Source organism: Vitis vinifera, chromosome 19 (genome assembly GCF_030704535.1).
Source record: "Vitis vinifera cultivar Pinot Noir 40024 chromosome 19, ASM3070453v1".
NCBI lineage: Eukaryota > Viridiplantae > Streptophyta > Magnoliopsida > Vitales > Vitaceae > Vitis > Vitis vinifera.
In genome coordinates this window covers 26,032,561-26,176,739 of record NC_081823.1, presented here as the reverse complement: position 1 = coordinate 26,176,739, position 144,179 = coordinate 26,032,561, and the positions used below count along the sequence as shown (strand labels likewise).

Sequence of the window (144,179 nt, the reverse complement as noted above, 5' to 3'; positions counted from 1 at the left end):
GAGACTGTTCTAGATCTCTCAGGTATGACAATAATATTCATTGTTTGAAGCCCTCCACCACAACTCTAATAATAAATCTAAAACAACTGAGGTAACCAGTTGCATAAAATGATCATTTGTCTTCTAATATCTGTTTTTTATTTGTGTTATTGGTCTCTATACTTGTTTTGTAGATGATATGCCAAAGTTAGTTCGAGGAGACTCCACTAGAGTTGTTCAAATATTTGCAAATCTAATCAGCAATTTTATCAAGTTTACAACATGTAAGTTCAGCTTTCCTATTGCTAAATGCAAGCTCTAGTTGTGCAATATTGCAGCTTGAGTAATTGAATGGGGGAAGGAAAAACTCATTATTCATGGTTTTTTATTTAAATAGTTATCTATGATACAAATATAATCATAGATAAATGTTTTAATTTTAATAAAATTGATGCCAACATAAAAGTCGATATTTGATTAATGCAAAAATGAAATTGATCAAAATTGGAACAAAATATACTAATAAAAAAAATACTCGGATTTCGAATTCACTATAAATCAATTTCGACATTAAAAAGTCAATAAGATCTATAATTTATCAAGTTAGGTTGAAGACCTTAAAATTTCATCTAAACTAATATTTAATTTAACTTTAAATTTAAATCCATTAAAATCTCAAATTATTAATCTTAATTGCCTTGATCAATTATTCACAATTAAACTCAATGTATCTTTAACTACCTTCTAATAGATCTTATAATGAAACTATCTCATCTTATCAATATTAAATATTTGGCGAATTTCTTATAAACCCAATGTTAAGTGGGTATGATCTCATGTTCTATATTCAGAGTTGAACACTTAAAGTAATGGCATTAAATCTGCTCATAACTTTCAGTCTTAAAAAAAAATGCAAAAAACTAAACCATTCTATTGATGAACTTCATCATTTGATTGGAAATTAAACTTATGTCATCCTAAAAATAACTACGAAAAGGAAATTATTGCTATTAAAGGAATAATAGAAATGGTTGTAGCACAGGGAAGTGATCTCTTAAAATCCCAGTTAAAAAAAGTTAATGTCCCTCATATTTCACCAGCCTACAAGCATCTCCCAACATGCCAACCATTTTCTGGCTCTGCTGGCTGTGGATAAGTACAAGGTTGAAGATAATATAGTTTTCTTCTTCTCTGGGGGTTTCTTCTATTCCTCAATTTATAGAAGGTTTATAAAATGAGGAGGATAAAAAACGGAAAATTGAAAACTGAAAACTAATGTATATTTCTTCATCTCCTCTGTTTTTCTCAGCAACCAAATGGAGTTCTTTACCCTTTACAGTTTAGTTTTCCATCTATATGCACTTCATCTTTTATAGTCCATTTTTTTCTCTTGTAACAACTCGAGCAAGGGGTAATATATCTTTATTGAGTATGCATCTTTATGATGTACCATACTCCAACAAGCAAACAAGGAACAGAAACAACAATTTTATATGCTAAAATGATGTCTATCAATAAATAAATAAACTAAAAGAATTTTATTTAATTTATTTTTTTGTTTCTTTGAGGATTTGTCATCTTTGGACTATTTTTTTTACTTTCCTCTATTTTCTCAACAACCAAACATTCCCAGAATTTGGAGAATGATGTAGAAATCGATCCCACACCTTCAATCTCCTAGCTTAAGATAAATCTAGCCCTTGAAAAGTGGAGTACTCCTATTTTTTCTATTCCTATAACAAAAATCACTGCTTTTTTGGAGTTTTTTTTACAGTGGTCCCCTTCATTTTTTGTATCTTTAACAAAAAAAATCCATATCGGCCCCCCATTCCATATCCGTTTTTTTACCAAAAAAACCATTTTCTTTTGCTAATCTCACAATCAAAATAAAATCAAACACATATTTACCAAACAGAAACCAAACACATCTACAACAACAACAATGTGAAAACCAAACAGATTTACAAAAAAAATTAAAATTTACGATAACTTGAAAAACTCATAAATCTTACCTGACCAATGACTTCCAAATTTTGAATTTGAGCCAAGAATGCAACGGGAATGACGAAACCCTAAATGGAAGAAAGCTAACTGGGAAAGGAAGAAAGTTAAATGGAAAATGAAGAAACCTAATTGGGAAAGGGACGAAAAAGGTAAAGGATTTAAAACCGTAGTTACCAACTGCGGTTTTGATCAATTTAAAAAAATTCAAAACCGTAGTTGGTGACGACGATTTTATGATGTGGCAGTCTACGTGGCCCAGACGCATTAGATTTGGCATTATTTTCAAAATTGGTTTAGTTTATGGAATTTTTTTTTAAAATACTGCATTTTGGGTCAAAGCTCTTACATGTTTCTCCTATTGTGAACAATCAATGTAAAGATGAAAAGGTATTTACATATTATGAAGACCTAGTTTTTTACAAAGTTCTATACATACATATATATACATATACTAATGTTCAAATACATGATAGGTTAATGTTGATGTTTCATATGTTGAAAAACAAGAAGAACAACTAAGTTCAATGGTGGTGCTCCCAAGTCAATTGAAGAAAAAACGAACAACAATGGAACGCAAGCCCAGTAAATTCAAGGTGCCACCCTACATTCATCAATCCAATAAGATAGGAAAGTCTAAGAGATTCCAAAGCAAGTTGTTGGATCAAAAAAGATAGTAGAGGTAAAATGTACTTCATTGATGTAGTTTTTTTAAAATACTTAATAATATAGTGAAAAATAACTAATGCTTGTTAGATATGTTTTCAATATAGACAATCCCCATGTCCATTTTGCTGAACGTGGAGGATTCACATTCATTGAGTACACTTTAGTCTCTAGTTGTTGCTTATGCGTTTGATGTTTCATTGGACAAAAGGTGTGTAAACTAATTATTTTGAATATACTTTATATATGTCATGTTTTAAAAGTTATACTTATTAAATACCTTATATTTTGTAGTGAACTTCTTGTTAATTTTCAATATGAGCATGCAAATCGAGAAAACTTCATGACTTTAGGGCCTAGACAAGAATTACTAGATGTGATGAGTAATACAAGGATAAACCCAGTTCTTATTAATTTTATTACATAATTAACTGTAGACCCTCAATTTTGTCTCTTTAGCACATGTCTTTAAGTTTACTTCCAGTACTCCATAATAGTTCCTTGGTGGCTCATTACTACTCATACTACTTACCTTTTTTTGAGCCACCTCGGAGACTTTAGTTGAAGGATTTATCTGATCCCTCATTATGCTCTTGGCAGCCCTAATTTAGACTTAGGTTTTTTTCTTCATTTTTAAGATAGCTTTTAGGTGCATTTTCAGATAGCACACTTAGGCACTCTTGGCTCATTAAGCGCCACATTAAGCCCACTACCTTAGTTCTCTCTAGGTCACTTAGGCACTTTTAGACTCACTTTTTATATGACTTGCATGACTTGTGTGACTTGTATGGCTTTCTTTATTATTTTCATTTTATTTTAGTTTATTTTATTATAAGTTTTCTAAATCATTTTTCTTGGCTTTTTGGGCATGAGGAAACGAGCCGCCATCTATTTGGAAGGAGGATCACTAGAATTTTGGAGAAAGAAAAGTGGCAGATTTTTTTTTTAGAGGAGAAATGAAAGTTTCCTTCTGGAAAAACAGAGATAAAAAAAAATGGATTGGAAAAAAAAAAAAAAAACAAAGAGGTTTTCAAATGGGGACTGGTAACACGCATTGAGAACGGTGGAGAGAAACGAAGAATTTTGGATTGCCTTGGTAAGAAGAAAAAGAAATCTTGTCCACCGGTTTTTGGGGGGTTTCGGAAGAAAGAAACCGATCTCACTTGAAGCCGAGCAATACTTCTCAAAAGCAGGTTCTTCCAGGTACGGTCACATGAAATCCGCATCTTCTCATTTCTATACGATTTTACATTGTTTTTTTTTTTTCAAGTCCCGGCGTTATCTTGTTGATTGTTGTGGACATTTAGTGTTGATCGTTTCTCTTGCTGAATGTGTTTAAACATGAGCATGCTCTGTTTTGGCTTTTATTTTGGTCTTTTTTAATTTCTTCTGTTAATGGTTGATGCATGGAATTGTCACTGATATTGGTATCTAAGAATCGTACTCTTTTTCTCTAATATTCCCACCTGTTTTTCAAGCTCATTGACAAAACAATGGAATATGGCTTGACTTGGTTATTCACTCTTTTCCTGTCTCTACTCTGTTTTCTGGAGTTCCTCTTTTCTTGTTTTTTTTTCTTTCTTTTTTTCGAGTACCTTTTCTTCGTTAGGCAACAATTTCTGGAATTCTTGGAATGGGAGAATTGAGACTATCTTGGGGAGTAAAATAAAAATTGGAATGTCTGGATACAGTGTTGAATCCCAATTCTCTGATCTTCTGAATTTATATCGTGACCTTGGCATGTTACTGACCTTCATTGATTAAGTGCTGACGATCCTTCAAACCTGCGGCTCGGAGCAAGTCACCAATTGCATCCCTCAGGTTCTTCTGTTTCTACTAGGGTCATTAGTAAAAAGGAAGATGAGGAGCATAAATCATTTTTTTTTTATGTCGTGATGGGATCATCATTTTATTGTCACATTGCCCATTTCATTTTGAGAATCAGATTCAATATGGACCAGAGACATACATACTAACAGAATGACACTACTGTGGCAAAGTTATTAATTTCATTGATGGTATTCTATTGGATAGGCCAGACTCCTATGATCCAATTCTAGTGCATTGTTTGTGCGGGCAAGAATTAGAATCAATTCAGAAACGTCCTTAAAACAACCAAAAACTGATTCTGAAACTGAAGCACTCGTGAGTGGCATTTTTAAGACATTGTTCCTAATTCCAGAAAGCATTCCAATCAGTAGGAGACTTTAGGATGGAAATTAAAGAACTTCCCACGACTTCCAGATTCGATACTTTGTTTTGAATAGAATGGTGTCTCGTGAGCTTTGGTATCATGGCTCTATGATGTATTTCTCGTCAACAAATCCTTAAGCTATATTGAAAAAAGTTCAGAGAAATCTCGAGTTCTTGAAGCCTGGTGAGACTGCATTGATTCAAAAAACTTCGCAAATTGTCACAAGAATAAGAGAGATAGAATTTAGTTTCATGCCCCATTTGGCCAGTTTTATCGTGCGTTTGAGCACTACAAACCTGTGAGCGAATAATTCATTACGTAGCCTCAATATAATCCAGGACTTTATGAAGATTATTTTCCAATAACAGTCTTTTGAATCATCATGGCACAGAGTATGACCCCTTGCCCAATGAACAGAATGCTAATAGTCTCTGTTACTACTTCTAAACTGGTTCTTTGTGTGAAATGACCAGCTTAGATTCGAGACTTATTATCGGTTTGATTTGGTCACGAAAGACAAATTGCTATGCTCATTAGCTTAGTTGATTGGCACCAATGTTGGCAAGTTTTGGAGCATTTGTATCAGCTTTAAAGAGCCCATGAAACGGTATGTCGTGGATGGAGACTTAGAGTCATTTTTTCATGCATGAAACAATGATGGCAATGTAATGCACCAGTGGCTCGAGGTCGAGAACTTGTTCTCGTGTTGTGCTTAATGGGTACAAAATTTAACTTACAGGCCAACGCATGTAAAAACAAGAAGACTACTTGGTTTGAAGACGAGAAGGTAGTTCACGGGTTAACTAGGAGAAATGTGAAGCATGTCGAGAGGCAGCTGGGTTATGTTTATGCTATTATTTTCATGGGTTTCTCACTTATACTTCAGAGTTAAGCTCAAAGATCTAAAGAGGCCTGACGAAGACAAACTTCCCATGAATTACCAAAAAAAATATAAGCAGTGGTTAAAGAGGCAGTCCAAATCAGTAATGGACCAAAAAGTGGGATACTCCTGATAAGGTTTGCCTTGAAGGTGCTAAACTGAGTGCTACAGCATTTCGTTTTGTCACAGTCAACAAGGAACAGTCTGGAATTCATGAAAATACTCTCAATAGATCAGTCTCAAACTTTCATCTCATTGAATTTCGAATTCTTCCAATAAATCTCAGTGATAGGGATGGTGTGTCAACTACCGAAGCTGCAAATAAAGCATTAGTTATCGAATTTGAGTAGCATAACGCATCATGCAATTCTAGTAATGGTCCTGATAACTTAGTCTCTATGAATTCGCCTTCTTTAGAAGATCAAATTCCTAATGGAACTGTACCGAATTTCTCAGAATTAGGAACTTAGTTAGAAGTTCATGACACTTGTTTGGGTGAAATGGAGTTTGGTGTGTCCAATAGAGAGAACTGTAAGGTTGAGTTGATTGATAGTGAAACAACATTAGCTAGACTTCTATTTAGAAGATAGCCTTGACGAAAGAGAACTCGAGAAGACAATATGGAACCACTCCCTCTCATGAAAGGTGAAGGTAGATCATTCATAATTTCGGTATCCAATCAGAATCAAAGAGCTACATTTGTCTGATTTTTGTTGAGGTTTGGGAATGGCAGAAATCATGAATTTTTATCCTGGAAACTCATTGGAGAAGTCAGAGAATGAGTCGAATACTGTCAGGTCTTTCACAAATCATAATTATGAAAATGATATCAAAAATGCAAGTTTAGTGCTCAGTTTGCTGAGAATCTGATCAAAGAGGCTTGCAGATTTTATGTGATAGAAAGTGCTTTGCTCTTATGGTGACATTTCTCATTAATGTCTATTATATCTATAATCGATGCAGTTTGGAGTTCCTCAAATTTGAACCCGGATGATTAGGAGAGTTGCAAAGATTTGGACCTGAACAAAGCCTCATTTTTACTCAGAAACGTAATAGGCAAATGGAGCTCAAAGTTTTTTGCTATTGCTTTGCTAGCATCTGGTCAGAGTTCTACGATCACGGGAACATATGCAGGGCAATATGTACTGCAGCTACAGGTCAAGGTCTAGATGGCATTTCATTGGGTATCCAAAGTTCTGGAGTGACAAGTGCAATACTCAAACTCTTTTCATCATTGAATCACAGTTGAAATTGATTATCTAATGACGGTAGTCTCGCACAGTAGAACATTCTTTTTCCTATTTGCCACTAAAGTCGTTATAGGAGAAAAGAGGACTACATATACTAATGATGGCAAAGTATTCTCTTTTGATCTTCTAGACTTTGATGGTGGAGAAATTAGGATAACATGTTTCAAGGTTGTGGCTGATTAATTCTACAATTAGATTGAAACTGGTATAGTGTATTTAATTTCCAAGGGGAGCTTGAAATTGCTTTGATGATGACAACTCAATCCCGAGGCAACAATTTCACTTCCAGCCCATCAGTGATGCTGAAAGCATGGAGAATAACAGTGTTGTGGATGTAATTGATGTGATCTCTTTTATCAGTCCCTCTACTTCCATAATGTGGAAAAAAATGTACTGAAATTTAGAAGAGAGCCCTCCATTTGAAGGATATGTATGGCCGAAGTGTTGAATTAACTCTATGGAGAAATTTCTGCAATGCAAAGGCTGCAAACTGTGTGGGTATTTCCTGTTCTGGCTGTGAAATCTGTTGGGGTTAATGATTTCAATGGGAAAGCAATGGGGACTATTCTTACCAGCTAGCTATTCATAGAGCCGGATTTTCCAAAGGCTCGCAAGCGTAAAGAATGGTCTGAGAACACCCCTTCTATCTATGTTTCCAACGAAGTAACAAGTATGGGCAAAACAGATGTTAGAAAGACTATTTCTCAAATCAAATATGAGAGGTTAGGGACTTTTGAAAAGCCAGATTGGATTACTGTCTGTGCAACTATTTCTTTCATAAAAGTTGATAATTTTTACTATACAACATGCCCCATTATGATTGGTGATCGTCAATGCAACAAGAAGTTTACGAACAATGGAAAAAGGAACTGGAATCTCAACTCAAAATTAAGAATTGCCGGTCGCAAATCATAGTCACAATAACAAGTCAAACTCAAGGCTGGATTGTTTCGGCAGCCAGTGAGAACAGAGCTGGCAAGCCATGGGGCTCATGCAAACATAACTCATTTCCTTTCAACTGGTTCCAAAATGATCCAAAACTAAAAAAAAAAAAAAAAATGGAAAGAAGCAACAAAGTTTTATGAATTTGTAAGAGTAGATAAATCTAGAAAGAAGCAGGCAAACAATGAAAAAGTTTTGGTGATATTGAGAATGCTAGAATTGAAAATTATGATATGGCTGGAAGTGGACATCTCAGAAGAAAATCCTTGCCGATCAGTTGGCCCAAATGATCCTGAACTCGAAGAACAAATAATTCAGTACATGGTTACTACCCTAGAAAATGCACCACCTAATTAGAATAGGGCATTACTGTTTTAATTGATGGAGCTGAATTCAGGAGAGATAAGCTCTTTGCTGCTACTACCACTTCTGTCTCTACCTCCGGCATTGACATCTGCCACTTTTCCTTACCATGTCTCATGATCTGGACAACCCTTTACAAACTCAGATGGCAGTTGCAACCAGCAACGGAACCAGTTGCTATTACTCTAAAAAATAAGAGAATGGAAAGAGAACCTTATACAAGAAGATGTGTTCTATTCAAACTAAAACTGGCAATATGTTGGGCATGGAGTTAGCCAAGAGTCACAAGGCACATACAATGAAGAAGATATTGCATCTTGCCCATCGTGCCAGACTCCAATCCTAATGTCAGACACAACCAACTCTCTTCTTCTTCATTTTACCTTGCATTCTCCATCGTTGTCTTCCGCCGCCTCTGATTAGATTTCTTTTTGTTTGTGTTTCAATGATGATTGAACATACAACATATGTGAATTTAGTTTACTAAGTTGATGAGCTCCTTGGGGGTCCATATTGCAATTGTATTTGCATATTTTTTACGGTGCTAGCTCAACATGTCGAACAATCTTGTATCAGAGCAATTATCACTACCAAACCAACAAATGGCACGACTGGAACCCACTTCCAACAACTTGGACTCGTCACTACCCAACATGCAAATGGGATAAATCGGAACCTTGCCCAATGACCATGGATTACAACATCTATCAATGTCAAGCAAGCAAATGGAACTGTTGGAACCTATATCTTGTATTCATATGTCTCCAATGATACCTGTATCAAGTAAGCAACTTGGGCAGATAGAACCAATAACTGATAATCTGGTGGCACAATATTCTTTAATGCCAAACAGGCAACTACAAGTGGTGGATTCAAATTTGAATAATTTTGGATTACAGTAGTCTTCAACACCCAATAAACGAAAAGCATCAATAGAACTTATATCTAATAGTCCTAGAGCACAGCAGATATCAATGTCTAACAAGCAGGTGGTCACTTTGGCAGCGTCAACCATGCTAAAAATGCTTCAATGCTCCTACCCTTTCATTCCGACCCTGAAATAAGGAAAATGATGCAAAACCCAGAATTTCATCGCTTGCTAACTCCACCAGAGACAATGCAACGACTTTTGACTTTATAGCAACCTCTTTTGCCTCAGCTTGGTCACCAACAATCAAGCCTAGAATCAAGTTAGTTAGGCAGTAGCATTTGGGCCAAAACCTATATAGAAGATCCTCGATGCATGTTCAACTCTAAGAAACAAAGCCTCGAGTCACGTTGTCAAAGGTGAAATGATGAAGAATATAAGCAAGCTCACTTTCACACCCGTGCAGGCTGATTCTGACATTGACGATATTGGCCTGTGTTATGCTGGAAATTGTTCAAAGGCTTTATACGAATGCAAAATGAGGCATTCAAGCATCGACTAATGATGTCCCTCGTATAATTGGTTAAAACCACTGAAAGTCAATCACTCAAATTTTCAATTCTTTGTTTCACATGCTGAAATTGAAGAGAACATTGAAAATAGTCAAACTCGATAATTTGAAGTTCCAGAGGTAAAAGTTGAAGCTCGTAATGAGCAGGAAAACACAAAATATGAGCTACAGAAAAATCCAAAAGAAAATTGTGAGAAAATTGATCAATCAGACGAACTTCTGAGCAAAGGCTTGAAACTTGAGAACGAATGGCAGCAAAGAAATCAGATTTAGAATTGGACCTAACATACACAGGAAGCTTAAGTATGCAGAAAATGGTTTGTTCGACCACGGGCCACATGAATTGAACTCTATTATGGCAGGTTGAGGTAAAAGTTGAAAAACTTGATCAATTGAAAGCTAGCAGAATGCGGAAAACCTTTCAATACAGAAAATTGGAAATTTTGAACCTTCTGTTCAGTGTCTAACTACTGTTGAGGAGAATCCAGTTGAGCTTACAAATCAACTTGCCTTTTAAATTGAAGCATTTGACAGTTGAACACCTTTGCAGTGAATTGGTTTCTTCTATCTAGAATTTCCTGGCTCCACTTCTTTGGCCACCTTGGTTCCTTTACTTGTTTCTTTGATTGAGAATTTACAGTTTTGAATTGAATTTTCAAATCATTTTCAACTTCATAATTCTAGCTTAAAAAAATCCATCTCTAGACTTTAGGCAATGCAAATCCTCATTTTTAATAAACCTTTTGTTGTCAAATTTCCTTCTGGCATGTATTTTCTTGGGAATCTTCTCGATTTTCTACAAGCATGAATAAACTTCATGATTCCAAACAATGAAATTCACTGAACCAATTCGTGCAAAAGCAATTAGGGCTTTGGAAGGGACCTGACATTCATGATATTCTCTTCGATATTGTTTACTTGATATCTGACTGATTTTTTATTCCTCTTGATGACATACATGAATTTGTTTTATATTTATTATTGAGCTACCCTTATTTCCCATAGAGGTGTTGATACTCGCTAATTGGGTACGCTTTATGTGTATGTTATCATAAGTTATGTCCATGTTTGATGCCACACTTAATTGCCTTGATGCTTGTTTGATTATCTCCGATAAAATGCATGTTGTGTGCCATATTTCTATACTAACATTGACCTTTTTATGATAGCGCTTAAGAAGCAATTCAGGTACACACTTTGACTCTCTCTTATGATCAGACTTTCTGGCTAGGCATGTTAATTCTGAAATCACCTTATTCTACCTAGGTATCATCAATCAATTAATTAATTACCATATTCCCCTCAACTTAGTCAGTAGAGACCTTTATAGGGCTTAGAGGGGTGTTACCTTTTAAAGGTACCTTCCCAATTAGTAACTTGATCCTCGAACCTAGACTCGGGTTTTTCAAAGACACATTTTTCCAAAAACTTTGGCGTCACTTTTTTAGGGTTTTCTTTCTTGTTTTATTTTCCCTTTTAAAATAAAATAAAATAAGTGGTAACTCTGACTTTTTCAAAACTAATTTTTCACCAAATAAAAGCGAGTCTCGCCGATTGAGTGGGGATGCACGTGAAAGATGTGGGTCCACATTAACATTGTTAACTTTTTTGTGTTTAATTTTTAGATCATAAATGTATTTGCATGCAAACTCAACACTTTTGAGAAAAAATTCAAAGGAATAAGACCCACCAAATGCTACTTACCCACCACATTGGTGGTATGTTCATCCATTATATTTCTTATTAAAGAAAAAAATGAAACCTAATAAATATTGTGATATTTTTTTTTTTTTTTTTTTTTTTGCATAGCAAATGATATTGCATGGTGGTAGAAAATTGTCAAATTCTACCAAGATATTCACACATATTATCAAACACATGGATGAAATGAAGGATTGTGATAAGGTACATATATGAAGTTGTATTTATATCATAGTTGTAAATAATTATCAATGCTAAAATGTGTGTTTTGTTTAGATATACATCCCAATGCATGATACATGTCCGGATCATTGGTATTTGTGTGTTATAAATCTTGATCAATACAATATTCATATCTTGGATTTATTACCATCAAGAGAAAGGGATGACATGCAAACTACATGCGTGAGAACAGTGGTATGTCTTATATTTTAATCAATTTTATTACTTTTTAGTGTTAGTTGTTAACTAGCATGTTTTATTTTGCTAAAAGATATAACGATAGGAATTAGGTTAAGGAGTGTGCACATTTTTTTAATCTCAATGGGCATGACAAGAATTTATCAAGTTTTCCCATTGAAAGACTTACATGGGTACATGTGCAAGACAATGGGTAAGCAAGCATAACTATTTTTTCAAATATAATGTGTTCAAGATAATATTTCTATGTACTAACTAGATAAATTTTGACTTTTTTTTTAAGGTGGGATTGTGGAGTCCATGTCATTAATCAAATGCGAAGATCCGAGTACATGGACTCAAGTTCAACCCATTTCCATTAGGATTCTACACTTACAAGACACAAATTGGCAATTGAATTACTACTTGATGATGAAAATAGTGAGAAAGCCACAATACTAGATAAAGTTCACAATCATGCAAAAAGAAAGAGAAGAAAAGTATAGAATACAACAAAGAGTTGATTTTTTGTCTACATCATTTTTTGCATTGTAGTACAACTCATTGGTTTTGATATGAAGAACTTGATCCCGAAAATCCGGATGTAAAGTGGTTCATGGTGACCTACATTGAAAATATTTATAATTATATATAATATTTTGAAAGAAAATCCATATGACTAAATACTAAATGCTTAAGAACTTCATTCAATATATAGATACATAATATGTGGTGTATATAAGTTATTCTATGACTCTTACTTGGTTTGTGAAGTAATTTGGTGGATGTAACCTAAGTCATGAATCATATAAGCTTGTTTCTGGACCATTCTGAAATGTGCCTAGTGTTGTCTGTAATATGATTTAATTTTTCAATTACTCTCATAAATAATATTTTGCACATCATAATAAAAATTACTAAAAAAAAAAATTAAACTTACATTTTGAGAAAATTCATTTGTCTCATATCTTGATCCACTTTTCATGTTCTGATTTAGTAATGAAGGCATGTCCCCCTGTATTAACATAAAGAAATCAATTTTTTCTTTCAACCAATTTAACCAAATAAAAATAACTATAAATTGAATAATTAATTAATTTAGTGAATGTGTGTTTGAACATACCATTTCTTCAATTGAATCTTCAATGTGGATGAATGTATTGTGAGTGTTAACGAACTCTAGGCATTTTCGAACAGTGTGTCCTACTTTCTTACATTTCCCATAATGCCTTGGTTTCTTAAATTTTTTTTTTTAAGGTACCCAGATTACCTTTGGTCTTTACAATGTTAGGATCTTGAACATAGTGTTTTGTAGCTTTCAAATCTTCTCATTCACCTCCTTCTGCTGAATTTTTACAAAGTTCTTCCATTTTACAAGTGAGTCTTTGTATTTCACATCTAGCCTCTTTAAAAGCTTTTTCCGACTAAGATGCAAAATAAGACATCCGTGAGCACATAGGGCTGAGTGCATCATATCGTATGATGTTAGTTACATTGCCTTGACTTTCATTATCATGATGAACTTGGATCGTTTATTTTGTTAACTTAGATCATCTTTTCATAATACAACTCTCAAGTATTTCTTCAAGGTGTTCTATCTTCATTACAACAATTATATAGGGACATGGAAAACCACCTGACTCAAACATCATACAAGTACATTTCATAAATCGATCACCATTACCATAACACACTTTCCAAAACTTTTCATGGCTTCTAAACTTGGTCAATATATGGACATGATAACCTCCATGATTTTCTGTACTGACAAAGAAAAACAATTCTACATTCTTCATCTCATCCCTAAATTTGAGAAAAAATTGTCTTGTGAAAATAGTCTCTGCATGTTTCTCAAGTGCATAGAGTTTGGTTGTTAGAACAACTGAAGAATGGTGTGTCTCAAAGTCTACATTTGTGTCATTATGATGAATACGTGAGAGTGCTCTATCAAAATGTTTCATAAACTCAAACAGTTTCAAACAAGTTTTAAGGAAACAATTCAAGTATGCATTCATGCTCTCACACCTTTGTGTGCTTCTCATACCTGCAAACAAATGTCCTCTTAAATAAGTCTCTGCCCATCTAGAACGCTTAGCATACATATCTGTCACTCACTTATGTCCATGAAGATTAAACATTTCCAACATGTCATTCCATGCACTTTCAAATTCTTCAATGGTGCCTTCCATGAACATGCACTTAGAAAAATGATTAGTAAAATCTTTGACATAGACATTCGTGACTGCATTGCGCTGAATATGCCAAGCACATAATCGATGATAAGAGTCTGAAAATATCCTCTTAATGGCTTTACACATTGTTTTATCCCCATCAGTAATAACAGAAATAGGTTTCTTGTTATTCATTGCATCCAGAAAAGTCTCCAAGACCCATGTATAAGTGCTAACACTCTCATCTACCAATAATGCACATCCAAACACTATAGTTTTATGGTAATGGTTAATGCCAACTAGTATGACCAACGATTTTTTATAAGCATTAGTCCGATAAGTTGTATCAAATGCTAACACATCTCTAAAAACAAGTGTAATCCAATTTACTTGTAGAATCTACCCAAAACAGGTTTGGTAGACGGTTGTCTTCATCAACATTGTACTTGTAATAAAATGATGGATCCATTTCAGACTTTCCACACAAGTAAGCCAAAGCACCCTTTGTATCACCATCTCTCATCTGAACTCTAGGATCAGCATCAACATGGTTATATAGATCTTTTTTTGTGAAGTCAACATTGTTATATCCACCTGATTGTTGTACCATGTAATCCATAATTTGGCTAGTTCTCATGCCAACAACTCACATTGCATTCAATTTAGCCTTATTTGCATTTTTCATGACCCTATGGGATTGAAGGAATTGAATATTTTTTGTTCCACCAAATGATGATTATGATCGGTCATAAACTATTTCACAATCCACTTGTTCATTTGTTTGTTAAACCCAATCCGAAATGTTGCCTCACAACCAACTCTAGTTACTGCCTTAGGTTCTCGTTTTCAATTTTCATTCTCCAAACACACTTTTTGTCGATATCCTTCTTTCGAGGAAACCCGCTTACGAGATACTATATTTTGATTCTTATCCCGTTTCATATCATCCTTTCTAACACTGAATCCAGTAACTTTAGCAAATAAATTATAAAATTCTTTTGTCTCCTCTATTGAGCTGAACTCAATCTTTCATACATTTTCAAGAGTTAAACCATTCAAAATCTTATCTGAAACTAGTATGGCCTCTTCATCAGACTCAGTTTTCACATTGCTATCATATTGGTAATCAAAGTCTTAACATTCAAATCGATGATGAATTACTTTCTTTTGCCTTTGTCCATCGTATCCATGAAGGAACTTAAATATAAAAGAAAGAGTAGTAAGAAAATTACATTATCTAGTCATACTTGTCATCAATTTGGTTCAAAAATATATATTTTTATATCATTTTATACTTTGTTTCAAATGTTTTATATGATTTCTCAAAAAAATTTATTTTGTTTTCACATTTTTTTTATAACAAAGATATGAGTAATATTTTATAATCCCTAAATATGTTTGTACCATCTCTCACAATGTTCATACCTCTTCTCACAAAGTTTGTACCCCTTCTCATTATGTCCATACCCATTCTCACAATGTTGGTATCATTTCTCACAATGTTCTTACCCCATCTCACATTGTTCGTACATCATCACAATATCCGTACTCTCTCACACAAAGTTCATATCCCATCTCACAAAGTTTGCACCATTTTGCACAAAATTTGTACTCTCACTCACAAGTTCGTACCATCTCTCATAAAGTTCATACACTCTCTCACAAAGTTCGTACCATCTCTCACAAAGTTCGTACCATTTCTTACAAAGTTTGTACCCCATCTCACAAAGTTCGTACCACCTCTCACAATGTTCGTACTCCTTCTTACAATGTTCGTACCCCTTCTTACAATGTTCGTACCCCCTCTCACAATGTACGTACCCCATCTCATAATGTTCATACATTATCTCACAATGTTCGTACCCTCTTTCACAATGTTCATACCATATCTCACAAAGTTCGTACATCCTCTCATAAAGTTCATACCCCCTCTCACAAAGTTCATACCTCATCCCACAAAGTTCATACCACATCTCACAAAGTTCGTACCATTTCTCACAAAGTTCGTACCATCTCTCACAAAGTTCATACCCTCTTTCACAAAGTTCATATCCTCTCTCACAAAGTTCGTACCCCATCTCACAATGTTCATACCCCATCACACAATGTTCATATCCCATCTCACAATATTTATACCATATCTCACAATGTTTGTACCTTATCTCATAATGTCCGTACCATCTCTCACAATTTTCATGTCATCTCTCACAAAATTCGTACAACCTCTCATAAAGTTCGTACCTCCTCTCACAAAGTTTGTACACTCTCTCACAAATTTTATACCATATATTACAAAGTTCGTACCACTTCTCACAAAGTTTGTACCATCTCTCACAAAATTCGCACACTCTCTCACAAAGTTCGCACACTCTCTTACAAAATTCGTACACTCTCTCACAAAGCTCGTACCTCTTCTTATAATGTTCGTACCTCATCTCACAATGTTAGTACCCCATCTCACAATGTTTATACCCTATCTCACAATGTTCGTACCATCTCTCACAAAGTTTGTATCATCTCTCACAAAGTTTGTACTCTCTCTCACAAAGTCCGTACTCCCTCTCACAAAGTTCGTACCACATCTCACAATGTTCGTACCCCCTCTCACATTGTTTCTACCCCATCTCACAAAGTTCGTACCCCCTCTCACAAAGCTCGTACACACATCTCACAAAGCTCATACACACATCTCACAAAGTTCGTACTACCTCTCACAATGTTTGTACCCTCTCTCACAATGTTTGTACCCCCTCTCACAATGTTCGTACCCCCTCTCACAATGTTTGTACTCTTTTTTACATTATTTGCACCCTCTTTTCACATTGTTTGTCACTCTTCTCACATTGTTTATACCATCTTTAACATGACATTGCCACCTACGAAATTTATATTTAAATAAAAAAAATCAAATTTTACCTTTAACACTTGTAATCAATTGGAATCCTTCATATAATATCTTCCCAAGAGACAAAAATTCTTGTTTTCCTTTTTCAAGATATATAAAACTTCATCTTCAAATTTAATCTACGAATACACAAAATAATAATATAAAAATATTGATGACAATTTCATAACAAATGACTAAATGGTCTCAATTTGATTAATAATAACTCATAAAAAAAATCAAAAATCTAAATGTTATAAATCATTACATATTTAAATTTCATTTAATATGACAATTTTTACCTACAACATTTATATTTAAATGAAAAAAATATATATATCAAATGTTACCTTTTAACACTTGTAATCACTTGACATCCTTCATATAACATCCTCTTTAAGACATATAAAACTTCATCTTCAAATTTAATATATGAACACATAAAAAAAATGATATAAAAATATTAATAACAATTTGATAACAAAAAATTAAATTATCTTAATTAGATTAATAATAAACTCATAAAAATTCTAAAATTTAAATTTTATAAATCATTACATATTCGTTATTTAACATAACATTTCTACCTACAAAATTTATATTTAAATAAAAAAAATATCAAATATTACCTTTGACACTTGTAATCACTTGAAATCCTTCATCTTCTTCATAGAATACAAATTTTAAATTTTCTCCCTTAAAAAGTTTCAAACTTGATCTTTAAATTTGATTTATCAAAACACATCCCACATATTTTGTAATATGGTAGTTGAAACTATTTAATTTTTATATTAAATTAGTATCCTTTTTGTATATATGAATAATGAGAGTATAAGGGTAGTTGGTAGGATTTTCTTTTTTTAAGATAGAGTTAGGTAGTTCATTAAATAACAAATTATATTTGATATTTAATAATAAATTATAAAAAAATTGTAATATTTAGATATGTATGAAATGCATGTGATTATTTCTCACCAATAGGTCATCTTTACCGGTTTGATAAATTTTTATAAATTTTTTAATGACATGCACTTTACACATGTCATTTTATTATTGGGGTCAAACGTGGGTAGGTACCCCCAAAATAAAGAGTGGGTACCAAAGAACAACCCATCTCTTTTTTGTATCATGTTCAAGTTCGGAGCTAGAAATAAGATTAGAGGGATTATAGGGTCAAAACCTCACATTGCATGATTTTTTTTTTATTATTATTATTATTTCGAGGGCATATACCTCCTCCAAGCCATAACTAAATCTGCTAATGTTTGTACCATACCAGGACAGAGCTAGAAATAGGATTAGGGGGGTCATGGGATCAAAACCTTATAGTGCATGATAATTTTTTCATTTTTCGAGGGGCATGTACCCCTTCCAGCATTTTTAACATTTAAAAAATTTTATTTTTCAAATATTAGAAAATTTTAAAACACTTCCAAGAATTACTACCAAACTCACTTTAAATATGTTAATAGGTTAAAAAGCTTTTAGGGATCTCTTTGAGATCTCAACAAAGATTTTAGAGGTATGCTTATAAGCTATTTTGAGAAATAATTTTAAATTTTTAAGAAAATAAAATTAGGAAAAAAGATTTGATAACACAAAAATAAAACAATTGTCTCACTTAAAAAAAAAACATAAAACATTGTGTCATTGTGTTTTTTTTTTTATAACATGTTTTAGTTGTTTTTACTTGTTCTTTGAAAGTAGTTTTAAAAATGATTGTATAAATCTAAAGAATAATTGAAAATAAATCACTTATTTAAAAAAAATTAAACAAAAACAATTTACAAACATTTCAAGTTTCCAAATAGACTTTTGCTCTATATATACAAAGCATTAGACAATAATTTTTAAAAAATAATCTCAAAAACTATGATTTTTTGTTTGAAAAAGATAAAGATATTACAAAGATTTTTAACTCCAACCACCAAGATTGAAGCAAAAATGAAAGATGTTTTGTAAGCAAAACTAAGGAAGTGATGTTAAAATGAGAAGGTTTTCACTATTAGGAACCTAGATTACTCTATTCCCTAACTCTAGATCTCATAATATGCATGCAAACTTATCTTAAGTTTTAAACATATGGTAACAAAACCACCATAATATAACATAGATGTACATATAGAAGACTCATACTTGCAATTTAGATGTTCTCATATCAAATCCAATCCGATGAAAATAATATGAAGGCAGTGTAGATCTTGTAGACCCAATGATTTTCCACGCAATCTCTCATTTCACAAACCTTGGCATAAGAGAAAGATGGTATTCTCTATCTCTCTCTCTCTCTCTCTCTCTCTCTCTCTCTCTCTCTCTCTCTCTCTCGGGAGTGGCTAGGGTTTTTTTTTTGGAGTTTAGAAGACAATGGCAAAAAATGAAGCTATATATCTCTAAGGAGGTCTATATAGACTTCCATATAAGCTTAAGTGACTTGAGTCAAACTAAAGGTTGGGTCACCTAAACCAACTTTCTTAGGTTTTAATTAATTAATTAATCAATCTTATTATACTTCAATTAATTAATTAACTCAATTTAAAAAGATCACTCATAAGATTCAGTAAAACCTTGCATTTTTATCAAAACACCTTATGCATACTTATGAATTAGAAACCTAAAAATCCCTCAAACAAAGGTGTCACCATGAATCAAGAACTTGAACAAGGACCACAATGACCCATAAAAAATATTGGGTCTAATAATGGAGTAATGCGGAGTACCCTAAAAAAATGAATTTAATTTATTTAATCAATTTTTATATATATATTTTTTAGGAGAAATTATTTTTTTAGACCTATCTTAGTCAATTTTAAGACTAAGCTTTTATTCTTTTTTTTTTGTCCACCAATTTTTAGGCTAGACTTTAAAATATTTATTTTGAACAATAATCATGTAAATATACTTAGTTTTAGCATAGAATCAAGAGGAAATTAAAGAGAAAATGGAATAGATAGTCTATAACAATAAAATTGCAATGAATAATAATGATAGCAAAAATATAAATAAAAAGTTAAAAGAATATATCTTTTCATGTCTACCAATGAGAATGAATGATTCCTTATGACTAACTTTCATTTCATTGATAAAATGATTTGTTTTTATGATCAGGATAGTTTTCCCATAATGATTACACTAATGTGTATCACCTACATATTAAATAGGATCTACAGAAAGTCTGAATGACTATTGAGTTGTCATGACTTCTCCAATTTACTATGTTATATGGATTCTCAACCTTGAAAGAAGATTATATTAGTCTTGAGTTCATCAATGACTTTTAATTTATGAGTGAGATCCTAGAGTGATTACATATTTCTTATCAAATTGGGTTATCAATTGTCTAAGTAGGTCATAACAAATATTTTCAACAGAAAACCATGATATCTTATGGATTTGAAATAATATAGATCCTAAGGACTTTGAAGAATGAAATTTGTAATCACAGTAATTTCCCTAAGAGGAATTTGACATTCATACATGGTGGATGGAAGATTGTTAGTTGAGCATAATATAATAGGATCTGAGACTTAAGAATTAAAGATATAATCTTGAGAAGTCGATAGCTACCACCTCGTTGGATTACGAACATTAGTTCATGGAAAACTTACATGCATTGAATAGTAGATCATAAACCCAAGAAATTAATTAATTTGTATCTTAAGTTAATGTTATAAGATATTGGAATATAATTAACTCTTTTTAGTGGAATTTTAAATCAATTTTAAATTTTGATTATGAGAGAATTAGTATTTTCCTATTGATATGAGGAGTCCTACTTGAGCTTACATTCGCACATGATTCATGGAAAAATTTTATTTAATTATAAGTGTGCAAACATAAGCACATAAATGTTTTTGTATAAGTACAACAACTTATAATCAAGTGTTTATAATATTTTCTTTGTTGTAAAATGAGGATAAATGCAATGCTAATAAAAGTAGAGAACAACTAAATATTACTTGATAGTAATATATAGTGGGGACAAAGGGATCAAAAAGGAGAAGTGAAAGAGTTTAAAGAATAAGAGAAAGGGAGAATGAGAATGAGAGAAAGAGATAAATATCTTTCTCCGAGATACTTTTGTACAAATGATGGAAGGCCTTTTATAGGCCTCACAAAAGTGTTCCATTAATGTTCTCCATTAATATCAATAAATAGAGGCATTAATGGAAGACTTTATAATGTTTTAATACAAGTTTTAATGCAAAGGGGACTTTAACTGGTGACATCCACCCTTGCATTCACAACACTCCCCCTTGGATGTCCATCACACTAAAGAATATGCCTCATTAAAACCTTGGTAGTAAAAAATCATATGGGAAAAACCTAACAAAGGAAGAAAATTACAATATTCTTATAATTCTTTAAGTTGCTCTTGTTATGTTAGGATTATCTCATTAAAAACCTTACCAGTAAAACCCAGTGGGACAAAACCTAGACGAAGGAAAAAAAAAAGTATAGTACACTAACACCCTTTTATAAGCATACTCCCCCTCATGTCGATATCCTTGAGTTAACGCATTCCAATTTCTTGAACTAACTTCTTGAATGTTGAGGTTAGCAATAACTTTGTGAATAAATTTGCTAGATTATCAATTGAGCATATTTGTTGAACATCAATTTCACCATTCTTCTAGAGTTCATGTGTATAAAAGAATTTTGGTGAAATGTGTTTAGTTCTATCTCCTTTAATATAACCCATTGTTATGTGTGCAATGAATGCAGCATTATCTTCAAATAATATTGTCGGCTCACCTTTGATAGAAGGGAGTCCATATGACTCCCGAATATGTTGGATCATAGATCTTAGCCATATACATTCATGACTTACTTTATGAATTGCAAGTATTTCTGAATGATTTAATGATGTGGTCACCATTGTTTGTTTGATAGATCTCCATGAAATAGTAGTACCATTGCAATTAAACACATACCCAATTTGTGGTCTACCTTTATGTGGATTTGAAAAATATCCTACATCTGCATATCCAAGCAATTGTTACTTTGATTCCCTTAAGTAAAATAAACTCATATCATTAGTTCCACAAAGATAATGCAATATATGTTTGATACCATTCCAATGTCTTCGAGTTCGAGCAGAACCGTATCTTGCTAATAAATTGACAGAAAAAACAATGTCTAGACGTGTACAAGTGGCAAAATACATTAGTGCACCAATAGCTCTAAGATTTGGTACTTTAGGACCAAGTAATTCTTCATCTTTTTTGCAAGGACAAAATAAGTCATTTTTCACATCAAGTGATTGGATAACCATTGAAGAACTTAAAGGATGCACTTTATCCATATAAAAACACTTCAAAACTTTCTTAATATATGTTGATTGATGTACTAAACTCCATTTGGAAAATGCTCTATCTACAAGTTGAGACAAAATTTTGTTTTTCCAAGATCTTTCATCTCAAATTCATTTTTCAAGTAATTTGTTATTCTTGTGAGCTCTTTAGGAGTTCCAACAAGATTTAAGTCATCAACATACACTACCATAATTGCAAATCCGATTTCTAATTTCTTAATGAAGATGCATGGGTATATAGGGTTATTCACATATCCTTCTTTTAGCAAGTATTCGTTAAGGCAATTGTACCACATGCATCCAGATTGCTTTAATCCATACAAAGATCATTGTAACTTAATTGAGTACATGTTGTGAGGCTTTGTACTATTTCCTTCAGGCAATTTAAATTTGTTAAGGATTTTAGTGTATATATCATTATCCATGGATCTGTTTAAATATGTTTTAATAACATCCATGATACGCATATCTAGTCATTCTGAAACTACCAAACTAATTAAGAAATGAAATGTGATTACGACCATGATGAGAGAGAATGTTTCCTCGTAGTCAATGCTAGGTCTCTACAAAAAACCATGTGCTACTAATCATGCTTTATATTTTATGATATCATTATTCTCATTGTGTTTTTGTACAAATACCCATTTGTACACAACACGTTTTATATATTCAGGTGTTTGGACTACAGGTCCAAAAAATTCTCGTTTTATTAATGAGTTTAACTTTGCCTGCATAGCTTCTTTCCATTTTGACCAATCATTTCTATGTCGACATTTCTCCACATTTCATGGTTCGTGATCTTCATCATTTTTTATGATATTGGAGGCCACTTGAAAAGTGAAAATATTGTTAATAACAATGTTATTTCGATCCCATTTTTCTCCCGTGTGTATATAACTTATTGAGATCTCATAATTTTTAAGTACATGTGTCTCTTTAAGGGCTTCTTGTTCAATATGTGTTTCTTTAAGGGCTTTCTGCATTATTTGTGCCTTTTTTGGGACTATAGATTTATCAATTTGAAACTAATCAATCATTTTGATGACCTCTTTTAGAGTGCTAAGTTTTTCTTGCGTTTTCTTCTTCCTGGGAGTTACATCCTTTGAGTTGACAGGTCTACCATACTTCAAGCGTATCTTAGATTCATTTTTTAACTGTCCTACAGAGACATCAATCCATGCTAGAGTATTTGCAGGTGGGATATGTGACTTTGTCACTTTCTTTGTATCAATGAATGCATCTGGTAATTGATTTGCAAGATTTTGCAAATGAATGATCCTTTGAACTTCTACTTCACATTGATTTGCACAAGGATCAAGATGGTTCATAGTAGATGTCTTCCAACTAATTTCTCGCCATCCTTCAGGAATCGACTTTTCTCTTCCTAACGACAAGAAAACACTCATTAAAATGACAATACGCAAAACGAGCTGTAAAAACATCGTCTATAAAAGGTTCAAGATATCTTATGATAGATGAAGAATCAAAACCTACATAAATCCCAAGTCTTCATTGGGGACCCATTTTTGTTTGTTGTATAGGTGCAATTGATACATATACTACACAACCAAAGATTCGTAAGTGGGATATATTTGGTTGTTTTCCAAGCACAAGTTGTGAAGGGGAGTATTCATGGTAAGTTGTAAGTTGAATACAAAATAAAGCTGCATCATGCATAATAGCATGTCCTTAGGCGGAAGTAGATAATTTGGTTTTCATTAGTAATGGTCAAGCTATGAATTGGAGACATTTGATGAAGAATTCTACTAAACTATTTTAGGTATGAGTATGAGCAACAGGATGCTCAATATATATCTCTACTAACATGCAATAGTCAATGAATGTTTGAAAAGTAAATTCGTCAATATTATAAAGACGTATTGTCTTAATTGGATAATCTGGAAATTGTGCTCGTAATCTTATTATTTGTACAAAGAGTCTAGTAAAGGTAAAGTTATGTATAGAAAGGAGAAAAACATGTGATCACCTAGTAGAAGCATCTATTAAGATCATAAAATAATTGAATGGTCCACATGGTGGATGAATAGGCCCACATATGTCCCCATGTATTCTTTTTAAAAAGATTGGTGACTCATATATGACTTTAGTAAAAGATGGTCTAACTATTAATTTACATTGTGAGTAGGCAGCACATGAGTATTCATTGGGCAAAAGAATCTTCTGGTTCTTTAGTGGATGCCTATGTGAGTGTTCGATTATTCGATGCATCATTGAAGACCTTGGGTGACCTAGTCTATCATGCCAAAGGACAAAAAATTTTGGGTCATTGAATTTTTTATTCATGATAACATATGATTCAATAGACTTTATAATTGTATGATACAACCTAGATAAGAAAGCCGAGAGTTTTTCCATTATAAGTTTTTGGCCAGATATAATGGAAGTAATGTAAAGATATTCTACATTATCTTCATTCACAGTTTAAATATGATATCCATTTCTGCGAATATCTTTAAAACTGAGCAAATTTCTTCTAGATTTGCTAGAATATAAAGCATCATTTATATGGAATCTAGTTCCATTTGGTAGCATTATGTTTGCTCTTCTAGAGCCTTCAACTAAGTTTTTAGTACCAGACATGGTACTTACATTAGTTTTTATTAATATCAATTCGAGGAAATATTTTTTATCTAGAAGAATTGTGTGTGTGGTTGCATAGTCTACAAGACATACATCATTCTCATTCATTTTGAGACCAAATAACAATGGATTTTAGATATAACTAATATAAAAAAATAAAAATAAAAAAAACAAGTCATAAAGTAAATAACAAAAGAAAATCATATGTGAATATAAGACATAATAATATATTATTTGATATATAAAGTAACATCAATCAATGTTAATATTCTCATCATTTATTAAATGGTCTGTTTTTTCACTAGGACCTCCAAAGAAATCAATGTCATAGTAGGTTAGGTCCAATCCATCACCATCGGTAAAATTCATCTCTATCTTTTTTCCTTTTGCTTTTATTGATGTTTGGTAAAGGTCGACCAAATGTTTGGGCATACGACAAGTATGCGACCAATGCCCCTTCATACCACATCTATAACAATTATTCTCATGGTTCTTAAAAGGTTTATCTTATAAACACTTCTCATTTTCATGTTTTGCCTTAGTATTATTCCACTTTTGGTGGTGTAATGAGGTTTTCCTTTTATGAGAATTTGATGAATTATTACCATAAGAACCATGGTATCAGGGATTTCTTCCACAACCACGACCACATCCTCGTCCTTGTCCACATCCACAAGTTTGGAACGATATTGCATTCACTTCAGGGAATGGTTCAGATCCAATAGGACGAGACTGGTAATTTCTCATCAAAAGCTCATTATTTTGTTCAACAACAAGAGGACGTGATATTAATTCAGAATATTTTGTAAATCTACGCTATCGATATTGCTACTACAAGAGCACATTCGAGGCATGAAACGTAGTAAAACTTTTATCTAACATATCTTCTTCTGTGATTTTTTTCTCCACACGGCTTTAATTGAGAGCTGATTTTGAAAAGTGCGGAGTTATATTCAATAACAGTTTTTAAATCCTACAACCTCAAGTGCATCCAATCATATTGAGCTTTTAGGAGAATCACAGTTTTCTAGTAGTTATATATTTCCTTCAAATTACTGAATAGAGTAAAAGGGTCCTTTGCCGTAAGATACTCATTTTTTAAACCTTCATGGAGGTGATGGTGAAAGAAAATCAGCGTTTTTGCGCGATCTTGCAAGGATGTTTGATTTCCTTCTTTGATCGTAGCACAAAGATTCATTGCATCAAGATGTATTTTAACATCAAGGATCCAAGATAGATAGTTCTTTCTCGAAATGTCAAGAGCCACAAATTCAAGTTTTATGAGATTCAACATTGTCAAATAACTTCATATATTTGACAAAACAATATTATTAAAATTAGTTATGATAAATTGATAGCATTGGCATAACTTTGATTATAAACAAAATCAAATAACTTGCTTATAACTTTTAACAATATATAACGAAACAAAATCAACAATAATATAAATATGTAAAATTTTATTCTATATAAATAACTTCAAGTTTAAGATACGAGAATTACCTTTAGAGCAATTCATGTTGATAACATGTTGTAAAATGAGGATAAATGCAATACTAATAAAAGTATAAAACAACTATATATATTACTTGACAATAATATATAATGAGGAGGAAGGGATTAGAAAGGAGAAGTGAAAAAGTTTAGAAAATAAGAGAAAGAGAGAATGAGAATGAGAGAAGGAGATAAATATCTTTCTACATGATACTTTTATACAAAGGATGGAAAGCCTTTTATAGGCCTCACAAAAGTGTTCCATTAATGCTCTCCATTAATATCAATAAATGGAGGCATTAATAGAATACTTTATAATGTTTTAATACAAGTTTTAATGCAAAGGGAACTTTAACAGGTGACACCCACCCTTGCATTCACAACATTCTTGAGTTATTTAATTAATTAGAGTTATCAGACTAATTAATTAAATAAGACCTATTTAATTAAAGTTTGCCTAAACCTAGTAAAGTTTTTATGATTTGCTTCCACAAGTCTCCATGGCTTCTCAAGGTTTCAAAAATTCAAGAACTTAAAGTCTATAAGGCTTCTTCATGTAAAATTTAGTTATTTAAACCATTAATTGATATTTCATAAATAAATAAATAAAAATGAATGGAGTCAAAGATAAAACTCAAGTCAACTTTTGAAATCTCCAAAACTTAACTCGAAAAGTGCTAAGAAAAGAAAAAAAAAATGTTAAAGAAAATGGTTTTTTTATGTTTAATTTCATTATGAAAAATATAAAAGAAAATTAAATATAATTAAAATTATTAAAAATTTATATATTTTAAAATTAATTAATCTTTATATAATAGAGAAAAGTAAGTTAAATGAGTTTGAAGAAGCACTTAAAAATAACTTATTGATTTTAAATTTATTTTTCATTTTCCATCACCTTTTTATTTTATCTTTCAATTTTCTTTCCCTTGTATTTTCCCTCAAATTTGTTGGAAACCAAATATAGCCCTTGGAACCAAGCCAAAACTCACTCAATTCTTCCAAAATACCCATGATCTAAATTAAAATTATGAGCCTTAAATTGTCATTTTCTTAGTAAGAGGAAAAGTTTTTGAGAGACAATTAATGCGATCATCAACATAACGACAATAATTATTATGAGGTGTGTCATCAGGGATATTTTACCTTCCATAATAAATATTTTATTTTCAAATTTTAATTTCGTATATTGCATTTTTGTAAATAATGTATAGAAAACAATAATTTAAAATAAAAATTAAGTAGATAATTATTATAATAGTTAATATAATAATGTCAAAACAATTATTATATTAAAATTATTAAAATATATTACCTATGTAATAATACTTTTAATTATATTTAGAATGTCTTTGACATTGATTTTAGGAAATGTTTCTCGTCTTATTAATAATTAAAAAATAAAAATATTGAAAATGTCATAAATATTTCCTAAAATCAGCACCAACCGCAGTCTTAAAAGATAAGTTTGTTTTTAAGGAAAAAAAATACTAGAATAATCTAGACTTTTTTTTTTCTTGTATAAATAGATATTATTGTTTAAATGTTTTTCAAGCCTCCCATCTCTATCAAACAATTGAATTTTTTTAGTCTCTTTTGAGTTTTATTTTTCAGTAAATTAAAGAATGATAGAAGACAATTTGAATTCCTATCAACATTGGTTCAGTGATTTACCATATTATTTAGGTATTATTTTCAAATTTTTTTAATGAATTATTACATATTGATTTTCCTGTTGATTCTAATAATATGATCTCATCATATGCAGTTGCAGGTCTTGATGATATGGCTTCTCAAGGCTGCCCAAAAAAGGTAAAATTGTTAAGTTTTTTTTTGAGAAAAAAATACCAATTTCTTACAAGGCAAAGATGGTTAAAAAATTGTGTTTTATGCTCAGTTTGGTCACCGGAAATTTGAGGGAAAATGCAAAGAAAAGATAATAGAGAGGAAAAATAGGAAAAAAAAAAAAACAAAAAGAATAGACTTAAATTTAATAAATAAAAAATTTGTAAGTTTCTTCAAACTCATTTTACTTATTTTTTTCTATTTAGCAAGATGAAATAATTTAAATATATATAAATTTTAAATTAATTTGATTTTCTTTTATATTTTTTATAATCAAACATAAGTAGAAATATATTAGAAATATTGTGTATTTAAATATTAAATTATAGATTCTTATATGAATCCATAAAATTACAAGAAATAATTATAGAGAGGTTAAATGTAACTCAAACTTACAAACCCGAACTTGATCCAACAACTCAATCAACTCGACTCTAAGAGACATTTGTTTTTTGTTGAAAGTAATTTGCTTCTAGACTTTAAGTTGTTTAATTTTTTACTTTTTTACTTTTTTTTTCATGATTTATTATAAATTTTTAATCGAATAGAAAAAATTAAAATATTTAACATTTTTAAATATAAAAAAAAGTAATAGTTTTTTTTAAAAATTTTTTAATATTTAATGAAATAAAATATTATAAAAACAAGTAATCCATTACTTAACCCTATTAAACACTATTTAATTTTCATTTCTATTTAAAATAAAGTAAAACAAACAAACACTACCTTAAAAGTGGACAAACTCTAATCAAACCCAAAATCGACTTGTGCTTAGTTTACAATTAAGTAAAAATACAAACACCACATTAAGCGCACAAACTCTAATCAAACCTGAAATCAACTCATGCTTGGTTTAAGTATCTCGGGTTAAAATTCGTACTTGATTTGATTGAGGTTGAGTTTTATGAGGTAGGATTGATGGAAAACTTGACGCAATCCGCTGAAGTTTCAACCTTCATTGAAAGTAGAAATATATTAGAAAAATTACCTTTCATTGACATGTTTGGAATTTGCTTTTGTGTGCAGGCCTCAAGCAATTCAATTCCAAGGATTGCCTCATCAAACTGCTGGACTAGGGACAAGTCCCAAAGCCAAATGAAGGGCCTTCACAGCTGATCCAAATCTTTGCTTCTGGGGCACAGGAAGTGCAACCTCAAGGATTTTCTACTCAAGTTAGGCAAAACCTGCAACAACACCCTCTGACCCTGCTTGTTAAAGATATCAAAACCTTCTCAAGAGGTTTCCTAGAATTGTGTTGTTATTTAAAACCCTGTGTTTGAAGAAAAGCATGGATGGTGTAAAGAATTCTATCTGAACACTGTTGAAAGTTAAAAATTGCATATGACCTTTAAACACTGCTGTTGATGTCACGACCTGCTGGAAGTGTTGTATCTTCTTGATGTCGACACCCAATCAACTAAGAATGATGCTTCCTTCTACTCTCCTACAAAAGATGTCCGAACAAGTTGTCCGGACACACCCTCCGAAGCTCTAGTTAGATTGACAATTATAGAGATTATCTCATCTCGGGAATTCCAGAAGTGGCTGTCTTACCTCCCCCTCCATTGAGTTATGGGAAGGCTTTTACAGTGTCTGGAGCCTTGTCACATCTAGGCTGGAGAGGTCCTTTGACTTTCACAGTCATGATAGCTGTTCAAAGGGTGGCAACACAATCATTATTCTTTAGGCGGCTGATAGAGATTGCTGGTAGGGCGACCTGGCGTCTCACTTGTCACTTTACTCTGCAAGCGGCGCAATGCAGAACGTAGTAGGTCGCCTGAAAAGACATAGGGATGTCCCATCGAGTGTGCTTTTGGTGGGAGGAAGAATGATTTTCCGCGGAATACGGTCAAAGATCCTGTTTGGAACGCGTCACGCAGTCTTGGAAGAGCACGGGGCAGCTGGCCATTAACTATTGGATCCAAACTGGATGTTCCTAGCTAATGGAACACGTCTGGACAGAGGCGAAGGGATGCCATGTGTCCAGTAGAAGGGTGCCTTGCGAGGTCAAGGCAGTCTGCCACGTGTCTGCCCAGGGGAGGTCCTTACAATTGCTTTTAGGGTTGGGGAAGCTTTTTCAAACAAGAGTCCATATATGTTCATGAGTCTATACGTTCATGGATGTGACAATCTTAGGGTCCTTTGTATCATTTTTGGTATTTTTTGGATTTGAATCTCGAATATATCTCTAGTTTACTTGTCTCCCACAATCTCTTTGTGCTAGCAGCTTCATGACAATTGATCTTCAAAACTCTCCATGAACTTGTTTTAATTTTTTTGTTTTTAAAATTTGATAGTAGAAATTAAAAAAATTTCAAATAAATTTTAAAATAAACAATTATCACTCAACCCATAGGATATATTTCTCTTTACCAGAACAACACCACCAATAAGCATTAGAAAACAATCCAAAATCACCAAAAAAGATCCTAAAGAACTCATGGAAAAAAAGTTCTTGAATGCCAACTAGATTTGGGAATCTTAATACGTTCACTCATCAATATATTATATTCATATGCAAAAAGGTAATAGACCAACAATGTATATTAGGAGTTGCTAAAAGTTATCTCATTGCTTCAAAGAGATTGTTCTCAAAGAGTCAGACACTGTTGAAACTTTTTCTTCTTGATTGTTTGCTCTGTTTCCTGCTTGCCAAACAAATGGTCCCAGGAAAACTTACTTGTTCCATAACATACCAGATTCAGCTTCTTAGTCGTGTTTCCGGGTAGAGGAGCCTGCAGACCGTAGCTACCAATCAAGAGAGAATGTTCCAAAATGCAGAACATGCAACATGCTGTTCTTCATTGTAGACTTCGCAGGGTTTTCTGAGATCTTTGCTGCCATTAATATAACCATAACTGAGTCATCTCCAATTGCACGCTCAAGTCCTCCAAAACCTGCAACAGAATCAGCTGACTCTCTGGTTAAAGAGATCATACAGCTGCAGATCATTTGTATAATGTATGAGGCTCAAGTGCAGAATGAGAAAGCCAGGTTAAACAGATTTTAGGAATTGTTTTCTGCTGAGAAATTTCCACTTGTTTAGCATGAAGCTTGGTATAGTTGACTACGATGTTTGGTGTCGTTTCTATGAAAGCTGTTATGGTCAGGATTTTTGGGTTCAAAATGTTTTAGTGAGTTCCATACCACAGCCCACCAAGCTAGTTTTTGACATAATTTTCAGTGATATAACAAAAGCAGTATGTGATTCTACATCGGTTAGAGGAAAAGTTCCTGCCATTAACTTTATAAATGCATTTTAAAACTGTGAGAATTCATTGACTCCAACACGAATTATATTTTTATAAGAGGGGGCAAGTTGTTACAAATGGCATTGGAGTCAATTACTAACCCCAATGAAAAACACTAGTTGGTCCCTTGAGGCATGTGTCTATCTAACCCTTCAATCCCATAAAACATGACAAGGACGTCGTGTCTACATGGATAGTAATTGTGATATTTCACATTAGTAAGGGAAAAAAACTCATAACACTATATATGTAATGAGCTCCTCAGTGCCATAAGGATGTTTATTAAAGCCACAAGAGCTAATTTGCCCTAGAACTGACAATATCTACATAGGTTGGAATCCATCTAATCAAGATTAAAGAGAAGTTTTCACCTATTCTTTTCGATGAGTCCATCATCACTAATAGCCAGTCCCAAAATTTCGAGACGCCGCAGGGTAACGGTACTACATCACTGCTCTAGGGCTTCGCAGTTTTACAGATTTAAGGAGCAGTTCAAATGCAAAGACAATTAAATACAAGGTTTAAACCAAGAAAGAAAAGAGATTGCCTTACTCAGCTCCAAGCCACATCTGGATGATACAAATTATCTGAGCTTATCAGGGAACTTCAAACATTAAAAATCCAGTGATCCATTAAGTCATTGATCTACCAATGGAGATTTTCAATATCCCAGTGCTTCTTTTCCTAGAAATCTTTTACCACTAGAGACTCACAGCAAGCCATGGTCTATGTTATTCAAAACAAAGTAGCAACTTCAGAGAGAAGGAAACAATTACATTTGCACACAAATGATAACAAAATAGGTAAGTTTTGCCATTGAAACGATTCATTACATGCATACCAATCACCTACAAAACTGCCAACTTCCTTCAAAAAAGAGTTTAACATAGTAGATATATAGTTTATAACCATCCTCATACCTACATCCATTCCTATAAGGATTATCAACAAATGAAAAATACCTGGTAATTCGGGAAATGGAATGCAATTCACCTACGGCATATTGATTCAGATTTTCTATCTTTGTCAATCTCAATCTATAGGGGCAGATTTTCTTGCGAGGCAAATAAAGTAGAAAAGGGGAAGTGCATCATCTATATCTATATCCATCATATTGAAGAAACTTAAACCAAATTCCAAGTTATTCGTACCAATTATCAAAATAGATTTATATCTATGTAAGTTAGAGGGCTTTTAACATGCTATGGTATTTTATAACTCCAGATTTTTTTTATTTTTTATTTTTTATTTTTTATTTTTATAGATTTCAGACAAGATCAAAAGCACTGTGTTCCAGGTTTCATGTAACCCTTATTATTTCTTTGTTTCAGAGAAATTAACGCACCTAGAATTTTTCTAGTAGAGAGAATGCATGTAGGTATTTTGAATTTTGTTTGAGACTCAAAAATGTCCAAAATACAGAAATCTACCAACCTTAGAACCAAAAAGTTGAAAACAGGAGCAGAAGCTGGTTTTAAAGCATGAGGCTGACGCAATTCAGCCTGCAACTCAGACTTAGGTATCACCAAAAATCCTGACAGGAGCATAATCCATCCCTGAAATGATGAAACCTCAGGGAATCTCTCACAATGATCTTCACCCCAACAATCTTGGCCATGAACTTGATCGCATTATGGCAATCTCCACATATTCTCAGATTCTTAAATACCCGAATTGATGACTCCCCATTCAGATTAAGTACACCAAAAGCAACAGCAAGTTTCTCACTATGGTTGCATAAAACCTCCTCTTTCTCTTCTTGATCAACATCTTGCAGCACAAAATCAGTGTTGGGCAAATACCCTGCAATTCTCATCTTCTCCCCCATATAATCCAAAAATCTGTAGATCTCATCACTCTGATCATTACTTTTATCACCAACAACAAAAGTATGGACTCTGTTTCTCACCTGAATCCAACTACAACCTGGATTTTTAGTAACTCCTCTGTCTCTCATCAATTTTCTAGTTTCTGATGCTTCACTCCATAGTTTGGCAGAAACAAGTATGTTGGATAAAAGTACATAGTTTCCAGGGTTATCTGATTCAATCTCAAACAACCGGTTTGCTGCAATTCGCCCCAACTCTACATTCTTATATACTCTACAGCCACCGAGCAGTGCTCCCCAAGCACCAGCAGTTGGTTCAATAGGCATTTTTTTTATGAACTCATATGCCTCTTCTAGGCGACCAGCTCGGCTTAGTACATCTACCATACACGAGTGATGATCTGCATCAGGTTCAACTGAGTGATCTCTGCTCATCGAATCAAAAATCAAGAGACCTTCATCAACAAGACGTGAATGACTGCAGCCAGATAAAACACCAGTAAAAGTAACAGAATTAGGCCTGACCCCAGAATCCACCATTTCTCGGAAGAGCAACAAAGCTTCCTCTCCATTCCCATGCATCGAGGTGGCAATGATCATCGTGTTCCAAGAAACAGTATCCCTTTTCGTCATCATACTGAAAACCCTACGAGAAAGTTCCAAGTCACCACATTTAGCATACATGAAAACCAAAGCAGTGGTAGTTGTTAAGTCCTGAAAAAACCAATGCCTAAAGATATATCCATGAATCTGTTTGCCTCCCCTTAAGCTCTCTAAATTTGTGCAAGCAGGCAAGACACTAGTGATTGTGATTTGGTTAGGTTTGAATCCTGAATTTTGCATTCGACTGAGGACCTCTAGTGCTTTTTCAGTTCGTCCATTTTGCATGCATCCCCCAATTACAGCATTCCACGAAGCATAATTCAATCCAACCCCTTCACTCATCATCCTACCAAAAACACTAAGACCCTTCTCACATTCTTTGTTCAAGAAATATGCCGTTATAAGTACATTCCATGAAACAGTGTCTCTTCGAGACATGCTATCAAACACCAACTGAGCTTGCCTAATGCTTAAACAACTAGCATACATGTTTACAAGAGCACTACTCACAAACACATTTCCTCCCATTCCATTTCTCACAACAAAACCATGAACCTCTCTTCCTGATTTCAAATCTTTCAAATCCGTACAAGCAGGAAGAATTGAGGACACCGTAACCGAATTGGGTCTTTCCCCATTCAACCCCATTTTGCGAAAAGCTCCCAAAGCCTCTCTCAGAAGTCCACAATTCACATAACAAGAAGCCATCGAGGTCCAGCTAATCACATCCCTGAAAGGCATACCTTCAAAAACCAGCCTAGCACCTTCAGAACATCTGCACTTCCCATACATATCAATCAATGCATTACCCAACAAAACATCCGAACAAAACCCGAATCGGATTGCATCCTCATGGACCCTTTTGGCATTCATAACATCCCTCAAGCTGGCACAAGCCTTGGCCACAGATAACAGTAACAATTTATCGGGTTCAACGCAGTTCTTGTGCCTAAAATCATTATAATATTGTATAGCTTCCAATGAGCGACCATGTTTAGTGAGAGCTGAAATCAGAATGGTCCATGTAGGGAGGTCTGGTTGGGGAATTTTATCGAACAAGTGGCGTGCACGTTGAAGATCGCCAGAATTGGAATAGACTTTAATGAATTTGAGAGCCAGGTGGGGTGGAAGGCTGGTGGGCAGCTTGGAAAGCATGTGGTCACGTAGTTCGTCTCTGGTTTGGAAAATATCAGAGGGCAGCAAAGCCTTTCAAGCGCAGCTATGAAAAATACGTTACAGAGTTTGAATCAAACATCATACTCGGAAAGTCGGAATATATCATCTTTGTCGACGTTTTTGGAGAACCGTTTTTGTGCCTCAACGTTTCGGAAAACAGCTTTTATCTATTTTTCAACAAAATAAGTTACAACTGGGTTATTAAACCGATTCACCAAGATCATCTTGTGGTATTAAAAAATAGCTTTCCTTACGGTAGAAAAAAAAACGTCAACTTAGGTGACGTACGTATTTATTTTTGAGAAAAAGAAATACAATTGACTGAAGTCGGCAAGAATAAGATGGTCAATTAAAGCGAAACAATCCCATATTTTCTTCATACCTTTTATTTAATGATCAAGATGATATCAAATTGATACCACAGCATTGGCAAAATCAAAGTCATTGAATAAGATTTCCATTCAAGTGGTCCACTTGAATGTGACCTTGAAGCGAGAGGTAAATCTAAATGAAGTGATGGGGCCAACAGGCCAAGGCCACATAAAATGATTGGGCTAAGGGATCCTTGATTTGGATGGGGGATAAATGAAGGCGGTGGTGTGTATACATCAAGTAGCCAATTAGAAAACAAAGACCGACCTAAAAAGGGAAGAGAAACAAATTGTAACACATTTTGGATTTGTATAAGGCAAGTGGGATTGTGACTTGACACAAATTTTTGACTAAATCAAGGGTATAGAAACTAGGACTTTTGAGGCATTGTTTGGAACCTCGTAGTCCTTGAAATTGGGTTGATTGTTCTTCTTTTTTTTTCTTTTTTTCTTTTTTTTAATGCTAGTAATGGTAGGATAAAGATGAAGGGTCTTTTTGGTAAATGGTGGTAAAAAATAATTTGTGAAAATTGTTCTATAACCTATTTAGATTACGCGTTTTATGGAAGGTCCCTTCTTGAGTATCTTCCTTGACACCTTATGGTGCACTGGTCTCAATAAAATTACTAATGACAAAAATATGTCTTATCTATCTTTTTGAGGTAATTACTAATCTTAGTTATAATTGTAGATAGATCTGGATAAGGTAAAAATCGCATTTCTACAATTATAACTAAGACTAGTAATTACCGATGGATAATACACATTTTTGTCATTAGTAATTTTATTGAGATCAATGCACCATGAGGTGTCGAGGAAGATACCCAAGAAGGGACCTTCCGTAAAACACGCGTAATCTAAATAGGGTAGATCCTCACATTGAATTCTAAGTGTTAGTTGAACTTTACGTGGTCTTTTTCAATGGTAACTCTCTAATTTTTAATAAAATAAAAATTTATTTTGAAATTTGAAATATTTTTAAGATGGTTTTAATATTTTTAAATATATTTTAGAAACAAACATAGCCTAATTGTTTTTTTAATACATAAAGAAGACAAAGATAAGTTAAGACCAACGGCCCAAAGGAGATTGTCGGTACCATTTTTCATTTCTTTTGGACCGTCCATATTTCATTGACAACTATATAAAAATTAAATAAATAAAAAAAACCACCCTAACCGCCCATAGAAAAGGCCCATTCTTCCTTCAATAATGCACAAAATTAGTGGTAAAGCCGTCCAAATCTCTCATTAGATAAGATTAAATTTTATTATTAAATAAAAATATATTAACAATATTATTAATTAATAAAATTTATTAAAGAAGGTCAAATCATTTTGTTTATGTACAAATATCTTCATGGATCAATCCCCACATGGACCACCCATATATTAATTTCAACTATTCAATTACTTAGATTTGAAGGTAAATATTCTTTTCTTTTTTGAAGTCATTTGCACTCAATGAATGAGTATAACATATGAATGAATACGACATATGAGTAAGGTTCAAAGTATGCTACCAAGGAGTATGCTTTTAATTGCTATGTGCCATTATTTGGTATTCTTAACTTATTGGTGAATTAATGCCATTTTTCTATGCTATACTATAATGATTTTAGGTTATATTTGATGTTTGAAAAAGTTTGAGGAAAATAAAATTGAGAGTAAAATATAAGAAAATAAAAATTCGTAAGTTTATTTTCCTATTTAATTATGAAAGAAAAAAATTTGAAGAAAAAAACATTAAAAAATACAATTTGATCAAATTTTCTTATAAATAAAACATGTAAATTTGAAATGAATTACCTTAATCATAATTCATTCAAATTATTTAAACTTATTTTCATTCTCATTTAAAAAAGGGTATTTTTTAATTCTAAATTATATTAAAAATAAATATTATACTTTTTTATTAAAAAAATATTTTCTAATATATTCTAAATTTTTTTTAACAAATTAAATTATTTTTATTTAATTATATATATATAAGGCAATATTCAATATCTGAAACAGTTAAAAAAAATTCTAAAATCTACTTATAATCAATATATGTTTTCTATTTTTTATTGGTTTATGATTTTCTCAAATCCGTTTTATTAAAGATAGGATAAACACTATAAAAAAAACTCGTCTCATTATCATTTTTGAACTTTCTCACTTTTTTTTCTTCATATTCTTGATAACAACTAAATAAAAAAGTATTTTTTCCCATATTTTTTCTTTTTTAATATCCAAACATATCTCAAGAAATATTAATTTATTTCATATAAATTCAAGCTTCATGGAAAAGATTGAATATAAATTATTTTAGCTTCATAAAAATTACAAAAAAAAAAAACTATATTATATAAGAATCCCATCCATGGAATTTGGCTAGAAATTCTCCCAAGATGCAATCTTGGATTCAACATGTCCTCTTTCTTCATTTATCATTCCAAGTCGAGAGTAGTGGGCAACCATGTAGCTTTAAATGTGAGGCATTAAACCAACCACTATCTTCCCCTACTCACGCACCCACTCATCCATCCCTACACCCTCACTTCCACACCATCCATCTTCCCAAATCAAGATCAAATATATCTATAATTATTTCTGCTTTTCCTCAAACCACATGTATTAGAAGGCAGATTTTAATTAAAATTTTAAAAATATTAATCACCCTTATTTTAATGAAAATAATTTTTAAATACCATATCATTATTCTAGAATCATCATGATGTTCGTCTTCCATAGGATCGAACGGTAATGGGATGCTAGACCACGGAAGCACACCCGCACCGTGCCCAAAAATCCCTATTGTGCAATAAAGGCATTTCTGTCAAGAAAAATGATAGTGGTATTCATGTAAAAATGTGAAAGAATAGGGGCAAATTCATGGTCCGGCCAATACTTTTTTATTTGACGAGGATCGCCGAATATATCGGTGCAGCAGACAGCGACAAATTCACAGTTGACAAATCGATAGAGAAAAAAAGAAAAAAAGTGAGAATTTTAGATAGAGAAAGTCGGAAATTTTCTAGAGAGAGAAAGAAAGGGAGCCGTTTTTTTTTTTTTTTTTTTTTTTTTAAATATTTTGTCCGAAAGCTTTGAAATTTGCACACGAGGAAGAAGTAGAAAAAATCGCCAGATAGAGAAAATGAGGGAAACCGAGGGAAAATACGGATTTTTCTTAGTATCCGAACAGCTTTTTTTTTCTCTTCTACTTGAGTTGCAGTGACTTGCTGATTCACAGAAAATTTCTTCTGCGAAGCTATAGCTGTGTTCTGGAGTGAGTTTCGCAGGAGCATTGCTGTTTTCAGGTACAGATTTGGATTTCCGAGTTTGTGCTTTTTCTGATCTCGCTTCCGTTGTGGATGTTTCTACTGATTTGTCTTTGATCTCTGATGAATATGAGTTTTTGTATCAAGTCAGGGTTCTTCTTGTGGTATTATTGTCGTTAATTTTAGTGGTAATGGTGGATGGCAGGTCTAAAGCTCTTGTTTGTTGAATTCGGAGTTGTAGTTATGAGAAGAAGTGGAAAATGGAAAGCTTTGATTGATCTTTAGAAATTCAGATTACTATTGATGGATTTCACTTAATAAATAATGAGTATAATTATATTTTTGATGATGAATTATTATTATTAGAATAATAATAACGGGAAATATAATTGATTATAGCATATTAATTAATTAATAATCAATCTGTAACTTTTTTAGGCCTTGTTTGGATTGAATTTAAATAAGCCAAAAGCTCTGTTCTTAGCTCAACAAGAGATCGTATTACAGGTTGACTAACATTGTTAAAAGAGTTTATGGCTTAAAAAGAACTTAATATAGAAGCTGGAAAAATGATTTATAGAAGCTCCGTGTTAATTTATGCAAATATCTATTTTATACTTAATAAAAATTTATAATATTAATATTTACTGTTTAAAAATTATGACTCTAGCTTTGACTTTACCTTCTTGTCAAAGCCAAAAATAGAAAGATATCCCAAGCAAGCCCCTCCTTAGATATATTAATGGGTTTGTTGGAAGAACTGTTGTGCTGGCTTTTTAAAATGTGTTTTGAAGTTTAAACCAGTACTCAAAAGTGATTTTTTTAAAAAGGATTTGAATTTTGTAAGTTGGGACTTCAAACTTGAAGGATGTACAAATGATACATCACACAGTAATGCCACAAAAAGGCGGGGGGCAGGGCAGAGTTGAATCCGGGTATCTACATGCTTTATTTTGTTTCAGTTGTGTAGGTGAGATATTGGAAAGTTCATTACTATTAAGATATTATAGAGTTTTCTATGCAAGTTATTCCTTTAGGCAATGCACTGAGCTGTTGCATTTGAAACTTGATTTATGTAAACCATGATTACAGTGTTATAAAAAAGTCAATGAGTATGTGACACTTAATCTATGAACTGAATGGACATTACTTTGTTGATAATTTTTATTTTTATTTTTGACCTTTTTAAACTTCAAATGCATCTTTTTAGGATATAGAAGATTGAAACAAGTCTAATTCTAAGTAGTGTATTGATGATTTTCATAAATTAGTTATGGATGAATTTACTCTAACCTTATTACATAAGTATAAAAATGTAAATAACAGTGAGGAAACTTGCTTATTTAGAAAACTTTTTAGCTGATTGTGCTGAGAAATTTAAAGAAACCCAAAATTAATTGTAGTATGACTTTAGGGGTTCAATACATTTTGGGCTTCTTAATTTTTCTTACTTTAAGGAAAAATCTTTTATTATCAAATCCTTTTCTGCTTTTTGATCCTTTTCTCAAACACAAAGAGTTTTCTACACATTAGTGGTCTTAATGGGTAAAAGAGGTTGAAAAAGGAGACAAAAGGGGAATGGAAACCTCTTTCAATTTTGAGACTTCTGACTGGAACATATATGGTTGTGAAAATTGAGTCTGAAGCATTTAAGCAAAATACTTTTTGAAACTGTGATAAGTTAGGACTTCCTCATTGAGTCACCTTTTTGTTTCAGTTCATTAACCCAAAAAAAAGGTTTAATTGACTGAATATTTCAGTATCATTTGTGACATCCTTTTGCCAAACAACCTGAAGTATTCTATGCATAATAAATTGAAACATTTTATTCATTCGCAAAACTGAAGTCTTTCAGAATGCCTTGGCCGTATTAATGCATAATTGAGGATGACTGCATATGACTCTTAAAATGTAGCAGGCATTGGTGATGCTGCTTCTAACCGTATGACTGTATTAGATCATGAACTACATCTGGGTCCATTTTCTCTAAAACTAGTAACTGGTTAGCTTAGCATGACATTCATGAAAAAAATTGACAAAATTTTAATCCAGTAATTAATGAGCTGACTGTCTACATGGTACAGTAGTGAAATAAGAGGTGAGTTTTATGCTGTTTGATTTTAGTTCTTGCCCTTAAGTCAGGCACCTTTATTTCATTAGTCTTTTTTTCTTATCAAAAACAGAATATTCATTTATATATATTTGAAAGTATAGTACAAAATATTCATTGATTTTGTAAATCATTCTCAAATTTACAAAATCTAATCAAAAGAAGTGGATAAACTTTCTCCAGTGTGCTAAGGAGACTTATACATTGATATAGTACCGCATGAGACTATACCAGGAAAACCAACTCAACACTCATGGGGGCCTATATTTATAAATCTTATACTACTATAATGCACCATGCATTCAGCTATACAGCAGAAGGGCCTAGATTTGATGTATGACTATTTGTGTACACTTGTTATGATAGATCTTGTACTGTTTGGACGTGTTCTTGCAAAAAGAAGATATTGACTACTGTTTATGGTCCCCAAATGACATTTTTGAGCTTAGTAGACCATTGCTTTTTAGAATTTTTTACTAGTGACTTCCTTAAAAATATCTCCATTCCCTGGAACCAAGTTGAAACTGATGGTAAAAAATCTTACAAGCCATAAGATAGATTTCTTATATTGGAGTCATGGAACCCATCAGTGGTTGGGTCTTACACCACAATCACTGTACTTAATATATGGTGCTCAAATAGGATGCACTATTCTGGACTTTTCTTTAATGATAAATTTAAGCTGAATTGCCAGATAACTTGTCCATATTTTATAGCCTTGCTGTTGCCTGCCGGGTAGAAACAATATTGTTTTAGAATTTGCATTTTTTTTGGATTGGTTCTTAATTGCTTTTCTGCATCTTAAATTTCTTTCTTTTCTTTGCCTTTTAGCTTGGTAACAATCTGATAATATTATTTAGCAAGATTTACTTAGGGAATGATGGTTGTTCCTCAAATGCAAAAAGGTGATTATATTCTTGTCGAGAAGGTTTTAGATCCCCTACTGCAACTAATGCTATGTAAAATGTCATGATTATGTAAAGTTTCACTGGAGGTGATCGGTCCATGGTCTTGTGGCCTTCCAAAAAGGAAAAACGAGAGCAACTAGATTTTGGCGTTCAGTTCATTTAATTTTTTGCCAATATTCAATTCCAGCTATCAAAATTATGAAGAAATTTAAGCTTCGAGTTTACTCATATGATCTTACTTTAAATCTGCAGGAGTTAATATTAAGGTGTACAAATGGGGAAAGAAAAAACAAAACTTGAGGCATTTGCTAGACTTACTATTTCGTTTTCTTTTACAAGCATTTGTTTCATGTTTCTCTTTATTTGACTCAAAATTGATAGTTTGATTCTGGGATCTTCTTATGTTTTTATTATTTGATAATCTTGTTGCTTAAACTTTTCTCTTGACTTTTATAAACTTATGTGGCCAGTGTGATATGCTTTGGAGGTGCTTTGGCTCATTGGAGAACATCGTATATTGTTGAAGCCATAAGAATTCTTGGTAACGATAACTGAAGCTGGAAATTTGCTGGATTGTTGCCTGTTTGAGCACCTACTGTAGGTTTTATTCCATTTCATTTTTATATTGGCTGATAAACTTTGTCTGCAAGTGAAGAATGTGCTTCGGTCAGTTTGGGATTGACTAATTTGTGTTATACGCGATCCTGATGGTGTTTACATCCAAGTCTTATGCCCATTGAAGTTTAATTAGATGGAGGAAACCAAAAACATATAAACAATTTCAATATAATTCCATGGAACCTGGAAATGGGAAATTTTACCCTGAATCTCAGGGCTTTATGCTGGACCCAACAACTGCCATAAATACTGATACAAGACCTCCAGAGTTTAACAATTTGGAAGTTAAACCTGTGCGTAATTACTCCATACAGACAGGTGAGGAGTTTGCCCTGGAATTTATGCTTGATCGGGTGAATCCAAGGAATCAATTCATTCCAGATACTGCTGGTGATCCCCACTATGTACCAAAGTATACAGAATTGAAAGGGATTTTAGGCATCAATCATACAGGGTCTGAAAGTGGGTCAGATATCTCAATGCTTACAATTGTAGAAAGAGGCCCAAAAGAGTTTGAGAGAAAGAACTCTGCTTTATATGAAGACAGAAGTTACTATGGTTCTGTGCAATTGGTGCCACGGACTTCATCAGGGCATGATAGCAGTCGAGGAGTAATTCATGGGTATGCCTCTTCTGGAGCATCTGATAGCTCATCTACAAAGATGAAAGTTCTATGCAGCTTTGGTGGTAAAATCCTTCCCCGGCCTAGTGATGGAAAACTCAGATATGTTGGAGGTGAAACACGTATTATTCGTATAAGAAAGGACATTTCTTGGCAGGAGCTTGTGCAGAAAACGTTAATGGTCTTTAACCAAGCTCATATTATTAAGTATCAGCTTCCTGGGGAGGACCTTGATGCCTTAGTTTCTGTTTCTTGTGACGAGGATTTGCAGAACATGATGGAGGAATGTAATGAACTAGAAGATGGAGAAGGATCAAAGAAACTGAGGATGTTTCTGTTTTCTACAAGTGACTTGGATGATGCTTATTTTGGTCTGGACAGCACAGATGGTGATTCAGAGATTCAGTATGTTGTTGCTGTCAATGGCATGGACATGGGATCGAGAAAAAACTCAACTCTGCATGGTTTGGTAGGCTCTTCCTCAAATAATTTGGCTGATTTAGATGGGCAAAATATTGAGAGGAATGCCACTAGAGTTGCAACGGACTCTGTTGGCATCAGCACTCTGCCTTTGACAGGCACTATCGTCCCACCATCCACAATTCAATCTTCTCAACCAATTCTACCAAATTCTTCCAGTGCTTATGAAGCTGACCCACCGTTTTACCATGGCCAGATGATCTATCATGGAGAAACTAGTCAGCACATGCTGCATTATGGTTATCCTTCTCATCAATCTAATTGCACACCATATCAAGAAAGTACTAATCTGATGCCAGTTCATGGGCTGATGACTCAACAAGAAGGCTATGCTGAAGGGCAGCCATACATTGGCTTGCAAGTTCAGGATCCAAGTGTGCTAGTGAAGGAGGTAACTCTAAAAAATGATGCTTCAATTCAGCAAGAGAATATTCCTGAAAATATCTCTCCTTCAAAAAATGATTGTCTCATACCATCACAGCCATCTGATGGTGAGGTGATGGATCGCATTCCAGTTGAAGAAGCATTAGTCTCCATTTCTTCACTGGATCAATTTCCTTCAGAAAATAAGGGAAAGCACCACAAACCTGTGGAGATCTCTTCTTCTGTTGATGCTATGAATCAGGCACAGGTTCCTAAATCTGATTATGATCATCATCCCGCATCAAGTAGTCCATTTGCTCCTGTATATGCTGACCCTGGGTCTGGTCTAATGGATTTGAGCTACCTGGAGCCACCTGTGCTTCCTCAGAGGGTCTATTATTCTGAAAGAGTTCCCCGGGAGCAGGCAGAGCTGCTCAATCGGTTATCAAAGTCTGACGATTCACTTGGTTCTCAGTTTCTTATATCCCACTCACGTTCTGATATTGAAAAGCAGGATTCAGTCGCCGAATCCACTGACAAACTGCGGAATGGAAATCTGGCTCCTCAAACTGAACAGTCCATCTCAACTGGAGAAGCTATGGTTGAGGATATGGCTGTTAAGGCTGACCATGGAACAACCGGCACCAAAGATATCCCTAGGAAACTCCTGCTTCATGGAACAACTGAACCTGGATCAGAACTGCCTGCAATGAATCAAGTTGCTTCTGTTAAGCACTGTCAGGATCCTCTATCTACTCCACCGGAGCTTGATCAGGGTGAGATGTCCGGAAAGGATTTCACTAGTAATAACACTCTGGGAGTGGGGGATGCTCAAACTTTTGCTTGGACAGGGAGCTCTGTTGGTGTTTCCACGCCTGAGCAGGGAGATATCCTTATTGATATCAATGACCGGTTCCCTCGTGATTTCCTTTCCGATATATTCTCCAAAGCTGTACATTTTGCAGATTCCCCTGACATTAGCAAACCACAAAAAGATGGAGCTGGCTTGAGCTTAAACATGGAAAATCGTGAACCTAAGCATTGGTCATACTTTCAGAAGCTAGCACAGGGTGGATTTGTTCAAAATGATGTTTCTCTTATGGATCAAGATCATCTTGGATTTTCATCGGTCCTTACAAAGGTCGAAGAAGAAGTGTCTAAACCTTATCAATTTACGCCTTTAATGGCAGATGAAGTTTTGATAGGCCAGTTGGAGTCACGAATAAGTTTTGGTGAAGAAAATCAGAAAGAATCACCACCTGGTAGGATTGCTGCTGACAGTACTGATTTGCATTCAGATTACAGTCCTTCTGAAATAAAGGAGAGTGACAGTGTACAATTTGATCGTATGATCGAGAACCTTAGAACACCAGATTCAGAGGGCGAGGTATATTTCTTCTTTTAATGGTGATTTGGTTTAAGAACTTTTCCTCGACCGTTATTCTTCTCTGCCTTTAGATTTTCTGATGACTTTGATGCTTTTAGGATGGGAAAATGGAAACCAAGAATATTGGTCGACCTCCTCTAGATCCTTCTATTGGAGATTTTGATATCAATACTTTGCAGGTATGATGCTTGTATCATCACACATGGACTTTTTCTTCTTGTATTAAAAAAAAATAAAAAAATTAGTTGATATAGAAAGAGAATAAGTAATTTGATTCTACCAGTAATCCTTTCTCCTGAATAAGGAAAGTCCAACCAGCAAATGGGTTTCTCCAAATGGATGATTCTGTCACTGTGCCAAATTTATGGAATTAAAATTCTTCCATTCATTCATGGTTCTAGTGTGACCGTGATTCGAAATTTAGATAATGATTCTTCCATTTTCCAAATGAATGGTTCTTTAACCATAGGAACTACTTTTGTTGGGTAATCATGATTCCATTGTTCCTGATGGGAATAGACATTGTGGAGGCTATTTTCAATCCTCAATAAACGTGGTTTTTATTATATATTATTATTTTTTTCACTCACTTTTCTGTCAATGGGAAGATTAAACAAGTTCTGGATATTAGCTCTGAAATTAGAAAGGAAATTTGAACTTGTCATTTCCTTGGTTATCTAAAAGATAAGTGGTATCAAGTTTATTCAGATATAAAATTTTACCTTTCTACTGATGACTTCAATTTGGACATATTGCTTAAAAATTTTACCTTCTATTCATAGGAATCTTCTACATGCTGCCACTCTTCGAATGTCCTAAAAATGTGTGCTTCACTACTCCCTTTTCCACTTTGTGCTTCTATGAGCATTAGACGAGGACAGGATTTAGATATACATGCATTGGACATTATGCTTGTCTTCATTTTTGAATCTGTCTGTCTGAGACTCTTTGATGTATTTATGCCAATGTTGGTGTTTGCTCATTATCAACATATGATTTCTGCTGGGACGCTCATAGTAGATCATAAAGAATGAAGATCTTGAAGAGCTGAAGGAACTGGGTTCTGGTACTTTTGGGACCGTCTATCATGGAAAATGGAGGGGATCAGATGTTGCCATTAAGCGAATAAAGAAGATCTGCTTCACAAGTCGTTCATCGGAGCAAGAAAGATTGGTAGCATTTCTTTAACTCCTGTTCAAGTGTATTCCCCCTTGTTTATGTGATGTCGTATCCACTTATTATGTGACTATATTGACTAATGTGCACCATTTGATAACAAGCAAATTGAAGTTTTGACTTTTCACTCCTTTTATTGCTCACTACTACTTTACTGATACTTCTATTTTTCTTTCCAATGTGTATCTTTTATTATTAATACAACTTTTTATTTTTTCACTTTCTGCCATTTTCAGACCATAGAATTCTGGCGAGAAGCTGATATTCTCTCAAAGCTTCACCATCCAAATGTGGTGGCATTTTACGGTGTAGTGCACGATGGACCGGGAGCAACGTTAGCCACTGTCACTGAGTACATGGTTGATGGTTCTCTTAGGCATGTTCTACTTCGCAAAGATAGGTAAGTTCTACGTGGTTTTTTGCAGTGAAAAAATTCAAAATTTCAAAATGACTTGTACATGAAAAGAGAAATTAAGGGCATGCTTGGGAACTAGTCTTAATTGTTTTCTATTCTTTAGAACAGAAAATAGTTTTCTAATTTGAAAAACATGTTTGGAAAATTTTGGACTGAAAACAATTTTTTTTGAGAATTTGTTTAAAAACAGAGTAATTTTTGAGAAAAATTTGAGTTCTTTTCAAATGTCCTTGTTATAGAATGTTTTGAGAAATAATTAGAAACACAGAGAATAGGTCGGAAACTTTTGCATCGTACATTAATAAGCAGTGCCTTCATGAAGAATGGGCTGAGATAACTGTTTTTCGTATTTGGGCTCAGAAACATAATTTTGTTTTTGAAAACAACTGAGAAATGTCTTTAAGAACTAATCTTAAAAACCAATTTTTGGGACTTATTTGAAAAATGTTGTCAAGCTAGCCCTAGATCCTTTTATTATTTTCTCATAACATAAGCCTTGATGAATCTATTGCTGGTTCAGTGTTTCCATGTGGAAGAAATCCACATATATTCTCCTTCTTCCTCTTGATTATGTGATCTTATTTTTTCAGGTATCTTGATCGCCGCAAGCGGCTCTTAATTGCTATGGATGCTGCATTTGGAATGGAATATTTGCACTCAAAGAATATTGTGCATTTTGATTTGAAATGTGACAACTTGCTTGTGAACTTGAAAGATCCCCTACGACCCATTTGCAAGGTAATTATTTGTTTCTAACATTTTAGGAAAAAGACTTACACTGTCAAAAGTTTGGTTTCATATCATGCTTGTTGCTAATGTCATAGTTTCATTGTCGATTAACTTTTGTCAAGGAACCTAGAGGCTTCAGAGTCTAGCTGATGCCTAAAACATTGTAACTGCTTCTTTTCTCAGGTTGGTGACTTTGGCCTGTCAAAAATAAAGCGAAATACTTTGGTTTCTGGTGGCGTAAGGGGGACCTTACCATGGATGGCACCAGAGCTGCTTAATGGTAGCAGCAATAAAGTTTCTGAAAAGGTAAGTGTGACCTCGACAATTTTCCTTCTCTGACAGAAAGGAAGCAAGCTTCTATGTGAAACCTCCCTAACTGGTGGAGAAAATTTTTGAATTGCTGTCTACTGTTTCTACCAATATATTGAGAATCCAAAAGCATTAAGAAGGGAAAAAAAAAATTATTAAGACTAGTTGACTCTGAACATTCTACATATCTGGGTTTCATATTGAAAGAATAATCCTTGTGGGTAATCAGGCTGTCATTTCTTGTATTTCATCTAGTACAGAGATCTTGAACTTTACACCAGTTTCTAGTATCAATTAACCTTTTCTGCTGACCCACAGGTTGATGTGTTCTCCTTTGGTATCGTGTTATGGGAGATTCTCACTGGCGAGGAACCATATGCCAACATGCACTATGGTGCAATCATAGGTGCAGTTTTATTAAACTTTCCAAGTGTTTTTTTTTTTTTTTGTTTGTGTCAATCCTGTTATTGCAAAAAATTTCAATGTTGCATGTTACAGCACGGATAATAAATTAACACCATTTTAGGACAAAGTCTGAAAGTGTGAAATGTTCAGTTACATATTTGTCACGAGTCAAGAGATTACTGAATCTGAATGGAGGAGAAAGGAAAGAAGAAGCTACTTTTGATAAAAAAATCTACCTATAGGGAATAAAGTTCTGTTTATCAAAGATGGATCTGGGCCGGAAATGGAATTATTCAGAAACCTTTCATCTGTCAAAGCAGCAAAACCCTGAACCTCCATCTCATTCCTCTATCCAAAGCCCCCCTCCAGCTGCCTAGTTCCTAGTTGTTCTTCATCATCAGATCCTCTTCTCTAGTTAGCTTTGAGAAAAGAGGAATATTAGGGATGGTTCATCGAACTTCCAAGGAAAGGAGTGATGTCTAATTCTCACCTCTTCTACCCCTGAGATGGAAATAAGGAGAGATAGCAAACAAAGGGACCGTGCCATCCAACCGAGAAAATCTTGGTTCTGATAACCTCAATTTTGCTAAAGTAGTTGGTCAGCCTTAGTTAAACACAGTTTTCAGATAGTCATATAGCTCAGTCTTCATATCAAAATTTACCCCAACCTCTAGGAATCCCATCCCATTTATCAATATAGTTCAGGGCCTTCATGCCTATAAAACAGTAATAGACTTGCTCTCCTGGAGCTATATTTCTCGTCATACATTCAGAAATGGTTACACCTTCAGTTGCTAAAACTTGTCTGTGTACAGGAGGCATTGTGAGCAACACATTGAGGCCAACCGTTCCAAGCTCCTGTGATCCCGAATGGAGAACCCTAATGGAGCAGTGCTGGGCTCCTAACCCTGCAGTCCGGCCATCTTTCACGGAAATCACCGGTCGCTTAAGGGTGATGTCTGCAGCAGCCCAAACTAAAACACCAGGTCATAAGGCTTCTAAATAATGGTTCACTTGGATTCTGCCGTGAGTTAGCATATTTATTCATTCAATTGTACACTCTCTATAAGATAGTGTGTCATATATATTCATTTTAGTGTTTGGGAAAATTGGCTCCCACGATTGTTTTTGAAATGTGAGGTCTAAATAGGTTTCCTATTTAAAAACTAAGAAGTACATATATATGCATGTTTAATTTACAATATCTATTGGTTTTATTATTAATTTAGTGCATATTTTTCATGTCTTTAGATTATAATGATATGATTTGAATTGAGTTGTACGGATGTGATTTCAACGGTTCGTAAGGCAGTTCTTATCCCAGCTTTGAGCTTTTTGGTCCACAATAATAGATTATGGGCACTTTGGTTTTGATTCACATTGGCAAAAAATTGATTTTTATTGTTAAGTTAAACCGAAACAAACTGAAACGATGTCAACTAACTTAATTTGATTATTATAATGACACAGAGCGAATCAATCACCGTCTTTCTTGAGTTCATTTACTTCAATTCTCAATGCATAAAAACTAATTAAAAATTGATACGATTTGATTTTAATGCTCAAAATTAAAATTGGAGTGATCTAACTATGCAGGCCGTTAAAACATAACATTAATCAATCGGCTGTTTTGTTCTGAATTAGATATAGGGGAATTAATAGCCGGAGAGTTAAGCCTCTATAAAGTTATAAACGACCGGAACGGATCATGATTTTAGAAAGTGTTTTAAACCTTCAAGAATCTATTAGTGATTTTTAAGAGTTTGGTAGTGATTTTGGAGAGTCAAGCCTTTATAAAGTTATAAACCGTTAAAAGTGACAATGATTTTAGAATGTGTTTTTAGGCTTAAGAGTCTGGTAGTAATTTTAGAAATTGTTTTTAGTTTTTAGTCTTTTTGAAACGAAAAAAAAATTATGAGTTTGGCAAAATCTAGGAAATGTATGTAAAAATTTGAAAATTATTTTTAATATTAAAAAATTTATTTATAACGTTTTTTATCAAAATATTTGATAAATAATTTTTTAAAAAAAATATTTTTAAAAAAAAATACTTTTATTAATAAATAAAAATACTATGGAAAACATTCTAAAAACATCTTAGAAAAAACAATGTCGAAACGGCACCACAAAGAGTACCAATAACAAACATATGAATGCTTTACACCATTCTGTGAACTTAAGCCCTGAAGATGCCATAGAATGTAAAGAATACACCACCATTTCTCTGAGTGAAAAAAAAATAGGAAATCTGAATATATATAGTTATGTCCATGACTGATCCAGAAAGAGGTTATGACGATGAAGCTTTAGCTACTTGCCATGCAGAAGCGAGCATGATCGGCTTCCCTTTCCACCCAAGAAGGAGGCATCCCTTCTCACAAGCCAGACTGTAGCCATCACACCCATAAACAGACAGCATCATCCGGGCCTGACTCATCGACTTCATCCCCACCACTTGAAACCCAGCTCGCCCCAGTTGCCTTCTCCACTGGTCTGCCCTCTCATGCCTCTCAATCCTCTCTGATCCCTCAAATGCAACTATGTTTCTTATCTCCTCCCCAAAGTGACCCCTCTCTATCTTCATCCTCTGTGGGCTGCTCCTTGGAAGACTGGCCTCCAGGGAGTCGAATATGGCTGAATAGTAGTGTAATGACTCCAGGAATCTCCCCAGGAAGAAGGGCCCGTTGTGGTTGGCGTCCTGCTCCACCACCGTCACCAGTGTCGGCCCGAGCTTCTTTATCGCTTGGAGGACCGCCTTGAGGGAGCCTCTGCTCTCTTTCACATACTTGTGAAGGTGCATTATGCTGTTCACAAATAAAACCTCTCCTTCCCTTACATCAAGGCTTTCTTTTGTTAGAAAGGCCGGGGTTGCAGGATCTGATACCGTGTTAAGCTGCAAGGGAACCCCCATTGTGGCGGCATACTCTGCCAGTTCTTTCAAGCTGGCTTTGAGCCCTGAGAGGCTGTCACCATCTTTAACCAGTCCGGTGATTCGGAGCTTTGGGGGCCCTTCTGGTTCTTGAGCTAGAGTCCTTATCAGGGAAGGCCATTGAAGGCAATGCTCCATTCCCAGATCAATGATATGAAGTGAGTCATTCCCTTTTCCAGTTTTAAGTATAGCTTCATTCGCAGCCATGAAACCGAAAGCAATGTAGGGAGTGGTCTGGTGAAGGAGTTGAAAGGCTTCCATTTTCTCCTCTTTGTTGATGGAGGACACTGCCATTCTGCCATTGGCGAATGTCCCATTTGCATTCACATTCCGGAGATGCAAAAGCCGGGACTTCAGCCCCATGGCGAAGCAGTAGGAGACTCTCTGCAAGGAATCACCATAACAATTAGCAGACCTCCATATCCGGCTGAGCATGGAGTCTGCAAGCTGGGTGTCCCGGCAGCCTACCGCCTCAGCACATGCCAGCAATGAGTGCACCAGCTGGAGCCCTTGGTCCACCCCATGGCTCACCTCTTCCATGCTTGGCATCAGGTCTGTGCCACCTCCAAGATCCTCCCCCTCAACCACCATCCCTGCATCTTCATAGCCCTCATCCACCATCTCAAACATTTCAATGGCTTCATCCCCTTGAAAATTATGATCAAACCCTTGTTGGCTTTCGAGGGCCTTGTTATCATCATTGCCGTAGTCGTTGTAGCCATCCATATTAATGAAGCTATCGACGAATTCATCTTCCTCAGAGGCAGCCAAGCAAGGGGGGCTGACAGCATTGTAAGGAGACCAAGGCTGATCAATCTCATTCATACCATCTTCCCACTCTCCTCCTCCTTGTTCTTGCTCGATTCGAGCCGGGCAAAACCTCCGAATGGCGAGTTCATGGTTGAAACTCTCAGTATTGGAGGGGAAGGAGAGCCAAGCATTCATGGCTGCCATCGGTATAGGTGGCTTGTTGGTGAGAAGACAGGATGGTTTTCTTAGGTTATGCCGCTTCTTTTTAACAGTGGTGAGTAGGAATATTCTGTGTTTTGAAATGAGAGGGCTTACCTCATTGTGAGTTAAACTATTCCAAGAAAAGCTTAGTATATTCTTGGGAAAATTTTTTGTCTGAAGCAAATAGGTAATTCCAAAGTGGCTATTCTTTGATGCTTCTCACATATATATTTCCCCACTCATTTTTCTTTTATTTCTTTTGAAAATAAAATAAAATAATAGGAAAAAAATAAAATATTTTTATATTACAAATTCCCTTTTGTGTTTTCCTATAAATCTGTTTGACACTTAGGAATATTTTGAATTGAAACTTAATAAAGAGGCATGATTAATAACGTTTTGGTATATTCTTATCATTTCTATACCTCATTTTTTACATACGGTTATTATCCATCAAATCAATAGTATTAGAAAAAAAAATTAAAAAAATTAAAAAAAAAAAAGGCATAAGTCAATGTAGAATTTAAGTTTCCCCGGCAACATTAGGCATCAATTTGGTGGAAAAATGAGGAGAAATCCGCTAAAATTAGGTGAAATTCCTTAGACTACAAAGCTTTAAAGGAGTTGTTTAAGAAAGTAACAGCGATGGCCGGCACTTAGAGGAGACAAAAAAACTTAGGGCCGGTTGAAGCTTAAGGGCTACTCAACCAATATTGTAGGACCCATTAATTATATGTTGTGATGTGTTTGTCATAAGTCAAATGCCCCTTGGTCGGCCAACAAGAAATGGGACATATTGGGTGGCCTAGACTTTGAAATTAAGGTGTTGGTTGTAGCTTTCTTAATTAATAACATAATTTCTTACTTCTAATTAGGGTTTTCTATGATATCAAAAAACAATTTCTTGATATTGTATTAAAAAATAATTTCTTTTGAAGTGTTATTTATTACTATTTAAAGTTCTTTTCTTTCATTCCTAATTCTATTTGTTCCTACTTAAATCTCGTTTCTTTATATTTATGTCCAATAGTCTAAATTTAATCATATATATCAAAGTTTGATATTTAAAATTCAGTATAATACAAGATCAATATTATAAAACTTTTTTTTTTATGATATCTTTTTCGTAATCTAGTATATGCTTGTCATATTTTAGTTCGATTTGATTAACCTTCCTTCCTAATAATTTGGAAGTTCTTATCAGATATAAGGAAATTATTTAATTATAGAACTAAAGGTCGGAGTTCTCCAACAAGCAATCGAAAAAAAATTCTAGAGCATTCTTAGAATTAGGTATTGTTCCTCCAATGATCGTAGTACCAAGTAAGTTGGAGGATTTTAGGTAAATGCCACTTTTGAATGATAAGAAAGAGCTGCATTTGGATGTGTAAGTATGTTTACATTCATGATTTGTTTGTTAAATGGGTTGGGTTTAGGTAGAGAAATTATTTTGTTTAGTGTATTATAATTCACTCAATTATCAAGCTAAGTTAATATAATAGTTATGACCTAACTCAAGTAATGATTATTTGGTTTATTTAACTTTGCATATTTTTTTAAATTTATGAAAATACTTGGATTCCTTTTTATAATTTAATTGAAAAAAGCTAATGATAACAATCCCCTCATTTTTCCACTCAATTAATGATGTTTTATTCTTCTTATAACTGTTACTTCTTATAGAAGCTTTATTCTATCTATATAGAAAACAATTTCATATTTAATAAAATTTTTATGATATTATTGTAAGTTAATCAAAACCTTAAAACCGATTTGCTACATAGTCTACAAGTCAATGTAAAGAATGATGATTTCTGATCTCTAGGATTCGATAGCATATACTTCATTACATATTTGAGTCTATGAGAATCTCAATTCAAAAAAAAATTGGATGGAAATTAAGAAAATATGTGTGAGCCTTTTTAAAGTTTTAAACAAGGTTTATTATTATTAATCGAATAATCCTAAATAATGAAGGACAAAATTTAATATGTGTTTATTATATGCTTATTCCTCAAAAAATATATTTTGTGAGAAAAATGTTGTAATTATCACGATTTACACTCTAGAATCCCCTCTTTGAGAGAAAAATTATTTTTAAAATGATTTAAATCTTTTTTAATCTTGTTATTAATACTATATAAAGTAAAATTTCAAAACTAATTTTTGTAAGAAATATGATTTTTTTTTGTAAAAATGCTTGTATAAAATAATATATATATATATATATAATCATGATTTTTTTATAAGGTAACACACATAAATTGTAAATTATTTTCGAAAACAATTTTGAAAAATAGTTTTTAAGAATAATTTTTGAAAACTGTTCTTTAATATTTTATAAAACAGAAGTCTGTTTGAAAACCTAAAGTGTTTTTAACATATTTTTAATATTTTTCAATAGGTTTTAAAAATATTTATGTATAGTGTTTTATTTTTAAACATTCTACATATCTGCATAATTATTTTTCAACACAGTCCTAAAAAAATAAGTAAAAATAATAAAAAATAATTAAAAAAGTTTTTCGAAAACGTAAAATAGTTTTTATTATCAAATATATATATATATTTTTTTTTTTGAAAAACAGAAAACTGTTCTCGAAAACAATTATCAAACTAACCCATAATCTCTAGTTTTTATATTTATTTTACAATGTAAAAATAAAAAAATTTAACATTTAATTACACTAAAAAAAGCATAGTTGTGTGATTTGTCTTATCTTTTAATAAGCATTTTATATTTTTCAACACAAAGAAAAAAAGCACTATTCAGTTTAATAAAATTGAAAGAAGCTATACTCATGAAAATTTGAAATTCAAAGCCAAGTAAGTTGGGGGTGTAACTTGTAACATGATGTATTCTTTAAAACTAAATAGTTATTTTAATACTAAATTTATTTATTTATTTATTTATTATATATATTTCAAAACATATTTTCATTCACAATGTTGGACTTTGGAGCACCTTCTCCATCTCCATCTGTTCACATTTCAGCTTGGTGAAGAAATCCTACGATGATAAGCAGATCCAATTATCCAAATATGTGGACCAACGTTTTGGAGAGCACTTTTCCTTTGAGAATTGCTTTTGAAAATAATTATCAAAAACTTTTTCATGTTTTGTAAAATAAAAAGTTTGTTCGTAAACTTAAAATGTTGTTAATTTATTTTTTAAAAATAACATTTATATATAATGCTTTATTTTTAGGAATCAAGTTTATAAAATACAAATTTTAAATCACTATCTAAAAATGATTAACATTTCATGCACTTTTTGGTTAAAGGTGCTACTTTTGACGATTCGGATACTATATTTTAATAATATAATTATTATATTTGACTATTTTAGATATTACCTTTTGATTGGTGAGTGCATAAAACTTGAATTATTTTTAGCGAATTCCTATTTTGTTATTATTTTTACATGAGTGTGTAGAAACATACTTTTTCCTTATTTTAATCATCTTTCATATTTATATAATTACTTTTTAAAATAACTTTACAAAAATTTAAAAATTGAAAATATTTAAATAATTAATTGATTAAAATTGATGAAATAATCCCCATATTTGTAAATTTATCTTCTCTCATGTTTTTGTTTTTATTTAAAAGTAACTCATTTTTTATATAAATACCCTTAACTATTGTATGTTTTAAAATGAATGATTATTTTTACAAGAAAAAAATAATGGCATTTTTGTCAAAATAAGGTAAAAAAATGATGAAATATTAGATTTCCAAAATTGGGTTTTCAATGATCATTTTAATTAAATAACACATAATTAAAAGATAGTCTTTAAAAATATCATGTTTTTTGTTTTTAAGAATAAAAAAGCTATTTTCTATTTTTTTATTGTCAAGTATGTTTTTTTGTTTTTATGGTTTGGGAAAATATAAAATTATTTTTAAAAAATTGCTTATAAAAACCTTTTTTTTTTAAAAAAAAAAAAACATATTTTCTAAACAAATTTAAAAAGCTTTTTGAGAAAAACTTTGCCAAACTTATATTTTAATTTTCAAAAATTATTTTTAACAATAGTTCCCAACAACCCTATTATGAACTAGTGTCAACCTCTTAGACCCTTAACTCAGATAACAGAATAAATGACCTTATGGATAGGCCTTGCACCTATGGGGACTCTAAGGGGAAAGTAAGGAGAACCTGGAGGTTTGGTGGTAGAAACGCTACAGGTACACACACCGGGTTGGGTACACATCAAGCTGCACATGTACCAAGCCATATATTCATAGGCCGCTCACTCTTGCACGTCGAATGTGCACAGCCCTGTGCCCACGCACACACCCAACCCCATGCCTACGTGCACAACATGCACGCACATGGCAACAAATGGCTCAAGCTAAGTTGGCCAAAATTCAAGGTTGGAATTTTAACTTCCTTGTATTTTTCCTTTGAAGGGAAACATGTAAGAGGAGGTTTGGTGATGGAATTACTATTTTTGGATTTTTTTAATATTTAATAAATCCATTATGTCTCTTTAACCCTATGTGATGTCTCTTCCAAACATTTTCAAAATGGTTTGTAATGCTTTTTAAAAAGGGAAGGGGTGGGGGGTGGGGGGTGGGGGGGAAGAGGGGTGGCGATTAGGGGGGTTAGGTGACTAAAGGGGAAAACCTAGGCATGACACCAAGGGGGCATCAAGGCATGACCTTGGGGAGGGTCATGACATTCATATGAGCCAACTAGCACACATACATGGGCTCTATGACATGTGTGGTGTGCAACCTATGGTCGTAATAGTATAGGGCACAGAACGAGCCTCTCCCTTCCCAATGTTGGCACGAGAGCACTCAACCTCATGCACTAAGGCGGTTCATGAAGTCATGAGTGAAATGATATGGCTCAATGGGGCAGTAAAACACAAAAGGGATTCAGATCGGATGGATATGCATGACATAGGGACACAATGCCTTGTGTATCGAGGTAGATCGATAGGCCATGGGCGCAATGCCATGGCATGCTGCTGCATAACCATGGTGGACCTTGGACATTACTTGACACCATCACAACAACAAGAAAGCCTTAGATAGATGACTTATATTTTGCATAGTGGCACAATGCCTTGTGCATGAGATGGACGAGCCATAGGTGCAATGCCATGGCTTGATGTTGCACCAAGACAGGTCTTGGACACGAGTATGGTACTATTGCAGCAAGAAGGGAAGTCTCAAATGCATGCTTGGCATTGGGGTGCAATGCCCTATGCACATGAAAACAAGCTATAGGTGTAATGCCATGGCTTATCACTGCAACCAAGGGAGACTTGGAGATGGCACAAGAAGCCACAACAATGATTAGATTGATGTAGACATGGTGGTGCATGGTTGACTTGAACGAGGCATGGGAAGGCCTTGCAAGTAGTTGGTTACTTAAGGCATGGACAACAACATCACTTTCGTGTCATGGGTGCCTATACATGGCATAAAGATAAACATCAATGCGTTAGTGTGCATTAAAGCATCAGAAAAATAGTGGAACACAAGCATGAGACCAAGGCATGATGTTTGACATAGGCTAAGAGATATGCACATTTGGTGTTGAGGTAAAGGCTAGGCTCGCCTAAGGACCAAACACGACCCTTAGCTGATGGGATTAGAGAAGGGGTTAGGCAGTTAAGTGGCATAAGACGGTTACAAAGGCACCTATTGGCACAAAGTACCTGTTGGTGAGAGACACTAGAGGGAGGCATGACTTGGTTAGGCATCAGAAAGGAACATCAAATGGCTCTGGCAACATGCAAGCGTGAAGCAACACCATTGTTAGGAAGAGGTGTCTTCAGTTCTTATTTTGAATTCAAAATTCAAATAAGAAAGGCTTATCTATAAAAGCCTTTGCACGGCAGAGAAACTGAGGGTGAATATTTTAGAGAGAGAAAGAATTAATGTTGGAGATTTTGGTTCTTTGACTCACAAAAATTTAGTAAGTGTTGGAGCACTTGTAAAGAACAATTTTGTTATCCTTGTTGAGCAATAGCACGAGTTGGGAAGGATTCCTATATTTGGTTGTGCCTTTTTACAATGCTTTTGTTAGGGCATTTAGGAAGGTTGGCTAAGAATGGTTCTTAGCACCACACGCTTAGACAAAAAAAATTGGTTGTTATTTCGATGGTTGTAACAACTAGCACTTTCTTATCCTATACAACTTATAATATTAGAATTAAAATCTTGTAAGGAGAAAAAAAAATCAAGAAAAATGATTTTTTTCATATTTAATTTTATCATAAAAATGTAAAAAAAAAAAATCAAATATAATTAAAATTAGTTGAAAATTTATATATATTTAAATTATTTAATTCTTATACATAAAAATTAAATTCAATTAAAAATAACATATAAAAATAATTGATTCTTTTTTCGTCTACCTTTCATTTTTGTTTTCTTTTCCTCTTTTGAATTTTCTTTTCCACTTCCAAATATATCGAGCTCTAACCAACACTACAACTTATACTTAGATTTAGGTATCTATCTCAGCCTCTTCCAAATCCAAGTGTCTTCACCCCACTCTTTTTCAAGCTTTATAGAGTTCTTACAAGTTTGAAAAATCAAGAGGAGGAAGCTACCCTTCTGAGTGTTTTAAAGTAAAGGAAAAGGAAAAGGTCTAGTTCCAAGGTATAATCAATGAGAATAAATAATTTTAGGTATAATCCATCATATAACCAATTGGTTTACTAATTGTAAATTCACTTATTCTAGTAGCTTTGGATTGTGGAAAGAAAGTAATTTTGGAACCCAACCTAGAATTAGTTTGATCACTTCTGAGAAAGTTCCAAATTGGATTTTTGATTGTTATCAGGCCCTAATTTTGATTTTTCACTTAAGATGAGTTAAAACCCCATTTTGCTTGATAAGAAATGTGTAATTAATAAGCAAGTTTTTTTTCTCCTTTTTCTTTTTAAATAATAATCAAATACAACTTAGCTTAAGAAGTTTTATGCTAATGACAAAAGTTTCGATGATGTTATTTAGGGATGACAATGAGATTGATTTTTTCGAATATTCAAAGTTACAACAAAAGCTTGGTTCAAGACGTCGAGAAAGATATTTTCTTCCTTAGTAACTTAGTGCTTCTTTCATGGGAAATAAAAGTAACTTAGTGTTTCTTACATGGGAAATAAAAGCAATTGATCTACTATCACCCTGCAACATTTTTAATCTCTTTGTAGCGACTTCAATTATTTGGGTAGTCTTTTAATAATTGAGCCCGCACAACAACAAGAGAGGAAGACTCTATGCCCACAAGGTCTTGAGTTTCTACTCATAATGGGACGAGTTTACAATTAAAAGAAACGAATTAAGAGCGAGTTTAAGATTTTTTTTTTATAAAAAAAACCAGAGACTAGTTTGAGGTAGTTACCCTACCCTTAATGAAACATGTTTGGAATTGAAATAAACAGGTTAAAAGAAAGAATTTTGGGGCGAGTTTGGAATTGTTTTTTAAACTCAAGATGCTTTGGCGAGCATTCAAAATCCCAACTCCATGGTAATAAGGTAAGTATTTTGGGTATTGCCTTGTATTATATAATAATAATTTAACTTAAATTTTTTATTTTTAAGATATAAAAAATAATTAAAAAATTAATTTTCAATAGGATAAGTGATAAAAATTATAATATTTTATTTTATTTTATTTATAAAATATATTTATTTTTAATGTATTTAAATTTTTTTTTAAAATAAATAAAATGGATATGAAAAATTCTCAAGCACTCCAATTATTAAAAGTCAAATATAACGATTATTAAACTTTTTATTAATAATAATAATAACATTATTATTATTGTTATTATTATTATTATTTTCAATTTTAAGGATCTGTGAGCTGAAACTAAAAGAAGCCATAAGGCCCACAACCAACCGTCCACCAACCCTCTTGTAAGTGCTCACGTTGATCACGTGAGGTCACGGTGGGGGCCACGCTCATGACATACAGTCACGTGACAGTCCTAGCCCACTGTGTCTCACCACACGCGCTCTCCACGTGCCCACTCAGACAAGCACGGTTTACCGATATTACTAAAATGCCCTTACCCTTCACTCTATTAACCAAATCAACCCCACTTGCGATCTTTCTGATGCCTCAGAAAGCGACACGTGGTGGAGGCATAGATTCTCTGTGGAACTCCAACTCCATACATATTCAAAAGCTCTCTTGTCCCTCCCTTTAACCCCTAATTTTCTCTCCCTAAAATCAGACACCTACACCCACTTTCTCTCTCCTAGGGTTTTTTTCAGCTTTGCAACAGTCTCAGCACAAATTTGGTAGGTAATTGGTTTCCCTCTTGGGTATTCCATTTTTTTTATTATTATTTATGGATGTTTTGGTTGGTGGGTCTGTTTGTTTCTTGAGAAAATATGGAAAAGGAAAGAACTTAATTGGGAGTTTGGAGAGTTGGAACTTTCATGCAACTGTGGTCTGATGAAATGCTTCGGTGGTTTCTGCACCTCTAAAATGGCTTTGTTTGTTTTTTTTTCTTTTCCTTTTTCTTTTTACTGAAGTATTTGGTAAGTGGTTGTCTTTTGAAGTTCTTTTTAGATGTTTTGGTTGGTTGTTGTTGCTTTATTTTTGTTTCTTGAGAAAATATAGGAAAAGGAAGGAACTTAATTGGGAGTTTTGGGCATTGGAACTTTCTTGCAACTGGGGTCTGATGTAATGTTTCAGTGGTCTCTCCTTTTCCCTTAAATACGTTAGTTTTTTCTATTAAATTGTTGGGTAATTGGTTTTTGCTGTTGATATTCTATTAGATGTTTTGGTTGGTTGGTTGTTGCTCTATCTCTGTTTCTTGAGAAAATCTGGGACAGGAAAGGACCTTAATTGGGAGTTTAGAGAGTAGGAACTTTCATGCAACTGGGGTTTGATGAAATGTTTCAGTGGTGTCTGCGCTTCTCTTAAATGGGTTTGGCAATTTTTTCTTTTTTTGAATATTTAAATTGTTGGGCAGTTTGTTCAATCTTTTGATAATTTTTAGATGTTTTGGTTGGTTGGTTGTTTCTTGCTTTACGTTTGTTTGAAAAAAAAATGGGAAGAAGGAAGGCACTTTATTAGGATTTTGGCGAGTAGGAAGTTTCATGTAACTGGGGGTTTGATGAAATGTTTCAGTGATATCCGTTCTTCTCTTAAGTATTTTTTTTTTCCTTTATAAATAAATTTTTGGGTAATTGATTCTATCTTTTCATCTGTTTTTAGATGTTGTGGCTGTTTAGTTATTGCTTTATGTTTTTTCCTTGAGAAAACATGGAAAAAAAAAAAAAGAACTCGAGAAAATTTAATGCAACTGGGGTTGGGGTTGGAGTTTGATGAAATGTTTCAGTGGTATCTCTGGTATCTCTTCTTCTCTTAAGTACTTTTATTATTATTAAGCCTGTGTGCTTTGGTGTGCTGATTTCTCGGTGCTTTTTATATAATTTTGTCATTTGCCTATCAAAAAAATATTATGATCATTATTATTAAGGTGTTGGATAATTGGTTCTATCTTCTTTTCTTTTTCCTTCCTGTTTATTTCTTTAGAAAATATGGGAAAATAGTTGGAACTTAAATTGGGACTTTGGAGAACAGGAACCTTTCTGCAACTTGGGTTTAGGGTATGTTTCACTTGTCTCTCTTCATTTCTTAAATGGGTGCCCCCTTTCTTAATTAAATTGTTGGGTAACTGGTTCTATGTCTTGATTTTGTTTTGTTTTGTTCTTTATTTTATTTCTTTCATCTTTGGTCGTTTGGCTGCTTGGTGTTCTTTTTGTTTCTTGAGAAAATATGACAAGTGAAAGGGGCTTAAATTGGGTGTTTGGAGAATAGGAGCTTTCATGCAACTGAGAGTTATGGTTATAGTTTGATAAAATGTTTCAGTGGCATCTGTTCTTCTATTAAATTGGCTTTTTTCTTATGATATTGTTGGGTAATTGGTTCTATCTTGTGATGTGTTTTTAGACTTTTTGTTTCTCTCTGTTTGTTTCTTGAGAAAATATAGGAGAAGGAAAGGAGCTTAAAGTGGGACTTTTGAAGTACAAGAACTTTCAGGCAACTGGGTGTGAGTTATGGTTTAATAAAATTTGGTATCTGTCCTTCACTTAAATGGGGTTCTTTTTTCTTTTGTAGGTTGGTTTAATTGTCATTTTCTGGTTGTTTAATGAGAAATATGGGAAAAAGAAAAGAAACTTAAATGGGAAGTCAGAGAATAGGAACTTCTAACCTCAGCTGGGAGTAAGAGAAGCTTCCTTTTACCTTCCCTCTGTTTCCTGTAGAACCAAACAGAGAGTTAGGTTTATGTTTTGATGAAATATGTTCCTCTGGGATCTGTTCTTGTAAATGCTTCTTTTTTCTTTATTTTATTTTATTCATGGGTAATTGGTTTCTCTTTTGATTTTTTTATTGAACTTGTTTGTTGATTGTGTTTTTTGTATGTTATCTGAGAAAATATGGTGAAAATGAAAGGGATCTGTAGTCAGGAATCCAGAGATTTGAGACATTAGTCCTAGGAGTTAAAGAAGCCTAAATTATAATTTCACTGTTTTCTCAGGAATCAAACAGAGGTTTAGGTCAGAATTTGATGCCCTTGGGATGTAGCTCACCAGGAGTGACCTTTGGCAATGAACCGGAGGTCTTGAGTTTGAGGCTCTCGGTATTTAAGTATTGCAAGGTAGAAGGGTGGCCTAACATAGCTTGGGGTTTTTACTTGGCTAGAAGTTGGGATAAATGCCTCGTTGTCCAGGTGTATACCTCATTATTAAAAACATAATTGATGAAATGTTTCTGTGGTCTTTGTTCTTCCTTTAATTGGTTGTTTTTTTTATAACTCTTCCTATCTTTTTTTAGTAAATAATGGTCTCAAGATTCATCAAGACTGCTGCAATTAACTCGACATAGACTGTTGATTGCCACAAAATTTCTAAAGAAATAAATATTAACTTGGAATCTTCTAATAAGTTGGATTTGAACTGGCTGTTTAAGGTTCCTTTTTCCTAGTTCTTGTTTTTGGTTTCACTTTGTTTCTTCTGCAATCTGTCAGCAACTAAATAAAGCATTAGGGTTTGTAATAGTGCTTATTTGATGAAAGATCTTTTGTTTGTTTTTGGGCTATATGAGAGACTGATTAGCTAGAGAATGAATGGTTTCTTGGTATTGTATTTGTACTTTGCACAAGGCCTTGCTGTATCATTTGAGATCAGCTTAGCATGAATCTGTAGGGTCATATTAGATTATGAGTTTCTCATCAAGGGTAAAAAGGGTTATTCTGCCTTCCCTTAATCTAATAAATGGAACAACTTGTAGGTTTTAGAGAAGGTGTTTTCCTTGAGATAGAGCTTTGAATAAGAGAATAAACTAAAAGGCTTCATGTGGTTGCTAGTGAAGAGAAGAATAGGAAATTTGAAGTCTCATATCCTTATATTTCATAGCAACGCAACAGAGCATAAAAGGAAAACCATGGCTGCTGCTTGGATAATTACCAATTGGGTCTTATTTGGGAAAGAAGTACTGCCTTGGGATAGGGAAGTCACACTTGATGGAAAAACAGAAAATCAAAACATTGGGGATGGCAACTGATATCATTGTTCCACTACAAGTTTTCTTGTCTTCATGGAGTCTCTCATGAGGAAGATTCCCTCATGCCTAATGACAGTGGTATCCATCATGGATGTCCAACCCTTGGTTGGGCATCTAGGCCTTTCTCAATTGCACATAATTGTGGAAATTGAGATAAGAGGAAGTCCATGAATTATCTATGGATCATATTTGACCACATTCTTTTGCATTGTGGAAAGGTGAGGCTGTTATGGGAGCTCTTATTCTCTTTGTTTAGGGTGTGTTGGGTGATTCATTCTACGGTTCAAAAGGCCCTGTTAAGATGGCATGGCTTGTTTATTGGAAGAAAGAGGAAGAAAGTGTGGAGAGCAACGCCTTTATGCCTCTTCTAGACAATTTGGAAAGAGAGAAATAGAAGATCTTTTGAGAATGTGGAACTTTTTGTTCAAAGGCTGAAGTTTTTGTTTTTGTGCAACTTATTATCTTAGACAAACTTGTTTATAGAACATTATTCTATGTCCTTAGTTGATTTCATTGATTGATCAAGGCCGGATTGAGGAGGGAGTATTTTTGTTTTCCCTATACTTTTTGGCGCTTTTTGGTGGCCGTTGTATACCACATGTGTACTTTGGTGTGCCTCTTTTGGCATTTTAATGCAATTTGCACTTACCTATAAAAAATAAAAAATAAATTGCTATTACACCACTTTTTGGGTGAATGTTACTGAAGAACTCTTTAGTATTTCCATCAGCACGATCTTATTGTACTGGAGGGAATTTTGTACTAAAGGAGGAAAGCTATGGTCAAGGCTGAGGGCACCCTTCTCCTTGCAGGGAGCCTGAAACTTAACTTTGATCCCTATTCTTTGGGTAGTCCAGACAGATGCAATTGATTGACTGTCTAGAGACTATAGTGAAAGAGTGTTTAAGATTTGCAGTTTTCTGTAAGTAGCTGGTTTTTTGACAATTGATCTCTCTTAGGTGTCTTAGTAAGGGCTTTGGAAGTATAATTCATAATGCAGGACATCTTGACTTCGTAGATGTAAGAAAAACGAAGCAGGAAAAATATTGGTTGGCTCAAGTCAGGGGTTACCTTGTTGGAGTTCCTCCACTGTCTGTCTAGGATGGTTGATTATTTTATTTAGTAGCTTTTTAGGTTTTTTTTTTTTTTTCCTACTGTTCTCTTTACTTGAAGGATATTTCATCCTTACTCATGGAATTATTCCACTTTTGAATTTAATGAAAATTTGAAAATGGATGTATATTAAGACTAGTAACCTTGTGGAGACACAGAATGCTGGAATGTCAAATGATGAGGTCTCCTCCATGCTATAGTTTAGCTTGAAGCTCTTATGCTTGGTTCTTCACCATAAGACTTGGTTGTTATCTCAATCCCATTAGATGTGGAAGATACAATGGAAATGATTTACTTCTCCCTCCTGCCAGTCAAGTTTTCTGAAAGATCAGTTTCCTGATATCCCCAAATTTATTATGGTCCAATGCATGGTTGTGGGCAGGTGTTGAATCCATAACAATTACCTGTAGATGGTTATTGCCTTCCAACATGACAAGCATGTTTTGAATATTTGTTTCAAATCTATAATGCTTCTTTCCCATTATGGTATGCTGGACTTGTAATTCTTCCCCCCTGGATAGCTGAAGACCTTGGTTTAATTGGTCTCAAGAAAATGTATGGTATTATTGCAAATTGTCTAGGGTGCAGTTTACCAGATTAAAAAACACCCCACTATGTAACAAAGTAGGGACAATTTAGTGTTAATAAATAGTCATGTTGTTTTTCCTGCCCGTTTTGGCATGAATGGATTGGTATATGCTAAGTTTAGAGGCATGAGGCTGCATTTATGTTGATATACTTAATTAGGGCATACAGTTGTACTCAGAAGTGAGAGACTAAAATTGCTGATGGTTGAAACATTTAGGTTTCAGTCAAGTGGATTGAAGTGGTGGTCTGAGTACAAGTTCCAAAAGTGCATTTGACAACCAGGTTTGTGCCTACAGAACTTGCAGGTATGGTTCCTATAAGAAGGCAGAAATTTTGAAACTTGCAGGCATACTCTTACTTGCCTATAAAAAAATAAAAAATAAAATTTGATGTTTAAGTAGATCACCTAGGTGACCAGGCAAAGTTAGGCGAGGCAAAGGTTGTTTGGCTCTTCAAGAGCCAGCAAGAGCACCTTAACAGAGGCAACATCTCAGCCGCGTCGATGATGCATTGGGCCTGTAACCCTTCTTGCGAAGGCATTTCAGTTTGGTCAAAGGCCCCTTTTCTGTGTGATATATGGTAAGAGGGGGCCAGCCATTTGTCGATTTACAGTTGCTAAAGACAAAATAATGATGCGTATTTCTCAGTCTCTTTCAGTTTTTGTCGCCATCTCAATGAGTCTAGGGTTTGATATAAGGGGAGGTTCTCTCTTTGTTTCCTCTATATTTCTAGTGAGACGTTAGGGCTTGGATTGGGAAGCGAGAAGAAGGCAGAGTTGCAATGTTTCTCTCCCTGTTTCTTCCAATTAGCTTCTCAGGTGTGCTCTCTCTTTGTCTCTGTTTCTCTGTCAAATCTTTCTCTTATGTCCTTCTCTCTCTCTTTCTTTTTCTGTTCTCCGTTTTTTTTCCCTCTTATTTTCCTTGCTTATAATCTTGCACCTCTTTTTCCTTAAGTCCTCTGTATCATATCTTTCTATCTTATTTCTTGTGTTTCTTTCCTGGTTCCTATTTTTCCTGGTTCTATCCTGCTTCTGTCTCTCAACAATTTTTTTAAAGGATGTTTTCCTGATAAAAGAACAAAAATAATATTATAAATATAGAAGGATGAATCCTTCCAAGAGGCAAGACAAACAAAATGAAAGGAGACTGAATAAAATCATGAAAAATCTCCAATAATTGATCACAAATAAAATGTCTTGAGTGGTGGTCTCCCACAAAACCCCAAACAAAAGAGGCTCCTTTCTTGACCGACATATAAGTTTACCAATTTGCTCCTCTATACTTCCAAGCAAAACAAACAGTCTACTTTCCTAGTCGGTGTTACCATCCAATGGTGATATCCCCGAGGTCCTCCGCTCCCATAAGTCATCCAAAAATGAAAATAAAAAATAAAAATAAATAAATAATAGCTGAATCTCCCTCTACCAAGATATCATAGAGACCGATCCATTTTGCCTCTTTCAGGCCTTGTACGACTATGATGCCCCAATTGTGAATCCAAATCCAACTGAAAGCAAGAAAGCACCTTACATCCTGTCTACGTGGATTATGAACATAATAACTTTTTTATGTGCATAAATTAGATGATTTGTATGATGTTGTATATGTATGATGTTTGATGCTTTGAACAACTAATGTAATTGTAATTATTTTGGTGATTCCACTCAACTTATTATGGAAATGTTAAGTTATTAATGCCCTTAATAATACTGTCATTATGATGTTTATATTGTTTTAATTGGGTAATCGGTAGACAGAATTATATTTTGTGACATCTGTTTCTTGATCTGATATTTTTGTGATATCTATTGCCATTCCGCTTGACGACAAAGTTAGGTTCTATCAACTTTATATCGCCTTTCACTTTTGACTAAGTGCCAAGAAAAACTAGAAATATGGTCGTAAGACGACATTAAAGATTATGTTCCTTTTCTCCGTTTCTCTCTCATCTCTCTTTCTTTCTGTTTCTTTTAATGACAAACACTTTGCACAAGAACTTACAAAATTTAGAAATGACATTAGAATCATATAGAATGCTAGATTGGGATTACTCTTACAAAACTGAACTGAACCGGGTTGCCTTTTTGTAATTTAATTTGGACCAATGGTTTGTAGTTGCCTTATGGAAATCGCATATGATTTCAAACTCAGGGTGATTTCAACTCTCATGTATAATGTTTTCCTTTTCAGCATTTTGATGAGGGGGTAATCGAAACAAGTGAAACAGATACTCCTACAGTTAGCCATGGATCAGCCAGAACAGACACAGCCGCAGCAGCAGCAGCAGCATCAAGTAGTGGGGGTTGTAGCTGGTGCTGGTCAAATGGCCTATGGTACTTCTCCCTACCAAACTGCTCCAATGGTGGCTTCTGGTAGTCCTGCAGTGGCTGTTCCTTCTCCAACTCAGCCTCCCGGTACTTTCCCTGCTCCTCCACATCAGCTTGCCTTTCAACAAGCCCAGCAGTTCCACCACCAACAGCAGCATCAACAGCAGCAGCAGCTTCAAATGTTCTGGTCGAATCAAATGCAGGAAATTGAGCAAACAACTGATTTCAAGAACCACAGCCTCCCTCTTGCTCGGATCAAGAAAATAATGAAAGCTGATGAAGATGTGAGGATGATTTCAGCTGAGGCTCCAGTAGTATTTGCAAAGGCTTGTGAGATGTTTATCCTGGAGCTGACTTTGCGCTCTTGGATCCATACAGAAGAGAACAAAAGAAGAACACTTCAGAAGAACGATATTGCTGCTGCCATTTCAAGGACTGATGTTTTTGACTTCTTGGTTGATATTATTCCAAGAGATGAGCTGAAAGAGGAGGGTCTTGGGGTCACTAAGGCTAGTATTCCAGTGGTGGGTTCCCCAGCTGATGCTATTCCATATTACTACGTTCCTCCCCCACCAGTAGGACCTACAGGCATGATCATGGGGAAGGCAGTTGTTGATCAATCATCGATATATGCTGCCCAACAGCCTCGACCTCCTGTGCCTTTCATGCCATGGCCACAGGCGCAGTCTCAGCCCCAGCAACCCCAACAGCAGCAAACAGATACTTGATGACTCGGGCCAAGGTGTGTGCCTTCTGGGGCCCTGTTAGAGACAAACCCTTATCGTGTCTTTAGTCATAGTGTAGTTGCTTTGTAGTAGTAGTGTTAGTAGACAATTACAGAGCTGAAACTAGTAGATGATACCAAATCAAATGTGAGGCACTCAGCATCCTGTAATAGACTTTGTGTTGCTCTTAATTTGAGGTGTCCTCAGGAGAAGTGTTGTTTTGTGGAAGAAGAGGATGTTACCCCTTTGTCCTTGAATCAATCTGTATGAGCAAAACATCAATTCTGGTTTGCATGGATTATCACTTTCTCAGTTGCAGTAGTTTCGCTTGTTATACATCATTTATCAGATACTAATTCATAATTTAGAAGCAGTACTTACCTTTCATCACTGAAGAAGCAGCTACCCTTGGAGGTTGGGAGGCTGATTCATTTAGGCGTACCTCAGAGAAGCTGAAGAAGTTGCCATGTTTTGGCAAAGAGAAAAACTTCCCATTTGTTTTGTGGAATGTCTAACAGTTGGGTAGATAGTTTATGGAAGATTTCAATGATTCAATTCAAGGCATTATTTGTTTAAAATGCTGCATATTCTGTTTGAGTGTTAGAATGTATACTGTGATCTTGATGTCAATTACTATTTAAGTTGCTTCTAATCTGAAGTCTGAATCTATATACAGAAAAAGGGTTCTGCAGGGAAAAAACAAATCAGAAATGCATTCAAATTAATGACTGATAAACTGTATTGATTAATCAAAATTTTCCAGTTATAAACAGAGCTTACATATATGATATTCTACAAAAGGCAACCAAAATTGGCCTCTTCTCGATGAGGACATTAATTATAACCTCATAACTGGACTGATTTCCCGTGAACTGCCAGTAAATGCAGCTCCTCTTCTCACTCCATGGATACAAATAATCTTAATCTCCTATTTTGCTTGCCTTTTCTCTATTTCTCTTTCTGGTCTTTTTCTTTACCTCATAACTGGACTGATTTCCCGTGAACTGCCAGTAAAATGCAGCTCCTCTTCTCACTCCATGGATAAAAATAATCTTAATCTCCTATTTTGCTTGCCTTTTCTCTTTTTCTCTTTCTGGTCTTTTTCTTTAATAATCCTTTCTCTGCCAATGTCTTGAGTTTTTGTGCTTTTCGTGCTTTTGCTTTCTCCTCAAAGCCATCATCCATCATCTTCATTGTTGCAACACGTCTGGCTTTGTAGACCTGCAAATTAGAACGAAACTACATAAACAAACTGGAGAATGAACTCCACTCGTCCCCTTTCAACAAGCAACTAAACTGAGAGAAACCTCTATACATTCAAGACGCTACCATCACACAACCACATTCGACAATTTTTGGATTCAATGATTCAAAAATGGAGTGTTAAAGAGTACTCCACTATTCAGGAAATAACTGGAAAAGTTAGAAAATTTTTGGCAGAATTCAACAGCAAATTAGAGTGGGAAAAAAATGCAGGCTTTTCTTTCTATGGCAACATGTATGTTATGGAATCATTCAGAATTTGTGCTGCATCAAATTGAGGAATTAGTAAATTAGATAGACTTACATGATGCATGCAACTGACAACAAACTTAGTAACACAGTGGACTTTTGGCTTCAAATTAGGAATTTTGGTCAAAACAAGTTAAAGCCACAAGTTATCAGTACTAAGAGCGCACTACACGCTACCTTCCAAGGTATGGTACCAGGGCATTGAAGTTTCTTGGGAGGAATCAAATATCTCAAAAGGGAATGACCTCTTCATTCCTGTTTATGAATAAAAAATTGCTGAAATGCAAATGGATATGGTAGCAACCTGGGATTGCATGAAATCATAATTCCAAGGGTTCTCATAATTGGAGTTGAGGGAAACACAACCATAGAATTATCTCCAGACAGATAATTGTCTAATATTTTCCAGATGGAGCTCCTGGGGTTTGGTGTGGGACTGTATTTTCATGCTCAAGGTTTTCTTTCATAAGCTGGTTAGAACACCCCTTCCCTCTACCTCCCAAACCCATACCAAAAAACCACACATTCTTTAAGGCAGCGAGTACGGATTGTATTCAAAGAAAACCAACCTGCCTGAGCCACTGGAAGAAGAATTACTAGGAGACGGAGAGATCAACAGAGGCAAACTAGGAGTTCAGGTTAGCAAATTAGGTTTCTTTTATTTGAGTTCATACTGGGGATGACTCCATGCACCTATTTCAAAATTATGTTACAGCCTGCCTTGAATACTAAACATGCATATATAAGAGGAGAAATATGTTTACAAAAATCAGAGTCTAGGCTCAGGTTAGGGTCGAGTTATCAAGCATGGAAACTAAGCACAATACAAACCGATTAGTAGAAGTGTTCCAACCTAAGGTCCCCAAGGTTCAGTTTGGATCAAGTTCAACCCACTGACTTGCAGCCCTACCTTGAGGAGTAAGGCACCACATGAAAGGTTTCAACAGCGAATCAAGTCTTCACTTACATGAACACCACCCAGGATGTGGAACACAAGCAGAAACAATTACCAAGCACTCAGTATAACCACAGCTTATAGGCTAAAAAGTTAACCAAATTAGAATGTGATTATATTATTATGAGAATCCACATTATGAGAATCCACATATTTAGATAGTTAGCATTTTGACATAGATATTCTATCCTGAGAACAAAGCGTAGGGGGTCTATACCGACACCCAAGATGCTAGATGTACAACAATGTAAAATATGGCAGGGACAGGTATAATTCCCTTTCTTAAGCTTTAGTTAGAATAAAATTATAAGCACATAGCAATGTAGAAGAGTTAATATGGAAAATCAAATAGAATTATCCTTTCTTTTATAATAATCTATATGTATTTTTGCTCTCAAACTACAATGCAGGTCAGGAAAATTGTTAACTAAAAAATATGATCTTCTGACATATATCTCATTGTCTAGCAGTAAGGAGTGATTGAACACATTCAGAAATTAACTAATGGAGATAGTTCCCTTAGAAGGGTAGAAGCCAAGGACACAAGCTAGGCAAATACAGACCCAAGTAAGGGAAATGTTGACACACTATAATGCAGACTCTTAAGTATTATACAAAAGAAATCAATGGAACCCAGCAGACCACCATTTTTGCTCATGGCACAAGTGCCAATAAATGGCTCTGAAGATCAATTAGAAAAATGAGCAATCCATGATCAACATTAAACCGCTATTTTCATTTTTTCAAAGAAAGTATAAACACGCCCTAATTTTTCCTAGCAAAACTAGTGAAAATCACCAAACAAGAATTTAATAAAGATCTCACCTTAGTGATATTATCAAGTACTTCTTTCTCTTTACAGTCAAACTTGTCCAATTGCTTTCCAAGAACAGCTTCTATTTCATGAATGAGGTCTACATCATTCTGAAAAAGCCAATGCCCCATTAGATAAATGAGTGAGAAAAAGTTACAGAAACAATATTTTTATCAGGATTCCTCTTAGCTAAAGATCTCACAAAATGATCCACAATTTAATTGAGGACAGTTCCTAATTAGAATTGAATGGAAGACAAGGATTCATGCAGCTTAACCAAAATAGCTAACATAATAGACTTTGTCATTGTTGTGGACTTGTGGTTGAGCTCGACAACAGGTTTAGCTTCAAGTAACCCAAGTATCCTCAAAAAATGGAAGAAGCATGCAGGCTAAGTTCGTTTGCTGGTTCGAGGACTGAAAAAAAGGCTTGTGCATTTTCCACGGTGAAGCCACAACGAGAATACAGTCATAGCGATATCCACTTCTCTTTAAGGCATATATAAACATGAAGATGTAAAGCAAATTCTCCACTTTATCTTATTAATAAGACCTTGCTGGTATAAGTATCAATAACAATGTACCCATAGGCCTCATTTAAATATATATATATATCTATATATATATATATATATATATATATACATATATATATAAGAAACCACTCACCCATTCCAGATATGTAAAGGAAACCATTTATAACAATAAAAATCCCAAGTTACATTTTGCTGTTTCTTCCCTTTTAGTGAACCAAAGTTCTTGTATCTAAATATATGAATTTCTTTTGCATATTTTATAGTATTTATTTATTTTTTTCATATATTTTTCTCATAGCATTGAGTTTATCAAAAGAGCTAATCAAAGAAAAAATTGGAAAAAAAAATTTTCATTTTCCTTTTTCTTTTCTACCTAAACAGAATACTATATATGGGCTAGACCAGAGTTTTAAAAGTCCAATGGTGGATCAAAAACTATCCTACAAGAGAAGGTTAGATTTGGCAAATTCAGTCATTGAAGTATCTATCAAATGCATAGAGAGGTACTATGTTCACGGTACCAAATGGTGCTTCCAAAAGCATAAATAAAATTATTTCTGCGAAATACCTGGGTAACAATGCTCAAAGACAGGCCTCCTCTACCTGCTCTCGCGGTTCTTCCCACACGATGAACATAGTCTCTTGGGTACCTGCAATCAGCTAGCAATTACATTTTATTCAAAAGAATTTTTTTTCAGAAATATGCAACAAACAATGATATTTTTAGAAATAAACCTTGGAATATCATAATTGACAACAAGATCAACCGTAGGAATGTCCAAACCACGACTTGCAACATCAGTTGCAAGCAATATTGGAACCTGTCCAGATTTGAATCGATGTACTGCAGCAAGCCTCAAAGACTGGGATTTGAATGAATGCAGCGCTGCGACTTCCAGATCAAGCTCTTCCAGTAATAAACTTAGAAGGTGACAACTCCTGCTTCCACATAAAAAAGATGAATGGTCAATGTCCTACCAGAAAACCAATGCAAACTTTGGCATCTATAATCTAAAAAGCTTTACTGAAATAACTGCTCCATACACGAACAATTCTAATCGCTTAATTTGAAAATAGAATTATGAATTGAGATTATAATCGATTTAACTCTTATGGCATTTAGGTTTGTCATGCCAACTACAGCAGCATCTTGGACAAAGGATGGGGAAGAAGATAACAACAAAAAAGGCAAAATAAAAATAATATACAAGTCTAAAAACAGTTTTGGAAAGATACCTGCAGGTGGAAACAAATATAATTGCAGAGCGAATACCCATCTCTTCCATTTTGGATAAAATGTGCAAAAGATAAACATCCTTCACATTTTTGGGGACAAAAATATACTGCTGTTTAAGAGATTCAACTGTCTTGAAGCCTTCATATGCCTCATAGAAGTATGCCTTATTTGACGAAAGCTCAAGCAGTGTCTGTAGGTCACTTGTCATTGTCGCAGAAAATAATAAAGTCTGCCGATTTTTTGGCAAGCACTGAAACACCACTCTCAGTTCCTCTTCAAAGCCCACGTCCAAAACTCTATCAGCTTCATCCAAAACCAGAAACTGAAACAAAATAAAAAGAATGATTGAGACCATCATAAGTTCAGGAAAATTTAAACAGGGAAAATCTCCAAGGTCTAACCTAAGGGATAATACATACTGAAGACCCATATAATGTACAATTGCAGCTTGTTGCAAGCAAAACACTTGAGACCTATGGAAATAGAGAGACTGGAAATAGAGAGACATAGTTTCTAGTATGTAAAATAAGAATAAAAAAACAAATAAACCTTTGTGTGTAAACCTAAAGGGGAAGGAGGACAGGGTTTGAGAAGATTTTTGTAAGGAAACGTGCTCTATTAGGGAAATGGCTTTGGAGGTTTCCTAAGGAAAGTTTTGCTCTTTAGCATCAGGTTATTCTAAGCATATATTAGACACATGCTAATAGGTGGGATGTCAACACTATGATTAGGAGGTCGCATCGTTGCCTTGGAAGGCCATTGCATACGTCTTTCAAGTTTTTTCTAGAAACACTTGAATGGTGGTGGGAGATGGGGCAAAAATTCGTTTTTAGGAAGACTTGTGGTAGGGGGATCAACCTCTGTGTTCTCAATTCCCAAGTCTATTCAAAATTGTCACATCTAAAAATAGTATTATTTCATCAGTTCTTGGGTCCACTTGTCCTTTCTTTTAGAATATAAATTTCTGTCACAATCTTTCTGCTTTTGAGATAGGGGATCTTGAAATACTCATGTCCTCTCTCTCTTGTTTGCACTTATCCCCTTCTATTCCTAATGTGGGAACTTAGTCCTTATCTTCTTTAGGTTTACTGACAGTAAAGTTGTTCCTTTTAGTCTTGTCCAACCACACCAATCCAATTCCATTTTTCCTTACTAATTTTGTTTGGAAATCACAAGCCCCATTTAAGATCAAGTCCTTCGCTTGGTTAATAGCAAACAAGAAGGCAAACACCAATGACATGCTACAAATAAGAAGACCCTACAAAGCCCTCAGACCTGTTGTTTGTTTGTTGTGTATGGAGATAGGTAAAACAATAGATCATCTTTTCCTACATTGTCCTTTGACTTTGGGGCTATGACATAAACCATTCAGATTGGCTCATTTGGATCAGGTTCCTCTTAGAAGTATATGTGATATAATGAACATCTCATATAAAGGGTTGGAAAGTATCATCGGAGGCAAGGTGTTGTGGCACTTTGCTTGTCTTGCTTTGATGTGGGTTGTGTGGCAAAAAAGAAATGTTCGGATTTTCAAGGACAAGGTGAAAACTTCAAAGGGTCTTTGGGATATTATTCATTTCTTAGCTTCCTTTTGGGTCTCTTGTACCACAACTTTTAAAGGTATTCCTCTTAATATGATTCAGCTTGACTGGATGTTGGTGTGTAGATCTAAAGGTGTGGCCTAGCAAGGACTAATTTCTTTTTGAATATTCCCATATGGGTTGTGGCACCTCATAATTGTATACATTTACTTAGCAATATGGAGGTCATACATACATTTTTGTGTTTTTTTTTTTTGGAGGATTCATCATCCTTCTATTGTGCTTATTCTTACTTCGCTTGATATATTATATAGTTGTTTCTCATCCTAAAAATAAATAAATAAACAAACAAATAAATAGACAATAAAGCAAATGATCTAGGAATCCCTATGGTCTTTCCCTTCTTTTCTTCTTCATGGGACAAATTCTAATTCCTTCACCTAGAAGTCATTTTTGCCATCATAAAAGGTCAAGAAAGGAATTAAACAAACCATCCACCACTTTGTTTTCACTTGCCTCCAACTCCGATAGAAGCCCTAGATGTATACCATAAAACTTGAGCACTTTGATTTCATTCTTCAATCACTACAAATCCTTTTGTTTCCTCCACATTCAGGAAAGTTCTCATCAAATCACAACTGGATGTAGTCCCATTGCCGGAGATAGTGTAAAATGAATTTGCGATAGTGGGAATGTGTGCTTTCTTTTTCTCCATTGTTCATTTATCGCAACAACAGATCCTCGGATTGTTCTTATGTTGGCAAAACATGTTATTGCATAACTTTTCATGTTCACCCCATCAACATCGGGTCAGCAATTTTATTTTTTTGATGGGTATCTGCAACAGGTCAGCAAAATGAATTTACTATCCATGATTGGGTTCATCTCATTGTATCAAAGTCCATGGATCACCTCTCCACTTCCCAAATGCATCCAATTTTCTCATAAAACAAAGGAAGCCAAATATATCCCACCAATTTTAACAATTCTCAAACAATTTTCAATCATTCAAAAAAAGGCCAAAAACCCCAAAGTTACTCCTTATTTCCTAACATGCATCCTTTTCCAACCATCAAATTCATTCTCAATTCATTTTCAAGAAATTTTCAAAATATTTTCACTAGTCCCAAATTCCAAACCATCTTTCTTAAACATTGTGATTAATCCTTATTTCTCAAAACACACCCTTTCCCTACCATCAAACTTACTCTTAATTTTTCAAAAGTTTTCCTAACAATCTCAAATCCCAAATAATCCAGCTTAGATTTTATGATAAATCCTAATTTTTTTTCATACGCATAATTTTCCTACACTACAATTCATTCTTGGTTTCTTTGGAAAACTTTCACACTACTTTCCTCCACAAAACCCGACTTCCGAATAACCTAACTTAAGTATTATGAATAAACTGCATATTCTCATGCCTAACTACAATTGTCAAGCATGAAATCGATAGAGAAAAAAAAACCAAAGGCGTTACCTTAGTTCTGGCGAAAACAGCAGGAATATCAGGATTCTGCTCAAGAAGAACCTTAACCCTCCCCGGAGTGGCAATAACCACATGCGGCCGTTGCATCAGAGTCTGCGCCTGATTGATCATATCCATCCCACCCACCACCACCGCACACCGCAGATGCAAGCACGACCCGAGAGCCCGAAACTGCTCGGCCAACTGATACGCCAGCTCCCGCGTGGGCGTCACCACCAGCGCGAAAACCCCAAAAGGGTCCTCCGCTAGGCGGTGGAGTATCGGCAGAGCAAACGCCGCCGTTTTGCCGCTCCCAGTCTGGGCGAGCCCTAGCACGTCGTCACCGGCGAGGATTCGGGGTATGCAGTGGTGCTGGACCGGCGTCGGCCGTCGCATTCCGAGCTCTTTGCAGGCCTGCACTGCCCATTCAGCGAGGCCGAGGTCGGCGAACGTGGAAGATGGTGAAGTGGGGTTGGTGGTTCTTGTGAGCGGTTGCTCTGGATTAGGGTTTTGAGCGGTGGTGGTGGAGTTTTTGGAGGGTTTAGGGGTGGGTTTCCTTTTGGAAAATAGGGGGAAGTTTTCATCAACCAAGGTTTCTTCGTCCATTTTTTTTTTTTCCCTTCTTCCTGGTACCGAAAAAGGGTGTTTGGATTAAAGGAAACTTCAAGCGAGTTTTCTGCCGTGTTTTTCTAGTTGAGTTGAGTAGCAGACTAGCAGTTGATACGTGAACCAGATGAAAACCCTAGAAGTGGTAGCACAGAAACTCTCTACTAGGTAAGGTGAGAACAGGATTTAAAAAAATAAAAATATAATTTATTTTTATTTCATATATAAAATAAAAAACTTATAAATCTTATATAAACTATTATAATAAAAATGAAATTCCATGAAAATTGAGATGAATCGTATTAATATATAGAAAAAAAATCAAAATCAAAATAAATTTTAATTTCCTTATTATGGTCGGTTTTGTAATTAAAAAGATGAGAAAAAGAAAAAGGTAGATTTTTTTTTTTGGAACATGTGGTGTCGGACCCACCTAAGTTTGACCTGTTGCTTTCAATTTTAACAGTTTCGGCATTGGCGGGTGTATGCAAAACAGAAAGAAATAGAGGAAGAGGGAGAAGGGGTGGTGCCGAGCTGCTTCAATGGAGTCACCGTTCAAAGCAGATGTACTGAAAGGGAAAGTGGCCCTTCTCACAGGAGGAGGATCGGGAATTGGGTTCGAGATATCCACCCAATTTGGGCTCCATGGAGCCTCCATCGCCATCATGGGTCGCCGCAAGCAAGTCCTTGACTCCGCCGTGTCAGGCCTCTGTTCCCAAGGAATTCCGGTCATTTTCTTTCATGTTTCCTACCTCTGTTTGGTTTACCAGAAAATCCCCTTTTTTTTTTCTTCTATGATGTTTTAATTTCGTTTCTTGTTAATAGAAACTAATATGGTGCTTGTTTCAAGCTGAATTGAGATGGGTCTGTTCATTGATACTGCTTTTGGTAAAGTGGGTTGACATTAGAATCATCAAACTTCATGAATCGTGTACATTAGAGGTTATGGCGTAAAGAGGCGACAAAATGAAAATGGAATCCTGGTTGTCTTATTTTATTTATTTCTTTATTTCAGTTTCCCTCCTCTGTTTGTTCGCCCAGAAAATCTCTTCCCTGTTTATTTTTTTTATTTCGGTTTCAAGTTCATATGACTGGAAACTAATATGGTGTTTGCTTCAAGTGTCAAGTGAAATCAGACAACGGGAGTGCAAAATTTGAGATGGATCCGTTCATTATACAACCTATCATATATATTAGTTTGTTGATTCTGATGCATGACATTTTTCCATTTTCCTCCTCTTTTTGGTTGCCCATAAAATATCTTCTCTGTTTTGTGCTGTTTCATGTGAAACCAGCTCATGAGAATCTTAGAATTTAAGCTGACTCTTAGATACCTCAGCCCATGGATGCCACTTTTTGGTAGTGGGTTGACATTTGGATCATCGACTTTCATATACATTAGAGGTTGTAGCACATAATCAACTAACAAGAGTATCGTGTTTGAGTTGAACTGAGATGCTTTGGCTCATTGGTGCCACTTTCAGACAATTGGTTTGCAGTTGGAATGAACACACTTTTTGGGCGATTATGTTTCCATTACTTTATTTGGTTTTTAGGGGGTTTCTCCACTCTGTGATTATATGATTATATGCGTACTTGGTGTTGTTGCAGGTATTTGCTACTACTTTGACAAGAATAAACCTATGTAACATGACTAAGTAAACGAGCAATGTTACTGCCCTTGCTTGTGTTGGTTGTTTGACCAATCACACCATTTTATACGATTAAGCAAATCTTAAAGCCCATTTTTAGGCCACATTCCATAAGTATTGTTTAATACAGGTGGATTTAGATTTGTTTGATTGGTGGCTTTTGAGTTATGAATTGTATATAACAGTGGATTATGCTTGTTGGTCCTTTTCGTAAGATATTTCTTGTTTTTGCTAGGGATGCCTTCTTGCAAGTCATAAGGTTTTTTTAGTTAATAGGTAGTCAGACCTGGTACTACTGATAAAATATTGAACCATGCAGTTTGCATTCTATATAGAAGAAGAATCCATCAACAACCTAGCCAGGGAGGCAGGTTTGTTGAGCTGAGTTCTATTAGTGGGTTAGTTTAAGTTGACTGAATGACATTTGTAGTTTTTTTTTTTAAATGATATCTGAAACGTGACAGCGGAGGTTTAGAGTTGACCAACTGTGGACCCGCATTTTTCACGTGCGCCCCCACTCGATCGGCGAGACTCTCTTTTTATTTGTGAAAAATTAATTTTTGGAAAAAAGTTGGAGCCGCCACTTATTTTATTTTTATTTTAAAGGGAAAATAAAATAAGAAAAAAAAACCCTAAAATGTGACTCCATAATTTTTGGAAAAAAGCATGTCTTTGAAAAACCCGAGTCTAAGTCCGGGGATCAGGTTACCTATTGAGAAGGTACCTTTAAAAGGTAGCACCCCTCTAAGCCCTCTAAAGGTCTCTACTGACAAAGTTAAGGGAAGTGTGACAATTAATTAGTTAATTATAGATACCTAAATAGGCTAGGTGATTTTAAAGAGTGGCATGCCAAACACAATCAAATTGCAATAAAGGAGAGTTAGGGTGCGTACCTGAACCGCTCTTCAAGCGCTATCATAAAACATAAAAGTTAGTGTAGAAATGTAGCACACAACATTTGTTTCATTCAAGCAAGTCAGGCATATATCAAGTCATCCAAGAATCACGTCAAATATGGATATGGTCATTAGTGGCATACAAGTCCATAGGGTTCTAAAAAATAGATGAGAAGAGAGTGTACCTGGATAGCAAGCTAGTACTCCTCTATGGGAATCAAGAGCATCTCAACAATAAATACGAAACAAATTCATGTATATCATCAAGAAGAATAAAAAATCAATTAAATACCAAACAATCATCTTTAAAATCAATATTAGTGAAGATATCAAGAATGTAAGACCACCCACCAAAGTCCATATTACTTTTGCACGAATTGATTCAATGAATTCCATTGTTTGGAATCATGAAGTTTGTTCATGCTTGGGAAAATCAAGAAAATCAGTTGAAAATCAAATAAAATAGTGAAACGCGTGCCAGAAGGAAAATGGCAGCAAAAGGGTGTTGAAGTTTGGATTTTATTGCCTAGAGAAGGTCTAAAGATGAATTTTTCAAAGTTGAGAATGTTTAGTTGAACAATGGTTCAAAAATTCAATTTAAAACAATAAGTTCCCAATCAAAGAAGCGAATAGAGGAGAAGGTGTGTATAGCAAGGTTGCCATGAAGTGAGGCCGGGAAATTCTGGATAGAAGGGACCAATTCACTACAAGAGTGTTCAACTGTCAAATGCTTCAACTTAAAAGACATCTTGATTCATAAGCTCGATTGGATTCTCCTCAACAAAAGTCAAATACTGAATTGAAGGTTCAGAATTTCCAATTTTCTGCATTGTTGTATTTCCTGCATTTTGTGTTATTTCCCACCACCGAGACTTGGTTCAGCAGTATTGTCGGAGTTTGCTTTTTGATTGCGGGCGGAAATGGATCCGGCGAATTGCGAGTATCTGATGAGCCAAGCTATCCGGGTGGAGTGTGAATCGTTGGCCACAGATGCTATCCGGATGAGCGTTATCGAAGGATCCGGACATGTCTGCCCGGGGAAGTTGAATCGTCCTCCTCTCCCATCCGGCGGCGCCGGATGTGAAATATCCGGAGAAGGTGGAACGTCGGTCGGATAGAATTGTGGTTGTGAGATATCCGGAAAGAGTGAGATGTCGGCCGGATAGAATTGCGGTTGTGAGACATCTGGAGAAAATGGGATGTCGGCCGGATAGAATTGCGGTTGTGAAACATCCGGAGAAAGTGAGATATCGGCCGGATAGAATTGCGGCTGTGAGACATCCGAAGAGAGTGGGATGTCGGCCGGATAGCATTGCGGCTGTGAGACATTCAGAGAGAGTGGGATGTCGGCCGGATAGCATTGCGGCTGTGAGACATCCGGAGAAAGTGAGATATCGGCCGAATAAAATTGTGGTTGTGAGACATCCGGAGAGAGTGGGATGTCGGCCAGATAGAATTGCGGCTGTGAGACATCCGGAGAAAGTGAGATGTTGGCCGGATAGAATTGCGATTGTGAGACATCCGGGTGGAATTGGTGAGAATTTCCGTCCGGGTGGAATGAGCAATGTCATAAACTAAGAACCCTCAAGAACTATGGTAACCTCTGCATCTGTTTAACTCCAAGAAAACCCGTTTTACACAGCCTTTATCAAGTTCCCAACTTTCTCGGAATGCTCATGGTCTCCATATTCGAGAATACCAAGGTAAAGAAAGGGAAGAAACGTAGATACAGAAGCACGCAAAAAGACCAAGAAAGAAAAGAAAATAAAACAAGGGAAAAGAAGACAGTCGGTGGGTATTTTAAAACCAGATTGGGACATAAATGGGGGCAAGACGCATAGCATTAAATTCAAAGGTAAACTTATATTCAGATTGCTTTCAGATGGAACCAAAGACATTAAAAGGAATATTAAAATAGCATAAACATGCAAGCAAACCAGTCTCAACTAATCAAATTGTGGCCCTTGTGTCCACACCAAACGACAAGAATGAATCTTCAGAAAACTAAGAAGTCAGGAAAGATTGAAACTAAATGGTGATATAGCAAAAATCTGGAAACATACCTGCACGTTCTCCTCTCCAATTGCTTGGTTCCAGGCTGTTGCACCTTTTCCCAACTGAGAAATCTGCTCCCCAAACCTTTCTCCGTCCACCAATCTTCTCCCTCTCTATATGTATTCCAAGTCCCTCTCTTCTATGCCTCCTTTCAGACGATCCTCTCATGCACACCCCCCCCCCCCCCCCCCCCACTTGTTCTTTTCCTTTTCTCCTTATATTCGTATCAGCCTCTCAAACCAAATATGCTAAAGAAAATCCACTTTCCTTTCTTCTATTTCCTTTCCTTTTTCGAAAATCAGAATGCTCCTTTAGGATCTCTTATTTCCATATGTATGCAGCCACATTAATTCCTTTTTCCCTCACAAAATATTTTTCTTACCTTTTTGAGTGCACATACCTTAGTGAGATTTAAATAGTAGCCCCCATTCTCTTGCCAAACAATAAGAAAAAAAAATGAAAATAGAGAGAATAAAAAATAAAAAAAAATTTAGCAGTCTTACAACCTATCAAAGATTAAAATAAAATAAAAATAAATAAGTAAAACATAATAAAATGAAATGAAATAAAACAGTCAATCCCATGCGGGCCATGCAAGTCATACAAGTCACGCTAAAAAAAAGTCTTAATGGGCCAAGTGCGTCTAAAAGGGCTTAGGTGAACCTAAATGAGCCTAAGGTTGGGCCAAGGGTGCCTAAATGGGTCAAGGGTGCCTAAGTGGGCCTAAGTAGACTACCCTAAAAGCTATCCTAAAAAAAAAGCAAGAAAAGCTTAAGTCTAAATCAAGACTGCCAAGGATCACGATAAAGGGTCAGATAATCCCTTAACCAAAGTCTCCGAGGTGACTCAGAAAAAGGTAAGTTGTACGTGTAGTAATGGGCCACCAAGGAGTTACTATGGAGCATTAAAAATGAATTTAAAGACATGTGTTAAAGGGACAAAATTGAGGGTCTACACCAACCCATCAAATTGGTTGGGTTGTTTGGTTTGCTCTGGTTGCACCTGCTTCTTGGATAATTAAATTTAAAGCTTGAATAAACCTGTTGAGGATTGACCTGATGCTCAACTTCTTCAACTAGATTTGGTTGACCCATCTTAAAATATTGGTCTCAATTTCGTTGATTTAGTAATACGATTTGGGATTTTAAAAGAAACAATAATTCTCACAGTTGTGTTCCTTCTGCTGTTAACTTTGCAGGCTGTTGGATTTGTGGGTGATGTTCGCAAGCAGGAAGATGCAAAAAGAGTTGTGGAATCAACTGTCAAGCATTTTGGCAGGCTTGACATTCTTGTGAATGCTGCAGCTGGCAATTTTCTTGTCTCATCTGAGGATTTGTCCCCAAATGGGTTTCGAACAGGTTCAATTTCTTTCTAAATTAATATGGTGGGCATGTTTTGCATTTGATTTTGTTTTCATAGACATGGTCATCACTATTTTGAATTTAATAAGATCTATTGAGCTAATTTTGCTGCTATATTATGCCTCATGTATATTCCGCCTTAACTTTTATGGCATGTTCAATAGATTCCACTAAAATCAAAAGAAAGAGAGTGATTCCCTTTCCTGCCCATTCCTATGTTTACTTGCATTTGAAATGAAAAATATGTGGGACCCACCACAATTTGGGGAAACCCATTCCTCAAGTTTAAGGAATCCCATTCTCCCACCCTTCTTATGAATGGGATACATCAAAATTTGAGGAATCAAATTTTGGGAATGGATTGCCTAACTTGCTCTTGTGCCTCTAATTTATAATAATTATTATGCCTCCAATATAATAGTACATTATCCGAAATGATCTCTGGATTGATCAGAAGATCCTTTCAATTGGTTAGAATCCGTTCCTTGAACAAAACTAGATCTTGTGGAATCATATTGAATATTTCACAATACATTTTGTATCTTGCTGAAAAACATACTATAGTTATTTATTATGTGATTAATAATTTTTATTAATAAAAGAGAGAGTAAATTAATTAAATGTCAATTTTATAAATAGGAGTATACTTTTTTTATCCAAAAAAATTATAATAAATTCAAGAAATAAGTTTCATTCCTATGCTCTATCATTGAACATGTTTTTGCTTAACAATCATAAATCTAAAATAAATGGATATACTTATAAAGCTAAAATATCCATTTATATATATATCATAAATAAATAAAAAGTTTTTCTTAACCAAATTCTATTTAATTAAACAACATTATAAAAGAAAAATGCAATTAATTTAAGAAATAAGTTTTATCTCCACACTGATAAATGTGGAAATTTTTTATAAAGGCATTATAGTAAAACTTTATATTTCATTTTGTTCCCTTCGTTGATAGTAAACAGTTCAAAGGAATCAGTTTTATTCTCATTCCCTTGCCTAATAGTTTTGTAAACACTTAAATGGAGTTTCTGATCCTGATTCTAATTCCTTTTATTCACTTTTCTTCCCATTATGATTCTATTTTCATTCATTCCATTTCCCGAAAAGCTTAGTAAGCATGCCATTAACTTTTGGCATGAAATGAGGTTATTTTTTTTGGTAGCTCAATGCTTAAAAGCATTGTGCTTGGTTCCTGATGAGATTCTGTTGGATTGAAGCCAAGCCTTTACAAAGATCGTAGGCGCTATCTTAAAGATGAGGGAAAGAGAAGGGGGGTTGTGTGGGAGTGGGTGGGGCAGTTGGGGGAGATTTGAAAAGCTTGCATTGCTTCTTTGTGGAGCTCTTTTTCCATTTTTTCCTTCTTTTTTTTACCAAATTTTGTATACTTCGAAAGATGTCTCAAACTTCCAAACCTTTTTATTTAATGCAAACAAATCAGATTGGGGATGGAGATGGTGTGGTCTAAAAATACTACATTCATATTAAACTGGGATATATACTTACATGTATTTGAACCCTTAAGTCATTGATATGTGAGGATACAAAGTCCTAATATCTTCTAAAACCTTTTTGGGGATGAAAATCCTGCAGTTATGGATATTGATTCTGTCGGTACATTTACTATGTGCCACGAAGCACTCAAGTATCTTAAGAAAGGAGGACCAGGAAGGAGCTTTTCTAGTGGTGGATCGATATTGAATATAAGTGCTACTTTGCATTATACAGCAGCTTGGTATCAAATCCATGTATCTGCAGCCAAGGTTTGTCAAATTCATGCTAGTTATGAATTTACTTTGATGTTTGTATCAAGTTCCTTCAAAATATTTCTCCTCCAACAGGCAGCGGTTGATGCCACAACTAGAAACTTGGCACTGGAATGGGGGACCGACTATGATATCAGAGTTAACGGGATTGCACCAGGCCCCATCGGTGATACTGCTGGCATGAGTAAACTTGCACCTGAAGAGATCAGCAATAAAGCTAGAGAGATTATGCCTCTGTATAAACTTGGGGAGAAATGGGATATCGCCATGGCTGCTCTCTACCTGGCTTCTGATGCTGGTTGGTAACATTATGTGTTCATGCAATTATCAACTATTAGCATTTGTACTTTATCTCATTGTTGTTAGATTGATGAGCAAATGTATCTTCATTGTTGAAAACCTTGGTAGTAATTTCTTAATGCTTAAACCAATAAACAAGTGTAGTTTGCTGTTACCCTGATATACATTGTGTGCCCATATCCTAACAGTTCACGTTTTTAGGAAATTTAGTGGCTTAACATGGTACTAGAACTATGATTAATTGAAGGTCTCAAGTTTGAGTAAACAGCTGCTTAAGTTTTTGCGAAAGTTGGTAGCTTAAATTTGTCACATTTTGTTGAATTGTTGCATCACTTGAAAGTGTCAAATATTAAAAAATGGTGCCCATATCGCTTGTATATTGGGTTTTCACAGCCTTCTACTGCTGAATTCTAAGTGCCTAGATATCCCCCTTTTGTTTTGGAGCATTTAGTCTCTGGGGTTTCTTGGGCTCCCTCTAGAATAACCCTGTATAATGTTCGCTGGTTTCCTTTGGTACTCGTACAACTCAACTAAGCCTTTCCTAGCTACTTGCAGTTGGCTCTGTATTCTTTTTTCACTTCACGAAACACGGTCATAAAGGTTTGTGGGCCTTGGTACTGGCTGTTTGAAGGATTAATTAAACACGTAGTTGATTTTTATCCTTGTAAAAATGAAAAAATAAATAAATAAAGGACTAAGAGGCACCTAACCAAACCAATGGAACATCTTAGCATGAATAAATAAATAAATCAGTTGATCCATTTGGTGATTGCTCTAGGGAAGGCTATCGGCATGTGGATCTACAAGTATCCCCCTTTTTGGTTTGTCCGTTGATGTGTTTGTTTTGGTTTTTTCTTTAGTTGGTAAGGCAATAGATGTTCCAAACTTTTGGATGCAATTTTTTTGTTTCTTTTTGGTTCACCTCTCATCATGTATACATTTTAGCCTTTTCATACCAATCCTTGTATTATTGTCTCTTGATAAGACGGAGGAAAAGGGAAAAAATTTCAAAATTGATTTTCTCTTCCTTTTCTCAAGATCCAAACATGTTCTAGGAATCTTACATCTCAGGAATTAAAAGTTACCCCACCCACTTAGCACTGAATCCACACATTCATGCTTAAGAAACACCTCTAAATGACTTGACAAGTTGCAATTGATCGATGACTGATTACTTCTTAAATGTATATTTTTGGTTTTACTTAGAATCTAATCTATGCCTGTTACTTTTGAAGGTAAATACATCAATGGAACCACTCTTGTAGTTGATGGAGGACTTTGGCTGAGCCGACCTCGCCATTTACCAAAAGAGGCAGTGAAGCAGCTCTCTAGAGCAGTGGAAAAGAGGTCCAGAGGTGTTCCTGTTGGGGTTCCAAAGAGCAAGCTATAGCATGTTCAATCAAGGTATGATATTTCTGGATCCAATGATGAACCTACAACCGATATCATTCAACCATTCAGACTTCTACACATTAAGCTCAGTTAATAATCAAGCTTAATGACGGTATTTTTCTGGGTCTGAGACTCTTCTACCCAGTCCTACAATTAATAATGTACAATGATTTCAAAAGGGGTTTGATCACCTTACGGATAACTGAATTCGGTAATGTATTCATGCATTTTCAGATCTTTAATAGACTTGCTATTGTCCTAGCCTAAACATCTTATTACTTGATGTATTATGTTCTATATAATCTAAACATGTAAGGATTCAATATACAATGGTGTTCAGCATCACTACTTTACCAGAAACTTTGTGAATATTCTTAAGAATGATTTCATAGATGTGCCCCTTTCAAGCCAATGCAGATTTTCTATCTTACCAGAAGACAAATGGAAAAGAAAGAAAGGGTCATTAGCATTTGAAGTTACTAAGAGATGTGGTGTGCTAATCTATCGTTTTGTTAGGTTCCAGGAAGATACCAAAGAAAGGAAAAATAAAATAAAAAAAATAAAAAAGATTTTTTAACGTATGATTTAAAATGGAATTTTTTTTTAAAAAAAAAGGGTTAAATATAATTAAAATTAGTGAAAATATAAACATTTTTTAATTATTTACCTTATGTTTTGTTCTTTGAAAATTTAAGGGGGAAAAAAAATCCAACATGAAAGGAAATAACCATATTTTCAAAAAACAGTTTTCAATTAAAAAATTGAAAAAGTTGTTTTTGAAGTTGAAAAACTATTTTCTATTCTTTAGAAATTTGTTTTTAAAAACAGTTTTCAAATTGACTCTAAAACCCTATTTGTTAATTGTTTTCAAAACCCATTTTTTATTTTCTAAAAAAAAAAAAATTGACAATCAATAAATAATTTTCTACTCTTATTCTTAAAGATAGAAAATAAATTTTTTATAAATGACATATTTTAATTATTTTTACGTGTTTTTTAAATATTATTTTTAAAAATAATTATATAAATATAAAAATATTACATATAAAATTTATTTTTAAAAATTAAAAAAATAAAAATAAAAATTAAAAACATTTCAAGGTCTCAAACAAACTGTATTACAAAACATTAAAAAACCAATTTCAAAAACTCCTGGTGTTTCCTCTTTGGACTTCTGTATTGATCACTTCAACAAGGATGGGTTCCACAGAACTCGAGATTTCACAATTTTTATATGTTCTGCACATTAATACATTAATGGGAAAAATTATTTTCATTACAGATTTCTCTGTACACGAAGACAGATCAACCCTTCTTATAACTTCAATTTCATTGTACAGAAACATCAAAACAGTAATAAATAAGCCAACAAAACTGTTGTAAAGCAGATTCCTAAGCCTCATCTCAAGATACAATCCTGCTGCATTTCATACTTCTACTCAGAGTCAGCTGACAATATTCAATAGCTTCAGCATCTAAGAACCAGAACATTGGTGTCAACAGCCGGGTTTCTTTCTTCTCCCAGGAGCCCAAATCAATGTCTAGCTTGCACTCAGATAGAGGGCAACCAAACTAGGATCAAAGACAACATGCTAGGAACTGAGAACCCTGCGTTGTTCCGTTAACACTTTTAACATCTGTGGAGTGGAGCAGGATATATGTCCAGTGGCTGGTATCTCACCCGATCATTGTGAGGCAAGGGTCCCTCCTGAAGAAATTGCAAGGAAATAGAAGTTTATTACCATCACTACCAACAATAGAGCCAAACTCCATGGAAGAAGGTTTCGGAAACAGAAACAAGCACCATGCAAAGTGAGAAAACATACAGGATCCTGATTTCAGTAAAAACTTGATTCCACATCAGGAATTGATGAAAATATAGCAAGAATAACAGGCTTGGAGACACTATATAAGTCATCCAATCAGGCAGGGATGGTTTCTGTATAACTTTCAAAGAAAATGTGGATTGTCCAAACACTGATGTTGAGAGGTACTAAATGGAAATTGGTGAAGAATGGGCATATACTATTCATAACACTGACAATTCCAAAGTATGTACCATTCCTAAATGAAAATGGAAATCGACATTTAGAATCAGATACAGGAGTCAGGTGTGCTACCCTGTACCCTAGTTGGATCTTAACAACATGGGCATCCTGCAGTGATATGAGCACATACTAAGTTTCTCACAACCCAATGGTTCTCCTTCGAAAATGGCTTCTGTGTAATGCAGATTTTAACTCTTCTCCAGCCCCCATGAAAGGCTATTACTAATTTCCTTTTCTTTTTATATTGAGTACAGTTGTAGAAAAAGAATGCAAGGCTCAATGCCGAAGTCTATGAAATGATACAAAGTTAACAAAGTGAAACGAATCTACAAAATCAATGGAAGAGCAACCAACAAAGGATTTGATGATGAAGCCCTTGAAACCATAAAGATTAGGATTCTGTTGTTCCCACCAAATGATTTCAGTGTTTTAATCATCAATGGTTCGTGTGTGGGAACTCTACACATGCATGCCAATATTTCAGGTAAATACCTCACATATATCCATGAAGATATACTTTCAGCAAAAAAATGGATGATAGTTTCTAATAAAATAAAAAAATGGATAAGAAGAGTACCTCTTCTAAGTTTATTTGGAATGGTTTCACAAAATCCTCGAACATTATTGGAGAGAGTCCCTTCATTTTCTCATCAACTTCCTAGAGAATAGAAACAAAAGAAGATGGTTAGAAGGCACATAATATAATCCAAATTTCAGTAATGAAATTTCCTTTAGGTAAAAATTCTAATTAATCAAAACGGGAACAGATTATAACTGCATAGACTCTTTATTAATAATCGGCATAAATAACAATCTTATGCCTCAACAGATTATACATCATCTGGCCTTATGAAGATTTAAGACCCATGTAGCACAAGAGTAAACATAAAACCTTATATAAAGCTAATATGCATTCTGATCTTCTGTTTCCAAAATTTAACTCAACAACATGCATTCAATGTTCAAGGACAAAATCGTCATGACATTGTCTGTTGAAAGAATGATCTTGTATGTATTTAGAGAATATACAACAAAGGATGAGAGGTACTTCCAATTACAAGAAATAAAATGGGGAATGCTAAAAATGGAATCTCTATCCAGCATTTAAATGCTGAAAGGAGCTATGTAAGAACTTTTTGATGACACCTATTCAAAGAGTAGAGTGGTAATAAGGTCCTTCAAGTATTTTCCATCATTCTTCAGTTGTCCTGAAAATTTTTTAGCATTCCTCTCTAGCCAGGTAATCCAAAATTAAGCAAGGATACATCTTCTACACCAGACTACCCAGCCAGATTACTGTGCTACTTACTTAAAAAACCAGTAAACCTCACTTTCAAGAGAACCCCAAATTCACTTGAGACTAGTTCGGGGAAATGAAGGATAAGCATCTGGTTATTAAACTTAACAAGAAAAAATGACTGTAAATAAAATATTAAATGCTTCCCTGCTCCAACTTCCATATTTTAGGACAAAAGAAATTATCTAACCAAATTTTGTGAAGCCCTAAAACCTAGAACCTTCCATGCTAAATGTTTTCTCATTCTTAGTCTGAACTTGGTTCCTTGCTTTTCCTTACTCCTGCTTTGTGCTTATAAGAGGACACTTTAAAATAGGATTTCATTTACACCTGGAAGTTCCTATAGCCATGGGATGCTTGCAACTATACTCCTACATCACACTGATGATGCAACAGACAATTGTAAGATAAGTGTGCCTAACACTAGATAATACTCAACAAAGTGAGACAAAAAACAGGCACAAATACTAATGTGTCAACACCTTGATTTTTGTATGATATGCTTCAGTCAAAATTATCTTCTTATTATTATTTTTTGAATTTCTCATTCATTGCTATAGAGGTCTGTGTTAGACACCTGTGTGTAGTTTGACAATTAGCACTTATCACACACAGGAAGTTGATATTCATGTGGTTCTCATTGATTGGTAAACAACAGTAGACACTGCATAACATGACAAATAAACTAGTGGAATGGAAGATATTGACGATTCCCTTATCAATAGCATAAATCTTGAACTTGAGGAAAGATTAACTTGAGGTCAACAACAAGATGGAAACAATTGGAGAAGGATTAAGCAGACTGAAAGGCAAAATGGATTAAGGCAGTGAAGTGAATTTTTTTTTTTGATAAACCAAGAGAAGAAATCATATTAGAACACGCCAAAACAGGGGGCGCTCCCTAAGTACACCGGCAGTATACAAAGAAGGCCTCATCCAAGGCAACAAAGGATAAAAACAAAAACCTAGAAAAACCAAAAAAGACCAACAAGTCAACCACCCAACAAATTCATAAAAGAGAAAAAGTCTACGTCCATGAATTGTTGAGACCATTCAAGAAGAGCCCGAAGGAAGAGATTCTTCAAACTCATATCTGACTTCTCTTCTTCTTGAAACATTCTTCTATTCCGCTCTCCCCAAATACACCAAAACAAACAAATAGGCACCATTTTCCAAACTACACTCCTCTTCTTTTCTAGGCCCTTAATTTTCCATTCAAGAAGCAAGTTTCTCACTGAATTCGGGAACACCCACACCACCCCAAAAGAAGAGAGCACCACAGTCCAAAGCTCCCTTGTCTTACCGCAATGAATTAGAATATGATCCGTCGATTCCTCATTCTCTTTACAAAGAACGCATCTATTGACCATAGACTAACCCCTCCTCATTAACATATCAACAGTAGAAATTTTACCCCACACCGCTTCCCAAGCAAAAAAACGAGTTCTTAAAGGGGCACGCGACTGGAATCTAGCAATTTGATAGGGGAATCTAGCAATTGTGGAAATATATCGACAACAAATAGAAGAAAATTTTTATAGTGAAGGTCTAGTTCATTCAATTATCAAAGGTTGTAATTTGATTATATAAACAAGAAGGGTGAATGAGAAAAGAAAACGTATTCATTTACCAATCCAGTTATCCTTGAATTTTCCAACAGTTCGTTTGTAATCATATCCAATATGTGCCTGTTCACCTTCAAACCACTCATTGCAATTTCTTCTGTCTCTTCAATGTACTGCATCAATACCAAATGTCACTACTTGCATATTACAATAGAAAAAGCAATGCCAAAGGGACTGTAATGTAAGCCTCCTTATGTATCATTTTACATTTTCTTTTTTGTTACAACTTACAATTGGTTGCGACTGGAATAATTTTTATGGTTTGATTTAGATGATCATTCAGACTAAAATAATGGATGTCATTCTGTTCATTTGTTCAATGAAAACCTGGAAAAATGACCCAATTTGCTGGCTTTTATGTACAAAGACAAAGCATTTATCCTTCCTTTTCCATGCTGACACATGTTATAGATATAGGTATTAGGCATATGTCCATAATCACGCATGGTTGCAGGTTTCTTTAGGTCACAGGATTGAACAAGTCAGCAGGCATTGAGACCCATGATTGTCTGTGTCATATTGAACACACCCATATATGAATGGAAGAAATTATACATACCCTTGTTAATTCTCGACTGAACAGCTCAGATACTTCAAGTGTCATGTTGGCAGGAATCACAAAAGGGTCATCCCACTAAAATGAAGAATGTTATGTAATGAGTTAATAACAAAGATATATGCAGAAAATAATCTACTAAGCAACTTGGGGAAAATGATAGGCATGGAATAAAAGTAGAATATACCCTGTACTTTATTAACTCGCCATCTGGACTATCAGGTCTATCCATTAACCCCACTCGTTTTGTCAAAGCAGTAAGCCCCAACCTTGAATTTGCTGGGCTGATTACCATCTCTCTAGCAATCTGAACAAACAACTAGCATGAGGGATTGGAAAGGAATATAAACCAAATAAGATCATCCACAACTCAATATACCAGTATCTTGCGAAGAGCACAGAGAACATTTTGGTTAATTCAATGTTTGTTTTAAACACCAACAGAAGTTACTAGGAACATAAAAATCCATTTTCTACATAAATCTAAACACATCAAATTATAAAGTGCATTCATAATTAATTTACATTGTGATCCTATTAGAAAAAAAACCTAGTCTGCTTCTGTAATCAACCTAGATAGAAAGAGAAGTTGCATTTTCAGTGATACTTGAGGGCACATACCAAATATGAAATCCTTTTCTCTTGAATATAAACTTGATTTATAAATAGAAAAAGACCCAACATAATCCTTCCCATATAGTCCTTGAGGATTGTGGAAATCCGTTTCCCATCATCAACCACACTGACATGTAATGAAAAAGGCATTAAGAAAAACTATGTAATGGGTTAGTTGCTCTGGGTCACTTTAATACCTGCTCTTGAAGTAACAATGATACTACAGATCCTTAACAGGGCTTTGAAAATCATAAATAGAATGTGTCTAAATAAAGTGCAAATCATAAAGGTAAAACAAGTCTCATGGAATGAGCATTACTAGATTTGAATTCCATGTCCCAAAGAATTTTCCTAAGCCTTGCTTCCAGCTCATCTCAAGGGTGAGGTTGAGGAGCCTTAAGGCTACTGACAGACAGCCAAGTTCAAAATGCAATTGTCTTCACTTCTATTATAAATTTCCTCCTTTTATTTGTACTTTGTCTTTTTATCCTGATGAATTTTGTTTTCCTGAGTGAAGCTTTTTTCCCCATTTTTTCATTTTAAAGCAAACACATAAGAAATGCAAATAATCATGCACCAAAGCATGCAACTCCTTAAGTGCTACCTCAAATAGTCTTGTGTCTTCTAAATATAATTTTTTTTTAATCAATGAAGCATGTCCTTGAAGGATCAGTTTGAACTTATAAAGAGTCGATGTTAAGTACAATTACCTTCGTAATCTTTTCTAGGTCATCCCTTCCTCCATCAGTTATCTCATCGCCAAACACAACACGTTCAGCACATCGGCCACCATGAGCAACCACCATTTGCATTTTCATATAGCCAAAGGTCGTGTAACCCTGGTCTAACATATCTTCTCTGGGGTAAAAAACAGATATTGCAGTTTCCTGTTCCAGATGAAAAGGAACTTCTGTTAGAAGCAACTTCAACCAAATTTAGTGCAGCCATTTAATTTCCATCTCAATGACCAAAAGTGGTACCTTGCCACCAGGCAGGAGCTGAGAAAATGCATGCCAGTCAAATCGAGGAAACAAGTGAGCTAACACTATGTGACCAGCTTCATGTACAGCCAGCAGTCTTTTCTTTTCAAAACTCACCTATATCAACACAATGATCAAAATAAGATTATATAACTACATGTCAATTTCATAAGCACCACTAAAAACAACACAGATGAAGAACATACACTTTCTTCGCATTTCTGTTGCTCTTCCTCCGTAAGGAGCACGCCCATTCCCTCAAGCAATTGTTTATCTAACACATCAACAATATCCTGCTGGTATATCTTGGAATGACCTTTTCTCACCTGCAATCAATGATAAAATGATATTTATTGACAGTGCAAGTGGCTTAAATGCATGAGACAGCATCATAAGCCAGAAACAGCTTGTTTTGAGACATATATACAAGTTGTTTGGAGCTTATAATAAGCTCTCATTTGGAGACATCAATAGCACTGGATTTTTTTGTTTGCCATGAAGCTCTTACAAGTAATAATAAAATTACTTACTGTTTGGAGATTAATGAGTAATTTCAAGTTCATCACAAGCATTCCTTCAAAATCATATATGACAAAGAAATCACTCGTTTTCTTCGTTTTCTAGCAGATCACCTCAACTCTCAGATCATGTGCAGTACAATTCTACATGCTCTTATTTACAGCAAGTTCTAAGCATGTTAAGCAACTCTCAGATCATGAAGCTCATTAAAACCTAGACACACACACACGTGCGCGCACACACACACACGCGTGCACGCACACACACACACACACATATATATATGAGAAAAAAAGACAAGTACATTTTTTTGGATAAAAATACAAGAATGAACTTACAGACATTATTGCTCCTTCATTGACAAGATTTCGAATATCTGCCCCAGAATAACCAACAGTGCGGAAAACAAGCTGTAGAAGTTGAAGAAAGAAAAGATAAACGATAAGCACAACATTAAATGGAACATTCACCTCCTATGTTTAAAGGCTCAAAAATAAGCACCAATGTAAAGGACTGAACATTCAGCACCTCAATCAAACATTTGATAAAAAATGTCCTCAAATTTGAACGAGGTTATGTCAAAGAGAATACAGTATCAGATAAAAATTATTAAACTGCAGCCAATGTAATTGCAGCATTGGTGAATATGCAGCTCTTCTATGAGACGTTTTTCCAACTTCATAAAAGAGTTCTCTTTGGTTGATCTCCCCTTAACAAGGGGCTTTTTCACAGGATGGGGGGGACTGAACAGGCAATCAATGTCAAAATTCGATCAATTCCTTTTAAAGAGCAACTGGGAGGATCATTTTCTAACACATCGCAAACTCTTTTAACAAGGCCCCTATCTGATCATTCCCCCATTTTACTGGAGGGAGGTGAGGTAAGAAGGGGTAAAACCCCTTTCAGATTCGAGAACATGTGGCTCAAGGTGGATGGGTTCAAAGATATGGTGGGTGGGAAGGTTATCAGTTTGGTAGGTCTTAGAGCTTTGCCTTGGCTTCAAAGCTGAAGGTGTTAAAGGAATACCTTAAAGCCTGGAATAAAGAAGTCTTTAGATGCAGCCTGCAAGGGCTGTGCATTGGATCAGATCAGCTACTGGGATGGTAAAGAGAGGGAAGGTCAGCTTTCGTTAGAAGACATGGAAGCTGGGAGATTGGCGGTAGAAGAGTTTTATTGGGCTGGCCTAGAGGAAACCTCTTGGAGACAAAAATCTTGGGAGGCATGGCTAAAGGAAGGGGGCAAAAACACAATTTTTTTTTCACAAAATGGTTAATGCTAGGCATAGAAGAAATGTCATTGGGAGAATCAAAATAAATGGAGAATGGGTAATGGAGGAAATAGAGGTTTCAACAAAGACGGTAAACTACTTCAAGCTGCTATTGTTAAAATCAGTGGGAGTGTAGAGACTGAATATAAATGGCATGTCTCACAAATCATTGAGCATTAAGAATTATGTTGAGCTGGAAGAGGTGTTCACAAAGAAGGAGGTCTTTGATGTTCTAATGGACCTGAATGAGGACAAAGCCTTGGGTCATGACGGCTTCTCCTTGGCTTTTTGGCAACATTGTTGGGAGTTTGTAAAGGAGGAGATATTGGGCTTATTCAGAATTTTTTTTTTAAAGGGGCAACTTTGAGAAAAGTTTAAATTCTACCTTTCTGATGTTGATTCTGAAAAAAGGTGGAGCTGAAGATTTAAAGGAGTTTAGACCCATTAGCCTCTTAGGCAGTCTAAACAAAATTTTAGTCAAAGCTTTGGCTAATAGGTTGAAAAAATGATTGGGGAAGTAGTGTCAGGTTCTTAGAATGTGTTTGTGGAAGGGAGACAAATTTTAGATGCAATCCTTAGTGCTAATTAAGCCATTGATTTGAGATTGAGGAGTCATAGAGGGGGAGTTGTGTGTAAATTAGACATAGAGAAAGCCTATGATTATGTAAATTGGACTTCTCTTTTGGAGGTGATTCGAAAAATCGACTTTGGTTAGAAATGGATTGAGTGGATCCGAGCTTGCATTTCAACAGCAAGATTATCAATTTTCATAACGAGGTTCCTTAAGGATTTTTCCAGGGTACAAAGGGTTTAAGACAAAGGGGATCCCTTATCCTTTTGTATTGGTCATGGAGGCTCTTAGCTTTCTCTTGAGAACAACAATGGAGGTGATTTGAAAAATCGACTTTGGTTAGAAATGGATTGAGTGGATCCGGGTTTGCATTTCAACAACAAGATTATCAATTTTCATAACGAGGTTCCTTAGGGATTTTTCTAGGGTACAAAGGGTTTAAGACAAAGGGGATCCCTTATCCTTTTGTATTGGTCATGGAGGCTCTTAGCTTTCTCTTGAGAACAACAATGGAGGTGATTCGAAATATCGACTTTGGTTAGAAATGGATTGAGTGGATCCGGGTTTGCATTTCAACAACAAGATTATCAATTTTCATAACGAGGTTCCTTAGGGATTTTTCTAGGTACAAAGGGTTTAAGACAAAGGGGATTCCTTATCCTTTTGTATTGGTCATGGAGGCTCTTAGCTTTCTCTTGAGAATGACAATGGAGAGTGGTTTTATTTCATGTTTTAGGGTAGGAGAGGAAGGTAGAGAAAGAGTAGAGATTTCTCACCCCTTGTTTGCAAGCAATGCCCTTCTTTTTGGAGATCCTTGTCTAGATTAGCTTTACATACATGGCCTGGGTTTTGCTTTGGTTTGAGGCTACCTTAAGGCTAAGAATTAACTCGATCAAGAGTGAACTAATTCCAATAAGGGACGTCTCTAATGTGGAGGAGTTGGCTTCAGTATTTGGTTGTGAAGTAGGAAAATTTCCCGCTACTGACTTGGGCCTACCCCTTGGTGCTACCTTTAAGTCTAAAGTTGATTGGGATGTGGTGGAGAAGAGGTTCTTTAAAAGATTGCCCCTTTGGAAAAGGCAATACCTCTCAAAAGGAGGAAGAATCACTTTGCCAAAGGGTATTTTGTGCAACTTACCAATTTACTTCATGTCCCTTTTTGTTATTCCTAAATTGGTGGGTAAGTGGCCAGAGAAACTCCAAAGGGATTCCTTATGGGGAGAAGGGGCCCTTGAGAAAAGCACATCTACTGAATATGTCGATGATCTATAAAATAAAAAGAAAGGAGGCATTGGCATTAAGGATTTACCCACTCTCAATAAGGCACTTATCGGTAAATGGTGTTGGAGATTTACCTTGTAAAGAGATATGCTTTGGAAAAAGCTTATAGATGGAAAGTTTGGAGAAGAACCAAGAGGTTGGTGCTCTTGGGTAGGGAGAAAGGTTATGGTGTTGGCTTGTGGAAGTCAATTAGAAAAAAAAAAAAAGGGAATTTTTAAAACCAAAACAAGATTTAAGGTGGGCAATGAGAGAAAAATTAAATTTTGGCATGATGTCTGGTGTGATGATATATCCTTAAAGGATTCTTTTTCATCACTATCAACCATTGCAACTTCCAAGGAGGAATGGGTGGGAGATGTTCAGTACGTTGAGGGTGAGATGGTCACATGGAACTTGTGCTTGTCAAGAAATTTTCATGATTGGGCGATGAATACCATTAAGGAATTTTTTTCTAAAACTTTATGAGTTGGGAAGAAATAGAGGAGAGGAAAATAAAATGGTTTGGAAGGCTAGCAAAAGTGGGGTATTCTCAATGAAGTCCTTCTACTTTGCATTGAAAGCGGAGGGTGAAATGCCTTTCACCTTAAAAATAGTATAGGGTTCTTAGGCTCCCACCAAAGTGAGTTTTTTTGCTTAGGAAGCAACTTAGGGAAGGATTCTAACTTTGGACCAACTTAAAAGGAGAGGATGGGTTTTAGCAGGTTATTGTTGTATGTGAAAAAATGCAGAAGCATAAATAGATAATCGTCTCATCCCTTGTGGGAAAGCTAGAGAATTATGACACTTTTTCGTCTCCTTTTTTGGCATCTTGTGGGTTCTCTCATTTTCGGAGAAAGACTTGTTAATTGGTTGACATGGGAGCTTTGTGGGCAAGAAGAGAAAGAAGGTTTGGAGAAGAACTCCTCTTTGCCTTTTTTGGACAATTTGGAAGAAATGAAACCAAAGAACCTTTGAAGGGGAGCAATGCACTATCCAATCTTTTAAGGATTCCCTCATTGCTAATTTGTATATGTGATCTCATGGGTATTTTCTAGTTAATGGTCAAACAGGTCCACATTCTTTGTTAGATTTAGAGAATGGTTATGCATATATATATATGCACATAAGCTGAGAAAGGTGCCTGTTAGACAAATCTAAACCTCTTCCATGTTCCCATTCTCCTCGTCTTCCTCCTTTCTAGACATGCATATTAAGTTATAGTTCCAATTGTTCAGTGTACCTAGGTTGCATCCCTTTTTTGTTAGATATCTATCAATATAAGTTAATATGCCTATAGAAAAAAGACCTTTTGTGGGATCCACTTTGATGAAGTTCCTTGTTTTTGTAGAAGTGCAAACTGGTGGAGAAGATTATGAGGGTTCTTGAGAGGAAGACGGTAAAGGTCTTGATTGAGAGGAAGACCTTCTTGATTAGGCTGGAAGGTGATCAAGGAGGTGAATGGTGTTCGATGACAGAGATAAGTAGAGGCTTGGTTTTTGCATTAGGATTTGAAAAGGAAGCAGTTGGGTGGTTGGTTGAATACTTGAAGAAAGCCATAGCATTGAAGAGTCATATGGGGTTCAACAAAAAATTCAGGGGAAAATGCAGGGCTCATCTGTTGGAAGTTGGCTTCAACAATCATGGAAGGTTCATAAGGATCTCGGAGTTTGCTACCAACAGAAAACCTTCCGTTCTGATCATTCCTGAGGGCGACAAAGGCAGAGGTTGGGAGAGTCTCAAAAAAGCGTTAGATACAATGCTGGTGGTCCCCTATCCGTATGCAGAAGAAAAAGGAAGGAATTTAAGAGGGGAAAGCTGGCCTCACTACAAAGTGGGCTCGATGCACAGATCCTACGCGAAGATAGTTAGTGACGAAGGACCAAGAGGAGGTGGTCTAGTTCCAGTGGGGAGGTGGGCGCGTGCTGTGATATGTGAAAGCAAGTTTGACAGGGAGAATTGGGCTGAGGTTGGAAGATTGGTGGCGAGAAGCTTAGGGAAGAATGGAGTTGTAACGATCGTACCCTTTTCAGCTAGAAAAGGTGTATTTTTTGTTGAAACAACCAAGGAAGCCTTATTCCTCCATGATTTGAGGAAGTTAAGGGTTGGGGAAAGGAACATTATTCAGCTGCGAAGATGGTCGCCGAAGGAAAATGCGGAAATAGACCGGAAATTTAGAGAAGGATGGATCGAATTAAAGGGGTTGCCATTTCACCTATGGTCGGAGGTTCACCTGAAGAAGATTGTGGAGCAATGGGGGTCTGTAAAAGAAATTGATTGGCGGACGCTGAAGTTATTCGATCTCAGCAGGGCGAGATTAAAGATTGTAATGAGGGATAGGGCAATCCTTCCAGCCATGTTAGAGGTGACGGATGGGGATTGGGTGTTCACAGTCGTCGTGGTGGTGGTCGGAGATGAAGAAAGACGGAGAGGTAGCGAGAAGGGTGAGTCGACTCGGGTGGCTGTCGCTTCTCACATGGAGACAGGTGGAGGAAGGCGAGGGGAATGCGGTAGATCAACGGAGAAGGGAAGGTACCGTGTCGGGGAGGATAACAGACTTTGGAAGGAGGGAAATAGGGGTAAGGGCTGCCAGATCCCGTCACAGTCTCGTTTGAAAGCAACAGATGGGATGGACGGGATTGGAGAAGGAGGAGTTTGGGCCGGAGAAGATGAGGATATTGCTGATGTGGGCTGTCGGGCCCGAGAGAGGAAGGCCCAGCTGATGGTAAAGACTGATCCAAGTGGAGATGTAATGGGCTGCAAGATTAAAGACCTACTGGGCTTGGGCCTAAGCCCAGATGAGGTTACCCCAGTCGTGACAGTGGCGTCGTCACGCGAGGAAGAAGAAGACGCATCTTCTGCAAACGAAAAGGTGAAATCAGCTCCTGGACTCCTCGAGTTTCAGTCGAGTAGGTTAGCGGAGAAGAAGGTGGTGCATGGTTCAAGGAAGCGGTGGTCAACTTTCTTTCCCCCAAGCTCAGAGCATCGACAAGGTATCCGGAGCAATAGCGAGTCCATTTCGCGCGGAAAAATCAAGGTGGACAGCGAAGAGGACCCAAAGACAGATGATTTAGGAGCCGAATCTCAGGCAAACAGAGGACTAAATGCAAGCCCTCTCTTTTCTCCGTGTTTATCAAGGCCGCGCAAGGAAAATATAGGGGAAAGGGACTCGGCGACAAGAAAGGAAGCAGATCTGGAAATGTTTTCATCCAACGAAGATATGGAAGGTTCTTTGGGCCGAGTGGGGTCTGATTCTCGTGGCTCAGCAGCCATGGTTAAGCCTTCTTCGCTAGAAACCAGAGGCAAAGGGCCTAGCTTGATGGGGAACTGTGTTCCGAGGGTTGCGGAAAATCTGGAGGTAACGCCTTCATTTTTTAATTCCATCCACCCATTTATACCCTCTTCTAGTGGCTTCTCTAATTCCCTCTTGAATCCTCCCGTACACATTCAGTGTCCCTCTACCCCCATGTCCCCTGACTCATCTTCTCAATCTCTGGCACCCATGGAAAATCGAGTAAAATCTAAATTTTTTTCCAAAAAAGGCAACGATGAAGGTCATTTTCCGGTTGATATTCCTAGTTTAGAAATGGAAACGGAGGTGATACAGCCTGCTGATCCTTACCAGATGTCTGAGAGTGCCAATTCTCTCTCAGCTAATTTAAGATTGCCTTGCAAGGAGTCCAGTAAGGCTACAGTCCACTTGGGAGGTATTGCGGGCTCTCCTTCGGGCGAGTTCCAAATAGAAGGACTGTCTCCTAGGAAAATGGCAAAAGTTCGTGAGGTTTTAAAAACTCTGGATATCAAGGTATATTCAAGGAGGAAGAGCAGATGCTCCACAGGATTGTGAGACTATCTGGTTTTGGTTCGGAGATTAGGGTCACAAAGTTTCACATGAAGATAATCAGTTGGAATACCAGGGGTTTGGGTTCAAAGAAAAAGAGAAGGGTGGTCAAGGATTTTTTGAGATCAGAAAAGCCAGATGTAGTGATGTTTCAGGAAACAAAAAAGGAAGAGTGTGATAGAAGATTTGTGGGTAGTGTTTGGACAGCCAGAAATAAGGATTGGGCAGCCCTTCCGGCATGTGGGGCTTCGGGTGGTATTTTGATCATATGGGATACTAAAAAATTGAGCAGGGAGGAGGTAATGTTAGGTTCTTTTTCGGTCTCAATCAAGTTTACATTGAACGGTTGCGAATCTCTGTGGCTATCTGCAGTTTATGGCCCAAACAACTCAGCTCTCAGGAAGGATTTGTGGGTGGAGCTTTCAGACATTGCTGGGCTGGCTTCTCCGCGCTGGTGTGTGGGAGGTGACTTTAATGTCATAAGGAGAAGTTCAGAAAAATTGGGCGGTTCTAGATTAACCCCAAGCATGAAGGACTTTGATGATTTCATAAGTGATTGCGAACTGATAGATTTACCTTTAAGGAGTGCATCATTTACTTGGTCAAACATGCAAGTGAATCCAGTTTGCAAGAGATTAGATCGTTTCCTGTACTCAAATGAGTGGGAACAAACATTCCCTCAAAGTATTCAAGGAGTACTACCAAGATGGACATCGGATCATTGGCCGATTGTCTTGGAAACTAATCCGTTCAAGTGGGGTCCAACGCCGTTCAGGTTTGAAAATATGTGGTTGCAACATCCTAGTTTTAAGGAGAATTTTGGAAGATGGTGGAGGGAGTTTCAAGGAAATGGGTGGGAAGGGCACAAGTTCATGAGGAAATTACAGTTCGTTAAAGCCAAATTGAAAGTGTGGAATAAGGCTTCTTTTGGAGAGCTAAGTAAAAGGAAAGAAGATATATTATCTGCTTTAGTTAACTTTGATTCATTGGAGCAAGAAGGGGGCCTATCCCATGAACTTTTAGCCCAAAGAGCTATAAAAAAAGGGGAGTTAGAGGAGTTGATTTTGAGGGAAGAAATACACTGGAGACAAAAAGCTAGGGTGAAATGGGTAAAAGAAGGGGATTGCAATTCAAAATTTTTTCATAAGGTGGCCAATGGCAGGAGAAATAGGAAATTCATTAAGGAGTTGGAAAATGAAAATGGCCAAATGATGAATAATTCAGAGAGCATAAAAGAGGAGATTTTAAGGTATTTCGAAAAGCTCTACACGAGTCCTTCTGGAGAATCTTGGAGAGTGGAAGGCTTAGATTGGTCCCCTATATCTGGTGAGAGTGCGGTTAGGTTGGAATCCCCCTTTACTGAAGAAGAGATTTGTAAGGCTATATTTCAGATGGACAGGGATAAGGCTCCGGGGCCGGATGGCTTTACCATTGCAGTGTTTCAAGATTGTTGGGAAGTGATAAAGGAGGATTTAGTGAAAGTGTTTACAGAATTTCATAGGAGCGGAATTATTAATCAAAGCACCAATGCTTCCTTTATAGTTCTGTTACCTAAAAAAAGCATGTCTAGGAGAATCTCAGATTTCAGACCTATTAGCTTGATCACTAGTCTTTACAAGATAATAGCCAAAGTGTTAGCAGGGCGTATAAGAGAGGTACTTCATGAGACCATACACTCTACTCAAGGAGCCTTCGTACAAGGGAGACAAATTTTGGATGCAGTTCTCATAGCCAATGAGATAGTGGATGAGAAAAGAAGATCGGGGGAGGAAGGAGTTGTGTTCAAAATTGACTTTGAAAAGGCGTATGATCATGTGAGTTGGGATTTCTTGGATCATGTGATGGAGATGAAAGGGTTTGGTATTAGATGGAGGAAATGGATGAGAGGTTGCTTGTCCTCGGTTTCTTTTGCAGTCCTAGTAAACGGTAATGCGAAAGGGTGGGTTAAGGCATCTAGAGGTTTAAGACAAGGAGACCCTTTATCACCGTTCTTGTTCACCATAGTGGCAGATGTGTTGAGTAGGATGTTATTGAAAGCTGAGGAGAGAAATGTCTTGGAGGGTTTCAAGGTGGGTAGGAATAGAACAAGGGTTTCCCACTTACAATTTGCAGATGATACCATTTTCTTTTCCAGCTCTCGGGAGGAGGATATGATGACCCTTAAGAATGTCCTGCTAGTGTTTGGGCATATTTCCGGTTTGAAAGTTAATCTTGACAAAAGCAATATCTATGGTATTAATCTTGAGCAGAATCACCTTTCTAGGTTGGCCGAGATGCTTGACTGCAAGGCTTCTGGGTGGCCTATACTTTACCTCGGTCTTCCTCTGGGAGGGAATCCTAAGACGAGTGGCTTTTGGGACCCTGTGATTGAGAGGATATCAAGGAGATTAGATGGGTGGCAGAAGGCATATTTATCTTTTGGAGGCAGAATTACTCTCATTCAATCTTGTCTCACCCATATGCCTTGTTATTTTCTCTCCTTGTTTAAAATTCCCGCCTCTGTGGCAGCAAAAATCGAGAGAATGCAAAGAGATTTTTTATGGTCAGGCGTAGGGGAAGGCAAAAGAGACCATTTGGTTAATTGGGACGTGGTGTGTAAGCCGAAATCGAGAGGGGGATTGGGTTTTGGAAAGATATCTATAAGGAATGTCGCTCTTTTAGGGAAGTGGTTGTGGAGATATCCTAGAGAGGGTTCTGCTCTATGGCATCAGGTGATTTTAAGCATTTATGGATCACATTCCAATGGTTGGGATGTCAACAACACAGTTAGATGGTCTCATCGTTGTCCTTGGAAGGCTATTGCACTAGTCTACCAAGAGTTCTCCAAGTTTACTCGGTTTGTGGTAGGTAATGGGGATAGAATTCGGTTCTGGGATGACCTGTGGTGGGGGGAACAACCTTTGGGTGTCCAATATCCAAGATTACTTAGAGTAGTCACGGATAAAAATGCTCCTATTTCATCAATTCTTGGTTCTACCCGCCCTTTCTCTTGGAATTTCACTTTTCGCCGAAATCTTTCTGATTCTGAGATAGAAGATCTAGAGGGCCTTATGCAGTCTTTTGATCGTCTACACATTTCATCTTCGGTTCCAGATAAGAGATCTTGGTCCTTATCCTCTTCAGGTCTTTTCACAGTCAAATCTTTCTTTCTGGCCTTATCCCAATATTCTGTGTCGCCTCCAATTTTCCCTACCAAGTTTGTCTGGAATGCTCAAGTCCCTTTTAAAGTCAAGTCCTTTGTCTGGTTGGTGGCTCACAAGAAGGTTAATACTAATGACTTGCTACAATTGAGAAGACCTTACAAAGCACTTAGCCCTGACATATGTAAGTTGTGCATGAAGCATGGAGAAACAGTAGATCACCTATTCCTTCATTGCTCTTTGACGATAGGGTTGTGGCACAGATTATTTCAATCAGCAAAGATGGATTGGGTTTCCCCAAGGAGCATCTCTGACATGTTAGCTAGTAATTTTAATGGTTTTGGATTTTCCAAGAGAGGGATTGTTTTATGGCAAAACGCGTGCATCGCGTTAATGTGGGTGGTGTGGCGGGAAAGAAATGCAAGGATTTTCGAGGATAAAGCAAGGAATTCTGAGTATCTTTGGGATTCTATTTGTTTTCTTACCTCTTTTTGGGCTTTTTGTTCTAAGGTTTTTAAGGGGATTCCTCTTAATATGCTACAACTTGATTGGTTAGCGGCGTGTAACTAGAGTGTCTACTTTTCTCTTTTTGCACTTTCTTATATTTGATTTCTTGTAGTCTTGTTTTTCTTTGATGGGAGGATTCCTCATCCTTCTTTTGTACCTTCTTTTTATCAATATATTCCTTTGTCGTTTCCTATCAAAAAAAAAAAAAAAAAAAAAAAGTTCCTTGTTTTTGTAAATTGTTATTTTTATCATTAGAGTTATCAATAATAGTAAGAAAGGATCATATTGGTCATTTCATGTGGGTCAGAGACCAAGGAGAGAGAGAGATTGCTCTCCTCTTTTGAGAATACTAATAGATAATGCTGCTGTTGATGATGATGATAATTGTGGAGATCTCTGACCCATGAAGAGGACAGAGAGTGCACTTTGTGAAGCTTACTTTAGACAAAAAAGAAGTGGTGTTGTGGAAATGTGAAGGGGAATGAGATTACACTTTGCTAAGCTTCTTTTAGATATAAAAAAAAAAAAAGGAAAGTACGTTTGTGTAGCTGTGAAGTGGTATGGATACACCCCACCTGCACTTTTAGCTTAAGTTCCTTAGTTAGAAACATGCCTTTAGTTAGGACTTGTCCTATTGGATCAGTAAAGATTCAAATGACCAATGCAAGCTGGCTTGGCACCCAATTTGGTCAAAATTTTCATATTATCAAAAGTATACAACTCTCTGTGAAATAAGTTTATGAGGCATATTTGTAAAAGTGTTGAGCTTCCAATTTGATCAAAAAGTTTTAAGTTATTAGGTAGTGAGTCAACAAAATATATCAAGCCGATTAGGGCTAGCAACTTTTTTATGCTTGCACTTGGATTCAATAAAATGAGGCAAGATAAACAGAAATCAGTTTTGAACTCATGACCTTTTGTAAAATAGGGCTCTGATATTGTATTAAACCACCAATTTAACCTAAAAGCTTAAGTTTCCAAGTAAGGGCAAACAATGTATCTAATGTTGATTTGAGACACAGCTTCAACACTAAGAATGTCCTTCATTCTTGTTAAAATATGCTCCTATCTTGTGCGCTCATGATTGTGCTGTGTTTCTAACTGCAGCACAGTAAGGCTTTGAATTGCCAATCTGATCAAGGTGCTTTTCCTAATATGATAAATGAGTTGCTGTGTGCCTCTAAAGTGCAATCATAATAGAGATATCAAAAACAAATAATACCAATCACTTACTTTTCCAAAGTCCACATCTTCAGCAAGCTGTTTTCCTGCACTGTGCACACCAAAAATTTGTACCCGCTGCTTTGCATCAGGTAAACCAATGTACAGCCGACGGTCAATGCGTCCAGAACGAACAAATTCTAGGTCCAATTCATCTGGTCGATTGGTAGCACAGATGAATATCACAGCTTGTCTAAGTGAAAACCGATCAACACCAGTTTTTTCCTTCCTATATTTGGTCATAAAATCTTATAAGAATCCATTTAGAAGATGATGAGTGCAAGAAAGCATAATACAGTGGCTTTACTTCAAAAGATAGAACTGAAAGATCAACTAGTAAGCTGTCTTTATATTCAAAGTTAATTAACCTCCCAAGGTACCATGAAAATAAAACATTCAGGCATAAAACGTGTTTTAGCAATTAGTTACATTTGTATGTGGAAAATATTAACATATCCATTTCATTTGATATTGTTGAGAATTGCATTATTTTAGGAGATTTGATTCACTCAATCTCGTTATTTTAGGAGCAAAATCTGGGATTGTGACTTGCAATTCTGATTTAATTCTTATTCTAGATTAGGTTGACAATTGTATAGTTTCCTTTTGAATGCATCTGGTATAGGCTATAAATATCAGATTGTATTCTTCAAATCATATAGAAAAAAGTACAGATTCAATTCATATTTGTTTTACAGATATTAAGCATGAGATGGTCTAAGATCTTTCATTTTTCATCTTTTTAGGATTTTTTATGTGTTTTTTCCAGTTCTTTACAAGCAAATACTGAACCCTATTAATTAAGGGAATGGTTCAAGGAAAAGATATGGCCATGCCATGGTGCTCTATCTCCCAAAAGGTTTGTTTTCCCCACAAAACCAGTTGAGAACAAAAATAACAATATCTAACAGTCATCAACCCCAAAAACATCACATGCATGATTTCAGATTGATCTGATTTGAAGCTATATATGAACTTCACTCTGTAGGTTGTTCTCCAACACAATGAAGGGCCTTCAGAAGATTGGGCCTTCACAAATTTATGTTTGGTGTGTCACACACACCTCACAGGATAAAACAAATTCACTTACTCTCCCTCAAGCTGTGCTATCAAAGCCTCAAATGTTGCCTTTCTTCGTGGATCTTTCCTTGCATGCCTTCCAGCAATAGCATCAATTTCATCCACAAATACAAAACAAGGAGCCTGCAAAGCCAATATATCAATGATGGCAATCTTTCTTTTCTTAAAGTTAAAGAACACCACTAAAGGAGAGAATAAAATAAAAAAGCATGGATGGTGAGGATGAGTTTTAAGAGTAGATTCAATAAGTGCTTTCATTTTGTTTTTACCCAGCATTACAATGGTAATGATCATATTAGATCAAATTAAAAAGTTATATCAGTTTTGGATGGAGTGGTTGGCCTACCCTTGGTTTCTAATCTTATTTTACAGAACACATCCCCATTCATACTGTAGCCCTCTTGGTCCACTACATGGGAGAAAAGTGAGAAGGAAAGTTTTTTAAGATTCAAATAACCAAAGGAGAGAATGGAGAAGCAGCAGTGGTTTTGATTAATACAACCTTTATAATTTTTTCTTTTAGTAATTAAGTGTTGACCAAAAGTGCACTTGCAGCTCTCAGACCTAAGAATTCCTAATACTTCAATATAAAATTAACTAGCAGCACTCATGTAAACCAACCATACACCCGAAACAATTCATACTGATTTGAAGATGCTAGTACCCTATATGTAGTATTTGTATCTAATAATTTTGCATGATTAAATGAGCACAATAGCAGTGTGCTTCCTCCTTTACGAGCATTAAGTCTAACTCTTACCAAGAAATACAACATCCACTAAAGAATCTTTTGATGAAATACAAATTTTACTCAGTTTTGATATTGCACGTTTGAATTAAAGAAAGGGTGCTTACGTTTCTCCTTGCAATTGAAAACATTTCATTAATCCTTGCTGCACCACTTTTTTCACTATCTGTGAACTCTGCACCAGATGCAAAGACAAAGGGCATCCCACTTTCCTTTGCAAGCGTCCGTGCAAAAAGAGTTTTTCCTGTGCCCGGAGGACCAGAGAGAAGAACACCCTGTCATTCACATTATTCATTAAACAGTTTATTTCTATGAAATAAAATTTAAATCTATCTTTCACAAGCATTTCTATTATAACTTTATTGTTTCAAAAAGAAAGTAGAAAATAATTACCCGGACAAATGGTACACCTCTTTCATAGTACTGCATGGGGTTTCCCATATAAATCATTAACTCGTCCAGAAGGTCCCAAACATCACCCCCTAATACTACTTCTTTGTACATTGATTTTGTTTCACCATCTCCAACTGGCTGCATGAAAGCTAATTGTCAGAAAGATCGTTTCAGGAATTCAAATTGTTGGAAGGAAAAACTCCAAAGAGCCACAGTTTTACCAGGATAAAGTTTTCTGCATAAGCCATATCAAAAAGTTGATTATACTTTTTATATAGAAAGCGCTTTGAAGTAACATGAAGAAGCATCACAGACTCTCTTATACACCACAAGATCAATATTCCAGGTACCAATGCAATCACAACTTTAAAAATGTAATGGATTTGTCGCCTCTGAAGGAGATCTACTTCAACTCCAGAGCTTGAGATCATCTCAAACAAGTGTGGGTCAAGGGGAATATCAACCTACAAAATAAAAATTATATCAAAGAGATCTGCTGCCAAAGAGACATCTGGTAAAGTTTTGGCGTTAATATTGAGATATCACACTTACAATGTATTCTAAGGGAAATCCTTCTCTCATTGTTACATACAATTTTTTCAGATCCTCAGTGAAGACAATTGCAGCAACCTGTTCACAAGGAATCTAAACCATCAGTAATTGCCTGCCAAATCCTTCGGATGCATGATAAGGATAAACCCTTGTGGCTCTTTTCTTACACTGTCCAATAACTATCTGCATCAGGTGTACATTTCCTAAAGCCTACCAGTCATCCTATCATACATGCCATAAATCAAGTTGATCAGGGATAAAGAACTGTCCACCCATGATTTAAATCATGGTTTGGTTTTAATTTTTTATGAAAGAAATGTGAATTTTTTGGACTGAATACTTGCCAATATCTGATCAAGGAGACACATAAGCATGAAATGGACAGTTGGAGTATCAAATCCAAAGATGAGTTTGGCAAACAAGAGTTCCACATAAAGTTATTGAGAAGTTTAAGATAATGGACAGATGGAATATCAGATCCAAAGATGAGTTTGGCAAACGAGAATTCCACGTGAAATTATTGAGAAGTTTAAGATAAAAGTTTTACACTAGGTTAATTTGATCTTTATGCACATACTACAATACCTGAGCAAAACATGCAGTCACCCATTTGCAAAAAGAATGTGTGAATGAATTTCACATCTAAAAATATCTGATCAATGAAACATGAAGAACTCAAAGGAGAGTCGAGTTTTGGGCAAATAGGTGGTGTGGTGATGAGCTGATGCCGATGTGCACTTTTTTCCCCTCCTTATTTGCCTTAGCTAGCTTAAAGGAGGCGTGGGTGGCAGATCTGTGGAATCAATCTAATTTTAGTGGTTGTTGGACTCCTAGTTTCTCTAGGAACCTAAACGATTGGGAGATTGATGTTGTGGAGCGTTTTCTTTTGAGGCTTCAGGATAAGAAGGTGAATGGGGGAGTAGAAGATAAGGTGATATGGCTGGATACAAAGAGTAGTTCCTTCTCTATGAAGTCCCTTTATGCCTGTCCAGAGCCTGGGAGTTCTACCCCTTTCCCAAAGGCTGTTGTTTGGAACTCTTGGGTTCCAACTCGGGCGAGTTTCTTTACTTGGAAGGCTTCGTGGGGTAAAGTTTTGACTTTAGATTGCCTCCAAAGGAGAGAGTGGTCCCTGGCTAACAGATGCTTCCTTTGCCTTATTCAAGAGGAGTCGATTGACCATATCTTGCTTCATTGTGGTATAGCAACGGCTTTGTGGCAGCTTTTGTTCTCTCTCTTCGGTGCTTGTTGAGTGTTGTCTTTCTCAGTAAGAGAGACTTTGTTAGGCTGGAATGAACCCTGTGTTAGAAGAAAATGGAAAAAAGTGTGGGGGGTAACTCCTTTATGTCTTTTTTGGATAATTTGGAATGAAAGAAATAGAAGATCATTTGAAAAAAGTGTGCTCGTTCTTTTGTAACTTGTTTTCTTGGACCAAGTTGTACATAGCTATAGACCCTATGTCCTTATGTGACTTTATTGATTCATTGGGTTCTCACTAAGTGAGGGAGTAGTTTTTTGTTATCCCTTTATTTTTTAGCCATCTCCAAGTAATCATTGTATATGTCCTGTGTACTTTGGTGCGCTCTTCTTGGCACTTTTAATGCATCTTTTGCTTACCTATAAAAAAAAATAAAGTTGTGGAGCTGTGCAAAAATAAGAAATTTCACATTGGCTTAATTAGATCGTCACACGCCCTTTGAATACCAGAGCGCAACATGCACTACCATTTAGAAACTAAGGAAAGCTAAATATGGTAAATTCTGAACCCAGTGGGACCATTAAAAGGGCTGGAAATTCTTGGAAGACCAAGCAACAACACATTAGTGACTACTCATGAAGAGAGAAAATATATGGATGGGAATGGAGAAGAACAATTTTACCTCAGAGCTATCAAGTTTCTGAAGAAAGTAAGTATAGGGAAGTTTAGGACGATAGCGCCACCATCTCTTGGAAATCCACAGTGCTCTAGTCCCATTTGACTCTGGTACCTTTTCTACCACATCCTTGCGAAGGCTGTTTTCCACTTCTTTCATGTCAAATTCAACTGCATATTTGGCATTTAAGGATTCTAAATCCTCCTTTAACTTATCCTTCTTGAGAATTTCCTTCCATGTATTAAGCCTTTCACGCCATGTTCCACTATTTTGTTGATCTTTACCTATCAAGGAAACATGAAAAGATAGTCATCAGGAGTTAAACAATATATACAATATTATTATAGAATTAACTTAATTTTACAACAGTATAATATTTCTGGAACAGCTTACAGTTACATTGTATTCAATCAAAGCAGCAGTTGGACAAGGCCCTGAAAAGCCATGTACTCCAAAGCTACCCCCTTGGGGAATGAATCACAACACTATTTTGTATTTTCTTTATTTCTTCTTCCTATCTCTTGCTCAATTGAAGGAAGTTCTAATTAGAGATGTGAAAAAAAATCCAATAATAATTACATTATCCCGAAGAAACAATCAATTTACTAGACCGATCAGTTTATTTTTTACATCATGTCAGTTACAAATAACTTCACATTTTTGCCAATACCAGGGAAATGATGGTCTTTATTACTTGGAGAACAAATTTCACAAAGATCAGATGTAGTTTATATATGAGAAAAATCTGCCAAACACACATGTCCGAATCTGTAAGTGTTTAAAATTTAAGATAGCAAGAAAAAGTCCAGAAATTTTTTGCTGGTACCATGTTTCACAATGCTCCATCCTTCCCTTTCATGTCATGCATGCCAAATCCCAAGTATGAAATTATTGATCATAAATCAGTAGCAGTCCAATCCAGAAAGACATCATTGAGGAAAACCTCCAATCTAGAGTGTTTTATGGATTGGGCAGCTCTTAAACTCAAATCAGATTGATTTTGGCAGGAGAGGCAAGCATAAAAGGATATTAAGCTTTAAAAACATAGGCCCCATTAAAAAGTTAAAAAGTTCTTTGTCATGGGTAAAAACTTATATATGCCCAGAGAAAGAGAAAGAGATAAACCAACCTGAAATGCCCAAGTCCTCCTTCAGTTCTTTCTTTACTTCTGCATTTAATTTTACATTACTGTCAATAATTTGATTCACATTGTCCTGAGGCTCTGGATCATCACTCCATGCATCTTCCCCAACATAAGAACTATCATGAATTAAGGTTCCATCAGGTCTTTCAATGAATTTCTTCATTTTCAGACCTTTAGGTATTGTCTTCCTCCACATGCCCTTTTTAAACCTGCAATATAAGAAAAAGGAAATATTATCAATAATAGAATAGAGAGTATACGAAGAAGGATGAGCCATCTTTCAACCACAAGAAAATAAAAGTGAGCCAAAGAAAAGAAGAAAAAAAGGAAAAAACAATATCAATGCAACCCCAAAACCAAACACCTCATGTACAAACCAAATATTAACACCTTGATATGCTATAAGATTATTGATGGTTATCACTGTAGATTGATCATATATTGAAATGAGAACTGCACTCTCAAATGTTTCAAATAAAAATTTGATGTTAACACCTTGTTATGCCATATGAATATCATTGTAGATTTGTATTCGCAGATGGAATGAGAGAACACATACTTTCTAATATTACTTGGAGATGGCTCAGGAATCAGTGCCTCCATATAAGCCTCTGTGACCTCTTTTCTTTGACGATCTAGACGAGGGGCTTGAAATGCCAAATATATACCTCGAAAAGATATTATCACAACAAATGTATAGAGAATCAGGGCGCCAATTCGTTTAGCTTCCCAATTCTTGAGATCCTGAAAACAACAAACAACTACATTGTTCTTCAGCTTATCAATAAAAGATGCATAAGGAATGACTAAGGAACAGCTAAAGTCAACTCAGTAAAGCATTTAATTAAATTGCATGTATGAGCTTTTCAAATTGAAGGTGCCCCCACAGGACAATATATAGGCCAAAAAGGGCATGGGAAGAGGACAGTACACAAAACATGATCATTAACCTAACACTAACAGAAGATACAGGCATATCTGTAAGTAGGGATTAAGTCTAAAGTAGAATTCATTCAGACAATGATTATGAAATAACAATATTAATTATAGAAAAGATAAGAAATAACAAGATCCAGAGCAAGCACGATTTAAAAGGAAACCACATTATAACCCACCCCACCCCCTGCCCTTTTCCATATAACATAAAAATAAAAAAGCACAAAAGTCTGCTTAAAATTTAGAGAAACGGACAAAATGCAGAGTTTTGTCTGCACAAATACATTTTTTCAATAGATTTATATTAATCTTTTCAAAAGGATGAGTTTTTGTCCCATACAGCATGACAGTTCATTTAATTTTCTTAGTTTTGCCTACATCTAAACCTGTCATCCATTACCCTGCCTAGTGTATGTTTAGCCCTTTCATGGTTGTTTTCATGTCTGCATCTAACAGAGCACTTCCTTTTTCCTTCTTTCCTTTTGTTTTTCTTTTCTGAAAGCAAAACTTAAGCTGATTCATTACATCTAAAAGAATCCATGTAAAAGGTGCACAAAGAATACAAAAAACTAGGCTCTTAAAGTATCTGCAAGTGTAAAGCCATATATAGAGAAGGCCATGCTCATAAAGCCCAGTACCAAAGGTCCCTGTAACCATGCAATGCATGAATGTCAACTAGGCACTGCACTGCTAAATGTAGGTCCCAGCGTTCTTTGGCACCAAGACCATTTAGAGATCGGGGCATGGCACAAGAGGAAGTACTGGTCCAACCATGACCCTTTTCAAGTAGCAATTTCAACTGCTGCCTAATCTCCTCATTGGCCAATGTTGAGATCCTGTAACATTGTTGGGTAAGACAGCTCCCTTTGCGAGTTCAATTGAATGTGCTCCAAGTTGCTACAGGCTTTTAATCCAGATCAGCTACAGCTGAATGAAACCAAAAGAATAAGCTTGAAAGCTCAATTCCTAGCTGCTACCAGCTAACTCTAAGGCTACTACCTTAGCTGTTCTAATAGGTCCTTTGATTTACCGTAGAGTGGGTAGAAGCTCTAAAGGACAATAGCTTTTGGGCTATTTGGAAGCTATGCCATATAGGAAGAGATAGCAGTGGCAGGCTACTAGATTTGCTTTTGCTTTTAGCTCTGGCTAGTGCTTTAGGAGAGGAGCTACCATCTTGCTTAGGGAGGTATTTACAATAAAAGAATTGTGGATCCTAGATGGTTTCATGTAATAGCTTAGGAATAGAGCAATTCAAGAACTTTAGGAGCCTTAAAAGTAGCATGGCTATTGCTAGTAGTCAGCTTGAGGATGCCTTCCAACAATGGAGAGAACTTTAGTGTAATAATTCTAGAGTGATCCCACACCAAGCTATTATAATTTTCATGCATTAGGCCCAATTACAAACCACAAAAACTTCCCAGGAACATCTCCAAATTTCCAATATCCAATTTTTTTTTTTTTTTTTTCCTTTCCTGATAGTGAGGCGGGTAATCCAACTACAGGTGGAACAAAACCCAGGCCATATAGACCACCCCTCTACACCGTACCACTTAAATACCGTGGACCTTCAAACTTGAAACCTTTGGTTCATTGCCAAAGGGCATTGCTGCTGAACTATACCCTGGGGTCATCCAATTCTAAAGGTTTTTAAGAATGAATGCAACCACATGGCCTACACTACACGTTCTTGTCATGTAGGGATAGCAATGGGGCAGATTTGGGATGGGCCATGCCTTTCCTGGCCCTGCCCCCTAAAGTGACTCATCTAACCCATTTCCAAGTAAAACCCCGGTGTGGCAAAACCATATTCTTATCCCCAGGTCAACATAAGGCAGGTTAGGACAGTCAGTTAACCAAACAAATGAAACCTTTGTGTTCTTTTCCAATATAAAATGAAAGAAAATGAAAAAAATTTGAGTTTATACTACTGTTCTTTTTTCCATTAATTATTTTTTCACAAGCTCTCAATTTTTCATAAGTTCTCAACGATGAAATACATAGATTCAGAAAACTTTTATTGTTCCATTTTCTTCACCAAAGAGGATTAAAACAGCTATGATCTCATTTTCTCTCAAACAAAAGAAGTCAATCCTTGACTCTAATTAACAAAGAGAGATATCTAAACAAAAACCTCTATCTTAGACTCCAATATTGTAATCTGATTAACCCAATCTCAAAAAGGGGAAGAAAAAAAAAATCAATCTTTCACTCTATTAACATAAAAACAAACTCATTTTTCAGACTCTAATGTAAGCCCAGTCAACCCAATCTTACAACAAAAACTGAAACAAGCGAAAACAAAGCCAACCAAACAAAGCTGATCTCAAAATGGGTTTTTGACAATTGACCCAAAGCTTTGCAAAATGAAAGCAGAGAGAGAGAGAGCAAGAGGTGAATATTGTAAGAAGGACAGCAGCATTGAAGCATGTAAGATGGAATGATGGCAATGAAGATTGCACAGAGACTACAGTGGCTACAATAAGGGAAGGGAGAGCCAGGCACCTATTGAGCATGATATTAATTGAATCGGAAGCTACTTGCTACAAGAGTAGGAAATCAAAAAAAAAAAAAAATTAAAAAGAAACAATTCTCATCCTTATGTCATTTGGAGAGACGGCTATAGGGAAAAAAAAGTGCCTATCTGAATGCAAATCACTAAAAACCTGTTAAATAAATAGCTCATACTTGGATGCACAACTAAACAACATGAGTAGTCTGAAATAACTTGTATAAGCTATCAACCTATATATGTATTGTGATTTAATTCTTGCAGTAACTCTTCTCAGGTAACATTGTGGAAATCCCATATGATTTGGGGGGTGATTTGGGGGGTGATTTGGAGGATATTGTGGTAAAAGATTGATGCCCCAATTAGATCTAATATTTAGGCTAAATGTTTGGTTTGATTTTTATATTTCCATATTTTGCTCTCTGTGTATATGTTAAATAGGGACCCGATTATGTAAAATATACACGATTGAATATACAATTGTATTATTCTCAATTTTTACAAACATTTACATAAAATCCAAAGTCAAAGGCTTAAAACAGTCATAAGCATTCATGTGGTAAACAACTTAACACACACAGTTGTTAAGTGGGTCAAAAGACTCAAAACAAGTAAACTGGGATGTGCCTTAAACCCAACACAGGGTGCTTACTAACCAGGTTCTCATGGTGCACAATTATGATATTAACAAAATTGGGACCAAGCAAAGCCTGCCAACTTCATGACGGGTATAAGTTGTCTTGAGACATCATATGAAAAATGGCCATCCATAGTCATTCACTAATATTCCTTGTCCACTGCCATCCATGATCATGACCTTTTTGGAATGGGTTAAGCTAGCTATACACTGACCATCAATCAATATTCATGATAGGCTTTGTAGATTGGCAGTGGTTGAAATAAGGAGAAAGAGCTTGTTTTTTGTTTTCTCTGTTCTTGTTTTGCCTTTTGGCCTATATTGTATACATCATGTATATTTTGTTGTGCCTGTCTTGGGCACAATTAATATATTCACTTTCATTGCCTATCGAAAAAAGTAGTAATAATAATCATTCATCAGGACAGGTTCCAGTCATAATGGGAGTTCAGCTGTATCATACATTATCCAAAAATATCATAAGAAACCACCATTCCGAAACCACCAATGAAACTCCTTTACGAATTGGAGAACTAGATTTAATACTTGCTTTCTATGGACCACAATTGTATGTCATGACGCACACCCATTTTTATTGGTAATGTTCTCATTACGATAACATTTCACCACCTCTTCTGTTCTACAACATCACCACAACCTCTTAAGTGAAAGTGCTACATTCCAGGAACTGATGAACCTGATTTCAAGATCCCCACCTTCCCTAAGCTCACTAGCCTGGACCAACCAAACAAATGATCCTTGAACTCCTACAGTTTTCCTACCATGAGAAATCTCACAGCGAAATTTTTCTCCCTTTTTCCCATTACTAAAATTACAATGAGGAAAAGGAGAAGAACCATTTTATGCAGGAAAGTTGGTCCATGAACTCCTTAATAGAACCATTTTATCTTCTTTTGACAATAGTATGGTTCCTAAACTGATTTTTGACTTAAATGTGGCACCAAAGTTTAACCAGAGACAAATAAGGTTTTCATCCTTACAGCCAAAGTTTCCTGCCAAAACCAAATTATGCACATCACTCACCAGAAATTAGCTCAAGACTTGCCTAGATCTATTCTGAGACCCCATACTGCTCCAAAACCTCTAAGAATACATCATGTGATAATGAAAACCTAACTTGATCATAACAGGGTGTCACAGAAAAGGTACATTATCTGAAAACTGTAAATGGAGAGCCTTGGATGCTTCCAATCATCCAAAAAAGCCATCAATCAGGCACCCCTCTTAACTCTACTCGATAATCCTCTCAAAACTTCCTTAGTGATTTTCCTACCATGTGCACAAAGAAAACTTCATTTTTTTCTTGAGTATATTCAATGAAAGCTTGGTTAAAACCTCAGTTCACCTGTCTAATGGTGTCGAAGAGATGGACAATCTAAAGAAGCTTCTATCCACAAGGCAAAAACATATTGTGGGAATTAAGCCTGCACTATCCAAAAAGAACCCTTTATCCAAAATACACATACTCTAAAAAACCCTCACTTGCATACAATGTAGTTGTATTTCAATTCATCATCAGAAGGTCACCAGCATGAATAGCAGTATTAACCGTTACACATACTAATGACTCTGCATAGGCTTCATTTGTTTGCATCAACCTAACAGACTGGTGAAATCCCTTTGGATATTAATTAGAACTGGGAGGAGGTATTTATTATTACACTAGGAGGATTCAATTTCCCTCCTGCAGGGCAAAATCATGAGGATGATAAGTTTTATGCCTTCAAATTCTTAAAGGAAAAGCATGTCATTTTCATTGGAAAATCAAATGAATAATCAAAAGAAGCTTAAAAAACCAGCGAATCATGTCCATTTGGTTGCTATATAAGAAGAGGAAAAAGAAAGTGAAAAATATACTCTTTTTTTTCCATAAACAGAACATATACAGTTCAAATTTTTCATTTTCCTCTGTTTTCTCCGCAATCAAACAGAGCTTAAGACGACTAGACTACATTTCCTGTTTTACTTTTCCCAAACTTTCTGAACAACCAAACAGGGGATGAAATACATGATAACAGTACCTTCCAACGCTCCCACCGATTCCAATTCACAAACTCTGGAAGCAACTCAGTCCTAAACCGATCCAACCCATCCTCACCTCTCTTCATCGCACCACGAACTGGGCCCACAAACTCGTTCACCTTCGAATTAGCATCTTCCAAGTCAAACCCAGTTTCCCTCTTCACCAGACCCCCAAATTGCACCCAGAACCGCTCCGACCCACGCTGAATCGAATAAGCCAGACCGAGCCAAGAAAACCCATTTGGCCCACTTGGGTTTGCAGACGAAGCAGCAACAAAAACTGGTCTTTTGTGGTACTGACGTGATCTTCTGCGATTAGAAGAAGGTAAAGAGAGTGGCTTGAAGAGAACGAGATTTGAGGAGTTTTGATTAAATAACAGTGGCTTCGAAGAACAAAGGTGAAATGGGTATAGTGTCGTGTGAGGGATTGAGAGGTCCATTGCACAGAGGATTGGGTTTTTCTCAGTCTCAGCTGCTGCCTGTTTCGGAGGCTATGAGAATCGCCATGAGCTTCCAAGGGGTTTTGGGTTTATCTTTATATCATGGTATATTGTACTTGCATAAATGCCGTTTGGCAAAGAAAAAAAAATTGTTCATGCTTTTGAAAATAATAATAATAAACAACCAAACCAAGCTTGTTAAAGGTGAATTTATTTAGATTATAATTTTCTTTTAATAGTAATTAAAATTAATTTGATTTTGAAGTTCAAAATATATTTAAAATTTTTAAACCAAAATATAAATAAATGCATTAAAAATTAATTTAATATGTAATAAATATTAAATAATAATTATAAATAAGATATAGAAGTCTTAGAATATTGGATTGGTTCAAGTTTTATTAGCTAAGAGATAAGAAATCAAAAATTCAAATCAACAAATCGATTTTAAAAATTTTTAAGTTGAATCAATCCTTATGTCTCCTAATGATAAAAATTTATTTTAATTGATTTTTTTATTTTTAACTTTTTTTAATATATATATATATATAATAGTATTTTTCATAAAAATAAATTATAAATATGCATCATATTTATTTAGTTATAAATTGTGTTTATTTTTAATAGAACTTAATATTTTGAAGTAAAAAATTTGAAAAACCAAATTTAAACTAGGTGGGACGGTGTGAGAATTTCCTTTACATTGGATCTATTTGGTTTTTTTTTTTTATTTAGCAAGATGGAAATTGATTTAAATGAACCGGATAGGATTGATGGGGCTGGCTCATTTGCTTTCCACTCCAAAGAGACCAAGGGAAAGGGGTTGGGTGGGGGGTGAAGGAAGCAAAATCCTCTCATTTGATTTTGATACAAAGCAAAAAAATGGAAAAGGAAATTTAATGAGAATAATTATAAAATGCATGCAGTTTTTAAATCTTTATTTATTTATTTATTTATTTTTATATAAAAGAGAAAACAAAGAAATTAATGAAGTTTAAATGTTCACTTTTTGTTTGTTTTAATATTTCCTTACCATTTTCTTTCCCTATGATCTCCTTCAATTTTTTTAAGATCCAAATATGAAATAAATAAAATTTGAATATTTTATTATTTGCTTTTCTATATATATTTTTTCTATTAGATCCAAATAGAAAAAAAATTTGTAACATCTACATTTTCGAATAAAAATAAAAATAAGATCCAAATTTTCTAAATCTAAATATTATATTTAATTATTTACCATTAATTCGATAAAATAAATAAAAATTGAGCAATAAAAGATTGCAAAGTGTTAATTTCTTCAATTTTATTAAAGATTCAATACTATGGAAATTGAATCCTCTAAATCATTTTTTGTAAATAAAATTTTTATTTTATATTTTGAATTGATCAATTGATTTGTAAAGGTTTTAAATAAAAAAGAATATTAAATATAGAAAATTAAATTATTAATTCTCCTTTTTATTAATTAATCAATAAAAATTTGAAATTTTGAAATATTGTTTAAGATAAAACTTAAAATTAAGGTTTTCTATTTTTAAAAAATAATATAATATTTTAAGACTATGTTTGGTTCTCAGAAAATTTGAGGGAAAATGCAAGGGAAAGAAAATATAAAGGAAAAATAGAAGGAAAATAAAAAAATGGATTAAAAGTTGATAAGTTATTTTTATTTTTTACTTCAAACTCATTTTATTTATTTTAACTCATTAATATAAAGATTAAATAATTTTAAAATACATAGGTTTTTAATTAGTTTTAATTATATTTTATTTTCTTTTATATTTTTCATAGGACAACCAAACATGAAAAAATCATTTTCCTTTACATTTTTTTTCTTTCCTTAGTATTTTCCGGGAACCAAAGATAACCTAAAGAAAAATTTCACATGTGATCTCACTATCTTGATCCTATTTTTTTATATGTAGTATAATTTTAGTATCCTGTCATGATGTTAGAGCTCCTACCATGATACATGAGGCATGTCATTATTCATGTCATGACATGTACCAAGACCCGTACCATGATGTCACAAACCATGCTAATTAGCTTTCAACTCCGATGCCTTGACAAGATTTAGAATGATGGAGTATTTCTAATTATGGTATGTTATACATGGCTTGATTGTCATCCAATTATAAGTTTATAAGAGACTCTCACCCAAATGCTATTGTCTAATTTTTTATGTTTTGTGTTATTTAATATTATTAATTTGAAAAAAAAAATTGTTTCATATAATTTTAAGAATGATTGTTGTATTAATCCATTGATTAATGTTATACTTATTTTTACCTGATGAAAGCCAATTTTTAAAAACATTTAAACTAATTTTCACTAAATTTCCCTATTTTTAATCATTTTTTATTATGAAATTTAATTTAAATTTTTTTAGATACTAAATATTTTTTACAAAGAGAGTTGCACCAATCCTTGGATTCATGTTCCAGGAAATTTCCTCATGTGAAATACAATTTTTTTTTTAAATATTTATACTAATTTTTACTAATCTTCCTTTTTTTAAGAAAAAATTTTAAAAATAAATTTTGAGGAAATGCATGTCATTAATCCATGATTCCTAATCCAGATATTTTTCTCATGTGAAATACAATTTTTTTAAAAAAAAATTAAGCTATTTTTTACTAATTTTCCCTATTTTCCCTATTTTTTTCCCTAAAAGGCATGAACTTACCTTATTTTTCTAAAAAAACGCATCTAAATTTTTTTTTTAAAAAAAAATTGAAGTAATAATTTTTTTTTAAATCCTCAATTGTTTTAAAAAAAACTATTATATTTTTAAGGTAAGTTTCAAAATAAAATAAAAATATTTTGAATTATATCTTTAAATTTCATAAAGATTCCTAATATTTTTCCCATTTTTAAATTTGATTTTTGTTTCTAAAAATAAAAGAAAAGAAAAAAAAAAATACCTTTCTCATTTTTTTATCTAACTATTGTCTAAATAATAGAAAAGTAATATAAATTATTAATAAACATTTTAGAAATATTTTTAAAAATAGACAATCATCATTAGAATCCTTTATAAAGTAGACCGCACTTAGAGTGCGTTTGATAGTTATTTTAAGAATTGTTTATAATACTTTTAATACTTGAAAGGTAAAAAAATTTAAGTGTTAACTTAAAAATGCTAGAAACACTTAAGAGTCCATTTGGTAGTAATTTTAGGAAACACTTTTAATATAAAAGTATTTTTGGAAAAGCATCAAAAGATGCATTTGGTAAAATTTAATACTTATTACTTAATTATTTAAGTTGATTTAAAATTAAATTATATTGAAATTATTGGTTTAAAATTTATTCTTAATCATTAAATTAATATATTTATCATTATAAATTATAATTATGGTAAACGAGGTCAAGTAATAATAAAAATCGTGAAATAACAAAAAGAATTGTTAAGATAATTAGGATAAATGAAGGTAAAAGATGTAAACTTAAAAACAAATTGATTATTTTTATTTATTAGTTAAAATTGTTTTTAACTTTAAATCATACAATTAAGTTATTTTTATTAAATATACTTAATTTACTTAATAACTTAAATTAAGTTATTAAGTCATTTTAAGTTATTAATTTGGTTTATCAAACACCCATTAAATAAATGACTAAATTTAGTAAAACACTTTCAAAAATTTGAAAAACTTATTTGATGAAAAATCACCATTTTCTCGAAAAACACTCCAGATAAAACATTTTCATTAAAAATAATTTAAGTCAAACGCACTCTTCATTTAGAAATATAATAAGGACAGTTTCCTCAACAAAAAAATCTATTATAAATAGAAAACCTTAGTTATAAAAAAATTAACGTTTCCTTCCTGCTACACCATTTTTCTTAGAACTCCAACCAAACAAAAGCAAGTCAACCATTAACAATGAGAAAACAGTCACTTTGAAGAGCTCGGATGGCAAGGTCTCTGTGGTGGCAAAGGCGGTGGCCGTTCAATCCAAACTATCAAGCATATGCTTGAGGTTGTGTGACAGATGAGAATATGGTCATTCCGGTATTAGAAGTGAATGGAAAAACTCTGGCTAAAACTGTGAGCTACTGCAGCAAGCGTGCAAAGGAATTGAATGAAGAAGATGAGAAAGTTGTCGTTGATTTGAGAGAATGGGATGAGAATGTTCGTGGCCTTGGATCAAGCAATTCTATATGATTTGCTCAGGGCGGCTAATTATTTGAATATACCGAGTTTGCTTGATCAAGCAATTCTTAATTCTTAAAATTTTGAAAATTACTTTATTTTATTTATTTTCTTCACAAATTTTCCATTTTTAAATTTAAATTCCACCATCTAATATTCATTTAAAAAATTCATGGTTAAAGTTTTATAAATTTAGAAAACTTGCTATTTATCATTTTATGAAATTACTTTTTAGATTTAAAATAATGGATTATACCAAGTGAATTAATTTAAAATGTGGAATCAGTCTGTCATGGGTTTTGCTTACCAAACTTTCTATATAAAAAAAACTCAAATAAATTGGATTAAAATTCAAAATTTATAAAATTAAAACTAAGTGCTGATTTGTATATTTTAATTTTTTTTTAGAAATAAAAATAGTACTAACTTCTATATAAGATATAATAATTTATGTAATAAATATATAAAAGTTGTCTTGAAATTACAAACAACTAAACTATCTAAAACAATAATAAAAAAAAAACTCTTTAATATTTATAAAATATAAGTTCTAAATAAAAATAGTATTTTATAAATAAAATTATAATTACAAATTCAAATAATTTAAACAAGCTAATAAAAAAAATTGGCAAACAATTTTTTTCATAAGACTTTTAAAAAGAACTTTCAAAAGTCTTATTTAAAAAATTTGAATGATTTATTTCATTTATTCCACATATTATAACAATGCTTCAATTGATTGTGGCATAAATGAATATAAATGGAGTAAAAAAAATTTTAAGATAATTTTAATAGAAAATTAGATGAAAACATCGATTATAATATTTTTAGGTTAGGTTTTTCAATATAATTTCTTTTTTTTTTAGTCAAATTTAAATTTTTTAGATTTAAATATTGAAACATAATGTATTTTCAAGTAATGAACAAGAAGAATACTTGAAATGGATTAAAATATTTCAAAGCTTGGTTTAGATATTCTTCATCTTTTCATAATAATTTCTATATAAAATATACTTACTCTTATATAAAATTATAGACTTATATTTAAAAATAATTTTTAAGTATTCTAAATTTTAAGGTAGTAAAAATATTAACAAAATGAAGATGGCATTTTAAGGTAGTATAAATTAATTTTTTTAATACCTTAATTTTTTAAAAGCCAAAATCATTTTAGCATTTTACATTCTCTATCATTTTCTTTTTTGTTTTGAAAAAAGAAAAAAGAGGAGACAAATCTCAAGATGAAGGCAAGTTTATTCATGTATCAAGTTGGATATTTTATCCCATTTATAAAAAAAAACACTAAGATTAAGAGTAGACAATGATTTTAGGAAGTATTTTTAATCTTTCTAATACTTGAAAATTTTTATCATTTAAATATTAAAAAAACTAGAAATACTTCCTTTAAAATTAATGTCAAATGCATTCAAAAAATACCCTGGTTATTCTCTATCTCGTAAGGAGGGAACAAATTTCATTTAGCTTTTACCATACCTAAAATAAACAACTAAAATCATATTCTTTGGGTCATCAACAAATATTCTCTTGCCAATTCGCAACTAAGATTTAAGAGCCAAAGATGGCCATGATCCCATAAAAAAAGAAAAAAAAAAAGAAAAAAAGAAAAAGAGAGAGGCTGAATCTAAGGGTTTGGCATCACTATAACTTCTTCTGACACTTTTCCTTTTCATCTCGACAATAAGATTAGAAATATAACTTTTAGGCAAAGTTTGAAACGAGTGAGAAATCAATTTCATTTCAATTCATTAATGTGTAGGGTTCATTTTTTTTCAAATTAAAAAAGGAATAAAAAGATCATTTGTTATGGAAACCAAAACCTTACGTCGGGATTTTGATTTATTTCTTCTAGAGTATGATCTTATTTACATTCTTATCCCCATTCAAGGTTTATCACACATCAAAGATTAAGAAAAAAATTTCTACAAAACACCAAAAGAGTTTGAACCACTACAAAGCACAAAGCAAATTTATGGTTCATCAACCAAACGTGCGTACAAACTCAAATTTTAATATTATTACTATTGCTAATATTAAGCATAATGTCTACTAAACACAAATACATTATAGAACTTTATAAAACATTATTTCACTTAATATAGTAAATACATTATTCATACCTTTTTCCGACTCCACTTATGCCATGATATTTCTCACGTGTAGGAAGCAAACCTATATTAAAAAATGGAGGATAAATATTTAATTTTGATTACAATACTAAGACATCTGGTCATATGAGGATTTCAAGTTAAAAAAAAAAAAATCACATATATATTACCTTTATCATTGAAAACTATGGTATCATGCAAGGCCGTTCTACCCATGATAACACTAAGTTGGTGAAATGCAAGTAGATGATCATATTTAATGTCTTCAAACTCCCTCTCGGCAACCATGTAAAGAAGAATCGACCTCGTATCATTAGCACCATAGGTAAATTCGGGGTCTTCTTCGATAACAAACTTCATTCATTGGAGATGATGATATTACACTACTTGGTGTAATGTTGTTTCTTTCTCCAAATTTGTCATCCTCAGCATCACCTTATCTGCTCCAACCCCATTCTCCATATATTCATTCAAATCCTCACTATAATCTATAAAGGCACGTTACCTTTCAGATTAGGTTGTTGCAGTAAGGGTGAACACCAATGAAATTGTAAAATCTATTCCATATCATTAATTTGGTTAATCCAAGTTGTAATATGGAGGACTGTGTTCTTCATTGGGATCAACTGAATTCGGATGCACATTTTTGAAGCTGCAAGCTGGGTAAAACTAGACTCTTCCATCTGAAATTCAATAAGGACAATTATGGAATTAGCCCAATCATTGCATTAGTTAATCAAAGTCTAGTGGCTTTCAAGGTAACTTTCTCAAGCATAAGTAGCAAATTGCCAAATGCTAAAAAACTCAATTGCTAGGTCAAGTCCCTTTGTATAATTAGGTTAATACCACTTTTTTCCTTCCAACATTTTACCACTGTAATCTTTTTTAACATTTATCCTTTAAAATTTTGAGAAAAAAAATCTGAAAAAAATAAATTAAAGAGTAGGCTATGCTTGATTCTCGAGGGAAAACTTAAGGGAAAATAAAAAATAAATTTAAAATTAACAATTTTTTTATGTTGCTACTTTGAATTTATTTCACTTATTGTTCTATATAAATATTAAATAATTTGAAACTATTTAAGTTTTTAATTAATTTTAATTATATTTGATCTCTTTTGTATTCTCCAATAATTTTCCTTACCTTTTTTTTTTTTCTTCTTGTATTACTATTTTGAAACTAGACATATATCTTTGATCCACTACATGCATATATCATGGGATAGGTTAAGAGGTAGAATAACATATTCTATCACGTTTTTGGTTAGTGGTGGCAATAGGTGGTGTTGTGTCGGGTTTGTATTTTTATAAGAAATAATGAAAATTTGCTCAACCTAAATACAAATCGTTTAACAGTAATATCAAAATGACTTGACATAAGCACGACTTGTTTAATGAATGAGTAATGACAATTTGCTCAACATCAATGCAACTCATTTTATAATCATATCAAGATGACTTGACGTGAACCCAACCCGATTGTAACATTTGTAACATGACACCACCCATTTAATGAATGAGTTAAATTGACCTATGTAAGAATTGACACAAATAACCAACTAACACGATTCTAGCCCATTAAACCCCTATTAACACGATTTTAACTTGTTCAACCTATTAAGATGATTGTAACCCTTTTAACCTGATAACATGATTCCAACATATTTATGATATAAAAATAAATTAAAATTTAATTCTACGCTTGTTTAATGTTTTAATTATAAAATATTTTTAATTTTTATAATGAAATATATAAAATCTTACCTAATTATTTATTTGATCTTTTAAATTACATGATATTTATAATTAAAAAAATTAAATATTTATTTATTTAATTTTTTTTATAAGTAGAGACTTCGAAGGAAGTCTTCTAGATAAACAAAAACTAGCAATAAATAAATAAATAAATAAATATTGATAATTTTTAAATATATAAAATTACTAAATTTATATGGGTTAAATTGGTCCTAAATGGATTCGATAATAAATAGATCATTTAGACACGAATAACTAAATGGATATTTTTAACATGATTTAAGTAAAGAGGTCATTTTGACATGATCAGGTAAATGGATCATTTTGACATGATCAAGTAAATGGATTATTTTGACATGATCAAGTAAACGAATCATTTTGACATGATCAAGTAATCGGATAATTAACAATATTAAGTAAATGGATTATTTTGAAGCAATTATATAAATGGGTCGTTTTGATGTGATTGAGTAAACAAATTGTTTTCGCATGATTTAGTAAATAGGTCATTTTGACATGACTAAATAAATGGGTTAGTTTGATACAGTTAAATAAATGGGCCAGTTTAACATGAAAAGGCAAATTGGTCACAACTAAAAACAAGAAATGCGTCAAATGATGCCTAAGATGAGATCAAGTTTATTCATGGATCAAGTTGGAGTTTTATTCAATTCAAAAGAAAATTAGAAACTTTTCAAAACAAGATTAGCAATTTTTCAAAAGACAATCAGAAAGTTTTTACTAACATTGTGAATCTATAAGGGGAGGGAATGCCCTAAATCAACCAAGTGTGCAAGATAGTCTATATGTCCATATTAAGGAGACAACAACTTTCGTTTAGCTTATCCAACTAAAACAAACAACTCCCAACATAAAATCATATTCTTTGGGTCATCAGCAAATTGCCACTGCTCAGCTTATGAAGTTCCCTTTCCAATTAAAGGAAAAGATTAAGAGCCAAAGATGACCATGGTCCCATTAAAAAAAAAAATGGTTGAATCTCTAGGTTGAAAGCAGACACCTAAGAACACATGTGCTAGCATTACTATAACTTACAACACTTTTCCTTTTAATTTTTGACAATAATAGGCCAAGTTTGAAATGGATGAGAAGTGAATTTCATTTAATTTTCCAAAGTCAATATATCTTATCATTCTCCATTTCCCTCCCTTTTCTCCTTTTTTGTTTTTTGTTCAATTGCTTTCCAAGCAAAAATTAGAAAATGTTCTTAACCATTATCCTCGCCATCCCATTCAAGGTTTATAACCCGAACATCAGAGATTAAGAGAAAATATTCAACATGGACAATTTCAAGTTCAAAACTAGTCAAATTTCATTTGGTCTTTAGCTTATAAATAACTAGACTTATGGTAATAACAAAATATTGCAAAAGGAAACCAAATATAATAAAGGCTAATAATGTCCATAAGTAGTAGCATGTTAATCAAGACTTCAAGAAATAGCCTTATATTTGGGAAATTAGGCCAAAGAAATCAATGATACCTAGCAAGAATTCCTTTGAAAAACTAAAAATCAGAAGAAGAAAAAATGTTTGAAAACTACAAAACAAATTTATGATACATTTGCCACATGTGTATATTACTATTGCTAATGTTGAATATAATGTCTCCCAAGCAAAAATATATTATATGAACTTATAAAGCATTATTCCACTTAATTCAGTAAAAGACGTACAATTATTCATACCTTTTTCCGACTCCACTCATGCCATGGTACTTCTCACTCGTAAGAAGCAAACCTAAATTGAAAAATATAAAGAAAAAAGAACGATAAATATTTAATTTCAATTACAATATCGAGAAGTCCAGCCACATGCCATCACTTAATATTTCAACACAATGATGCTATCACTCGTCTCCATAAATCATAAAAATGTTCTCATACATCAAAGAAAATATATTTATCAAAGATCCAATGAGAAACAACATTACAATTTGGGTATTTTAATTGACAAAACATAAGAGACTAAATCATTCCAACCTAAGGAAAATACCAGAAACATGATCCATTCCTATTAGGTTGGCTGCTCAGCATAGTTAAGAAATGGGGTCGAAAAGATATTTTGAATATGAAAGTATTCAAATAGAGGTTAAAAAAAAAAGGGAAGAAACTCAATTCAAATAAGCAGGAAATCCGACTCTGTGTTTGGTTAACTAGAAAATGAAGAACAAAGTATAAATAAAATAAAATAAAAAAATTGATTACTATGTTATCTCTCAGCAATTTCTTTGTTACCAGAAATCAAAACAAACAAACAGAAAAAACAAATTAAAAATTAAACAACTCAAATCAGCTAGGCCAAAGTCATGTGAGATCTAGGTGAAGCCCTAGATGATGAAAATTTAACGATTCAAAAACTTTCTTTCATTTTCTCGTTATTTTCTCAGCATCCAAACGATTACATCGAAACTAGAAATTGATTGATTGAATTGGGGATAAAGATAGGAAGAGTACCCAATACTGAGAGATCTACCGAAACGTAGCATTTGGGGACGGAATCTGAATGCTTTTGTGAGAAATCAGATCGGCGGCGCTTCTTCATCGCAAGCAAACCCTAAAGGGGCATTCGATGGGGGTGAGTTGAGTCGGGTGATATAAAGGGCTGAGACTGGGCCGGGCCAATTTTTGAATTATTGGGCTGTAAGCCGGCTCAATCAAATTTTTGCAACAAGCCCACTTCCACTTTTGATGGTTTTCAATCCATGATGAGTTTAATTAGGTTGAAGTAGGGTTTTGGATTTCAAAAGTAATTTAATTTTTTAAATTTATATAGTTTTTATTTAATTAATTAAGTATACCCAAAATGATTTAGATTCATATTCTATCAAATTTATACAATTAAATTAAATTATTTATTTATTGGACTAATATTTTCATTTTAGTCTTTATGTATTCTCCTTATTTGCATCTTCAATTTTGAACATAAGTAGATTTCACTCACATTTTTTTAGGATTTGGTCTAAATACACTCGGTTAACAAGAGTTTGAGATTTCATTTAAGAAAGATATAAAAGGTATTTGATAAAATTTCAACTACCGATAACTTAGTATATTTAACTCAAACCTCATAAAGATGAATGAAATTAATCATTTTGAATATATAATCGTTATTTTCAAATTTAATTCTTGTTAAAACACGTAACTTTAAAGGTTATTTGGATAGAATTTTCAAATATGAGCTTTATATTTTTCAATAATAGTAAATATTTCTATTTTTCATCTTAGTTAAACTTGATTTGAATGATCTTCTCAAATAATAAAAACATTATTTGAAAAACAAGTGTAACTTTTAACTTTTAAGATGATTTGAGTCAAATTCTTAATCATGGCTCCTACAATTTCAAATGTGATTTATTGGTATTTTGAACAAGTAAACTCGTACTTTTCCTCAATAGGAATTTATAATCACAAAATAATCAAATAATTTGTAGATTTAATTGAGAAAGATTGAAATATAGCTTTCAATGGTAATTGCATCCTTTAAATATTTTTTAAAAATCATATCAAATGGATAGAATTTATAACCACAAAACAGTCAAATAATTCATAGATTTTGAATTGAGGAGATTGAAGATTGCACCACAAATTGTAATGACTTGGGATGTTGGGTGGAAAAGTTTTTTTTTCTAAATAATTTTGGGAGAATTATCTTTTGGGGGTAGATAGGTCCCCAAATTAACAAAATGTCCATATAACTCTTCAAATTGAGTTGAAGGATATGAAATAATAACGGACAAATATACCCTTTAAGAACACATATAAAATATTTTATAAAATTAAGTTAAATAATTTTTTTTCAATAATTTTTTTTTTCAAAAATACTAAATTAAATAAAAGTAGTTTTCAAAAATATTAAATTAAATAAATTTATTTTTTTAAAATATTAAATTAAATAAATTTATTTTTTAAAATTTTAAATTAAATAAATTTATTTTAAAAAAATATTAAATTAAATAAAAGTATTTAAAAAATATTAAATTACATAAAAGTATTTTTCAAAAATATTAAAATTTTTTTCTCAAAATCAACAAAGGGTATTTTTTAAAATATTGAAGGATGATATCCTTCAACTCAATTTCCATACTTTCATTGGGTCTTGGGCTCAATTTGAAGAATTATATGGACCTTTTGTTAATTTGGGGTCCATTTACCCCCAAAACATAATTCTCCCAATAATTTTTAGGTTTTTAGTTTTCACAAGGGTATTTTGGGAATAAAAGGTGACAAACAGCTCATGAAAAGATAAAAATTTATAATCACAAAACGGTCAAATAATTTGGGGATTCGATTGAGAAGATTGAAACATGATCATTTCCGGTTAATGCATCCTTTATAAATTCTTTAAAAATTATATGAAACATTAGAAACTTATGACCACAACAATCAAATAATTTAAAGATTTGACGCTGTTAAGTAATGCGAGGACACAGGCATAATATGGGGGCTCGAAACATATTGTGGGGGAGTCTAGTAAATAGGAGAATCCACCTTCATTTTTCACCTTCATGACCATAGAATAGACCAAAATGTGTTACAAGCATGAGGACTAAACATAAATGTTGAGGGTTTTTATTCATTTGTCATGGTCAAGTGTTTGGGAAATGCAGCAATAATCTGAATGATTCTAATACACAAGAGAATCCATTTTTCTCCCTGGTGCTATCATAATACAAACTATAATGTGTGTGTTGAGTTTCTTGGTTGGGAACTGCCTATACAAATTGAGGGTAACTGTAATTTGCCATTGTTAAGTAATGTAGGGGATGTAGATGGTTAGAACTAAAATATGTACAATAATTTGTCATTGTAATTGTCTATAAATCGTGTATCACGATCTATCGATATAAATTTCAAATGGATATATCGATGACCCGATTTTTTTGTTTTTTTTTATACATTGATATTTTCCTTTTTTTTGCCAAATTTTCGGCTTGTTTCGATCTGGTCAATGCGGGCTGCTGGTCAAGTTGAATTTGTAGCAACCACCAAAGCAAGTTGCTCTTTGATAAAAAGAAAAAAAAAATGCACCACAATGTATATATAAGAATACTAAAGATTAATTCTAATTATTTTATTTTTACATTTGATTTAATTTATTACCAAAAATATAAAAACATAATTTTCTATTTTTTATATAATCTATATATTTATTAAATATAAAAATATAAATATTATACATATTTTCTTATTTATTTGATATCATTAAATACATTTAAACTAAAATGGATCATAATGTTAATATTAAATATATTTTAAAATTAAACATGTTATCATAGTATTCTTGTAAAATAATATAGTGTAACTTAATAATAAATGTGTACTTATAAAATTTATATTTTTAAAAAATAATTTTAAAATGTCTATTTTTACTTCTTATATAGTTTTTTTTTATAATATTTTTAGAATTTTTATTAATTTTTAATCATGATATTTTGGGTCAAAATATCTAATCAACATATCTCCTACGTATCCGACATATCTATAAACTTAAATTACCGATATATCTACAATTACCGATATTTTCATCCTTGATTAGGACGCATATTTTTGCTTCAATCACTTACGTCCCTCACCTTAACAATCACATGAAAACTTAGTATTAGATTTAAAAGGAAATAATTGGTGAAATTGGACTAATAATGCAATAAATGAAAAGTTAAGATATTAGTACTGAGATCAAAATACCTTTCAAAATTAGTTTGATGCAATACATAGTACAATTGCACATTCTTTAATACTAGAACTTCTTGGTAATTCTTGATCCATAGTTATAAGGGATTTTATCATTGTTATTTTCCCTAAGGTAAATTTACACAGAGTAGTAAAACCTAAAAAACCTAAACCAAAATTTTATATTCATTTATTTATTAAGTAATACAAAATGGAATAAAATATTAAAACAGATAAGTTTGAGATGTAGAACTTTGATAGATCTCATTTAACCATGCACTCTAAATACTATAAGATTAATTAAAATATATGCCCTTGTTTCACTTAAGGTTGAATTGTGGAACTCCCCAACTTGTTAATTGAATTAAAAATCAACAATTACTCTTTAGTTTAACTAGGTTTATTTTAGGAAATCTCTATCCATATTTTATTCTTATTTATTTAAAGTAGGGTTTCATTAAAGTATTAAATAATTAATCATTCTAATATAAAAACAACTAAACACATTAGAGTTGATTATGGACGACGATCCAAAATATTACAAAGTTATAGTAACTCTATTTCTGGTTTTTCTTGGCCAAAGTTATCATATATTTGGACTTTAATATTTTAATTATAATAGAGATTTGTAGTCAAGAAAGTGACTTTTTTTTGGGGGGGATTGACGTTGTTTAGTTGTTTTTATTTTAGAACATGAATTGTATTCCATTAGGTTAAATTATTTATTTATTTATTTATTTTATTTCATTGGATTGCATGTATTTTGTGTTGAGATTTTTGTTGAAGTTAAGTTGTTGAAGTCCAAAATTTGAATCTACAATAAAATGCCTAAACAATAGTTATTACATCAATGCTAGCTTGAGCCTGCACCACTTCATAAGACGATGAAGGATTACCTTAGCCCCAAGCATATATCTGACTTTACATTAGAAATAAATCACATAAATTATGGGTTTGCTCAAGGGCATAAATCAATAAGAGACTATCTTGGCCTTCCAGTGATTCTTATTATTTCACCTTTCAATGGTTAGCCTTGTCGTAACTTCGTAACTCTAAGTATAATTCTCATAGGTTTCTTTCCCCCTCCCCCCCCTCTTTTTTTTTTAATGGAAAACACTTGCATATTTTAAACAATTTGAGAATGAAGGGATAAACCAATGTAAGGAAATATATTTTTATTGAACTCTTTGCCATAACACATATCTGAACCTTGGAAACTTCTCTTCATTTTTTTTATTCTATGTTAACTAAGTGCTGATTTGGATATTTTAATTTTTTTTAGAAAAAAAAATGGTACTAACTTCTATATAAGATATAATAATTTATGTAATAAATATATAAAAGTTGTCTTGAAATTACAAACAACTAAACTATCTAAAACAATAATAAAAAAAAACTCTTTAATATTTATAAAATATAAGTTCTAAATAAAAATAGTATTTGATAAATAAAATTATAATTACAAATTCAAATAATTTAAACAAGCTAATAAAAAAAATTGGCAAACAATTTTTTTCATAGACTTTTAAAAAGAACTTTCAAAAGTCTTATTTAAAAAATTTGAATGATTTATTTCATTTATTCCACATATTATAACAATGCTTCAATTGATTGTGGTATAAATGAATATAAATGGAGTAAAAGAAATTTAAGATAATTTTAATAGAAAATTAGATAAAAATATCGATTATAATATTTTTAGGTTAGGTTTTTCAATATAATTTCTTTTTTTTTTTGTCAAATTTAAATTATTTAGATTTAAATATTGAAACATAGTGTATTTTCAAGTAATGAACACGAAGAATACTTGAAATGGATTAAAATATTTCAAAGCTTGGTTTAGATATTCTTCATCTTTTCATAATAATTTCTATATAAAATATACTTACTCTTATATAAAATTATAGACTTATATTTAAAAATAATTTTTAAGTATTCTAAATTTTAAGGTAGTAAAAATATTAACAAAATGAAGATGGCATTTTAAGGTAGTATAAATTAATTTTTTTAATACCTTAATTTTTTAAAAGCCAAAATCATTTTAGCATTTTACATTCTCTATCATTTTCTTTTTTGTTTTGAAAAAAGAAAAAAGAGAAGACAAATCTCAAGATGAAGGCAAGTTTATTCATGGATCAAGTTGGATATTTTATCCCATTTATAAAAAAACACTAAGATCAAGAGTAGACAATGATATTAGGAAGTATTTCTAATCTTTCTAATACTTGAAAATTTTTATCATTTAAATATTAAAAAAACTAGAAATACTTCCTTTAAAATTACTGTCAAATGAATTCAAAGAATACCCTAGTTATTCTCTATGTCGTAAGGAGGGTACAAATTTCATTTAGCTTTTACCATACCTAAAATAAACAACTAAAATCATATTCTTTGGGTCATCAACAAATATTCTCTTGCCAATTCGCAACTAAGATTTAAGAGCCAAAGATGGCCATGATCCCATAAAAAAAGAAAAAAAAAAAAAAAAAAAGAGGCTGAATCTAAGGGTCTTTACCATACCTAAAATAAACAACTAAAATCATATTCTTTGGGTCATCAACAAATATTCTCTTGCCAATTCGCAACTAAGATTTAAGAGCCAAAGATGGCCATGATCCCATAAAAAAAGAAAAAAAAGAAAAAAAAAAAGAGAGAGAGGCTGAATCTAAGGGTCCAAGGGTTCATTTTTTTTTTTCAAATTAAAAAAAGAATAAAAAGATCATTTGTTATGGAAACCAAAACCTTATGCCGGGATTTTGATTTATTTCTTCTAAAGTATGATCTTATTTACATTCTTATCCCCATTCAAGGTTTATCACACATCAAAGATTAAGAAAAAAATTTCTACAAAACACCAAAAGAGTTTGAACCACTACAAAGCAAATTTATGGTTCATCAACCAAACGTGCGTACAAACTCAAATTTTAATATTATTACTATTGCTAATATTAAACATAATGTCTACTAAACACAAATACATTATAGAACTTTATAAAACATTATTTCACTTAATATAGTAAATACATTATTCATACCTTTTTCCGACTCCACTTATGCCATGATATTTCTCACGTGTAGGAAGTAAACCTATATTAAAAAATATAAAAAATGGAGGATAAATATTTAATTTTGATTACAATACTAAGACATCTGGTCATATGAGGATTTCAAGTTAAAAAAAAAAAAAAATCACATATATATTACCTTTATCATTGAAAACTATGGTATCATGCAAGGCCGTTCTACCAATGATAACACTAAGTTGGTGAAATGCAAGTAGATGATCATATTTAATGTCTTCAAACCCCCTCTCAGCAACCATGTAAAGAAGAATCGACCTCGTATCATTAGCACCATAGGTAAATTCGAGGTCTTCTTCGATAACAAACTTCATTCCTTGGAGATAATGATATTACACTACTTGGTGTAATGTTGTTTCTTTCTCCAAATTTGTCATCCTCAGCATCACCATATCTGCTCCAACCCCATTCTCCATATATTCATTCAAATCCTCACTATAATCTGTAAAGGCGCATTACCTTTCATATTAGGTTGTTGCAGTAAGGGTGAACACCAATGAAATTGTAAAATCTATTCCATATCATTAATTTGGTTAATCCAAATTGTAATATGGAGGACTGTGTTCTTCATTGGGATCAACTGAATTCGGATGCACATTTTTGAAATTGCAAGCTGAGTAAAACTAGACTCTTCCATCTGAAATTCAATGAGGACAATTATGGAATTAGCCCAAACATTGCATTAGTTAATCAAAGTCTAGTGGCTTTCAAGGTAACTTTCTCAAGCATAAGTAGCAAATTGCCAAATGCAAAAAAACTCGATTGGTAGGTCAAGTCCCTTTGTATAATTAGGTTAATACCACTTTTTTCCTTCCAATATTTTACCACATTGTAATTTTTTTTAACATTTATCCTTCAAAAAATTTGAGAAAAAAAAATCTGAAAAAAAATAAATTAAAGAGTAGGCTATGCTTGATTCTCGAGGGAAATCTCAAGGGAAAATAAAAAATAAATTTAAAATTAACAGTTTTTTTATGTTGCTACTTTGAATTTATTTCACTTATTGTTCTATATAAATATTAAATAATTTGAAACTATTTAAGTTTTTAATTAATTTTAATTATATTTGATCTCTTTTGTATTCTCCAATAATTTTCCTTATCTTTTTTTTTTTCTTCTTGTATTACTTTTTGAAACTAGACATATATCTTTGATCCACTACATAAATATATCATGGGATAGGTTAAGAGGTAGAATAACATATTCTATCACGTTTTTGGTTAGTGGTGGCAATAGGTGGTGTTGTGTCGGGTTTGTATTTTTATAAGAAATAATGAAAATTTGCTCAACCTAAATACAAATCGTTTAACAATAATATCAAAATGACTTGACATAAGCACGACTTGTTTAATGAATGAGTAATGACAATTTGCTCAACATCAATGCAACTCGTTTTATAATCATATCAAGATGACTTGATGTGAACCCAACCCGATTTTAACATTTGTAACATGACACCACCCATTTAATGAATGAGTTAAATTGACCTATGTAAGAATTGACACAAATAACCAACTAACACGATTCTAGCCCATTAAACCCCTATTCACACGATTTTAACTTGTTCAACCAATTAAGATGATTGTAACCCTTTTAACCTGATAACATGATTCCAACATGTTTATGATATAAAAATAAATTAAAATTTAATTCTACGCTTGTTTAATGTTTTAATTATAAAATATTTTTAATTTTTATAATGAAATATATAAAATCTTACTTAATTATTTATTTGATCTTTTAAATTACATGATATTTATAATTAAAAAAATTAAATATTTATTTATTTATTTATAAGTAAAGACTTCGAGGAAAGTCTTCTAGATAAACAAAAACTAGCAATAAATAAATAAATAAATAAATATTAATAATTTTTAAATATATAAAATTACTAAATTTATATGGGTTAAATTGGTCCTAAATGGATTCGATAATAAATGGATCATTTAGACACAAATAACTAAATGGATCTTTTTAACATGATTTAAGTAAAGAGGTCATTTTGACATGATCTGGTAAATACAAGGGTCTTCAAAAAGCCCGTGGCCCGCTTTAGGCCCGGCCCGGCCCAAGCCTGTCTGGCTCAAGCCCGTTTCTGGGTGGGCCGAAATTAGGCCCGACGGGCCGGCCCGACCCGTAGGCCTTTCCCTTTAAAAAAAGACTACAAAAATAAAAAGTATTAAAAAAAATATTCATTTCAAAATTTTATTCATTAAATGTATAATTACATTTGAAAATATGGGAAAAATTTACATCACTACAAAATAAATACATCCCAACTAGGTTGACACCTATTTATTTGTCAATCATCTGTATTTTTCAACTACAAAAAATAAAAATAAAAATATAATATACATTTAGTCATTATTTTCTGGCGGTGATGGCGAACTATCATGCATCCATGAAGATCTTGATAGTTTTAAAGATTCCATATTGGCAAGCATCTCTGTTTCTCGAATGGAATCGTACATCCTTTTATCTGCTATTTCCCAATCTTTTACACATATCCCTGCTTCAATAACGTCTGACGCTAAGTTGCATCGTTTTTTACTAATAACTCTTCCACCTGCACTAAAAACACAGGAACTGTTAGTACATCACGAGCAATTATAGAAAGCACAAGATATTTGTGTTGATGTGATTTCCACCATATTAAAATATCAAAATCTTTTTGATCTTCAAATGAAATTATATCAGTATTAAGATATTTATCTAAATCAGATGTATTATTTGAAGAACTATTTGTTGTTTTTTTTCGATTTTTCAACATTTCTAGAGCTTCTTTATAAAAAGATGAGGAGTTTGTAGATGTAGGTGGTAATTTAATAGTATTAATATCATTACCATATTTTTCTTTATAATAGTTATATAAATTATATAATAATGAATTTATTTCATTTTTAATTTCTTCAATTTTTATTTGGTCATTAAAATAAATAATTGTTAACCATTCATCCAAAGCTTCAAATTTCAATCTAGGGTCCACAATTTGAACTCTTAGAGCCACCAATGCTTGTTTTGCACCACCAACAATATTATATAATTTGAGGGAAAAATAAAAGAATTTGAAATATTGTAGAATGTGAGAGAAATAGAGAGAATTTGATGAAAAAATGAAAAGGAAGAAAATGTATTTATAGGAAGGTTAAAAAAAAAAATTCAAAATTCAAAATAATTGGCCATGTGACCGTTGGAGGCTTAGCTCCAACGATCACATGGGTTGGAGCCTTTAATTTTTTTTTTAAAAATAATATACTTTATTTATATATATATATAACTAACTCAATTAATAAACATAAAAAGAATGTAGTTTAGCTGATTAGAAGCTTAAAGTTTAAACATGAAGGGAGCGGTTCGAATCCCTCCCTCTCCCTTCCCTTGGTTTTTTTGAAAGCCATTTTGGCTTAATTCAAAAAGCCCACCGGCCTGACCCACCCGCCAGCCCGCGGGCTCATAGGCCGAGCCGCGGACCTAGCATTTTAGCATGGCCCGACCCGGCCCGACCCGTTGACCAGTCAACGGGCCCATAGGCCCGGCCCGAGCTGGGCCGCAGGCCTCCTATTTACGGCCCGGCCCGACCGTTGGAGACCCCTAGGTAAATAGGTCATTTTGACATGATCAAGTAAACAGATTATTTTGACATGATCAAGTAAACGAATCATTTTGACATGATTAAGTAATCGGATAATTAACAATATTAAGTAAATGGATTATTTTGAAGCAATTATATAAATGGGTCGTTTTGATGTGATTGAGTAAACAAATTGTTTTCACATGATTTAGTAAATAGGTCATTTTGACATGACTAAATAAATGGGTTAGTTTGATACAGTTAAATAAATGGGCCAATTTGACATGAAAAGGCAAATTGGTCACAACTAAAAACAAGAAATGCATCAAATGATGCCTAAGATGAGATCAAGTTTATTCATGGATCAAGTTGGAGTTTTATTCAATTCAAAAGAAAATTAGAAACTTTTCAAAACAAGATTAGCAATTTTTCAAAAGACAATCAGAAAGTTTTTACTAACATTGTGAATCTATAAGGAGAGGGAATGCCCTAAATAAACCAAGTGTGCAAGATAGTCTATATGTCCATATTAAGGAGACAACAACTTTCGTTTAGCTTATCCAACTAAAACAAACAACTCCCAACATAAAATCATATTCTTTGGGTCATCAGCAAATTGCCACTGCTCAGCTTATGAAGTTTCCTTTCTAATTAGAGAAAAAGATTAAGAGCCAAAGATGACCATGGGCCCATTTAAAAAAATGGTTGAATCTCTATGTCAAAGGTAGACACCTAAGAACACATGCGCTAGCATTACTATAACTTACAACACTTTTCCTTTTAATTTTTGACAATAATAGGCCAAGTTTGAAATGGATGAGAAATGAATTTCATTTAATTTTCCAAAGTCAATATATCTTACCATTCTCTATTACCCTCCCTTTTCTCCTTTTTTGTTTTTTCTTCAATTGCTTTCCAAGCAAAAATTAGAAAATGTTCTTAACCATTATCCTCGCCATCCCATTCAAGGTTTATCACCCGAACATCAGAGATTAAGAGAAAATATTCAACATGGACAATTTCAAGTTCAAAACTAGTCAAATTTCATTTGCTCTTTAGCTTATAAATAACTAGACTTATGGTAATAACAAAATATTGCAAAAGGAAACCAAATATAATAAAGGCTAATAATGTCCATAAGCAGTAGCATGTTAATCAAGACTTCAAGAATTAGCCTTATATTTGGGAAATTAGGCCAAAGAAATCAATGATACCTAGCAAGAATTGCTTTGAAAAACTAAAAATCAGAAGAAAAAAAGTTTGAAAACTACAAAACAAATTTATGATTCATTTGTCACATGTGTATATTACTATTGCTAATGTTGAATATAATATCTCCTAAGCACAAATATATTATATGAACTTATAAAGCATTATTCCAATTAATAATGTAAAAGACGTACAATTATTCATACCTTTTTCCGACTCCACTCATGCCATTGTACTTCTCACTTGTAAGAAGTGAACCTAAATTGAAAAATATAAAGAAAAAATAAGGATAAATATTTAATTTCAATTACAATATCAAGAAGCCCGGCCACATGCCATGACTTAATATTTCAACACAATGATGCTATCACTCGTCTCCACAAATCATAAAAATGTTCTTTTACATCAAAGAAAATATATTTATCAAAGATCCAATGAGAAACAACATTACAATTTGGGTATTTTAATTGACAAACATAGAGACTAAATCATTTCAACCTAAGGAAAATACCAGAAACATGATCCATTCCCATTAGGTTGGTTGCTCAGCATAGTTAAGAAATGGAGTCGAAAAGATATTTTGAATATGAAAGTATTCAAATAGAGGTAAAAAAATAAATAAATAAATAAATAAATAAAAATAAAAAAGGGGAAAGAAACTCGATTCAAATAAGCAAGAAATCCGACTCTGTGTTTGGTTAACTAGAAAATGAAAGAACAAAGTATCTAAAAATTTTTTTTGATTACCATGTTATCTCTCAGCACTTTCTTTGTTACCAGAAATCAAAGCAAACAAACAGAAAAAACAAATTAAAAATTAAACAACTCAAATCAGCTAGGCCAAAGTCATATGAGATCTAGGTGAAGCCCTAGATGATGAAAATTTAACGATTCAAAAACTTTCTTTCATTTTCTCGTTATTTTCTCAGCATCCAAACGATTACATCGAAACTAGAAATTGATTGATTGAATTGGGGATAAAGATAGGAAGAGTACCCAGTACTGAGAGATCTACCGAAACATAGCATTTGGGGAAGGAATTTGAATGCTTTTGTGAGAAATCAGATCGGCGGCGCTTCTTCATCGCAAGCAAACCCTAAAGGGGCATACGATGGGGGTGAATTGAGTCAGGTGATATAAAGGGCTGAGACTGGGCCGGTCCAATTTTTGAATTATTGGGCTGTAAGCCGGCTCAATCAAATTTTAGCATCAAGCCCATTTCCACTTTTGATGGTTTTCAATCCATGATGAGTTTAATTAGGTTGAAGTAGGGTTTTGGATTTCAAAAGTAATTTAATTTTTTAAATTTATATAGTTTTTATTTAATTAATTAAGTATACCCAAAATGATTTAGATTCATATTCTATCAAATTTATACAATTAAATTAAATTATTTATTTATTGGACTAATATTTTCATTTTAGTCTTTATGTATTCTCCTTATTTGCATCTTCAATTTTGAACATAAGTAGATTTCACTCACATTTTTTTAGGATTTGGTCTAAATACACTCAGTTAACAAGAGTTTGAGATTTCATTTAAGAAAAATATAAAAGGTATTTGATGAAATTTCAACTACCGATAACTTAGTATATTTAACTCAAACCTCATAAAGATGAATGAAATTAATCATTTTGAATATATAATCGTTATTTTCAAATTTAATTCTTATTAAAACACGTAACTTTAAAGGTTATTTGGATAGAATTTTCAAATATGAGCTTTATATTTTTCAATAATAGTAAATATTTCTATTTTCATCTTAGTTAAACTTGATTTGAATGATCTTCTCAAATAATAAAAACAATATTTGAAAAACAAGTGTAACTTTTAACTTTTAAGATGATTTGAGTCAAATTCTTAATCATGGCTCCTACAATTTCAAATGTGATTTATTGGTATTTTGAACAAGTAAACTGTACTTTTCCTCAATAGGAATTTATAATCACAAAATAATCAAATAATTTGTAGATTTAATTGAGAAAGATTGAAATATAGCTTTCAATGGTAAATGCATCCTTTAAAGATTTTTTTTAAATCATATCAAATGGATATAATTTATAATCACAAAACAGTCAAATAATTCATAGATTTTGAATTGAGGAGATTGAAGATTGCACCACAAATTGTAATGACTTGGGATGTTGGGTTGAAAAGTTTTTTTTTCTAAATAATTTTTAGGTTTTTAGTTTTCACAAGGGTATTTTGGGAATAAAATGTGACAAACAGCTCATGAAAAGATAAAAATTTATAATCACAAAACGGTCAAATAATTTGGGGATTCAATTGAGAAGATTGAAACATGATCATTTCCGGTTAATGCATCCTTTATAGATTCTTTAAAAATTATATGAAACATTAGAAACTTATGACCACAAAACAATCAAATAATTTAAAGATTTGACTCTGTTAAGTAATGCGGGGACATAGGCATAATATGGGGGCTCGAAACATATTGTGGGGGTGTCTAGTAAATAGGAGAATCCACCTTCATTTTTCACCTTCATTGTTGGGACGTCATTTGTTTATTTGGCCTTGGTGCCTAGGCTGAAGAGCCTGCGCGGCGCGCCCAGAGCAGATGGTACCAGTAGGGCAACCACAAAGACTAAGGTCTTGAGTTCGAATCCTGGGGAGGCCACTCTAGGTGCGCCGCGTAGGCTCTTCAGCCTAGGCACCAGGGCCAAATAAACAAATGACGTCCCAACATTCATGATCATAGAATAGACCAAAACGTGTTACAAGCATGAGGACTAAACATAAATGTTGAGGGTTTTTATTCATTTGTCATGGTCAAGTGTTTAGGAAATGCAGCAATAATCTGAATGATTTTAATACACAAGAGAATCCATTTTCCCCCCTAGTGCTATCATAATACAAACTATAATGTGTGTGTTGAGTTTCTTGGATGGGAACTGCCTATACAAATTGAGGGTAATTGTAATTTGTCATTGTTAAGTAATGTAGGGGATGTAGGTGGTTGGAACTAAAATATGTACAATAATTTGTCATTGTAATTAATTGTCTATAAATCGTGTATCATGATGTGTCGATATAAATTTCAAATGGATATATCAATGGCCCGATTTTTTGTTTTTTTTTTACATTGATATTTTCATATTTTTTTGCCAATTTTTCGGCTTGTTTCGATCTGGTCAATGCGGGTTGCTGGTCAAGTTGAATTTGTAGCAATCATCGAAGCAAGTTGCTCTTTGATAAAAAGAAAAAAAAATGCACCAAAATGTATATATAAGAATACTAAAGATTATTTTATTAAGTAAATTAATTCTCATTATTTTATTTTTACATTTGATTTAATTTATTACCAAAAATATAAAAACATAATTTTCTATTTTTTTATTATATAATCTATATATTTATTAAATATAAAAATATAAATATTAAACATATTATACATATTTTCTTATTTATTTGATATCATTAAATACATTTAAATTAAAATGGATCATAATGTTAATATTAAATATATTTTAAAATTAAACATGTTATCATAGTATTGTTGTAAAATAATATAGTGTAACTTAATAATAAATGTATACTTATACAATTTATATTAAAAAAAATAATTTTAAAATGTCTATTTTTACTTCTTATATAGTTTTTTTTATAATATTTTTAGAATTTTTATTAATTTTTAATCATGATATTTTGGGTCAAAATATTTGTCAACATATCTTCTACATATTCGACATATCTATAAAATTAAATTACCGATATATCTACAATTACCGATATTTTCATCCTTGATTAGGACGCATATTTTTGCTTCAATCACTTACATCCCTCTCCTTAACAATCACATGAAAACTTAGTATTAGATTTAAAAGGAAATAATTGGTGAAATTGGACTAATAATGCAATAAATGAAAGGTTAAGATATTAGTATTGAGATCAAAATACCCTTCAAAATTAGTTTGATGTAATACATAGTACAATTGCACATTCTTTAATACTAGAGCTTTTTGATAATTCTTGATCCATAGTTATCAGAGATTTTATCATTGTTATCTTCCCTAAGGTAAATTTACATAGAGTAGTAAAAGCTAAAAAACCTAAAATCTTATACCTAAACCAAAATTTTATTTTCATTTATTTATTATGTATTACAAAATGGAATAAAATATTAAAACAAATAACTTTGAGATGTGGAACTTTGATAGATCTCATTTAACCATGCACTCTAAATACTATAAGATTAATTAAAATATATGCCTTTGTTTCACTTAAGGTTGAATCTCCCCAACTTGTTAATTGAATTAAAAATCAATAATTACTCTTTAGTTTAACTAGGTTTATTTTAGGAAATCTCTATCCATATTTTATTCTTATTTATTTAAAGTAGGGTTTCATT

The 144,179-nt window shown here is 33.9% G+C and overlaps 8 protein-coding genes and 1 long non-coding RNA gene across 32 annotated transcripts; 3 read left to right on the top strand and 6 right to left on the bottom strand.

The window, feature by feature from the left end:
- Positions 1-30,563: 30,563 nt before the first annotated feature.
- Positions 30,564-35,441, bottom strand: LOC100853811 (pentatricopeptide repeat-containing protein At1g20230). Of its 3 annotated transcripts, none has more exons than XM_059735463.1 (3): positions 32,806-35,441; positions 31,743-32,097; positions 30,564-31,017 (listed from the first exon to the last, which is right to left on the bottom strand). In XM_059735463.1, exon 1 carries the CDS (start codon positions 34,955-34,957, stop codon positions 32,894-32,896), a length of 2,064 nt encoding a protein of 687 aa, XP_059591446.1. In that variant the 5' UTR covers positions 34,958-35,441; the 3' UTR covers positions 30,564-31,017; positions 31,743-32,097; positions 32,806-32,893. The 3 variants fall into 3 exon arrangements, with proteins under 3 accessions (XP_059591446.1, XP_010645114.1, XP_002263297.1); XM_010646812.3 differs by having other exon boundaries at positions 31,924-32,097; XM_002263261.4 differs by lacking the exon at positions 31,743-32,097.
- A 2,875-nt stretch (positions 35,442-38,316) lies between these two features.
- Positions 38,317-49,375, top strand: LOC100257013 (uncharacterized). Its single transcript, XM_002263228.4, has 9 exons — positions 38,317-38,650; positions 42,100-45,099; positions 45,198-45,278; positions 46,120-46,272; positions 46,512-46,675; positions 47,281-47,428; positions 47,603-47,725; positions 48,047-48,134; positions 48,949-49,375. The coding sequence occupies exons 2-9, from the start codon at positions 42,424-42,426 to the stop codon at positions 49,137-49,139; spliced, it is 3,624 nt and encodes a 1,207-aa protein (XP_002263264.1). The 5' UTR covers positions 38,317-38,650; positions 42,100-42,423; the 3' UTR covers positions 49,140-49,375.
- Positions 49,376-50,243: 868 nt separating this feature from the next.
- On the bottom strand, positions 50,244-52,112 carry LOC100262121 (GRAS family protein RAD1). Its single transcript, XM_010646813.3, has one exon. The coding sequence runs from the start codon at positions 52,014-52,016 to the stop codon at positions 50,424-50,426; it is 1,593 nt and encodes a 530-aa protein (XP_010645115.1). The 5' UTR covers positions 52,017-52,112; the 3' UTR covers positions 50,244-50,423.
- Positions 52,113-60,107: 7,995 nt separating this feature from the next.
- LOC100243367 (nuclear transcription factor Y subunit C-2) lies at positions 60,108-68,620 on the top strand. Of its 19 annotated transcripts, none has more exons than XM_059735579.1 (5): positions 60,155-60,290; positions 65,486-65,573; positions 65,670-65,847; positions 65,926-66,085; positions 67,458-68,620. In XM_059735579.1, exon 5 carries the CDS (start codon positions 67,513-67,515, stop codon positions 68,320-68,322), a length of 810 nt encoding a protein of 269 aa, XP_059591562.1. In that variant the 5' UTR covers positions 60,155-60,290; positions 65,486-65,573; positions 65,670-65,847; positions 65,926-66,085; positions 67,458-67,512; the 3' UTR covers positions 68,323-68,620. The 19 variants fall into 19 exon arrangements, with proteins under 19 accessions (XP_002262881.2, XP_010645118.1, XP_010645119.1 ...); XM_059735582.1 differs by lacking the exon at positions 65,670-65,847 and adding an exon at positions 62,543-62,734 and having other exon boundaries at positions 65,486-65,550; positions 66,001-66,085; XM_059735580.1 differs by lacking the exon at positions 65,670-65,847 and adding an exon at positions 62,543-62,734 and having other exon boundaries at positions 66,001-66,085.
- Positions 68,621-69,030: 410 nt separating this feature from the next.
- LOC100267286 (DEAD-box ATP-dependent RNA helicase 36) lies at positions 69,031-76,987 on the bottom strand. The gene is made up of 6 exons (XM_002263171.5): positions 76,394-76,987; positions 73,372-73,694; positions 72,871-73,074; positions 72,704-72,785; positions 71,612-71,710; positions 69,031-69,540 (listed from the first exon to the last, which is right to left on the bottom strand). Exons 1-6 carry the CDS (start codon positions 76,985-76,987, stop codon positions 69,373-69,375), a joined length of 1,470 nt encoding a protein of 489 aa, XP_002263207.2. The 3' UTR covers positions 69,031-69,372.
- A 67-nt stretch (positions 76,988-77,054) lies between these two features.
- On the top strand, positions 77,055-86,779 carry LOC100248493 (peroxisomal 2,4-dienoyl-CoA reductase [(3E)-enoyl-CoA-producing]). The gene is made up of 6 exons (XM_002262719.5): positions 77,055-77,160; positions 77,454-77,715; positions 82,789-82,948; positions 84,555-84,724; positions 84,803-85,025; positions 86,263-86,779. Exons 2-6 carry the CDS (start codon positions 77,530-77,532, stop codon positions 86,415-86,417), a joined length of 894 nt encoding a protein of 297 aa, XP_002262755.1. The 5' UTR covers positions 77,055-77,160; positions 77,454-77,529; the 3' UTR covers positions 86,418-86,779.
- Positions 86,780-87,638: 859 nt separating this feature from the next.
- Positions 87,639-118,324, bottom strand: LOC100244978 (ATP-dependent zinc metalloprotease FTSH 12, chloroplastic). The gene is made up of 19 exons (XM_002263142.5): positions 117,776-118,324; positions 112,211-112,395; positions 111,637-111,860; positions 110,514-110,791; positions 108,637-108,714; positions 108,306-108,548; positions 108,085-108,222; positions 107,799-107,966; positions 106,954-107,066; positions 105,876-106,092; positions 94,398-94,469; positions 93,747-93,866; positions 93,541-93,657; positions 93,271-93,447; positions 92,133-92,252; positions 91,949-92,023; positions 91,395-91,502; positions 89,045-89,125; positions 87,639-88,127 (listed from the first exon to the last, which is right to left on the bottom strand). The coding sequence occupies exons 1-19, from the start codon at positions 118,214-118,216 to the stop codon at positions 88,050-88,052; spliced, it is 3,033 nt and encodes a 1,010-aa protein (XP_002263178.1). The 5' UTR covers positions 118,217-118,324; the 3' UTR covers positions 87,639-88,049.
- Positions 118,325-124,338: 6,014 nt separating this feature from the next.
- On the bottom strand, positions 124,339-128,850 carry LOC132253326 (uncharacterized). The gene is made up of 4 exons (XR_009465202.1): positions 128,735-128,850; positions 127,967-128,018; positions 124,676-125,188; positions 124,339-124,569 (listed from the first exon to the last, which is right to left on the bottom strand). It is a non-coding gene; the product is annotated as an uncharacterized LOC132253326 (long non-coding RNA).
- A 5,929-nt stretch (positions 128,851-134,779) lies between these two features.
- On the bottom strand, positions 134,780-140,921 carry LOC100854011 (uncharacterized). Of its 4 annotated transcripts, XR_002029013.2 has the most exons (4): positions 140,807-140,915; positions 140,017-140,068; positions 135,155-135,667; positions 134,780-135,037 (listed from the first exon to the last, which is right to left on the bottom strand). XR_002029013.2 is itself a non-coding variant. In XM_010646821.3 (3 exons), exons 1-3 carry the CDS (start codon positions 140,892-140,894, stop codon positions 137,388-137,390), a joined length of 354 nt encoding a protein of 117 aa, XP_010645123.1. In that variant the 5' UTR covers positions 140,895-140,915; the 3' UTR covers positions 137,210-137,387. The 4 variants fall into 4 exon arrangements, 1 of the variants encoding a protein (XP_010645123.1); XR_784761.3 differs by lacking the exons at positions 134,780-135,037; positions 135,155-135,667 and adding an exon at positions 137,210-137,596 and having other exon boundaries at positions 140,807-140,921; XR_784762.3 differs by lacking the exons at positions 134,780-135,037; positions 135,155-135,667 and adding an exon at positions 137,210-137,601 and having other exon boundaries at positions 140,005-140,068.
- Positions 140,922-144,179: the final 3,258 nt, after the last annotated feature.

Coding starts and splice junctions, on each gene's coding strand:
- LOC100853811 (XM_059735463.1), bottom strand. CDS start 34,957: ATGCTTTCCAAGCTGCCCACCAGCCTTCCACCCCACCTGGCTCTCAAA.
- LOC100257013 (XM_002263228.4), top strand. CDS start 42,424: ATGGAACCTGGAAATGGGAAATTTTACCCTGAATCTCAGGGCTTTATG. Junction 47,429..47,602: donor CCCTACGACCCATTTGCAAG/GTAATTATTTGT, acceptor TTCTTTTCTCAG/GTTGGTGACTTTGGCCTGTC. Junction 47,726..48,046: donor GCAATAAAGTTTCTGAAAAG/GTAAGTGTGACC, acceptor GCTGACCCACAG/GTTGATGTGTTCTCCTTTGG.
- LOC100262121 (XM_010646813.3), bottom strand. CDS start 52,016: ATGGCAGCCATGAATGCTTGGCTCTCCTTCCCCTCCAATACTGAGAGT.
- LOC100243367 (XM_002262845.5), top strand. CDS start 67,513: ATGGATCAGCCAGAACAGACACAGCCGCAGCAGCAGCAGCAGCATCAA.
- LOC100267286 (XM_002263171.5), bottom strand. CDS start 76,987: ATGGACGAAGAAACCTTGGTTGATGAAAACTTCCCCCTATTTTCCAAA. Junction 72,786..72,870: donor GTCAATTATGATATTCCAAG/GTTTATTTCTAA, acceptor AGCTGATTGCAG/GTACCCAAGAGACTATGTTC. Junction 69,541..71,611: donor TACTTGATAATATCACTAAG/GTGAGATCTTTA, acceptor TCTAATTTGCAG/GTCTACAAAGCCAGACGTGT.
- LOC100248493 (XM_002262719.5), top strand. CDS start 77,530: ATGGAGTCACCGTTCAAAGCAGATGTACTGAAAGGGAAAGTGGCCCTT. Junction 77,716..82,788: donor TCTGTTCCCAAGGAATTCCG/GTCATTTTCTTT, acceptor TTAACTTTGCAG/GCTGTTGGATTTGTGGGTGA. Junction 85,026..86,262: donor CTACCTGGCTTCTGATGCTG/GTTGGTAACATT, acceptor TTACTTTTGAAG/GTAAATACATCAATGGAACC.
- LOC100244978 (XM_002263142.5), bottom strand. CDS start 118,216: ATGGACCTCTCAATCCCTCACACGACACTATACCCATTTCACCTTTGT. Junction 111,861..112,210: donor TCTCCAAGTAATATTAGAAA/GTATGTGTTCTC, acceptor CTTATATTGCAG/GTTTAAAAAGGGCATGTGGA. Junction 108,549..108,636: donor GATTTCCCTTAGAATACATT/GTAAGTGTGATA, acceptor TTTATTTTGTAG/GTTGATATTCCCCTTGACCC.
- LOC100854011 (XM_010646821.3), bottom strand. CDS start 140,894: ATGAAGAAGCGCCGCCGATCTGATTTCTCACAAAAGCATTCAAATTCC. Junction 140,069..140,806: donor GGTAGATCTCTCAGTACTGG/GTACTCTTCCTA, acceptor TTTTCAATTTAG/GTTCACTTCTTACAAGTGAG. Junction 137,602..140,016: donor ATGAGTGGAGTCGGAAAAAG/GTATGAATAATT, acceptor CTGTGTTTTTAG/TGCAGGTGGAAGAGTTATTA.